Raw genomic sequence first — 140,945 nt, 5'->3', positions numbered from 1 at the left:
GCAATAGTCAGGCAGAAAGCCCCCAGGGAGAAATGGTACATGATGTGTCCATGGACATAAGACCACAGGGACCTGGATCCCCAGCCTCGCCGAAGATCCTTGGGTCCCATGTCTGGGGTGAAAGCAGCAGACAGAACTTGGAGCTGAAGGCACCACACAGATGAATGGAACTCTCAGGAGTAATTGACACCATAGATCTCACACTCCATGCCTTGGCACTGGATAAGATCCCGGATCTTTGGCAGTACAGATGCATTGAGCTGAGGGCCACTCTAAGAGACAGAGGCAGAAGTTCCTGCTAGTGCCATAAGGTTCAGAATGGGAAATTTGGCAGTTTTTTTTTTTTTATAAGGAGATGTGACCATTCTTGCACCCTACACTTTTGAGACAGAGATTCCCATCCACTCTGTGTTTATTATTGGAGGGATAAGAACTAAATGAGAGAGGAAGCAATAGATGGGGCATAATGACGGAGTTGCCGGTTGACTAAGGGAGTGGCCAGGCCTCTTATACTTGCTTTCCAGGGTATCCTTGAGGAGTTCTCCAGGAGTTGCTTCCCCTGGGCTCTGTATTCATAGTTAAGGAAGTAATCTATGCCTAATGATGCCATAAGCATGATCACACCTTCTTTTGTGTAAATAATGTCTGATAAAATGAGGTGTGAGCCTGCTGTTGCAAAGAACACTTAGCTGTTAAATGCTTTCTTTTCCACTCCATTGACTTTCCCTATTTATAGCTTTTCCAGCAGAGCATTTGTGTCATATTCCTTTCCTACCAGCTGCTGGGTTCCTCAACTTAGTTCTGAAGGAAAACCCACAGGTACCTTCCTGGAACTACCTGTTCCCTATGGTGCTGGCCTCTGCTTGGGTCAAGAGTCAACAGACAAAGTATGGGGTGAGGTCTTGTATTAGTCTGTTTTCTTTTGCTTATAACATAATACCTGAAACTGAGTAATTTATAAAGAAAAGAAATATATTTCTTACAGTTATGGAGGCTGAGAAGTCCAAGGTTGAGGGTGCTGCATCTGATGAGGGCCTTCTTGCTGGTGGGGACTCTGTAGAGTCCCCAGGCAGCACAGGACATCACATGGAGAGGGGGCTGAGTGTGCTAGCTCAGGTCCTTCTTCCTCTCTTTTTCTTTCTTTCTTTCCTTTTCTTCTTCTTTTTTTAAGAGACAGGGTCTTTTTAAAAATTTCAATAGGTTTTTGGGGAACAGGTGGTATTTGGTTACATGAATAAGTTCCTTAGTGGTGATTTCTGAGATTTTGGTGCACTCTTCATCTGAGCTGTGTACACTGTATCCAATGTGTTGTCTTTTATGCCTTACTCCCCTCCCACCTTTTCTCCCAAGTCCCCAAAGTCGATTATATCATTCTTATGCCTTTGTGTAAAGACAGGATCTTGCTCTGTCACCTAGGCTGTAGTGCAGTGGCTCGATCATAGCTCACTGCAGCCTCAAACTCCTGGGCTCAAGCAATCCTCTCGCTTCCAACTCCTGAGTAGGTGGGACTATGGGGACACATCACCACACCCCGCTAATTAAAAAAAAAATTTTGTGGAGACGAGGTCTCCCTATGTTGCCCAGACTGGTCTTGAACTCCTGGTCTCTTCCTCTTAAAGCCACCATTTCTCTTCTCATGATAATCCATTAATCCATTAACCCATTGATCCATGAATGGATTAATCCATTTATGAGGACAGAGCCCTCATGATCCAATCACCTCTTAAAAGTCCCACCCCTCAATACTGCCACATTGGGAATTAAATTTCAGCATGAGTTTTGGAAGGGACAAACATTCAAACCATGCAAGTCTCCTCTCTTCCTCCCTGGACTTGCCCCAGAAGCTTCTTTGCCAAATTAGTTAGTAACAGTCCCTTGACCTGGTTAACCTGGTCAGAGGTGAGGGGCATCTACTGAGAGGGGAGGATTATAGATAGTGGGGTGAGAGGAGGCTTTTTGTCTTGGAAATAGGACAAAGGGTGTCGAAATAAGAACAACAAAAACGCTCTAGTGAGGGTGATAACATACTAATATTAACATTAGTATTAATGTTAATGGGAATACTGTAGTTAATCTTTACTGAGTTGCTTACTGTATGCTGAGGAGCGTACGAAGAGTTTAAATGTGTTATCCGTTTAACCCCACCCCAACCCCACAAAGTAGGTTTTGAGTGGGCAGTATTGATCAGAGGGGAGTCCGCTTAGATGAGGAGATAGGTATTGTGGCTGCTGAATGAAAGTAAAATGAATTATGTGAGCATGTTCAGGAGAGACCATAGAGGTCGATTAAGTCTTATTTGTAGAAAGACAAAATAAGCAACAACGGTAGGCAGAATTGTGGGATGCTTTTTTGTTCTTTGACAGCAAGAGTGGATTTTAAATGTGTTTTTCTTATTTTTAAACTTGTATGAATTTAGGGAGTAGAAGTGCAGTTCTGTTACATGGATATATTGTGAAGTGGTGAAGTCTGGGATTTTAGTGTAACCATCACCCGAATAGTGTACGTTGTATCCATTAAGTAATTTATCATACCTCAGACCCTCCCACATTCTCACTCTTCTGAGTCTCCAGTGTCTATCATCCCTCAGCCCCTCCCACATTCCCACTGTTCTGAGTCTCCAATGTCTATCATCCCTCAGCCGCTCCCACATTCCCACTCTTCTAAGTCTCCAGTGTCTATCATCCCTTAGCCCCTCCCACATTCCCACTCTTCCGAGTCTCCAATGTCTATCATCCCTCAGCCCCTCCCACATTCTCACTCCTCTGAGTCTCCAATGTCTATCATCCCTTAGCCCTTCCCACATTCCTATTCTTCTGAGTCTCCAATGTCTATCATCCCTCAGCCCCTCCCACATTCCCACTGTTCTGAGTCTCCAATGTCTATCATCCCTCAGCCCCTCCCACATTCCCACTCTTCTGAGTCTCCAGTGTCTATCATCCCTTAGCCCCTCCCACATTCCCACTCTTCTGAGTCTCCAATGTCTATCATCCCTCAGCCCCTCCCACATTCTCACTCCTCTGAGTCTCCAATGTCTATCATCCCTTAGCCCTTCCCACATTCCTATTCTTCTGAGTCTCCAATGTCTATCATCCCTCAGCCCCTCCCACATTCCCACTGTTCTGCGTCTCCAAAGTCTATCATCCCTCAGCCCCTCCCACATTCTCACTCTTCTGAGCCTCCAATGTCTATCTTTCCATGCCCTATATTCATGTGCATACACTATTTAGCTGAGAACATGCAATATTTGACTTCCTGTTTCTGAGTCCTAGATTTTAGGAAAATCTTTCTTTACTGAGACCTAGGAAAACTGAGGTCTCAGTAAAGACTGAATCCACACAGGCACCATGTCTGGTTGCCCCAGTAATAGGATCCTCACTTTAGGATAATAACATTATAATGAGAAAATGAAAATGAAATAAACAGGAAGTCAAGAAAGAACTGTGTGTGCCTAGTGAATGCCATCTTGGGAGAAGGGAGATAGGAAAGGAGGGCAGGAGGGAAAACATTTGGGTTATGTATAAAAGTTACCTTGAGATAACTTGGCATGGCATGTATTTTTGGCATCTCCCACAAACTTTAGGGAAAAAAATGGGATGGAAATAAATAATGAACTTGCTTATCCCCATTGACTAGTCCTTTTCAACACTGGCATAGCCTCCTGGAGAAATGTGTTCACAGGAAATGGTGAAAGACCATCTTCCCGGTGATCTGTGGCCTTGTACTTAGCTTTGAACATTGGGGTCATGGTTGACCTGGGATCTGAGACGCACAGCCTAGAGTCAATCCTTGCCTCTCAGGGCACCACCAGGCAGTGATTTTGACAATCTACTGCTTAAAATTTTCTTCCTGCTCTTACTAACACCAGAAGGTTGGACATGTCCCAAAGGAGTAAAGGGGATAAGAGAGGAGGTCAGCAGTTCTTATGTTTGACACCACTTTATAGACAAGAAAATTGAGGTTAAGAAAGGCTGAGTAATACATGTGGTAGGGCTGGGGTTAGAATGCAAATGCTTCTGTCTCTAGTTCAAGCATATCATTCTTTCCAGCGTCTTAGTCACCTTCTCAAAACCAAAGAAACTTAAGGAGGAGAAAGAATAAATAGTAGATTGCTTGCCAACATTTGTCACAATTCTTTCATTCTCTGAATCCTTTTCCTATGCCATGGGACTCTGAACTTCTCCCATCAAGAAGCAGAGTTTGGCTGGGTGCAGTGGGTCACACCTATAATCCCAGCACTTTGGAGGGCTGAGGTGTGAGGATTGCTTGAGGCCAGGAGTTTGAGACCAGTTTGGGCAAGATAGCAAGACCCAATCTCTACAAAAATTAAAAAAAAAAACAAAACAGCTGGACATGATGGTGTGCACCTTTAGTCTCAGCTACTCAGGAGGGGCAGGCAGGAGGATCCCTTGAGCCCAGGAGTTCAAGGCTGCAGTGAGCTATGATGATGTCGCTGCACTCCAGCCTGCAAGACCCTCTCTCTAAAACAAATAAACAATCAAAAAAGAGGCAGAGTTTATGTCCTCACCCCGTGAAACTGGGCTGCCTATGAAACTTGCTGGCTTGAAACTGAGCTGGCCTTGAAACTTGCTATGGAAGTGAGAGTGTGCCAGTTCTGAGCCCAGGCCTCTGGGGCTCTTCTGGGCATCCATTCACTCTGTGCAAGCCCTGCCATGGCCATGTGAACTAGCCCAGGCTAGCCTGCCGGAGGACAAGAAACCCTAGGGAGTAGAGCTGAGGACCCCGGCTGATGCAGATGCAAGAGATCAGCCAATGGTGGCCCCTGTCAGCAACCCAGGGATTCATGAACAAGAATCAATGTTGATTGTTGTACACCACTGGAGTTTTGTGATTGCTTGTTACATGGCACTACTGTGGTAATAGATGACAAGTATAGAAGGCTATGGAGACTCCATCCTGCGAAGATGCACAATGAAATATTAGACAGCAGGATGAAAGAGTAGATTTAGCAGGTCACAAGAACTCTGGGAATCTGAAACCCTCTAAGGAGTCTGCACTCAGTGGCGGATGGAAAAAAAAATTAGATATTATCTAATACCATCCTCGGAGACATTGCCCTTGGAAAAAGAAAAAGGAAACCAACATTCTGTGCCAGGTAGCCTAGAGTCATTCTTCCATTTTCTCTTTACAGCTATCCCCATGAACACCATTTCACAGCTGAGGGAGAGAAGGGACAAATTCAAGGTCACACAGCTTAAAAGCGGCAGAGTAGGGCCGGGTACAGTGGTGCATGCCTGTAATCCCAGCACTTTGGGAGGCCAAGGCAGGTGAATCACCTGAGGAGTTCGCAACCAGCCTGACTAACATGGTGAAACCCTGTCTCTACTAAATACAAAAAAAAAAAAAGCCAGGCATGGTGGCACATGCCTGTAATCTGAGCTACTTGGGAAGCTGAGACAGGATAATCACTTGTACCTGGGAGGCCCAAGTTGCAGTGAGCCAAAATTGCGCCATTGCACTCCAGCCTGGGCAACTATTGCGAAACTCCGTCTCAAAAAAAAAAAAAAGGGGTGGCAGAGTAGGAATTCTTACCAAGGTCCAATGGACTCCAAAAACCACCTTCTTAATCGACTCCGTGTTTTCCATGTAGTCACTGAGCAGGCATTTATTATGCCAGACCCTGTGCTAGGCTTAGAATTTCCTAGTGGACTGGAAGATAGTCTATGTCCCCAGAGAACTGGAAGTCCATGTGAAATAAGGTGTTTTGGGTGCTATGAGACAAGTCACTCATGGACTTCCAGGGTGTGATTCCTTCTCAGTAGAGGAATGTTGGGTCAGAGGGTTCTGGATTCAGGTAATGATCGATGGGCAATGGTTTTCAGTTACTCAATTACTTTGGCTTCTTGTTTTGTTCTTCATCCTGAAATGAGCTTGGGATTTAGGCCCTGGTTATGGGCTTTAGGCAATACTGAATTCAGAGCTACTGTTCCATTGGGTTCTGGGCCTGAGAGTGCTTTAATATGGGTTATGGAGAGGGCTCTAGGATTATACTTGGATTAGACCTTGGCTTGTGTCTGAATTGCACTGGGAAATGTTAGGTCTTTACATAGCTATGGTTTTCGCTAGGCTTGGGATTAAGTTTTGCGCTCCATTAATCTCTGCACTTGGCTTCGAACACCAGTATCTTGGCTGGGCTGGAATCTAAGATGGATGAGGCAGGTGGGCTCAGGGCCACCACCAGATCTCAATGCCCTGGCTGGCCTCTCTTTGATTTCTCTCTCCTTCTCTTGCTCAATCAGCTCCTACCATCTCATCTCCTGGGAAGTTTTCCTCAACTTCATTGAATGAAGTCCATACTTTCTCCTTCACCCAGGTGTGAAAATATGAAAGCAAACTTTCCATGGTTCTTTAATCTATTTGCCACTTCCCAAAAATAACTCTACCACTTCCTTAATCCTTGCTATTGGTGAATCCTGTGTTAATCTTATGTCCTAGAGTCTAGAAGAACTCTTAGGACAGATTCTGACTGCAAAATGCCAAGACTACTGTTTCTAAGGGCTCACGGTCACTGGATTGAAGGTGACCTTAAGGTCACCTTCTGAAGGGGTTGGGGGCCACCAGGCCATGTGCTGTGCAGTTCAGTGTGTGCAAAGCAAGCTAAGCAAATCAACGGAGCTGGGATGCGTTGTTTTGGAGACCTCTTTTTTTTTTTTTTTTTTTTTTTGGAGGTCAGGGAGCTCCTAGCAGAAAAGTTGGTACTGCCAAATTTCTATAGGTTCTAGGCCAGCAGGTGGCTGTATACCCAAGCCCACTAAAAAGCCCATAGGGCCAGAAACAGGTGTACAGAAATACATTTCAAGATTCAGAGCCAGGATTGACAGAGAATGGGGCCACAGCTGGAAGCCACAATGAGAGAAGATACAGGAGCAAGGAGATAAGAAATTTAATAATCACATGAAAAAATTAAACACCAGGCCCCAGTGCTTGTCACTTTCCATCCATTGAGATTCACAACACTTGACATCCAATTATAATTGTGGGTTCCTATAAAACAGCCCATTAACTGCAACTATAAATTATTATTGCTTATGTGCAGTAGGCTGCTGGCTTAGTAGCTGATACTGAGGATTATGGAAATCATTATCAAGCAACAATGTCTCTCTGAGTCCTCTTGCTCTGGGGAAGATGTATGGACCCTGGAGGAATGAAGAGGGCTGCCTAGGAGTTTTGATTACATGTTTTGCCACAAATTGCAACTTCCTTTGTAATTGACAAAAGGAGGGCTTCTTTCTCTACCACTCCTCAAATTTCCCATCTAGTCACCTTCCATTAGACAGGAACTTCCAAGGCTGTGCTTGAGGACCTGGTATACAAGTATACACATACACACACATGCACACAGCTACAGATGTTATTAATGGCTCATATTCGCTGAGTGCTTTCTGCATACCTGGCAAAAGCTAGGTGATTTCTCTATGTTTTCATTTTGCCTTCATATCGTCTTATGGGATGGTGATACAGCTAGTCCCCTTTTACAAACGAGGAACTGAGGCACAGAGTAATTATGAGTTATTTGCCTAAGGTCATAGAACTAGTAAAGGATGGAGTCTTGATTAAACCTAGGCTGAAAACAATATTTCACTCTGGTCTGGGCTCTTCACTACTTTCACACACTGCCTGCCAACAGATACCCTTTCACAAACAGCTGCTGACACTTCTGGATAGGACAGACATCCAAAAATCCACTCCAAACACTTTGCAAATACAGTCCTGCAAAAGCTACCTGCTTAGCCACTCATGGATTTATGCATAGACACTCTAATATGCACACATACATACACACACACGCATCATGCATGCACACACCATATGCATGCACATACATACACATACCACACATGCACATGCATGCACACACCACACACATGGACATGCATGCACATACACATGCTTGCAAATGCCAGCCACACACACAGACACACACAGTATAACTCTTGCCAACCACTCCTACTCCTGAAAAATAAATCAACATACATCGTGGATCCAAAGAAATACTTCCTAAAATTCTTTAAAGAGGTTATTCCATTCTTTATCAATTCCTTAGTCAGCAACTTCGACTCTCTCCTTTCCTCCTCTGCAGACAGCACTGCTTCCTGGGAGGGGAGAACAGCCAAGGAGCCTTGGGCAACTGCTGTCTCGCTATGGATTCTGTTGCAGAGTAGGGAGCGCTCAGCCCAGATGGAGTTTTCTGTCAGCTTAACAGTGTCACTTCACGTCTTCCAAGAATTCCCCAGAGCTTCTTGTCTACTGGTAGTACCTTTCTCTTCTTTTCCAGATTTTCTACAGTTTTAAAATTTGTATCATTGCAGTGGCATTTGGGGAAGGAATAGAGGTAAACATAGAGGCTAGATTTACCCTTTAGCAAACAAAGTTTGTTTATTGCATTTTAAAATGTGGCAATTTTTGTTTTTGTTTTTGTTTTGTTTTCGTTTTTTGAGACGGAGTCTTGCTCTTGTCGCCCAGGCTGGAGGGCAATGGCTCGATTTCAGCTCACTGCAACCTCCGCCTCCCAGGTTCAAGCGATTCTCCTGCCTCAGCCTCCTGAGTAGCTGAGATTACAGGCATGTGCCACCATGCCCGGCTAATTTCTTTTGTATTTTTAGTAGAGACAGGGTTTTGCCATGTTAGCTAGGCTGGCCTCAAACTCCTGACCTCGTGATTCACCTGCCTCGGCCTCCCAAAGTGCTGGGATTACAGGTGTAAGCCACTGCGCCTGGCCAGCAATTTTATTTTTATAGCAAAATAATATGTACCACTATTGACTGCTTTGCCATATATGACTTGGTACATATTGTCACATTTCATATCCCCTAGCAGTCTGTGAGGTAGGGACTATCATCACCAGCCCTTTTAACAGCTAAAGAAACTGAGGCATAGGGAAGTTTTCCTGATCAAACTCACATGGCTGAAAAATGGCAGAGCCAAAATTTGAACTCAGGTTGTCTAACTCCAAAGCTTGTCCTTTTCACCTAACCTACACCTTCTTTTGGCTGAAAACAATATTTCTTAACCGTTCCCTTTTTACAAGCGTAATCTTCTCAAGTCTCAAGAAAATATGGAGTAGGAATAATTATAAAAAATTTTTTCATTTTTCTTGGCTTACATCTGAGAAGAAACTTTTAGCGCAATCTCATTTTAAACTCCTGAATCTTCTCTTTTTTTCCTTTTCCCCTATAATTTTTCTTTCCTTGGACACCTTTACAGAGGGAGATCTTCTTGTTCTTTCCTGGGTTTTTTTTTTTTTTAAATGGGTCTTTGTTTGATCCTTTTGTCTCATACTAAGGGGAAATGGGAGAGCTTGTTTTTTGTATTTTTCTTTTGCTGGATTGGGATTTGGGTTGCTTCTGATAATGAGTAGGAAGTGAGTTTCTGGGGGAGTCAGCATTGCAGAAGAGAAGTTTCCTGCTAGGCAAAGCAGTTTCCTCTCTGAGTTTATTTTGGCAGCAGAAGTTAGTAGGGCACTGCCCTCTCCTCTAAGTGTCCTCATTAAGAGCTCACTGCAGAAATGCCTCCGCTTGGCTTGGTGCACTGTCCAGGGGAATTGCCAGGGTGGACAGCTCCATGGTCTAGCGCTAATGCTGCCCATGTCTCATGTCCTGTGTCCTGTCCTGGTCCCATCACTCTGTGCTGGAGGGATCTTTGTGGAAATCCCTTTCCAGCCCCGGCTTTTGAATGGCTAGCTTCCCCATCTCCTGGTATTGATGAGGGTCTCCCCCAACCCACCCATTTTTTCTATTTCTGTGACCATTTCAATTGGGCTTTATGAAGGAGAGGAATTAAAAGCAGGAGCTTCAAGTATTCTAATGAAAATGCAAATTAAAAATTTTCTTTTTAACAAGAAAAAGGACTGAAAGGATGAATATTCAAAGATATATCTGGGTAGTGGAATTATAGGTGATTTTTATTCTTTTCTTTGCAATTTTTCTTATCTCAGTTGGGTATCTGTTACTTTTAATTGATCGTTTTTAATCTCTCAATTTTAAAACTTCAAACATATAGAAAATAATATAACAGACATCCACATACCCACCATGAAAGTTTAACACATGTTAACATCTTCCCTGTTTGTTGCGAACTTTTTTTTTTTTTAATTTTCTGTGGATACGTATTCCTTTTCTAAATGAAGACTTCAGTACTCAGAGAAAGCTAATTCAGGGACTCTCTAAGTCCTGGAAGTAGTTCATTGCTTAACAATGAAATAGACAGTTAGCACTGCCAGAGAAGCCGGGTACCTGGCTATCAGGGGAACCAATTCAGGTTTGGGGGCAGTGCTGCTGTTAAACAGACTCAGGGAGGGAAGTTGGAGGGTGTGTATACTGGTTTAATGCCTGGGAAGATTTCCCCCAATTCCAGAGTCTAGAGACATCCACTCCATCCCTTAGAGCCTTGCTACTCAAGGTGGGGTCTGAGACCAGGATCCCTTGGCAGCTTTTTAGAAATGCATTGTGTTTCTCACATGAAAATGTGCATATGAGTCACCCGGGGATCTTGTTAAAAATGCAGATTCTGATCCAGCAGGTCGGAGTGGGGACTGGTATTCTGCATTTGAACAAGCTCCCAGGTGATACTGATGATGCTGGTCTGCAGAACACACTTTGGGTAGCAGAGTCTTAGAGGATTCAAGCGGAAGGAAGCCACCCTAGCTGTACGCGGCTGGAATCTAGTCTCATTGGTCAGAGCCAATGTTGCACTGGTTTTTACATTTTTGGAATACCACCTTGCTCTTGGAGAAAATGTTTGGCCATTAGATCACTTTAGGTTTTGCTTTCAGTTTTGTGTGCCCCAATTATTATAAATTATTGTAATTAACTCTTTGAATAGAGTCCATCAGGGCAAATTCAAATCGTAATCTATTCTAGCTAGAAAAAAAGGATACACTCCTCTAATTTCCCAAATCATTATCCATATTCAGTGTATCTCGATGTGGAATGAATGTCTTATTGTTGGTGTGTTTAAGTAGTGCATTGATGGTTCAAAAAATTTCTTTTAGTATTTGTTGGGCTTTGAGAGAACCAAAAAGGCACAACCCTATTATTTTTTTCATCTGAAGTCTGATCCAATTGAGAAAAAGATGAAGCTAAGTCAGATGGGAGATTACAATAACATTCTCATTGTGGTAAAGACTCAGCTGTGATCTGATTTTATTAGAGTCAAGGGCCCTACTAATGCCCACCCCACCTCGTCCCCCAGCTGGAACATTGGGCAGCCCACCTGAGGGTAAGTGTGATTCTTAGAAACAGACTCACTTGCCCAGATCACTGCCTGACTCTAGTCAGGTTGGAGAGGAAGGAGAAAGAGACAAAAATGAGTTATTTATGGCCAGGTGCAGTGGCTCATGCCTGTAATCCCAGCACTTTGGGAGGCTGAGGTGGGCGGATCACCTGACGTCAGGAGTTCGAGACCAGCCTGGCCAACATGGTGAAACCCCCTCTCCATTAAAAATACAAAAATTAGCTGGGCGTGGTGGTGCACACTTGTGGTCCCAGCTACTCAGGAGGCTGAGGCAGGAGAATCGCTTGAACCCAGGAGGTGGAGGTTGCAGTGAGCCAAGATCACACCACTGCACTCCAGCTTGGGCAACAGAGTGAGACCCCATCTCAAAAACAAAGACAAAAACAAGCAAACGAGGATTTATGATAAATTATCTCCACCCAACCAGGAAATGACCAATGACTGCACCCACCAACCAGATAAATTTTGTGAGGAGAAGGACTAAGCAAAGTCTAGGAGTGTTTTGTGAAAACCCCTTCTCTTGAAACCAGATGAATGTGGGAAGGTATTCCCTTATAGTAATAGTTATGCTTTTGTATTTTATTTTATTTTATTTCATTTCATTCATTTGTTTAGAGACAGGATCTCTGTCACCCAGGCTGGAGTGCAGTGGTGTGATTACAGCTCACTGCAGCCTCAACCTCCTGGGCTCAAGTGATCCTCCTGCCTGAGCCTCCTGAGTAGCTGGGACCACAGGTGCATGCCACCACACCCAGCTAATTTTGCTTTTTTGTGTGTTTTCTTTGTTTGTTTGCAGAGACAGGGTCTCACTATGTTGCTCAGGCTGGTCTTAAACTCTTGGGCTCAAGCGATCCACCCTCCTTGGCCTCCCAAAGTTCTGGGATTACAGGCCTGAGCCACAGCACCTGGCTGCTTTTGTATTTTAATGAATTAGAGTTAGTGGAACTGATTTTTCATTTATAATAGTCCTGCCTCAGCCTCCCGAGTAGCTGGGAATGTATGTATATGCCACCAAACTCAGCTAATTTTGTGGGGCTTGTTTTGTTTTGTTTTGTTTTGTAGAGACAGGGTCTCACTATGTTGCCCAGGCTGGTCTCGAACTTCTGGGATCAAGCAATCCACCCACCTTGGTCTCCCAAAGTGCTGGGATTACAGGTATAAGCCACTGCTCCCGGCTGCTTTTGTATTTTAATGAATTAGGATTAGTGGAACTGATTTTCTATTTATTATAGGAACATAAGTTCTCCTTTTTAAATGAAGTAAATAAAATGGAGATAACTTAAATGAAGATTAAGGTTATAATAGTACACGTAGTATGAGGATATGGCAAAATTGTAAAGATGATGCTCAAATGTCCAAAGTTTGGGAAATACTGGCCCACTGACTATTCCCTGAAATCTCAATGCCACATTTCATCTTCATAAACTGAAGACCAGGGTCACTTGTCCTAATGTTTTCCACAAGGGACAGAAAAGGAACAGAAGGCTTTAGTTTAGTTCTTCAACCACTGATCATGGTTTGATTTGGTTTCACTCAATAGAGTGGTTAGAACAAATAAACTACGACCCCTGACATATTATTGGCCTTGATTTCACATACATAAATCATTTATGGGTCAAGTCATATGATCTTAATAGTATTGATCCAAGGCTTTTAATTCTCTCTTTCTGTCTCTCTCTTTTTAAAAATTCACTGAGAGAATCTAAGTGGGTAGGATACCAAATTCTACCTTTAAATGGCATGAAATGAGACTGTATCCTTCAACAATTTGATGCAGTTTTTAGATGAACTAGAAACATGTCCTACCACCATAGCAAACAGGGACACCAGTTTCCTTTTATCCATTACATGTCAACGTTATAGTCACAGTTTCCAGGAGGCAACGTGATACAGCCAAACCTATTGACTAAATGGTGCCAGGCAGAATTAGCTAAATGTGACTGATGCCAAAAAGAAAACATGGATTTGGCAGAAAAATCTTGGCATCCACATGATGACATTAAATTATTCTACCCCAGAGGTTCATTCACTCTGTTACCTGGGGGCCACGTTGCTGCCAATTTTCCCTGAAAGGTTGACTGCTATACATTTGAACTCAAAATCAAAAGCCCTCTGCAAGCATACTTAAATAAGGTATGACAGCTGCCCCCACTAAAAAAGCCCCTCAGAAAAGATGGAGCCATCCTATATTTGAGTCCTTATAAAGTCTGTATATTAAAAGGCATTCTCTACTTTCTTTTGAACCGTGAAGTACTGTTTGTACAGTCTCATATGAGCTGACTTAATGCTAATTTGGAATGTTTATATAGGTCACCGGATGGACTTGGTAACAGAGAAGGCAAAGAAATTTAACACAGATTTAGTGCTTATTCTTGGTGATGTGAACTCACAGTGCAAGTGTTGGATGTAAACAATGTGCTGGAAGGTCATTTGAACCAGCCAGATGTGAAGTGACTAAAAAAAAAGACAACGTGTATCTGTTCTTTATTCCCAGGTCTAACAAGCTTTGCTGATGGAAAGTTCTTAAAAGACAATTTAAATTTTAGTGTTGCAGCATAAGTCTTTTCCTCGTAAAGATAAGAAATTAGAGTTTTAAGTTGTTGATTTGGGTTCTGGCTGTGTAACCTCAGACAAATCACTTAAAAACAAAAAAAACTGCTGGGATCATGACTCCACCCCTTCCTGACCAAACACCAGATAGGTCAACTGTCCTAACGTCTTGGGAATGGGTGCATGGGGCTGGGAGAAAATTTCCCTGGTGTCACCATACATGGATTTGAAAACTGGGGCTTCCCAGACAGCTGTTAGACAATGCAAAACAAGATCCTGATGTCAAAGATTAATGAACATGTAAATAATAACATTTCATAAGATTTGAGGGGAAAAGCAGTATTTTAAATTCATATATTAATGTAATTTTAAATACAATCCGTCAGAGTAACTAAAATAAATGAGACATTACAAGCAGATGGCTATCTCATCTAAATTTCTAAAAGTTTATATTATGTTGAAACGTATGAAGTTGCTACTTTTGTAAGTCAAAAGAGCTAAGTATTGGCAATTTCATGTGGTTCAACTTTACAAACTCAAATTGGCAGAACACTTTAAAAAATAACATTGGGAAAATGGTGGATCACATTAGTGGGGGCAGGCATTTATGCTACAAGGTGAAAGTGGCACCTTGGAAGTTTCTGACCTTAGAATCTTTATGGCTAAGGCCATGATGGCATTTTGGAGATTCAGCGGAGTGCTTGTTGAATTTTTTAATTAACTGAGAACATTTTGGGAGACAAACTCTTGGCTCTTGACTCTCGGTGGCATGGAAATATTGGATGTACACAGTCTGTTGTAGGGTCATCTTAACCAGCAAGACGTGAAGTGATTTCATATTTCAATTATGATTATATAACTAGAAATTATAATGTCTGTGGACTATTTGCCCAATTTTTTTAACAGATAGATCTTCTTTCATACGATGTCATAGAATACTTGTCTTTCATACACTCACCAGTGACATTAGTGGTGAATTGTTTGCCTCCAGCTAATGCCAAAATCAAATGGCGGAGGGTCTAGGAAGAATAAGATCATCATTATTCACCTCTTGGAATTCTACAGACTTTCTCACTCTATCAATCCATACCACCTATAATTCGCAGTTCTTGCACTATATCACCTTGATCCCACATAGAATCACCCTAATAGAACCATTATGTCATATGCTTTCTAATTCATACTTATCATTAGGGTTTATATAGAAAATAGCAATATGAGGATTATCCTAGGATTTCCTGTAAAAATAATTATAGAGGATCCATTATGTTGACCAGCATCTCTTATATAAAGAGGAAATGAGCCCTGTCTCCTTGGAGCTCACTTCATTAGACCATATGATATCATAAGAGACACATCACCCATCAGTTTTCTCTTTGCTTTTACTGTTAGGAAACTCACATCTATGTTTGAGCTCAATCATCAGAGAGCTTTTCTCACTATAGTATTTCTTTGTATGATTCTACCTCCCTCTTGATTCCACATGAAATTGCCAATACTTAGCTGTTTTGACTTACAAAAGTAGCTATTTCATACGTCTTAACATAATATAAACTTTTAGAAGTTTAGATGAGATAGCCATCTGCTTGTAATGTCTCATTTATTTTAGTTACTCTGACGGGTTGAATTTAAAATTACTTAACTTTTTGTCTGGAATTTTGTGTTGACCCCTGTAGCAACTCCACCCCCCACATGTCAGCTTAGTTTTGGAGAGCAGGCTTGGTCACGTTCCCATTCTATACCCCTGTCTGCTTGTTCTTGTTGCTACAAACAGAGCACCAGGATTTGTGTCTAATTTCTTAGTATGAGCTCCTCTTCTCAGTTAATAATATACTGGACTTAATGAACAGTAGGAAAAAGACAATGTACATCTGTTCTCTACTCCCAGGTCTAACAAATTTGCTGATGGCAAGTTCTTCTTAAAAGACAATTTAAATTTTACTGTTGCAGCATAAATCTTTTCCTCATAAAGATAAGAAATTAGAGTTAGAAGTTGTTGATTTGAGCTGGCTATGTAACCTCAGACAAGTCACTTCTAAAAAAAACTCATGGGATTCAATTTCTTCCCTCTGCAGAATGGGAATAAAAATCTTTGTTATTACAAATACTAAATGATATAAAGTATATGAAAGGACTTTATTTCCTTGAGCCAATATACAAGTCATGTTACAATTATTCAAAGGCAGGAGGAAAATTGAAGTCCTGTATAAAATACTTTCGTGCCCTAAGTACTTAGCCTCTGTTATCTTTGTTTCTTCTTATTACCCAGAAGCTCCTTGCTATGCCTCTGCCCAAGGGCTTGAATGGCTACAGCTTTTGGAAAAGGATCTGGGACTCTGACAGTGGCGTGAATTGCCCTTAAAGCCACAGTGAGGACCCTGGAACTCTACCCCATGAGGGCCAGGTTCATCTGAGTACAGTGAGCTGCAGAGCCCATGCTGATCTGCGACGCAGCAAAACGCCCAGCGTGGAAGGGCAGCTAGGTCAGGGGCTGAGCTGCAGCTACAGTCAAGCTATAAATATATCCTTGCCTCTAGGCCTGGAGAGGAACAGAGTCCCTTCCTAGAAGCCTGAGGGCAGGATAGCAGGCCCATCAATAGATGGCAAGATGCTAGCCCCACTGCAAGGCTGAGCATATGTCAACTGACTGGAACTCCACAGACAAGCTGCAGACTGAGGTGTGCTGGGGTGGGCGCTATCCATTAAGCATGTGTCAGTCAGCCACGATCTAATCAGCCGTGTGTAGTCAATCATGTTCTGGTCAGATGTGGATCAGCCAGACACACGTCAGTCACACAAACTCATCTCCACTTTTTCAAGGCTTGTGGGAGTAAAATAAACATCAGTCACACACATGCCTACTGGGTGCATTTCCATCAAACACTGTGTTGCATGAGAAAGGGGCACAAACCACGTGCCCCTAGCAGCATGTAGGAAAAAGCCTGATGTAAGAATTTTTTTTTTTTTTGAGACGGAGTCTCGCTCTGTTGCCCAGGCTGGAGTGCAGTGGAGCGATCTCGGCTCACTGCAAGCTCTGCCTCCCGGGTTCCCGCCATTCTCCTGCCTCAGCCTCCCGAGTAGCTGGGACTACAGGCACCCGCCACTACGCTCTGCTAATTTTTTGTATTTTAAGTAGAGACGGGGTTTCACACTGTGTTAGCCAGGATGGTCTTGATCTCCTGAACTCATTATCCGCCCGCCTGGGTCTCCCAAAGTGCTGGGATTGCAGGCGTGAGCCACCGTGCCCGGCACTGATGTAAGAATTAAGAAGTTGCTAGAAGCCCTTCCATCCTCCCTGGCTCTTCTCTTACCACCTTTCATTACCATCTGGTCCCTTTTCCTGCAGTCTGAGTGTGCTCTGTACTCAGCAGATGCCACGGTGGGGGACATAGAAAGCGGAGCAGCATCTTACTCAGCTTTGGGGTTCCGGAGTGAACAGGTCAGACCACAAAGGCACGGAAGCAAAATCGCCTTGAGAAATCCCCTCAGTCCAACTTTACCAGTTTTACCTACTGTGTGTTTGGGCTGCTATACAAAATACCACAGACCTGACAATTTATAAATAATAGAAATGTCTTTCTCACAGTTCTGAAGGCTGGGAAATTCAAGATCAAGGTGTTGACAGATTTAGTTTCTGGTGAGAGCCTGGTCTTTTCCAAGATGGCGCCCTGAACGCTGTGTCCTCACACGGCGGAAGGGATGGAAGGGCCAAAAGGGGCCAAACCCACTCCCTCAAGCCCTTTTTATAAGAGTGCTAATCCCATCCCTGAGGGTGGAGCCCTCGTGGAGCTTTGGTGGAGCCAAACCTCCCCAAAGCTCCACCTTTTAACACTGTTGTATTAGGGATTTAGCTTCAACATGAATTTTGCAGAGGACAAACACTCAAACCATACTGCCTTCCATCATTGCTGCACATTTCTGTCTATTCAGTTGGTCAGAGGAAGTAGGTGGCTTGCATTTAGGGACCATGGAGGATAAAAAATAAATAATAACTAACATTAGAATCACAATTAGTAGGGAAAAATGCTCACACTGTGAAGGGTATGCCGACATTGAAAGGACAAAAGATCTATGCCTCCCTTCTCATGGTTATTCTGCAGTATATGTTCATGAACAAGATAGCAGGTAAAATTGCTTATACTATTTAAGTCATCTCTTTTTTCTCAGTTCGATAGAATAGGATTGGATTTAGGTGAGTTAAATGCTTTATGAGATGACTCCATTGCATCATCAGATGAAATGCAATCTGATTCGTTTCAGAGGTGTTGAAAATGTGTTTGGTCCAGTGCCCAGAGCTCAGGCTAAATCCAGGCACCAGGCACACAAGTGCATAAGGAAACTCCAGGGCCTCGATGTATTCTCTCAGGTGTTCCCTGGCTACGGGAAGCAGGGAGAGTGGTGTGCCTGAGCTTGCTAGTTCTGTCTCCCGAGAGCTGATTGTGCTTGTCTCTTCCTAATTTGCATGCAGTGATGTCACTTTGGTAGCTTGAAATTGGTCCAGGTGAGTGTATGTACACCAGGGAAATTGGCAGGTGCTGCAAATCAGATGTCTTTCCTTCCCCTGATACTCCCTCAGAGAGCCATTTTATTAGCTGGAGATAAAGGCAGGGAGAAGTTGGTGCTGAGGGCATTTGCCTTGAGAAGTCAAGTGGAAGGGATAGTGAGACAAATTGGAGGTCTCTAATGTGGGAGGGCTGGAGTCATTTTGAAGATTGGTTGGAAAATGTTGGTAAGCTAAGACACAGCTTTTTCAGATAGTTGAAATTTCATTGTAACACAGATTGTTAAATTTTTTCCCAGTCTTCATTCTCTCCTTCTTCCTTAGCAGAAACTGCAATTCTCGGTTGTCAGGGAAGCAATGTTTTCAGCTAAGAGATTACATTTTCTGGTCTCCTCTGCAGTTAGAGGTGGCCAAAAAGATGTACATATAAGTTACTGGGCCAGGTGTGGTGGCTCACGCCTGTAATCCCAACACTTTGGGAGGCCGAGGCAGGTGGATCACCTGAGGTCAGGAGTTCGAGACCAGCCTGGCCAAGATGGTGAAACTCCATCTCTACAAAAAATACAAAAGTTAGCCTGGTGTGGTGGCGCTGACTTGTAATCCCAGCTACTTAGGAGGCTGAGACAGGAGAACTGCTTGAACCCCAGAGGTGGAGGTTGTAGTGAGCTGACATCATGCCATTGCACTCCAGCCTGAGCAACAACAGATAGACTCCGTCTCAAAAAACAAACAAAAAAAAAAAAGGAAGAAAGAAGTTACCGGGTAGAATTTCTGGGAAATATCCTCAAGGGGGATTGATTTAATTAGAAGGAGTAACTTCTTTCTTTTCCTTTTCTTTCTGACTAGAACATAGATATGATGGTTGGAGCCCCAGCAGCCATTTTGGACCATGAGGATGGAAACCATGGAATAAGGATGGTGTGGCAGAAAGATAAAAGGAGGCTGAGTCCCTGATAACATAATGGAGCTGCTGCACCACTTCTTAACTGTCCGACTCCAGACTTCTTTGATTTGAGAGACTAAATTGCTGATTTATTTAAGCCACTGTTGTCAATAAAAAGCAGTTAGGAATACAGTTCCTAGAAGGCACATTCATATTTTCATTTCACACTAGAAAAATGGAATAAAATGTGTTATAAGTTGTTTGGGGGGGGCTTGCTTTTTCCCCCCAAATGATAAAATCAACATGTTCTCAGTATTTACCAGAAAACTAAAGGCAAAGTTCATTGTCACAATGTGAGGAGCCCCACTGAGACAACTATTTATTGACCTAAGTTGATTTTTCAGATCTCTGGTGCTGAACATTGGGAGGTGGGGTGAGAGGGTGAGGAGATTGCGTATGTCTACCTAGGAAGGGGACTAAACAGGAAGGAGACCAGCAGCCCATCTTATCCTGGGAAAGGTGGGTTTGTATTTCTGCCCCTAGCATAGGTAGGCAGGTGTGAGATCCACCTTGAATCTATGGGAAAGCTGAGCGTATTCCCTGGACTGGGATATGGTGTAGATGGGTCCGGGGCCAAATCCTGTGACCAGAATTTAGCCCAGTGGCCTTAAGTCTTGGTCCCAATTTCCCCCACCTAAAACAATCATGCCTCCAGATGCTTTTCAGACTGGCATGTAACACTCTTCCAAAAGATGAAGATTCCTCTCATTCTTTAAGACAGGGCTCCACTGTCACCTCCTCCTGTCCCGATTTTCACCAGGAAAGTCTCCATTCTCTTCTCTGTGCCCTTCATCATATAGATTCCACTTATTACATTATATAGTAATTATTTGTTTATACAACTCTAATTCTCATTAGTTTGGGGGCTCCATGGGGGTGCAGGAAGGAAGGCCAATATAACTGTGCGTCTCTGGAGCCTGGCAAGTACACCTAAGTGTTTAAGGTTAAAAGAATTAAATCCCATCAATTACTCATTTTTAAAAATTCATCTAGTAGGTTCTTCATCAAGTTTAAGGAAAAATTATAACCTCATTGTCCCTCTGGGGCAAGCCTGTCCAATGAACAATTTGGTTCAACTTTTATGTAACAAAGTTGTCAATTGTTTCTCAGCTGCCACAAACCCTCTGCTCATGTAACCTAAGCATGCTCAGATGAACCAAGCTTGCAACTTCTGGGGGCACCCTAAGTGCTCAGACCAAGGAGTGGGGACTGAATGGAGAAGCAGGTATCACACGGCAGGATCCAGAATCCAATCAGATCAGGCTCTGCTGTCACCTCATGGCAGGACCCAGTCAGATCAGGCCTCCTGACATCACTTCATTTCAAGATCCAATCAGATTGCACCTCATTACCCTATGCTTATAAAACCTGACCCAGCCCCAGCTCAAGGGGCCACTGCTTTGGAAACTATCCCTGGTGTTCTTTGTACTTGTTGCAAGTAATAAAAACCACCTTGTTAAACCCCTCTTGGTTGTGGTCATTGGGCTGTCACTGGCCAAGCTACCAAACTCATCCATTGTGTGGGTAACAAGCTGAACTTCATCTAAGAGGTTAAGAGATTTATCATAAGTGGGAGAAGAGTAGGAAGGTGCTCCATGGCCTTCTTCATGAAGTTCTTGCTGATTCTGTGTTGTTCTCCTCGTTTATATGACCTTAAATTCTTGCATTGCTTCAATTATAGCACTTTGCTCACTGTCTCATGTGTCTCCTATGTGACTTGCTCCAGGATAGTGCTCATACTGTGGCAATCAAGGGTGTGGCCTTGAGACTAGAGCCTGATTTGACTCCTGGCTCTACCAGGTGTGAGAACTTTAGACATTTTCTTTACTTTTTTTAAGCCTTACTTTTCTCATCTCAAAATGAAGAGAGCATCAATATCAGCTATCACGTTTGAGTGTGATTCCAAACACTTCATATGAATTAAATTTGTTGAATCCTCATGAAACCATTATGATATTGGTACAATTCTTAATACCCCTGTTTTATAGATGGGGAAACTGGTACAAGAACATAAAATAACTTGCCTAAGATCCCAGAGTAAGAGAGTAGTAAGCTAGGGTTAGAACTTAGGCATCCATGCTCTTAACCACCACAACCAGTGCTTTTACTTTTGCTACACTTTGAAATAGTACTTGCCTTACAGAGTTATTATAAGATACGGAAAACACAATCGCTGGCATACAAAAAGCACTGAATAAATGTTAGCTGTCATTACATCTGTACTCCCCTTTTGCACACATTCAGTAAATTTTTGTTGAATAGTTTTGAGTGTTAATAAGTGTTTATGAGGATATAATAAAGAGACACATACACAAAAGAAGACACAAACCCACACATAAGTATGCATCCATGGAGAGACACACATGTGCATACCAAAAGGACTGAATGTGGAGTATGAGGAATCACTAAGGATCAGGATACCAGCAGAATTGGAGAAGCTCCTGAAAGGCAGAGCTAGAAAAATAGAAAGAGTCTTGGATGTCCAAAGGCAGAAGTATCCAGTGCTAATTTCTGGAGCATTCAGGGACATGGAATCCCAGTGAATGGGGAGGAACTGCAGACAAGGCTGCCATGCAAGACTGCAGTTTGTGCCTTACAAAAAGATGCCACCTGGGGGTTGGGGGGCAGAGTGGGGGCTGATATCCAATCTGTACTCCATTCGCCATGCTGTATACTCAAAACACTGTGTCCACCCCAAAGACGCACCTTTTCTCATTTATCTGCCAATGAGGAGTGCCTTTTTCTAACTCTCACAAAGGCTAATGATGGCAATAAAGATCCCAAGAGACCTGAGGGATCTCAGGCAGAAAATAGAGCCGAGGAACAGGGTCTATTCTTGTGGTTAAGCAATGATCAAAAAGGCTAACATTCAGGTTAGAGAGCCCCAGAAGTTCATTCATGTACTCAAATAATTATTAAGTATTTATGCTTAATAATTATGCTTAATTTTCAGGCACTATGCTGAAAAACATGGGCACAATCCCCACTCTCATGTAGCTCCCAGACCTCTAGAGGAAACAGATATCAAACAAGTAAACTAATATATAATGTCAGATAGTGATAAATGCTATAATAGACATAAGAATTGCAAGATAGAGAGTGACTGGGGAAGACGAAGGGCAAGTTTTGGGTAGATATTTGAGCTGAGAACTGGATGATAAGAAAGAGATGGCCATGAAATCTTGAAGATTAGCCCTTTAGGAGGAATAAGTTGGTGTCAGAGTTTAGGGACAATAAGGACACCCAGAGATTTACCATCCCAAGTGGGGCATGGTTGAGAGCGAAGAGGCAATGTTGATAATTACGCCAGGACAACAGGTATAAACTGGGCCTGAACTGGGAAAATCAGAGTGAATGAGCACCTTACCTTAGGGGGCATAGGTATTAGGTTTATTTGGCCAGAGAATCTGGAGCTCAGCATTTAGACTGAGCCACTTGATCCTGGGTTGTGAAAGTGATTTAATTCACCCATTCATAGGAAGAAGGAAATTGCTATGAGCAATTCTGTAGTTCTGTTAGAGATGCAGCTGATCTCAGCCAACAGGAGTATTGGAGCAGTGGTGGATTCCACTGCCAGGAATAAAGGGAATATGAATGGACTGCCTACTCTGTGTGAGGCAAGTGTTTTCTTGCTTAATCTTCACAACAAAAACCCCTTATCATGGGTACAAATTTATGTCCCAATTTACTGATGATAAAATTGGCTCAAAGAAGTTAAATAATTTCCCCAAGGTCATGTAGCTAGGGAATAACAGAGGTGGGATTCAAACTTGGACCTATTGGGTCTGAGCAAATTGTGCTTGCTTCTATACCATATTGTCCCTAGACAGAGGCAGGGGAAAGAAAGCAGGGGCTGAAACAGGTACAGACACATTCCAATATGTGTGGAGAAGCATACTCACATATTGACACAAAGCCACAGAGAGAACCAGAAGCACCTGGAGGCTTTGCTATGTGGAAAAGGTTCTGTGGCCAAGACAGCTAGATATCCCTCAATATCTGTTCTCCCCTTCTTTTACAGAATATCCTATTTTTAGCTCAGCATAGTAACACCCAGATTAAAGATTACATTTCCCAGCTTCCCTCACATCTAAGTGTGACCAAATAACTATGTTCTACCCAAGAGGATGTAAGTCAAAGTGGTACCACTACCTTTGCACAACCATAGGAGGCACAATTCACAATATGAAGATGCTGAGAGTAGAAATGATGTTACAACCTCAAAAGGAAAAGGCATGTTCTTCCTGGGCCCATTTTTCCTCCTAAGAGACTGAATGTACCAACGAACAATGGCAATAGAACTCTGACCCACAACCTCTTCAGCAACCTGCTTGGGAAGCCAGACCACAATCCCTGCAGCAACTGGCCCAGAATGGGCAAGACTTGGTCAATAACTGCCAGCTTCTCCATTTTTTGTCCCTGCTTCCAACTCAGGATCAACTACAGAAAGTCACATATGCCTCTGAATCAATCACATAAGATGCCCGTTTTTTGTTTGTTTGTTTTGTTTTTTGTTTGTTTTGTTTTTTCCTTTTTTTTGTTTTTGTTTTTGTTTTTTTAGATGTCCAGGGTACAGTGCAGTGGTGTGATCACAGCTCACTGCAGCCTCAACCTCCTTGGGCTCAGGTGATCATCCCGCTTCAGCCTCCGGAGTAGCTGGGATTACAGGAGTGTAGCACAATGCCCAGCTATTTTTTCTTTTCTTTTGTTTTTTTTTCATAGAGACAGGGTTTTGCCATGTTGCCCAGGCTGGTCTCGCACTCCTAGGCTCAAGGGATCTGCCAGCCTTAGCCTCCCAAAGTGCTGGGATTATAGGTGTGAGCTGCTGCACCCAGCCGGATGCCCCACTTCTAATGAGCCCACTTCCAGCTTTCCTACGCCAACTACCTCCAATCAGGCACCCCTGAAGCCTTCTCTCTTTTCCAGTGTGAACCTTTTTCACTGTTCTGCCAGCCTGTGAGTTTCTGCCAAATGCAAGACTCTTTGCTAGGGCAAGCTCTGAATCAATGACCTCTGCTTGCTCTCTTTTGGATAGTCTTCATTTATTTCTACACCCTCTTCCTGCTGAGTGGAATGCAGATGTAGTAGGATGCAAGGGTCTCCAGTCTCTGGTGTCATGGAACTGCCGTCCACTCTGGGCTGTTAGTAAGAGAGAAATACATTTCAGTCTTTTAAGACACTGCCATTTTGTGTCTGTTTCAGCAACCTAACCAAACACACACACACACACCCTGAGGAGCCTTTCTAGTTCAGATTGAACACTCAAACTTCATCTATTTAAAGCATACTAATTTGGAACTTGTGCAAGTTTGCCCTGGGGCAGCCTGGGTAAAAGGGTCCATTTGCACTGGATTAAAAAAATCAGAGTTTGCTGAGCAGATTCATGTACTCCAGATTTTACTCATTTAAACTAGGATTTTTAAGCATCTTTCATTTGCACACAATGATTGAGATGCTAATTACAAGAGACTCATACCTATTCATTAATACTTGAAATTTACTTAGTCCGGGCAGTCTGAATGTGCTTGTCATGCGAAGGAATAAAGCTGCATTTATGTGCAAAAAATTGAAAAATTCAAAATTTTCATGAATTCTGACTGATCTCTTCAGAATAAACAAGCAAATTTCATTGACTCTTTCTTAGGTGATTCCTTTGTGTCTCAATGCACTTCTGTCTCCCATTGGATATGGCTTTGGCCCCTATAAGGCCCAGAGTTACAGAACACCAAATACTTCTGGATGGGAAATGTATAAGGGCAATTAATTAATGCACATATACAATCTGCCCTTTTTCTGATCACCAGACGGCCAGGGCCCCAACTTCAAAGCAGGAACGGCTTCTACCCTGTCACTTCTCCAGATCCACAGGGGAAGCACAGAGGCAGACCTGCAGAACTGATTTCTTGATGCCATGGATCCAGTCATTTGATTCCATGTAAGATGCTTGGGTAAGGAAGATGGGCCATGATGCAGAATTGTTGTATTACACTTTAGTGTCTTCCACCCTTATAAGTCAATCTGATCTTCAGGGAGTTTCTACTGTGCCTGACAGAGCACACAAAATCCAAGCAGTCCCCAGATGTTCAGCAATCCTTCCTTGCTTCCTATGGACACATGGAGGTATCTGGGAAGCATCCCCCAGAAATGCAGTTCCTTGGGACACCCTCATCCACGAACCCAGACTTCCAACATCCATCCACCCTCTCACACATTCAACCATCAGACATCTGCTATGTGCCTACTACAACTTAGCAAGATACAGTCCTGACTCTCGAGGAGTTCAAATCTATGATGGAGGCAGACATTTACACAAATAATTATAATCTAGTGTGACAAAAGCTGCCATTGAGTCATGTACAAGCTCCCAAGTGAACAGAAGAGTGAGCAGATAGCTTAGCTGGAGAAGGCTTCAAAAATATCAAGCAAACGACACTTGAGTGAAGTCTTACTGGGAGCATGGGTTTCCATTAGCTGGAGACGTGTCAGGGAAGAAAGCATTCCAGGTGAAGGAAGGAAGCATTCCAGGTGAAGGAGACTTGAAAAACTCAAGAAAAGGCACATCATTCTGTAAGGTTAGAGCAGAGGATGAAGGAGAAACTGTAAGTTGGGGTCATCTTGGGTGCCATGCGGGAGGATTTGGGCTTTACAGGAAGTTATGAGACACAGTCAAGGCAGGGCTGGGAACTCAAATGCCTACAGGAGCCTGGCAAATGGCACAAATCAGCAAGGGAGGGTGCCTACATGGGGAGTTGTAAAACTGGGGAGCGCAGGCCCCATCCAAAGGCAGCAGCCAATTGTTGCCATGCTGCAGGGCAGGCTCAGTGTAGCCAAGTCTCTCTTGTTTTTTTTTTTTTTTTAAGAAGAAGCTGAAAATCCATATTTTTTACATATGAATGCTCCCAGTTTCTAACTGTTGACAGTTATTTCAAAATATCATGCTGGCCAACCAAAAAGATATCTGATGCCCCATCAACCTTCGGACCTTCAGTGTAGCACTTCAGATCTAAAATTTCTAAGCAGAGAATGAACACAGACTTATGTTTCAGATAGAGGGTGTCCCCACAGATCTCATGTGATCTTTCTGCCCCAGCTTCTGCCAAGAAGAACTTCTTTCCTCATCTCCACCACCGCCTTGCCTCTGCCCCATGTAGTCCTTGCCCTCCTCCCTGACCCCCCAGACCACCCCCAGCACCAGCTGCCTTCTTGCACTGGGAGAAGTTTAATTAATGAATTGTGCTGCAGAACCAGCTTACAGAGAAAAGCCCAGCATTAAGGACACGAGAGAGCCATATTTATTTCACATGGACAAGCATGATTCCATTGCATGCTGAACATGAAAGCTCGTATGAGCAAAGTACCCGTAACAGCAGAATTATGTGCTTTTGTCCACAGGGAGCAGGGAGAATCACAAAGTTGTTTTCAGAGACAGTGTTTTTCAAGCACAGTTGAGACCATAGGCTCTGAAGTCACTGGTTTATTTCATCACCAAAGGGTCTGTCTCCCAGGAGTGGCCGGAGGTGCTTTCAGCTTTGCAATCTCTCAATGAATTGATAAGGTCTGAGGAGGGCTGAGGATGGTCTCCCATCCCACCACCCAGAGCATCTTGAAGAAATGAAGCTCAGAGGGAAGATACATGCCACTTGGAATTAACAAGGCCACTCCTGGGTGGACAATGACAGGGACCGACTGCTGTGTTCATAGCAACAGAACCATCATCGCTTATAATATCTATCATCATTGGAACATTCACTCTTCTTAAAGCAATTCTCCAAGGCCCTTTATGGGCAGAAAGGAGAATGATTCTGGAATTTACTGGACGTGCCAGGAGCAGATCAACTTTGCTTGAACAGACTGATGAAAACTAGTGGCAGGGACTCTCTGGTCTCTTGGCTTTAGCTGGGCTTCCTGGTTCCAAGATGATGCAACTCAAGTTGGGAAAGGGGGCTGGAGCCAGGGTTTGTTGGAGGGAGATCAGAGGGTCTGGGAGCAAATCTCACGGAAGAGATGAGCAGAAGAGCCCTTGAGAGCCCTTTCCTTTCGTGGGCTTATTCCCACCTGAAGTCCTGCCCAACGGTTTCATAAAATTTGATATTATACGGTCTATAAAATTCTCGGAGCTGGTCTATCACTTCAGGATCAATCTGTACATGAGTTCTCCCTTTTGATTTGCCCAAGCATCGAGGCAGGAGGCTCGATTCTGTTTTTTTCAAGCAAGGGAATCCTTTGGTCTTGTTGAAATAGAAGTGCTTGTCCGTGATGAATCTCTTAATGCCCAGGAAGTCCTGGACTCGCCCCATCTCGCCGGCCGGGTCAGTGATGAGTCGCTCGCCACTGACGAAGTGAATCTGAGCTAGCGGGAAGTACTGCAGCCAGCTCTCCAGGTGCAGCACGTACATGCCGATGCGGATGGCGTTCCATGACACGTCCACCAGGCCCAGGGTGCGGTTGCGGAAGGAGAGGCCCTCAAAGGTCGGGATGTCGGGCTTCTTGGAGAGTGTCTGCGTGTAATCAGAGATGGCACGGGTCACAGGGTTCCGCACAACCACGATCAGCTTGGTGTCTCGGGACATGTTGAAGATGCGTCGAGGAGCCTCTTGAGTGACAAAGTAGCTGGGCGTCTTCTCCAGCGTGATCTGGCTCTCGAGGGTCCTGGGCATCAGGCTCCTGTGTGGGCAGAAGGAATACATCATCAAATAGGTTTCCCTGGGGCCAGGCCTCAGGCCCAGCTACATCAGCCCTTCCACCCAGGGGCCTGTTGCATCCTCCTCCTGGCCTCTGTTCCACTCAAAGCTTTCACCTGGTGAGGTACTCACTTTAAATCTTGTTGATTTTCTTTTCTTCTCTTTTTTTTTTTTTTTTTTTTTTTTTTTTGAGACAAGGTCTCACTCTGTCGCCCAGGCTGAAATGCAGTGGTACAATCACAGCTCACTGCAGCTTCCAACTCCTGGGATCAGGCTATCTTCCCATCTTCCCATCTTCCCATCTTCCCATCTTCCCATCTCAGCCTCCCAAGTAGCTGGGACTACAGGTGTGTGCCATCATGCCTGGCTAAGTTTTTCTATTTTTTGTAGAGCAGGGTCTCATTATGTTGCCAGGCTAGTCTCGAACACCTGGGCTCAAGCAATCCTCCCACCTCAACCTCCCAAAGTGCTGGGATTACAGGCTTTTTTTCTTATTTAATTTTTAACCTGTTTGCTTCAAGCCTGGAAACAATCTAAACATCCATCACAGTGAGCTAAATAAATTGTGGAATAGCCAATTAATAGGGTTAGGTAGATCTGTATGCATTAATATGGAATGATTTCCAACATACAGTGTTAAATGAAAACAGGCAAGATACAGCTTGTATATCTTAAGAAGGATAAATAAGTTACCAATAAAAGTGGTTGCTTCTAGGGAGGAAACTTGAGGTGAGTGCAGAATTAGAAGATGAGGGATAAATGAGAATTGCTTTTTTTTTTTTTAAGAGACAGGGTCTCACTTCACTCTGTCTCCCAAGGTGCAGTGCAGAGTTACAATCATGGCTCACTGAAGCCTCGAACTCCAGGCTCCATTGATCCTCTCACCTCAATCTCTCAAGAAGCCGGGACTACAGGCTCATGCCACCACTCCTGGCTGATTCTTAATAATTTTTGTAGAGATGGGGTCTCACTGTGTTGCCCAGGGTGGTCTTGAACTCCTGGGCTTAAGTGATTCTCCTGCCTCAGCCTCCTGAGCAGCTGGGATTACAGGTGTAAGCCACCATGCCTGGCTTATTTTTTGTATTTTTTGTAGAGATAGGGTCTCACTATGTTGCCCTGGCTGGTCTCAAACTCCAAGCTTCAAGTGATCCTCCTGCCTTGGTTTCTCAAAGTGCTGGGACCATAGGCACAAGCCACTGCACCTGGCTAAGAATTACTTTTTATTGTATAACCTTTTAAGCTGCTTGAAAATTTTAATGCATTTATTACATATTCAAAAATTACAAAGTAAGCCACTGAATATTGTTCTGGCAAAAGATATTTCTCCAAATATATTAAGAAAATCTTTTTTTGGGGAAAAAGTCTTGTCTTGCAGGAATAGCAACTGTTTTAGATATGAGTTCTGACGTCTTCTGCTGAAAAACATTTGAAATACATCCTTTGTGTAGGCTTGAACAAGCACAGAACTCCAGGCTGCTTGGGACCTCAGTCAGGAGTCAGGCTATGTAACCTCTCTTTCCCTTGCTTTTTAATTTCCTGGCTCTGCTTGAGACCTTAAGGGATGTGGGAGGAAGCACTGAAGTCTCTTTCCCAGGAGCATCTCATTCAGGCCTTGATGGACGGGAGCATCCCTGGTTCCCAACCGCTACTTCTTGATGAAGGTCATAGTTGACCCTTACGTGCATTTTTCTTAATCCTGGCTGCGCGTTAGAACTACCCGAGAAGTCCCTTCCTTCCTTCCGCCCTCCCTCCCTCCCTCCCTCCCTCCCTCCCTCCCTTCCTTCCTTCCTTCCTTCCTTCCTTTCTTTCTTCTCTTTCTTTCTTTCTTTTTTAAATAAACATGTCTGGGCTCTGTCCTAGAACAACTGATTCAAAATATTCAGGGAAGGGATATACTTCTATAAAGTTCCTCAGCTCATTCTAATGGGAAGGCAGAGTTGAGAAACACCTTTCCCAATCCTAATGAGGTAGGAGGCGGGTCTAGACTCCGGAGGCAGGGCTTGCTTGGACACAGGACCAAATTGAGGACTAGCTAAAACAGGGCGGGGAAGAAGCAGCTTTCCACAAGACACGCCCACCTGTGTGCCCTGTCAGCTTACCATTGCCATGGCAACGCCCCGAGGTGACCATCCCTTTCTATGGCAACAACCTGATGACTTGGAAGCTACCACCCTTTTTGTAGGGTGGTAAATTTCTGCATAATCTGCCCCTTAATTTGCATGTAATTAGAAGTGGGTATAAATATGACTGCAGAGCTGCCTCCGAGCTGCTACACTGGATACACTGCCTATACAACACCCCTGTAGGGTAGCCCTTCTCTGCAGGGAGCAGTGCCTCTGCTTCTGCTGTACACTGCTGCTTCAATAAAAGTTGCTTGTCTAACAACACCGGCTTGCCCTTGAATTGTTTCCTGGGCAAAGCCAAGAACTCCCCAAGGCTCGCCTGCCCTGCATCACTAACACTATGATTTACCAACCCCCAGAACATTCATTCTCACATCCTTTGGAATATCAACTCCTGGTTCTTAGCTTTCTGCTTCCTGGCTCCTATCACTATCTCCACCCAATACCCTGGCCTCGCAGTTCTTTGACCTTTGACACTCCAAGTATTTCCATTTTCTCTTCCCTTCACCAACTCTTTTTCATGGCCATACGTTGGGTCATGTCATTGCAATTTCCCTAACTCTGAAATGGTTAACTCAGAAATTTCACTCTAAAACTATGTAGAGGTTTGAATGGTGACCTTCCAAAAGATATGTCCGCCCAGAACCTTTGTTCTGTTTTGGGGTTTTTTGTGTGTGTGCGTGACAGAGTCTTATGCTGTCGCCCAGGCTGGAGTACAGTGGTGCCATCAGGGCTCACTGCTGCCTCAAACTCCCCTGGCTTAGGTGATCCTCCCACCTCAGAACTCCCAGGTAGCTTGGACTACAGGCACTCACCACCACTCCTAGCTATTTTTTGTATTTTTTGTAGAGACAGGGTTTCACCATGTTGCCTAGGCTGGTCTTGAACTCCTGGGCTCAAGAGATCTACCTGCCTTGGCCTCCCAAAGTGCTGGGATTACGGTGTAGCCACCACACCCAGCCCACCCAGAACATTTGAACGTGACCTTATTTGGCAAAAGGGTCTTTGCAGATGTAATTAAGTTAAGGACTTGCATATGAGATCATCCCGGATTAGAGTGGGCCATAAACCCAATGACGAGTGTCCTTGTTAGAGAAGGGAAGAAGAGTCACACAGGAAATACGGTGACCTGAAGATGAAGGCAGAGTGTGAAGTAAGATGTCTACAAGACGTGAACACCTAGGATTGCCACCAGCAGCCACCGGAAGCTAGGAGAGAGGCACAGGGCAGATTCTTCTCAGAGCAGTCAGAAGGAACCAACCCTGCTAACAATTTGGTCTCAGACTTCTATCCTCTAGAACTGTGAAATAATGCATTTTGGTTGTTTTAAGCCACCTAGTTTGCAGTAATTTGTTATGGTAGCCACAGGAAACTACAGATTACAACCTTGTCCCTTTCTACCTTTTCCACAGTCTCAAACTTCTTATACCCATTTTCAAATTCATCTGGGATTCTCTTGATTTCACTTTATTCCATACCTTCTCTGTACCCAATGAACAATCATTTCAATAGCATCATCTTCATCCTCATCAATTTTCCTGTTCTAATTGCTCTCCCCAGTCTCTAATAATGCATCCTTCCAGCCTTTTATCCTTTCCAGTTCTGTCCCTGGGTTGCCAAACAGCACTGGAGAAAATTGCTGTCACTTACAAATATATCCTTAATATGTTCATGGATTCTAGCTTCCATTGAACCCTCAGTACTGCTCAGTGATCTTATATTTGTCTTTTCAGGCCCTTTCCATCATTTTTCATAGTAAATGTTTCAAATTCTCATCATACACTCCCAGCCTGAATCCTTTCATCCACCCTTAACATGCAGCTAGTCACCCATGACACTAGAAAGGCATAAGCTTTCAACCTAACACCTCAACTCCTTCAACCTGCCTCTCCTCCATCTTAAAGCTAATCCTTATGTGCAACCATCCTGAGCCCCTCCTGCTAGTCTCCGAGAACAAGGTATGCAAGGGCTCACCCATCCACCTGTGCTTAGATCCCTTCCCCTTCTACCTTTCCTGCAAACCCACCCATTGGCGCCTTGAACCTTCTAATTCATTGCTAGACTGATACAACTGATCTTTTTCTTCTAGGCCCAAAGTCTATGTAGACCCTTTTTGGTTGAAAGTTGAAATCGTATTTATTAGTATTGAGTAGGACAATTAATAGCATTTGTTAGTATTGAGTAGACAATTAAAAAACAATTTTTAAAAAATTGAGTAGAACTAATTAAAAAAAGTAGTATTGAGTACATTGTTTGCATTATGTGCAAACAATCACAAGGGCACTTGAATAGAATTCTTTGGCTGGATTTTCTTAGAAATCTGGATATATTAGATCGTGACTGTGGCATATATGGTAATCAGGTGTTGGCCTGTATGACAGGAATAGATGAAATTACATAAGTGTAACAGCGCATTTAAACTGTGTTTAAAGACTTCCCAAATTCTACAGGGGCTGTTGCAATAAATGTCTTCCCTGGCACAAGGAAATTGACTTGACTTGCCATTAAACAGATTCCTTTGCAATATCCTTCAATACACTAAAGAATATCCAAGAAAGGAATTGAGGACAGATTTTCTAAGCTTACTTGACTATAGAGCTGTGAAGCACCAATTAACATCTCTTTTTGTTACCAGTTTGGAAAATGCTGACCAAATCCAGTGATCTCCAAAGTATCACATTATTCCCCCATCTGTGCACTAAAGTGAAGCTCCACCCTTCTAACTTCTTTTTTCCTTTTCTTTTCTTTCTTTTTTTTTTTTTTTTTGAGATGGAGTTTTGCTCTTGTTGCCCAGGTTGGAGTGCAATGGCACAATCTCAGCTCACTGCAACCTCTGCCTCCCAGGTTCAAGCAATTCTCCTGTCTCAGCCTCCCAAGTAGCTGGGATTACAGGCATGTGCCACCACGCCCAGCTAATTTTTTGTATTTAGTAGACAGGGTTTCACCAGGTTGGTCAGGCTGGTCTCGAACTCCTGACCTAGGTGATCCGCACACCTTGGCTTCTCAAAGTGCTAGGATTACAGGCATGAGCCTCCGCACTCGGCCCACCCTTCTAATTTCTAATTGGTGTTATCAGTTGCAAAACCAAATGGCAAATACTAAAGAAGATATAAGAATCAGGTTGCAAACATGCTGTAGTCATGCCACAAGTCAAAGGGCTCCTGGGTACTTCAAATTTTCTCTATCCCACCAAAAAACACCCTTGAATATTTATTTCTCCTTGGGTCATTGGAATAGAGTGTTGGAGTCCTGTGTGATGATAACGTGCAAAGGTACTGTGTATACCTTCCCATGCCCTGTGCACATTGGAGGAAGACGTGATTAGACTTCCTTGGGGCTCATCTTTCTTCTTTATGTCACTGTTTAAATTTTGCTTACTTGTTTCCAGCTGCTAGCAAACAGCTGAACTTTTCTCTCACCCTGCAACCCTTTTAAGCTTCTGTCTCCTTTGTTTTCTATGTAGCTCTGCAAAAGTTACTGAAAGAATAATCTAATGCTCATTGTTTGGACTTTCCTCCCACCTGTTATTTTAAATTGCTCAGGAACTATTTTCCCTACATCTGGTAACAGCCCCAGATTTTTCCTTGAGGACTACTACTCCTGCTTTGGACAAAATCTTGATGGGCCAAGGGTGGGGATGCATGTCCAAAGTTAGGCTATTAGGAACCAATTGTGTTACAAAGACTAAAAAGGTGTCATAAAGATTGAAATTCCAATCAGATATAAAACCCTGGAAGAGATTCCTCATTAGTTTCTGTTGCCAAATCCCTGCAGCTATCTAGGTTCTTGCCCTTTCTGAGACCTGGCTCTTCCCCTTTCTTCTGGATTCTGTGAGTTACTACACATCCTTCCAGTAAGTTTCTACTATTTTAAATTAGTTAGAGTTGGTTTTTGTTGCTTGCAATCCAAGAATTTTAACCTATCTTTTACAGTCTGGCCTCTTGCGATCGTTTGAATATTTGTCCCCTCCAAAACTCATGTTGAAATTTAATCCTCAACGTGGTACTATTGGGAGGTGGAGACTTTAAGATGTGATTGGGTCATGCGGGCTCTGCCTTCATGAATGGATTCATCTATTCATGGATTAATGAATTAAAGGATTAATGTGTTAATGAATTAGTGGTTTATCATGAGAGTGGAAGTGGTGTCTTTATAAGAAGTGGAACTGAGCTAGCAAGTGAGCACACTCAATCCCCTTCCCATGTAATGCCCTGTGCTGCCTTGGGACTCTACGGAGAGCCCCCAACAGCAAGAAGGTCCTCACCAGATGGAGCCTCTTGACCTTGGACTTCTCAACCTCAATAACTGTAAGAAATAAATTCATTTTCTTTATAAATTATCCAGTTTCAGGTAATCTGTTATGAGCAACAGAAAATGGACTAAGACACTTATTTTCTGTTGAAGCTATACCCACCCCACTTGATTATAAATTACATGAGGGCAGGGCAGGGTGTATCTTATTTGCAGCTGTATCTCCCGAGTCCACCACAATCCATGGCACAAGTAAGATCTTTATCGGTATCTTTGAAGTTTAAATGAAGCCAACAACCTATCTAATCCATTTACTCATTGAAGCCCTCATCCCCTTTACAAATTCCTAACTCTCCCCAAACCATTCTGGATCTTCTCAATGGCCTACATTCCACTTCTCTCATGCTGGTTTGTGTTTGTTTGTTTCAGACAGGGTCTCACTCTGTCTCCCAGGCTGGAGTACAGTGGCACAGTCTCAGCTTACTGCAGCCTCGACCTCCCAGGCTCACGCAATCCTCCTGCCTCAGCTCCCCAAGTAGCTGAGACCACAGGTGTCTGGCTAATTTTTTGTATTTTTAGTAGAGACAAGGTTTCGCCATGTTGCCCTGGCTGGTCTCAAACTCTTGGGCTCAAGCAATCCATCCACCTCAGCCTCCCAAAGTGCTGGGATTACAGGTGTGAGCCACTGCAGCCGGGCCCACTTCTGTCATTCTATGTGATCCTCCTGGATGACCTCATTCCTTCCCCAGCCTTTAACCATCACCTAAGAGATGCTGACACACAAATCTGTAACTGCAGCTCCAACTTAAAGCTTTCCTATGTTCTTAATTAGAATGCTTGTCTATAGACTGGATACCTCACTTCAACAATTGAACATTTTCCTCCGCTTTTGCAAATTTCTTTCTTTCTCTCTTTTGCCTGCTTTTGCAAATATCATCATGAAAGGAGGAAAACTTCAGAATCATTCTTAACTCTTCCTCAAATCCAGTGTCTTTCGTTCTTGTAAGTTTTACCTCCCCAACCTTCTGAAGTCTCCAGCCTCCTCCCTTAGTCCATGAAAACAGCCACAGGCCCTTGTCAACTCTTCCTCAGACCACAGATTTCTCTCTGCCCTCCATGCTCCTATTGTTTTTTCCCATTTCAATTCATTCTGCATTTCATGTCCACCAGGGAATCCAATCATGTATCCTAAGCTTTCTGGAGCAAATCCAATTAAGTCAGGCATCAATGATTCTTTTGAATAAGGTCTGTATTCCTTAGCTTGGCATTTGAGGCCCTTGTCTACCTTTCTAGAATTAATCTCTTGCCACTTCCTTGGTAGCCTGATGTTCATGCCATGCTGAACATAAAATCCTCTCCCCAAACATGAACCTGCCCTTTCATATGTGTTTTGCACTTGCCAAGTGTTTTATTTTTATTTTTTAAGACTCTGATCCATCTTACTTGTCTCTTGTCCTGGTGAATGCCTACTCGCATTTCCAAATCCAAACCAAAAGTCACACACACCCTCTGTAAACCCTTCTTTGTGTAACCTCATGGCACTTTGTATAACCGCCTACTAGCACCCTCATGCCCTTGTGTGGGAATTGTTAGTTATGCATCCATTTATACCACAGATCCTCAGCAACTTGCACGTTTCTTGTTCATTTCTCCCTCCCTCACATCATACCTGGCATACCATAGGTGCTCAGTAAATGGATCAAAGATCCAGTGTCAGAGGTAGATGCCCATTGAGAAGCGGCCCTTGAGTCCTCAGAAGTTGTCAGTGCTGATTTATAAAGCTCAGCCCTTTTTTAGCATTCTGGCCTTGGGCAGCTAGTACTGGAGGGAAATTTTCTGTTGTTTTCAAGATTTCATTGTGCCCACAGGGGCTCTGGCTCACGACTGAGGGGGAGTCCAAGCTCTACTTCCACCAAACTTTCCAAATGTAGGAAGGTAGAATGAGATTTAAAGGAACGTCTCATGCCATTTCTGTTTTGCCACCTGTACACTGTCTCTAGCCCAAGGCTCTGCCCTGTGGCTGGTGGGGAAGGGGTGGTGAAGTTAAGCTGCATGCCAGGACCACTTGAGGGGGTTTTGGAGCAATGCAAAAGTCTGGGTCCTACATCAGACTAATTAAATCAAAAACTCTGGGCACGAGGCCCAGGTACCTGAAATTTTATTTATTTATTTATTTATTTATTTAGATGGAGTCTCGCTCTGTCGCCAGGCTGGAGTGCAGTGGCGCAATCTCGGCTCACTGCCACTTCCACCTCCCAGGTTCAAGCGATCCTCCTGTTACAGCCTCCCAAGTAGCTGGGATTACAGATGTGCATCACCATGCCCAGCTAATTTTTTGTATTTTTAGTAGAGATGGGTTTCACCATGTTGGCCAGGATGGTCTCGATCTCTTCACCTCGTGATCTGCCTGCCTCAGCCTCCCAAAGTGCTGGGATTACAGGCATGAGCCACCGTGCCCGGCTGGTACCTGCAATTTTAAAACTCTCCAGATGATTCCAGTGGGCCACCAGTGCTTAGAACCACTGTGGCAGACTGCACCTTCCTTTAGCCACGTGTCCTTTAATACAATTGCTCATGAGAATTAACTGGGTGCGTCTTGGAGAAAAAATTCCCAGGTCCCTCTTCTGTACATTCCAATTTCAGTGGGTTTGGGGTGCAGTTCAAGAATATGCATTTTAAACAAGCTCCCCCATGATTCTTACGATCAGAGAAGCTTGGAGCATACCACCTTAACAAAAGGTATTCTCATAAGTAACAGGGGCACACTCATTACTACCTAATATATTTGATGTTGATTTGCATGTTTACTGTCCCTGGCCACACCCATCCCATCCCACGGTAGATGGTAAATTTTGAGAGTGAAGATTGTTGTCTATATTATTCACTGCTGTATTCTCTACACCTGGACAAAGGCTGGTACTTAGTAAGCGTTCAGAAAATACTTGCAGAAGAGAAAAAATAATAAAGACAAGGCTTTAATCTTGGAACAATGAGGCAGAATCATATTGTTTGTACTGGTGAAGATATGTCCCTCTTTCTCATGCTATAAAAGTCTATACTCTTTCACCCTAAGGGAAACATCACAGACTTCCTGCAGCCCCTTCCAAAAAAAGAGAAAAAAAAAAAAACAAACACAAAAAAACACCCAAGTATTCTCTTGTCATCCTGAGGCTTTCTGGAAATTATATTTTTGACCCACACTGGGCTACGCAGTGGAACACAGGACAGCTCCCTTGGAACCCACTGTCCACCCAAGGGTCATCCCTTGCACATGCAAGCAAGTGGGAACCTGCCTGATGTCGGGCCATCATCGGAAACTTACAGAACTGGCACACCACTGATTATTACTGATAGGATTCTCTGGAAGATTTCATTTTCTGCTAAATTTGTACACTCTTTATATGTGTTCTGGAAGACCCGGCTGCCTGGAGGCCTGTGGTGATTTATTGGCTTCTAACTGGGCAACCAAGCTCCTTGAAAATCATTGCAGTCTCCGGAGAGATAATTAAGAGCGGAAGAGGAGGGAAAAGGCCTTATTGCAAGAAACTGGTTCTTAAAACTAAACCTGCTAAACCCCCACACACTGAGCCATGTGGCAGGCACAGCACCTGTGGCCGTTTATCCTCGCCTAGTTGAGCGAAGTCATGAGCCCCCTCTCATACCGTGGGACCATTTCCTTCCAAGTCCACAGCCCCAAATCCTTATACTTATGTGAACCTGGAGCAGGCCACTAAGTCTCAGCTCATACTCCAGCGACCATTCTCGTTGCTCACAAGATAGAGTCTTTACCAGGATTTCTGTGGCTCTTCCTGATCCTGCCCATGGCCCCTCCTGGGCTCTGGCTAGACTAGATTATTTGAAGCCAGTCTGTACTCCTCCAAAAACTGTATTTTTCATGCTAAGGGAACCTTGACATGTTGTACCCTTTGCATGAAGCCCTCCTTAACCTGCCTGGCAAAACATCTCTCAGCTCATCGTCACCTCCACCATAAAGCCTTCCCTGACTGTGCCCTTATTATTTCTCCCTTCCTGGAGGAGTTAGGTGTTTTTTTACTCTTGTGATTCCATGGTACCCACTATAGACATAACCCATTTTTGATACATTATCTGAGTCTATCATCCCTCTAGAGTTCAGTGTCCCTGAAGGCAGGGATCATGACTGTGGCATCTCTATATTGACAGTGTCTAGTCCTCTGCTGGTATGCAATCATGGATTTATTCATGAGACAAGCGTTTATTGAGCACCTACTGTATGCTGGGGATACAGAGATAAGTGAGCTGCAGTCTCTTTCCTCAAAGAGTTAACAGTTTTGTGGACCAACTGGGACAGGAGGTGGCAGGGTCCCCTTTTCCTAGTGTGAGGGCTGCACCTAAACCTGGCTTCCTATGAGAAGTGGTAGCTTTCTTCCTCTGGTGGGAAAGGTTATCCCTGAACCCAGTTTCTCATAGGTCCTCAGGTATTCAGGTGCTGGGCAGCTGGGTGTCCCAGATAACTCCTGTAAATAGCTGGTATCTAAATCCAATCAGCCAGTTGTTTGATTATTCCTTCACTGACAAGGCTGCTCTAATCCCTGCGCTATAAGAGGGAAGTTGATAAAGCTGAAGGGGCAGAGTCCCTTCATCCTTGGAGCATAAACCACATGGGGTCCAGGCCCTGGCAGTCCCCTCAATGACATGGTGAGAAGAAAGGGTAATGCTGTCCTTCTGCCTCTTCTATTGTGACCCACGGCTTGCAAGTTTCCCCAGTAAAGCCTATTCCTTTATCCACCCCTTGTGTATTGTGGAATTTATCCCTAGTCCTGCTGTGTGACAAGTGGAGACTACAAAGGGATCCTTCTTACATGGTATGTCCACATAGAGGACCACTGAGCAAAGAGACTGCACCTCGCTTATCTTTGTACCCCTGGTGTATAGTAGGTGCCCAGTAAACACTTGCCTCGGGAATGAATACACTACTGCATGCCAGGCACAGGACTAAGCATTGCCAATATAGAGATGTGACAGTTATGATCCACTTTCAGCTACTTTCAGCTACAGGCTAGTTTAATGGCTGGGTATGAGTACAGGATTTGGAATCAAAAAGACCTGAGTCTTGTCACTTGCTAACCATAAAAAATGGGTACGCAGCAGTCATCAGCCATACACGTGGTCATCGATGCTTTGGACATAAACAAGACAATAGCTGACACTTATTGTGCAGTGACTGTGGGCCACTTGCTGTTCTAAACTCTAAATCATCTCACTTGATCTTCACAATAACCCTACAAAGTAGGAACTCATGCTATTCCAGTTTTTGTACTGAGGAAACTAGGACACAGAGAACTAAAGTAAATCAGCAAAGCAACACAGCCAGTTTGCAGAATCCAGATTCAAGTGTGACTCTCACACAAGAAGAAAACGTGAGAATATAAAAATGAATCTTGGCATGAGGACAGCCTTTCTAGGCATGAGACAAAAATCATGAAGGAAAAGATGGAAAAGTTAGACTCTTAAAAAAAAATAAGTCCCTGGAATAGAAAAATACCATAAATAAAAGGAAAATGACTAATTGGAAAAATATCTGCAGCACCTACACTATAAACACAAAGAGCTGATTTCATATCTGTTTTTCATATCTTTTTATGTTTTATATATTTTTCCAGACACTTTGCAAATCAATAAGTAAAGGAGAACTAGCCAGTAGAAGAAAGGATCATAGGCGTGAGAAAAGAGTTAATAAAGAGCTATGAATAGAAAATAAACATATGAAAAGATAAATCTCTAAAATTAAGGAAACACAAACTAAAATCATGATGAGATAATATTATTCACCTGTAAGGCTGGAAAAAAAATTTTTTTAATTGTAACAATTATGATGGCAAGAATGTGAAGAACTAACACTCTCCTAATTTTGGTAGACATATACATTGATGCAGTCTTTAGGAAGACAATTATATATTATCTATCAAAATGTAAAATGCACATACCCTTTAACCCAGCAATTCCACTCCTGGAAATGTATTTGCACAAGTGCATAAAGACTCATGTGCCAGGTGTTCATTGCAGTATTTGCAGTTGACATGAGGAGGCATCTCCCAAGGACACCTGCATAGATTGTTCCCGGAGGGCAGGTCCAAAAGGTAGAAAGGGTATGGGAGGATACCTACAACTAGAAAACAACACCCCTGGACTATTGTCTAAGCAGGAAATAAACTTTTCCTAGGGGTTTGTTTGTTATAGCAGCTAGCATTAAGTTAGCTACTGCAACATTGTAATAAAAAAAAGACCAGAAACAACCCACATTTCTATCAGAACCACAGTGAGGCCATATGATAGATTATGATCTGGCTGTCAAGAAATGAGGTGGATCTACAAATATTGACACCTAAAGGAATCAACATATTATTAAGTGAAAAAAGCAGGTTGTAGAACAGTAAGTTTAATATGTCCCTATTTACATACAAAATATACACATGCGTGCTAGTGCCTATATGCATAGACATCTTCTAAAAGGATACACAATACATTTAACAGTTATTATCTTTGGAAAATAACCTTGGGGGATCTGGGCTGGGCTGTAGTGTAGAATGGGACTTCGTTTTCACCTTTAGCTTTTTGCATTCGGATTTATTTTTCTCTTTGCCATGAGCATGTATTTTTTGTCATTTAAAAAAAACTATCTAATGAAAAGCTATTTTTAAAAGTCTCCATTGATATTATTTAGGATGAAGAAAGCCTCTACTGTGGAGTGAGGGGGAGGAAACATGTCTGGAGTGGCTGAGGTGTGGGCGGGAAGGAAGGATATGGAAGGTGAAAATGTATAGCTCCTTTCTCAAGAAGCTCTCTTGGAAAGGAGGAACGGTGATCGTGGGTGTTGAAGGAATGTTTTTGCTGCTGCATGTACAGCTCTGATACATTTCCAGGCAATTGGACTTCAATTTCTTTGGTCCTATCTGCAGCTGACCGTGGGACACTATCTGGAGGTAACTCCCAGGATATCTCTTCTTCTGTGGTCTGGGCTTAATTTCTCTCCCTGCCCTCCCTTCTCCCTGGAAGTGGACCCCATAAGCCTGTGCCTGTCACACTTTAATGTGCATTTGAATCTCGTGTAGGGGTCTTGTTGAAATGCAGTTTCTGATTCAGTAGGTCTAGGGAGGGGGTGCTAAGAGTATGCATTTTTAGCAGGCTCCACAGTGAGGCCGACTTGCTGCTCCTTGGGCCACCCGTTGAATTGCAAGGTCTTAAGGCAGCCCTGGCAATACTGGTACAAAGGACATAGCCAGTGAATATTTATTGCATTAATCAGAATCGGCTAATTGATGTTGGGTGAAAAATTGCGGATGACTTGAATTCAGAAAGCCTGGATTGGAGTCCCAGCTTTTCCTTTTCCTGGCCATGTGACTTTCGTGTTAGTTTCTTCACCTGCAATGTGTGGATCATGGTAATGCCAACTTCACTTGGCTGTTGTGAGGTCAAAGCTGCGAGAGTCCCGTATAAAGTGTAATGCACCGTGACCATCTATTAGCAGGTTCCTCTTTCTCTACTTGATTTCCCCCTTTAGTTCAAGCCTTTTTCATTTTCAAAAAAACCAGCTATCTATCCCTTCACCTGCTCCTGCGACAGTCCTGTATATCTCCTTTTCTTCCCAGCCAGAGTTCTTGGAATAAAGCTGCATGGCTTCATTTCCTCACCTCACATTCATCCTCCTCTTGCTCCATCTCCTCCCACCCCATCGTCTTCTGAAGCGGTACTCTCCGAACACAACCCTAAATGCCAACTCCATCTCGAATCTTGGTCATGTTTCACTTTTCTGTGGCCTCTGAAGCACTTGCCCACTCCCTGCTTGTTGAAACTTGTTTTTCTTCCTTTGGGAACACATTCTTTCTTCCTCCCCGCCCCTGCCCCCCACTGACCATTCTTTCTCCATACACACTTCAGTTATTTCTCCTCAACTTACCACTTCTCATGTCTCAGTTAATGGCCCCACCATTCACCAGTTGTCCAAGCAACACCCATGTCTAATCTATAACCAAATTCAATTGGTGACCTCTCACTCACTCCCTTCTGACGTCTGTCCCAGCCAGCTCAGGACCCACCACAGCTCTCTTCACTCATGATCAGAACTGTGGGGAGCAGCCCAGTGCCTGTCTCTAGCTAGGCTCTACTTTCTAGCTTCCAGCCTGAGTCAGCTTGCTCTCGTGAGATGTTCCCCAGTGACATTAGCATCCAGGAAACAAAATGGCACATGGGGACAGTGATGGTACCAAGTGGAGGCCAAAGGGATCTTTATCCCCCTCTAGTCTCCATTAGTCAATCAGAGTGAATGCATGCCACGAAACAGCATGCATGGCAACTCCCAGACAAGCTTTCTATCCTTCCTCTGATGGGGCCACTCCTACCCCTTCCCCCATATAGAAATTTTGGAGCCACCACCTCCAGAGAGAATGACAGATCATCCCTGAGTACCTGCAGGAGACCCTCAAAAAGGGCCAGGGACCTGTGCAAGAAGCTTCCTGAGGCAACACTGGGTGCCAGGAGCACCTGAGTGCCCTCTCTCTATACTCAGCAGGGCAGAGCACTGCTGGAGAACACCTGAAATCAAAGGCTGGTTCCACTCCAGATATCTGATTGCCAACACAAAGGGGGCTGATATGGTTTGGCTGTGTCCCCACCCAAATATCAAATTGTAGCTCCCGTAATTCCTATGTGTCATGGGAGGGACCTGGTGGGAGGTAATTAAATCATGAGGGTGGGTTTTTCCCATGCTGTTCTCATGGTAGTGAATAAGTCTCATGAGACATGATGGTTTTATAAAGGGGAATTCCCCTGCACATGCTCTCTCTCTTGCCTGTTGCCATGTAAGACGTGTTTTTGCTCTTCCTTCACCTTTCGCCATGATTCTGAGGCCTCCTCAGCCACGCTGAACTGTGAGTCTATTAAACCTCTTTCCTTTACAGATTACCCAGTCTTGGGTATGTCTTTATTAGTAGCATGAGAACAGACTAATTCAGGGGCCTTTAGCACACAGCACAATTCCACCATGTGTCTCTGGACAACTGGCTTTCTAGCTCTGCATGACTATTTCAGACCGTTCCCTTTCTCTGCAAATGACCAAACCCTGCCCTTTCTTGCCACTCTTAGTAGGTGACCTTGCATCCCATTCCACAGAGAATATAGAAACCATTAGAATGTAGTGCTCTCAATATCCTGCTACTAAGCACATAACGTTTTCTATTCTGCCCAGCACTAGGCTGAGTATGGAGCCGGTCAACCCAGCCGTTTCCTGACGCCAGCTTCCCTGCTCTGAAACCTCCTCCACCTCCCAGTTTCCTGCCTGAATTGTCCACGGAGTCCCCACCCTCCACCATCTGCACCCTCATCCTTTCCCACCAGATCTGAATGTTTCCCAGGCAAACTCCTCAGCCAACAACTGCATGAGTCAGTGAGTTTATTTTGTTTGTTAACACCAAGCTTTACAACTTCACACTTCAGTCTCCCGGGGGTATTAATGGTTTTGCAGGGATGAGTTCCGCAAGCCTGCCCCACTTCTTGCAGCATAGCAGCGCCCCCTAGTGGGTAGTTGGAGGTGATCCAATTGCAGTGGTTGGAGCCAACACCTGTTGCCTCCTTGGAGGAAATTAACCAATGATAGGAATGCTTTCCATCTGACTCCCGAATGTTGTTGTCGTACCAGGATACATTAAGCTCCATGATTGCAAGGGGTGAGCAGGAGTTGGTTTTCTCATCATAGAGGGAGCAAGGGCCATGCACTGGGAAGTCAGCTGCCTACATATAATTCATGTCTCAGATGTGCCTAAAACCACATGGGTAGTTGTTGGGTCACTAATACTCCTGCAGGTTCAAAGCCTGCCTAAACTATACACATGTGAGTTCTTTTCTAGGCTTTGGTATAGAATGGTCCAGCTCTGCATGTCAGTTCTGGAAGGCATTTGCAAAACCCAGCAAGATGAACTAGCAGACACTCTTGAATCCCCCAGTCCTTTCCCTTTCTGTCTCTAGGGCTGTGCTGTTCTTTCTGCCTGGATCACTTTACCCTGGCTCTTCCTGTGGCTCAATCCTTCTCATGCTCAGGTCTCAGTTAGAATATCACCACTTTCAAATGTCAGTCTCTGAAGTGGCTTATTTCCTCATCACTCTAAGCACCATCTGTAATTATCTTGCCTCTCTGTTTATCTATTGCCTTTCCCCTCAGGTTAGACTGTGGACCCCATCAGGAAGGCACAGTGTCACTCTCTGAAGTGGTTTATTTGGCTTATTTCCTCATCATTCTAAGCACAACCTGTAATTATCTTGCATATCTGTTTATTGCCTTCCCCCTAGTTAGTCTGTGAACCCCATCAGGAAGGCACAGTGTCTTGCTTGCTGGCTGTGGTATCTTCAGTCCTTGTCACTGTGCCATGCCATCATAGGCAGGCAAAAGAGAATGAATCATACCCACCAAATATTGTGCTTGTTAAATGAATAAGATGGGAAGGAATCAAAGCCTAAATCAAGAAGACGTGAGCTCCTGGAGGAAATGCAGTAGCCCGAGATCTTTAGAAAGAATTTCCCAAAGTGTGTTTACTTATCGTCTTTGTGGCTCACAAGTGATTCACGGATGAAATTTACATTTTTTACAGTTACATTTTTACATGCCTTGTGGTAGGCATAGCTATATGAGCTTTTACATGTATTATCTCATATAAATACCACAGAATATCATCAAGGAGCTATTACTATTAACTTTATAGCCTTATTTTAACCTTATTATAATTTGAGGGAATTAGGCAGAGAAGTAACCCGCCCAAAGACCCAAGGTACTGAATAGCGAAGCTAAGATACAAATTCAAGTGTTTTGACTCTAGTACCTGTCCCCGTAAACTCCAGGCTACGAGTCTCATTAAAGTTAGGCAAGGCAAAGATGCTTATTTTAATGTATTTTAGAAAATTGGAACCAGGTCATCACTTTTACTTAACCAACTTCATCGTTTAGGATGAAGCTTAAACACATAGTGAAGGTAGAAAATGTAAATTGATCTAAACACAAATATTAAGAAAATAATAGTCTAAGTCCTTGAATATGGTAAAAAGTTGGTCCTTCAATTACTAAAGTTTGGGAGCCTCTGACTCAAAACAATATTGGTGCAGCCAAAGGGAATCCAAACCAGAGTAATATGGGCATGTACTTACTCAGCAAATATTTGCTGAGCACCCACTCTTCACCAGCCATCTTGCTAAGTGCTGAAGTCACGGCTATAAATAACATAGATGTAGTACTTGCTGCCCTCATGGGGCCTCTGGTTTGGTGGAGGAGATAATGGGCAAAATAAAAAAAAATAATTACAACTTGTGATAAAGGAAAAGAAAGAGAATAAGTGTAATGAGGAAATTAAGTGATCAGAGAAAACCTGGGGGACATTTGAGCAGAAGGACAAGAGTTGAGCATAGGCTTAGGCAAAAAGACAAGGCTAGCGTGGTGGCACACGCCTGTAATCCCAGAACTTTGGGAGGGCTAGGTGACTGGATTGCTTGAGCTCAGGAGTTTGAGACCAGCCTGGGCAACATGGTGAAACCGTGTCCCTACAAAAAAATACAAAAATTAGCCAGGCATGGTGGTATATACCTGTAGTCTCAGCTACTTGATGGGGCTGAGGTGGGAGGATCACTTGAGCCCAGGAAGTCAAGGCTGCAGTGAGCTGAGATTGCGCCGTTGCACTCCAGTGCCTGGGCAACAAAGCAAGACTCTGTCTCAATTAACAAAAGAAAAAAAGAAAGAAGAGAAAAGAAAGAAAACAAAAGAAAGAAAGAGAAAAGACAGTAAGATGACATGAAAACACAGTTAAGACCAGAAAAATCAAGGTATGGGTGAAGTAAGCTAGTACCAAAAAGAATAAAAAAGAAACACAACTACGCTGACAGCAGTAAAGAGCAGAATTAGCGATGTCAAAAATAAACATTAGAACAAACCGGAGCCTGATCTTACGCTTCTAAAATAAAATTCACAACATTGAGCTGATGAGAGAGAAAGTAGAATGGAAGACAGAGTGGTTATAGGCAACTTGTAGTTTGCTGATGTTATTGAAGAAGAAACCCAGAACAAATTGGACAGAGCTATAGGCAAAGATTTCATTAAAGAGACCTTCCCAGAGATATAAGATGGCTATGTGGGGTACATTAAAAGGTCAGCCTAGTCTGAACGAAATAAAACCCACATCCGAGAGCTAACGTGCCTGTGAAGGCAAAAGAAAAGTTTTATGGCATGCAACATCTTGAAAAGCATTAGATCCTGCTCTTCAAAAAATCCCTTGAAAAGAAAAACAACATTCTGAGTGATGGTGTGGAAAAGCTCAAGAATGGAAAAGTTGTATATAAAAGGACAGTGATGGGGTTAAACAAACACTAACCCCAAATAAATAATACATGTAGCTTCTAATGTCAACATTATGCTTTTAAAAAAGATAGAGACAGGCATGGTGGAGTGCACCTCTTGTCCCAGCTACTTGGAAGGCTGAGGCAGGAGGATTGCTTGAGCCCAGGATTTTGAGTCCAGTCTAGGCAACATAGTAAGACCCTTTCTCTCTTAAAAAAAAAAAAGATAAAAATTAATAATTTGATACATCAAATCCACATTAACAAAGACCGAAAAGTTGGCAAAACAGGAAGAAAAGGAGAGAGGACAGAGAAAAACTACACAAGTCTCTTTACTAAGAGATACTGTCTACTCATTTACTGTATTAGAAAACTATAAAATGAACTATTATAAACAGGATACATACCTTCCAAAATACTGGAAAATGGAAAAGAAAAGAAAATTGTGTGGCCATATAACAAAAGACACAGGGGATAAGAAAGCAGAAAAAAAGAAAAGCAAAACTTTTAGAGCAAGTTGACAGAAGTATAAAAGACGGATTGTATTAATATTAAAAATTGTTGGAAATAGGCCAAACACCATAATTTTCAAAATGACAACAACGAGAACATTTGTGTTCATACGACCACCCCAGAATACAGAGGCAGGAACATTTTATATGAAAATGGAGAGGTGAAGATACATTAGGAAAATGTAATTCTAAAGAAAGCTAGAGATAGGATTCTACTTCCTGTAGAAATTCTGTAGAATTTCTGTGAAATTCCACGGAAAGTAGAATCCTAGGAAAAAAGATATTAAATGAGACAAAGTGAATCATTCAATATTGAAAAAGGTGCCTGTAATCTCAGCACTTTGGGAAGCTGAGGCAGGCGGATCACCTGAGGTCAGGAGTTCAAGACCAGCCTGGCCAACATGGCGAAACCCTGTCTCTACTGAAAATACAAAAATCAGCCAGGCCTGGTGGCAGGTGCCTGTAATCCCAGCTACTCGGGAGGCTGAGGCAGGAGAATAGCTTGAACTCAGGAGGTGGAGGTTGCAGTGGGCTGAGATCATGCCACTGCACTCCAGTCTGGGCAACAGAGCGAAACTGTCTCAAAAACAAAAACAAACAAACAACAAAAAAAAAAAAAAAAGAAAGAAAGAAAAGAAGAAGGGACCAATTCATAGTTGGAACTTGTACATAACACGCTGAATCAAACCCAGCATTTACTTCCACTCCCTCTCTGATTAGCACTAGATTGATAATAAGTGGATAAAAAATATAAATATCAAAATGTCAAAGAGAAATGGTGAAGGGTTTGTGTCAGACAACAAATATAGGCATATTTTTGGAAGAAGGGAGGCTAATTTGTTTTTACTGATTTAACTATTCATTTTGAGATAGGGTCTCCCTCTGTCTCCCAGGCTGGAGTGCAGTGGCACGATCACGGCGCACGACAGCCTCCAACTCCTTTTTTTTTTTTTTTTTAAGAGACGGAGTCTCACCCATGTTGCCCAGGCTGGTCTTGAACATCTGGCCTCAAGTGATCCGCCCACCTTGGGCTCCCAAAGTGGCTGGGATTGCAGGCGTGAGTCACTGCACCCGGCCCTGAGGCTGATTTGTGAGAGGCATTGGACTTAGGAAAGAGGAGAAGGCTGAAACTCAAGTGGCTGTGGGAGAGGAGGTGTCACTAAGGAAGAGAAAGTGAGTTCTTGACACAGAACCTTCCAAAAGCTCAGGAACTGGAGGCACCAGTGACCCCAGTGGCGGTGAGCGTTTTGGGAAAAGGCACAATCAATGTTAGAGGTCTCTAGAAAGAGGAGCTACATCCACAGAGCCTTCCCCCTACCCACAGCCAGGCCGCTGCCCTGCACCTATTAGGGCAGCAGAGGGAAGATTATGTCTTGGAAATATTGAACCAGGGAGCCCCCAGGGTCAGTGACACAGGGAACAGAGAAGAACGGGGTGAGGCACCAAGCTAGAACGCTGGCAGGCAGTGTAGCTACTCCCACCTGACAAGCGGAGGAGCCCTCTCAAGAGAAACTGACCAGTCAAAGTGTCGAGTCCAATCTACCAGAGCACAATGTATTACAAGGAAAGCATGGACGGGTGTGGTAGCTCATGCCTGGAACCCCAGCACTCTGGGAGGCCAAGGACAGCAGATCATTTGAGCCCAGGAGTTCAAGACCAGCCTGGGCAACATAGTAAGACCAAGTCTCTACAAAAACAAACAAAGAAAATTACAAAAACATTAAAAATAATAAAAATAATTAGCCAGGCATGGTGGCATGGGCCTGTGGTCCCAGCTGCTTGGGAGGCTGAGGTGGAAGATCGCTTGAGCCTGGGCGGTTGAGGCTGCAGTGAGCTATGATCGTGTCCCTGCACTCCAGTCTGGGCGACAGTGGGACGCTGCTTCAAAAAAAGAAAAAACATTCCCCTCCCTGTGTCCATGTGTTCTCATTGTTAACTCCTACTTGTGAGTGAGAACATGTGGTGTTCGGTTTTCTGTTCCTGTGTTAGTTTGCTAAGAATGATGGCTTTGAGCTTCAGAACTTAAAGTAAAACAAAAAATTTAAAAAAAAAAAAAAAGAAAAGAAAAAAAGAAAAAAGAAAAGCTGCCAAATCCCACCAAGATCAATACCATTGCGTCTAATCCAGTTATAATTCAGTGCAGAAATAGGTCAAAAGAAAAAATTATCATCTCTACACATTCTGAAAAAGCACTTAGTAAATTCTACATCTATTACTCATTAAGGACAAAAGCTGATAATCTTAAGAAATCAGGAAGGCTGCATCTTTAATGTGAAACAGAATATCCATCTCAACCCCATAGGCACTAGCATATTGAAGGATGAAATAATACCAATAGCTAACATTTATTGAGAGCCTTGTGGTAGGCATAGCTATATGAGCTTTTACATGTATTATCTCATATAAATACCACAGAATATCATCAAGGAGCTATTACTATTAACTTTATAGCCTTATTTTAACCTTATTATAATTTGAGGGAATTAGGCAGAGAAGTAACCCGCCCAAAGACCCAAGGTACTGAATAGCGAAGCTAAGATACAAATTCAAGTGTTTTGACTCTAGTACCTGTCCCCGTAAACTCCAGGCTACGAGTCTCATTAAAGTTAGGCAAGGCAAAGATGTCCCCTAACACAATTAATATTTAATATTGTTCTATAATGTGTAGACAACTCAATTAAAACTTTAATAACTGGAGAGATGGAAAATCATAATGTTCGACAGACATCAATTCTTCTCAAATGAATCTATAAATCAAGTGTAATTCCAATCCAGATCCCAAAAGGATTTTAAAAATTGAATTTGACATAATAACTATAAAGTTTCTATTGGATCAGTATATTAATGAAAAGAGCCAACGCATTTTGAAGAGCCGTGGGGGATGGAATTGTAATAGCCCATATTAATATATATATTGTAAAGCTGTAGTAATTAAAACAGTGTGGTTCTGGATCACTATTTGGATTGCAGATAAGTTTAAATTTTATGGAAGGCACTCTCTATAATTTATCCTGTCAAAGTATTAAGATATTTGCAAAAAGATGGATAAGGATGCTTAACTTAGTATTATTTATTTAAAGTGGTGAAATAATAGAAACAACCTAAGTGTAACATAATACTAATATTTATTAAATGATAGCACATTCATTTAATGAACTGCTATGCTGTGATTATAATAACATTTTAGAAAATGCTAGAGATATAGGGAAAATGCCAGTGTAAATTGGTAGGTTAAAAAAGTCAGAAAATACTTCATATGCACAATAACTGGTCTGTGTATTTGTGTACTTGGATATTAAAAGGAAGACAAAATTTTTACATGATACTCTGGTATTGTCTACTTCTCCCAACTATATATAAAATATACCACTTTACTACTTTCAGTTCTTTTTTTTTTTTTTTTGAGACAGAGTCTTGCTCTGTCACCCAGGCTGAAGTGCAGTGGCACGATCTCGGCTCACTCCAAGCTCCACTTCCTGGGTTCACCCCATTCTCCTGCCTCAGCCTCCTGAGTAGCTGGGACTATAGGCACCTGCCACCACGCCCGGCTAACTTTTTGTATTTTTTTTTTTTTTTTTTTTTAGTAGAGATGGGGTTTCACCGTGTTGGCCAGGATGATCTCGATCTCCTGACCTCGTGATCCACCTGCCTCGGCCTCCCAAAGTGCTGGGATTACAGGCGTGAGCCATCACGCCCGGCCCACTTGCAGTTCTTGATGACTTTTCCTGAAAGATGTGTAGAACAGCCTATTCTTTGATTTTCATACAAAACCCTTCACTGCTTTACTCCCTGTGCACTTATAAATTCGAAATAGGAAGCTTCAGTACAGAGGTAGAGTCCATTTCAGCCAAACAACTTATAGCAACAACCTCAAAGAGAAAATCAGGTGTAGATGCATAGAATATACTGCATGATACATAAGAACATATTACATCGGGTCTCTGAGGAGGGAACTGAAGGGCTAAGGGCTGGAAGGAAACTCATTTTTTATTGCGAGACATAATTCCTGAAAGAAGATAGAAATATTGCAAAATATTCAGTCATTAGACGTCAAAGAAATAAAAAATTAAGTCCTTTGTAATTTTAAAATTGATTTTTTAATTGTAATTATGAATTAATGTTTAAATTAATCCTTTGTAATGTTAATCCTTGGAAATACAAATTATATCCTTGTTGCACCCTTTGACTTCTTGGGTCAAGTGCATTTTTTTTTTTCAAATGAAGATCGTACAAGGGAAAAGTCTGAATTTCTGTTTCGCTACTTACTACTGTGCAGCCTCAGGCAAGTCACTTAACCTCAGTCTGAGCCTCAGCTTCCCCATTAAAGGGGATAAAATAAAACTCACTCTGCAGAACTGTGGAAAGACTTCGAGACGATGCGTGGAAATTTCTCAGTATGTTCTGATGCGTAGTAGGCGCTTGCTAGCTGTAGTTATGATTAACCTCGTACCTGTCTGAAGCTGTAGGGAGAACTGAAGCAGAATGTAATTATCCATGTTGGAACCAGGCCAGGATACCTGAGTCTTGCAAAACATGCAGCTGAATGTTCAATCAAGATAGGCAAGTACACAGCCTCAGAACATACCCAATGCTTTCCCCTAGGGTTCAGGAAGTAAAATGCATTTCACCATAGCACATCTGCTCGTTTTTTAAAATTCCACAACTAATTAAACAGAATCCTCATCAGCAAGCTCTATGTGGATTAGCTAAATATGTCAGCAAACTCTGGCCCTTTTCTGTTAAACACAGGTGATTTCTTCTGTCTACTGGTGCCTCCAGTCAGTTGCTGAATGCGGAGAATTGGATGGTTAAGGCTAACTTTTACTTAATCCATGGAAAGGCACTTCTCATGCAATAGGTCAGTTTGACAGCTCTTTACAATTAGGAAGGCCCAAGAGTTTGGTGGTTAAACCTACAGACTCTGGAATCTGCCTGACGTGGTTTCTAATTCTACTTGCCCACCTCCTGAGTAATCACGGGTAAGCTATTTAACCTCTTTAAGCCTCAGTTTTCTCCTCTGTTAAATGGGTCAAATTGTGGTGCTTAACCTCCTGGGATTATTGTAATAATTAAGTGTGATGTACTTTGTACAGTGCCTGGTACTGGGTAAGACCTAAAAAGTTTGACAAAACAAAGATATATGTGTTTTTGCATTAAAAGAGCCTTCCTCAAGAAGGTCACCTATTGCACAAAAATGTATATAACTGGGATCTCTTTAAAGAAAGCTTTAACAGCAAGATAAAAGCAATCACAAAGAACATTCACATTGTCCTCTGTGATAAGCTTATAAATAACTGGTTTATTAGATATCCCTAAAAGTAAAATATGAGAAAAAGTATCATTCTATTATGGTGAAAAACATTTCAATGGTTTCAAAGAGAAAAAAATAAAGCAATGCTCCTTTAAAAAGAAAATCCTTGTAGAAAACCCCAAAGTCTGATTATTAATGTGATTATTAAATGGCATCTCTCATATCTCCCCATTTTTCAATGGGCAGGTTGTCATATACATGTAACTAATTATTAGTTAACTCCAAGCCCTTGTGTGGAAAGTAATCTTCAGATTAGCAAGGAGGTCAAAGGAGAGATATCCGAAGCTTTTTTCTTTTCTGATTGTACAAGATTGTCATGAAGGATACATGGGTTTTTCCTTATTATGCCAAGAATCTTGAAATAGAGGAAAGTATTCACTGGTTAACTATTATATCTTGAAGTCAATCCTAAGAATAGTCACTGCTGAAAAGGCAATAATTTAGTCAGTTGTATTTTACTTTATTTTTTAAAAAATATTTTTGTCAAAAGTCTGTTATTTCCAGGAAATTTATAGGCAATTCCCAAACTCTCCCATCTCATCTCACTTCCTGGTTGTGGTAGAAACCTGTTGAATGTGTAAAGGGTAGTCCCCACTGGAAACTATTTTAGTGAAAAACACAAATCTAAGTTGAAATCTTGTTTCCATCACCTAAAAATTGAGGGACACTGAGCAAGTCCCTTAAGCTCCCCAAGTCTCAGTTTCCACACATCTAAAATGGAGAAAGCAATTCAGGTTGAGTATCCCTTATCCAAAATGCTTGAGACTAGATGTGTTTCAGATTGGGGATTTTTTCCAGATTTTGGAATATTTGTATTATACTTACCAATTGAGCATCCCGAATCTGAAAATCCAAAATCCGAAATGCTCTAGTGAGCATTTCCTTGAATTGTCATATTGGCACTCAAAATGCTTTGGATTCTGGAGCATTCCAAATTTTGGATTTTCAGATTGGGGATGGTCAACCTGTATATTTCTTACAGGGCTTTTGTGAGGCTTCAGTGAATGACTTATATGATTAAATAATTGTATACGAAGTGTTGGCACATGTTACAGGATGCCCTTCGCAACTTCCCTCCGTACTTATTATCATCTCAAATAAGTTCGATTTTGATTGTAAATTTGTCACCAAAGTCTGTGAGTCTGAAGCTTTCATTGTTCTCTCTGCTTAATCCTTTGTCCATTTTTAGGAAATGTGTGGCTGTGTTTGTGTGAGTGTGTCCAAGTTTTTGCATGTGAATTTTTAGGTAGACACTTCTGTGTGTGGCTAAAGCATAAAGGAAGATGGGCCGACCTCGACTGTCACGATGCCACGGCTGTTATACAGTTTCATCAACCAGTTCATTCAGCATTGACAGAGAGGGGAACTTGTTTGTTCTATGCACTGTCCCTGGTGCTGATAGCAAATTTTTGCCTTAATTAAGGAATTCATGTTTTAGCCAAGAAGACAAAGGGCTACAAAACAAAGAGAAATGCTTAGGGTGGAAATGCACCCAAGGTGCAATGAGAACCTGTGAGGTAGTGGCACCTCACTCTGTCCCAGAGAGTGCAAGAGTGCCTCAGTTAAGCCCACATTAATTTGGTTAAATCTACATCCAAACTAATACTCAGATGAAGTGGCAGGCAACAACAGACCATATAGTTTCCAGAAGGAGCAAATGGTCAGTGGTGTCTAATGCTAAGAAAAGCCAGAGACGGAGCCAGGCGCGGTGGCACACGCCTGTAATCCCAGCACTTTGCCAGGCCGAGGCGGGCGGATCACAAGGTCAGGAGATCGAGACCATTCTGGCTAACATCATGAAACCTGTCTCTAATAAAAATACAAAAAATTAACCAGGTGTGGTGACACACGCCTGTAATCTCAGCTACTCAGGAGCCTGAGGCAGGAGAATTGCTTGAACCCGGGAGGTGGAGGTTGCAGTGAGCTGAGATTGTGCCACTGCACTCCAGCCTGGGCAACAGAGCAAGACTCTGTCTCAAAAAAAAAAAGAAAAAAAAAAAAAAAAAAAGAAAAGCCAGAGACATTCTTGAAAAGTAGCCTTTGTATCTGTGAGATTACACAGCCTTAGTAAAAGGTGGGCATAAGAGCACAGATCAGTTAGGCTTGAATGAGTGAAAGAATAGCGACTGGTTTAGGGAGTGTTCAGATTTGGTTCTCCTGTCCCCACTCCAAAAGCAGACACAGAGACAAGGATTTAAATTCAATAAATGTATTTGGAAGGTGACCTAAGAAAACACCAGAGAGTAGGTCAGAAAGGAAGCCAATAAAGAGGGTGCTGTTAAGCCAGTTACCACTGTGGGAAACTGAGGCTTGGTCCCACTGGGAGCTCTGGAAGGCAGTGTGGGATCCAACCTAGAGTTGTCCCAACTGAAGAACAAGAAAGCTGTTGTATTTATCTTCCACATCTTTGTCTGTTATTCACTGAGGGCTGGCTCCAGGCTTATGAAGTCTCCAGAATTTTGGCTTGCAGTGGCATGATCATGGCTCACTGCAGCCTTGAACTCCTAGAAGCTTAAGTGATCCTCCCACCTTAGCCTCCCGAGTAGCTGGGACTGTATGCACATACAACCATGCCTGGCTAGTTTTTTTTTTTTTCCCGTAGAGATGGGGTCTCGTTATATTGCCCAGGCTGGTCTCAAACTCCTGGCCTCAAGCGATCCTCCCACCTCGGCCTTCATGGGCCAAGCATGCCCCTACTGAGTCACAGCCTTCATCATGTGAGGGTGAAGACTAAGAGGGATCTGAGCCAAGCACCAATCGTGTCTGCTACAGGTGCCTGCAGCTGTGTAAATAGTTTGGAGGGTGCTATAGACTGAGTGTTTGTGTCATCCCAAAATTTATATATTGAAACCTAATCCCTAAGGTGATGATATGTGAAGGTCAGGTCTTTGGGAGGTGATTAGATCATGGAGACAGAGCCCAGCAAATGGGATTAGTGTCTTTATAGAATAGACCTCAGAGAGCTCCCTCATCTCTTCTGCCATGTGAGGACACAGCAAGAAGATGGCTATTAATTAACCAGGAAATGGGGTCTCACTGGACACTGAATCTGCCAGCACCTTGATCTTGAACTTCCCAGCCTCCAAAACTGTGAGAAATAGATTTCTGTTATGTATAAGCCACCCAAACAAATGAAGACAGTGGGAAATGGAAGGATTTGCAGGAGCAAGGTCATGTGCTGAAGAGCAGGGCCAAAGATTTACAGTGGACTGAAAGGTTTGAAATGGCCTTTGGGGGAATAGAGTGGGAGGTTCCCAGGTGCACACGATAAATCACTAGAACTGCTAGGGACTCTGATGAATTGTGACTCATAATTTAAAAGTGGAATTAGATCAGGCATGGTGGCTTGTGTCTGTAATCCCAGTGCTTTGGAAGGCAGAGGCAGGAGGATCACTTGAGGTCAGGAGTTTGAGACTGGCCTGGGCAACATAGCAAAACCTCATCTCTACAAAAAGGTTTAAAAATTAACTAGGTGTACCTGTAGTCCCAGCTACTTGGGAGGCTGAGGTGGGAGGACCGTTTGAGCCCAGGAGCTTCAGGCTGCAGTGAATCATGATCATACCACTGCTCTCACCCTGGGTGACAGAGCAAGATCCTCTCTTAAAAAAAAAAAGAAAAAGAAGTGGAATCGATGCCACAGTAACACTAAAAATGTGAAGTATAAGCCAGCAAAGGAAAACAGAGTAAATGTCTCCCTTTTGGGGTTCTTGAATTTGTTTTGTTTCTTCAAATCTATGAAACAGAGGTCACTCTCTAGGTGGTAGAAAAATAATTATGTCAGGCCCGCTACTTAGAGTTGTGCTAAGTTGTTTTCTGGCCAAGGGTGCCCAGCCAAGGGAGAAAAGGAGGTGAAATCAAGTCTTCACTTAGTTTACCAAGCTGTCTCCCCTATAGCTGGGCTTACACGCTGTCTATTTTCCGTGAGGCCGGCAGCATCCCTGCACTTCACACAAGAAGCCCAGGGGTTTGGGCCAATGTAGATCTTCAAATATGGGTCATCCAGGCCCTGTGTCCAATGGAGAGACATGAACACAGCATTTTACATCACCACCTCCCCAAGTTGTATTTCCCAAGAAAGGTTTTCTGCCCATTAGTATCAGAGAAAGAAACAAAAAGCTATATTTCAATTTGTTTATTGCTCTAAAGCATCTGTTACTTTGCTATGTTTTGCAGGGAAACTTGGCATCTCATATTCATAAATGAGCTGCTTTGGGTTTAATTGTGCAGCTAACTTGAGCTATAAAACAGAATCCGTAGCTGCTTGGAGAGGGTTTTGAGGGAAAAGAAAATGAACCTCCAGGGCTACTTTGCTTAGAAGATAATCTGTGTGTTAACGGCATCCCATGTAAGCCACGTACATTTAGCTCTCAGTCTTAGGGTATGAGGGAGCCTGGGCTTCCACACATGAGCCAGGAAAGAAAGGCTGATTTCTGATGGCCTGACCCTTGGGGACAGGCTGAGAGAGCTGGACTGGGCCAGATGGTCTGTCCCTATCTCTGACTCCAGGCATTTTGTCGACCAGTGACCACAGTGGGTGGACCGGGTAACTGTCTGCAGAACCTTCTGCTCAGTCTTCCCCACTTTATCCCCAGCAGAGGAGCATCTTCAGTAAAAAATTAAGGACTAGGCTGGGCGCAGTGGCTCAAACCTGTAATTCCAGCACTTTGGGAGGCCGAGGCAAGTGAATCACTTGAGGTCAGGAGTTTGAGACCAGCCTGGCCAACACGGTGAAGGCCCGTCTCTATTAAAAATACAAAAATTACCCGGGCGTGGTGGCGCACGCCTGTAATCCCAGCTACTCGGGAGGCTGAGGCAGGAGAATCACTTGAACCCAGGAGGCGGAGGTTGCCGTGAGCCGAGATCCCACCACTGCACCCCAGCCTGGGCAGCAGAGTGAGATTCTGTCTCAAAAAAAAAAACAAAGAAAAGAAAAGAAAAATGAGGACTAAATGGGATCCACAATGACATAGAGTGAGGTCCTCTAGCAGAGAGTGAGATTTAAGAGCAATAGCCCCAAGTTCAAAATTCTGTTCTTCCTGTTTTTTTTTCCCCTCCTCTCAATTTTATCTCTAGGGACTATGGATTGCATTGACATCTGAAAGATTTTTCTATATTGGAGGCTTACAGAAACAAAGTTGGGGCAAGACTTTTTCTTCTAAGCCACCTCTCACAGATCCTTAAAGAGGGAAAACGGGGGATGGGGGAGGGGTGGCAATATGTCACATAAGAGTGAAAAATGTTGGCTGGGAGCGATGGCTTATGCCTGTAATCCCAGCACTTTGGGAGGCCAAGGTGGGTGGGTCACTTGAGGTCAGGAGTTCAAGACCAGCCTGGCTAACATGGCGAAACCCTATCTCTACTAAAAATAAAAAAATTAGCTGGGCGTGGTGGCACGTGTCTGTGACCCTAGCTACTCGGGAGGCAGAGGCATGAGAATCGCTTGAATTGGGGAGGTGGAGGTTGCAGTGAGCTGAGATCATGCCAGTGCACTCCAGCCTGGGTGACAGAGTGAGACTCTGTTTAAAAAAAAAAAAAGACAGAGAGGGAGAGAGAAAGAAAAAAGAGTGAAAAATGCAGTGGTTCAGGGCTGAAACGCTACAGGTCAAAAGGAGTGATGGTCAAGATAGATGTCTAGGTGGGATCAGAGCCTGACTAACTTTCTACAAGGGATAAAACTGAGAGTAGACATATATATATATATATAATATATATATATATATATTTTTTTCTCTATTTTGCTGATGGGAAAACTGAAATTAGGGAAGTTACCCAAGGCCATCCAGTTCAAAGGTGGCAAAGCAAAGGTTTGAACCCAGAAGCTACAGGACCAGTCCCAGGGCTCAGGAAGAAGAAGACAGAATGTGAAGCTCCTTCTATTATGGATAGAATCCTGTGATGAGAAGTTACGGAGAGTCCCGCAAACACCCGCATCCTCTCCGTAAACTATTGTAAATGAAGCTTCTGCTTTTCCTTCTACCTCGGCAGGAGCTCAATTTGGAGTCAGAAGAACCTGGGTTTAAAAGTCAGCCCAACCTCTAACTAGTGTGTTCTTACACAAATTATTTAACCTGTCTATTCCTTGGGTTCCTATCTATAAAACAGAGACAGTAGCAGTAATAATTCATAGGGTTGTCACAAGGATTCAATGAGATAAAATGAGATGCATGATATCATGTGAAGCCCCAAGAATGGTCCCTGACACATAACAAGCACCCTGTAGGTATCAGATGTCAAAATTCATATTTACAAGTGAATTCCAGTGGAATCTGGGTCAAGCATAGCTCAATGCCTTTCTTGACCCTGGGTCTTTCCCTTTTCCTCTGTCTCTGTGACTTGCCCATTGCAGAAAAATGATAGAGCCTTTATCCTCAGTGGGGCAGGACCGAGTTGTTTTGATTTCTAGAGGTGGGTCTGGAAGCCACATTTATGATTGTTCTCTGTGAGGCCCCAGAGAGGGTGAGGGAAGTCTAGATCTCCTCTGTGGCTGGCTGGGTGGGTTCCCCAACTTTTCCTTCAGGCAGATCCCAAAGTCAAGTTTAAGAGGTGATGAGTAGCTATGGAATGCCTAATTTTGGCCTTGGGTTCCAGATTCATTCTTCAATCTAGCTTGATGAGGAATACAAGTTAAATTATATTTTAATTTCCATCTGCACCTATTTTTTTAACTTAGTTTAGAACCAGAAAGTGAAGAGAAGCATTAATTGTTGACTTCAAACCTCAACCGAAGGGAAGTGTACAGTTTAGCCATCGTGTAATATTTTGCCTTCAATCCAAAAAACCACAAAAAACAAAAACCAGTTACATAGTTATTATAGCCACTAGAGTGACTTTCTAAAAGAGCTCACTTTATTTTTTGGATTGTGCTAATTGTGGATGCCTGGACTTCCTACCCACCCTACATAGCACAGACCCAATTTCTCTTCCACATAACAGCTTTTCAAATACTTCTATCTTAGATAACTCTTTTGTCCCAGAAAAATATCTCCTATTCATCCAACTGTTTCTCATTGGACCTGTTTTTTAGTTTCCTTGCCATTCTGGCCTCTCCAATTTTTTCTGGCTGTCTCTGAAAGGGTTTAAACCCTCAGACTGAGTTGCAGGGCTGATGTTATGGACAATAGTTGTCTGATACAGCTGGGCTGGTGGGACACTTCCTGAGCTTCTTTACAATCATTTTCTTTCATCTTGTGGTTCTCAGAGGCAAGAATGGCTCATGTGCTTGGGAATTGGCATCTGCTGGCACTTTATAATATTCTGCAAGCACTATAAAGTGATCTGAATTTTCCCCAAATGGAGTATACAGATAGCAGGAATGTTGCTATGGTCTGGGAATCTTTTTTTTTTTTTTTTCTGAGATGGAGTCTCACTCTGTTGCCAGGCCAGAGTGCAGTGGCACAATGTCAGCTCACTGCAACCTCTGCCTCCTGGGTTCAAGCGATTTTCCTGCCTCAGCCTCTCAAGTAGCTGGGACTATAGGCATGCACCACCACGCCTGGCTAACTTTTGTGTTTTTAGTTGAGACGGAGTTTCAACATGTTGGCCAGGATGGTCTCAATCTCTTGACCTCGTGATCCACCTGCCTCAGCTTCCCAAAGTGCTTGGATTACAGGCATGAGCCACCCTGCCCAGCCTCTTTTTTGTTTGTTTGTTTAAGATGGAGTCTCACTCTGTCACCCAGTCTGGAGTGCAGTGGCACAATCTTGGCTCACTGCAACCTCTGCCTCCTGGGTTCAAGCAAGTCTGGCTCAGCCTCCTGAGTAGCTGGGACTATAGGCGCATGCCACCATGCCCGGCTAATTTTTTTATTTTTAGTGGAGACAGGGTTTCGTCATGCTGGCCAGGCTGGTGTCAAACTCCTGACCTCAAGTGATCTGCCTGTCTCAGCCTCCCAAATTGCTGGGATTACAGGCATGAGCCACTGCACCCAGTGATCTGGGAATCTTAATGCAGCTAAGTTCACTCCCTCACTGATCTCCAAGGTTCTCTTGGAAACCCTATGTATATCATTTTTTAATTTTTTGAGATGGGGTCTTGCTGTGTTGCCCAGACTGGAGTGCAGTAGTCTAATCACAGTTCACTGTAGCCTCAACATCCCAGGCTCAATTGACCCTCCCAACTTAGCCTCCCTAGTAGCTGGGACCACAGGTGTGCACCGCCATGCCTGGCCAATTTTTAAACATTTTCTGTAGAGATGAGGTCTCACCATGTTGTTCAGACTGCTCTCAAATTCCTGGGCTCAATGGATCCTCCCACCTCGGCCTCCCCAAGTGCTGGGATTACAGGTGTGAGCCACCACACCTGACCTTGTGTATCATTTTTAAAATGTGATGTAAGAAATAAAGATTTCATGCAAAATTTCTCAGTTATAAAATTTTGGCAAATTATTTTTAAACAACATCAACAGCTACAAACAAACAAACAAACATGATAAGAGCCAAATAAACTGTGTCTCCTGATGCTTCAGGCTACTGTCTGCAAATCTGAAGCCTGCATGCCTCAGCCACTGGCCTATTCTTCTTTCTTTTGCTGATGTTTACAAAGGACCTGTTCGATTCCAGGCACCTGAGAAAATGCTGGGAGAAGAGAAGTGAGCAAAGGACCCACAGTTCTTGTCCTTGTGAAACTTGCCCAGAATTAAAGTAACCTACGAGCCTTTGTCATAAGTCTCTTAGATGCTGTGAAGAGTCTTCTCCAGCTTTCCAAGGCCCCCAAGTACCCTCCTGCCCTCACCTTGCTGAGAAGTTAGGATTCTGTCGTGAGAGTCATCTTCCCTTATGTTGACCTCTTTGTTCCCATTCCTGTCAGCTTCCTGCAAGCTCTACTTTCTCTCAACTGGCTTCTTTTGGCTCTTTCCATTCCAATATGGCTTAATGTGGATTTTGGGACCCTCTTTAGAGCATGGAGCCCTCTGGAGACTGAGAGGAGATGAGGAAACAGGAGAAGGGGTAGAGACCGAGCAAGAAGCAGGACCCAGGAGAGCCCTTGGAGCCTGAGGTGACCATGTGGACTCAGCCCTGTCTCCTCCTGACAGCGCAAATGTCTGCTCCACACAGCAGCAGGCAGAGTGTCCTCTCAACGCTCAGCAGTGGAGGAGGAAGGGAAACAGCATTTCACAAATCACCTGCTGAAGTCAAGAAGTGGTCAGGGGCATCCCTAGGTGTTCCTTTTAACTCTGTCAGCAGCCCTACAAGACATGTGCTGTGATTATTTCTACTTTTCAGACGAGGGAAGTGACTTTAGACGAGGGAAGTTCTTTCCCAGAATCATAGAGCTAGTAATTGGCAGAGCTAGAATTTGAATGGAGATCTGTCCTTTGGTTGCAAGTGATGGAAACTCAGTTTAAACTCTCTCAAACAACAAGGGAATGTATTGCCACACATACTTTGAAAGTCCAGCGATGCATCTAGTCTCAAGCCCATCCAGATCTAACAGCGTTCCTGGGGCTCTCTGTATCCATCACTCGACTCTGCTGTTCTCTGTATGTTGATTTCATTTTGCAGATTTCTCCCTTCAGGTGACTGGCAAAGGTGTCTATTGGCACCTGGGTTACATAATCCTCACAGCTTGATCCCAGAGGAAAAGACACTTATTTCTACCAGAGTCCATAGACCGTATCTTAGGGAGGTTTGGATTCACCCATTTTGAGTCACATGCCATTCCTGAAGAAATCCCAGCAGGCAGGAGGCATGGAGTTCCCTGAGTGGTCAGCTCAGGTCATGAGCCCATCTCCATGGGGGGAGGGCAGTGCTGTACACTCCTCAGCCTGGGCCACATGGCACAAAAGGCTTCCTAGAGAAAAATCAAAGTGGTACCAGCCAAATAGGGGATCGAATAGGTAAAACAGAAAATATAGACAACAGATGTATATATCTGGGTGACAGAGTACACATTGGTTGTCTATACTTTGTTACTGAAGGTTTTTTTCCCCCAGTTTTTAATTTTAATTTAACTTTATTTCATTTTTAGAGACAAGGTCTCACTCTGTCACCCAGGCTGGAGTACAGTGGCATGATCATGGCTCACTGCAGCCTCAACCTCCCAGGTTGAAGCGATCCTCCCATTTCAGCCTCCCATGTAGCTGGGACTACAGGTGTGCCACCACACCCAGCTAATTTTTTAATGTTTTTTAGAGATAGGGTCTTGCTATGTTGCCCGTGCTCATCTTAAACTACTGGACTCAAGTGATCTTCCCACCTTGGCCTCCCAAAGTGTTGGGATTACAGGAATGAGCTACTCCCGGCCCCCACACTTTTATTGGAAAGAAGACAAATCAAGATAGGAGAGTTAGCAGCTATGAGTCTTTCCTCATGTGGTTTGATTACTCTCCAATACCTAAGTTAGCAGAATGTTCTTCAATAGTCCCAGAGGCTGAGCTCTGTGCTTTATGGAGATTTGTGCATTTTCAGAGGCTTCTTGTTCTTTCTCACCATGACTAGCCCAGTCTATAGTTGGAAATCACAGTTTCCCTCCCAAGCCCCTGTGTCCAGTCTGGGGTTCATGGTCATGAAAAATCCCCATGCTTTGATGGCAGAAGGCAGAAGTGACTGCCTTATCTTCTCTGGGGGCCCAGGGAACAATTTCAGACACAAACATATTGGAGGAAGAATTCAGCAGTGGAGTTGGTACCTCCAGATTAATTTACACTCCAGCGGCCCCCAGAGAGGCTGACAGACTGATGGATGGCAATGCCTGCTGGGTGTGCAGCCGCATTAATGCTGCCAGGAACTCAGCTCATTAGCTCCGAGCTCCTTTCCTTCCCTTGCCACACCTCAGACACAGCTAATCTCATGTAAAGTGGGGCCAGCTCACTCGGGTCACGTGCACTCAGTGTCCGATCCCTGAGGTGGATTTCCAACTGGGATGCCCCCCAGCAGAGTGTGCTCATCACCCCCACCCCATCCACCCTCTGCCTTTATCCTTCCAAGGGCATGGTGCAGAACACCTGGCAAGAACACAGTCCTCAGAGGAGCTCAGTTACCTTCCCCTGGAGAGCCCAGTAACAGTTCCGAAGGCAGGAGGGCTCGTGATACCAGCAGTCCTGCCTGCGGGGCCTTAGCTGTTAGAAAGCTCTGGAAGCCATCTACAAGACACTGAAACACCTGGTGGATTCTGTTGGAATCCAAAGAAATAATCAGTGAGACTGGTTATTTGCTCAGAAAACAGAGCCTGAGTTTGGGGTTGTGTAGACAGAGATGCTGGGTTGGTGACGACATTGACGACATAGCACTGTTGCTGAGTTTGCAGCCAGAGCCCAGGCAGTCTGCACAGATGGCCCTGGCACTGATTTATGGAGATGGGTGCTCAGCTCATGAAAACAGAGCATGAAGCGGCCAGCTGACCTTTTAACTTTTCTCCCTCTAAGATGGTTGCAGGAATATGTAGACAGGGCTTTCGGCAAACGCCAGGAGACCCTCTGCCCTGTTCCCCTAACTTCTCTGACTTCATCTCCAGCCATCTCGCCCTCCCTTACTCCACTCCAGCCTCAGTGATTATTTTGCAATTGAACATCCAGGCACCCGCCTACCCCAGGGCCTTGGCACCTGCCATCCACCCTGCATGGAAGTGCTTCCCTCAGATATCCACACGGCTTCTCCCTCACCTTCTTCAGGCCTGCACTCAAATGTTGCTCTCTCGGGGGCACTTCCCTGACCACCTGTCTAAAATTGGAACACCCTTCCCTCGGTACCCCTTACCCTCAATTCTTGTTGTTTTTCTCTGCATCACTTACCACCTTCTAAAATGCTCCATAATGTATTTATTTCTTTTTTTTTGACCCTGTTAGGCCCCCGCTTCATATCCTTCAGTGTTTCCACCTGGCTTACAGGGAGGATGCTTTTGGGTGGTCAGTGAGCCCAACTAACCCTGCATCACAGACCCAGCTGGTTAATCCCTTTCAACTCCTCCCTTAGTCAAGGACAAAGTCTCAGTTTAGTGTTAGTGTGACTCGAACATGTACTAATCTCCCTTCTTAACAAAGACAGGGCAGGTCTCAGGCTCTGAGCCTTCAGCGGGCAACAGTGTCTAATCAGAATTGAGTAACATCATTTGGGTTTTGTTGTTCTTATTTCTTTAACAAAGGATCCATGTTTTCTATTTCCTGCACTGTTAAAAAGTTGAACTTCTAAAAAAAATGAAGCAAAAAACTCAGGTAGCTGATATGAAGAAAATCACTAAGGGGCTACATGAATGACAGAAGTTTAAGACATCATAATGTACACAATAAATTCTAAATATATTTGAGCAGTGCACTTGGACCTTTCCAGATCTGGTACTAGTTGTTATCTTAGACACTCTCCTTTGCACAGCCTGGACTCTGATAATACAGGAATATTTAAGGTTTCTCCCAGCACTTAACACAGTTTTACACATCTTGGTCCAGAACGTGCTTCCCAGCATTGTCTTGTGGGTGGGCTCCTGCTTGTCCTTCAGGTATCAGCACCAGCATCACTTCCTCCAAGAAGCCCTCATTATCCCCCTCTATGCAAGAAAGAATTCATCCTTTGCTTCTCTCTGCCTCCTGAATACCTTGTAATACCCGTATTGTTGCACTCATTACACGGCACTGTCTTACTTGGTCAGACAAGCAACACCTTGAGGGTAAACACTGCCTTCTTCCTCTTCATTACTTCCATGCCTAGCACAGTGCCTGGCTCATATCAGGTGCTAATAAATGTTGAGTGAAACACCATCTTACATACATCCTGTAGGATGATTTGCTTGCCTACTACTTTGGAGTTAGGGGTAGGTCAGGGATGAAATCCAAGCTGATACAAACCTGCACCCTTCTCAGCATAAGTCATGGTCCTACAACTCTCTTGGATTTTCAGATCCTCTCCTCTGTCCAAGTGAGAATCTCATGAGCCAATAAAGAAAGACATGCATCCTCCACTCTGCAGTAAGTCGCCAGGCCAACCTAGTGTGTTAGAAGGAAGCTCCATTTCCCGGCCCACTTATAACCAGTCTGCTCATGTTGAGTCAACTAGTTGGCAAATTTAGGAGAAGTCGCTGAGCACGCCACGGTCAGCAATCCTCCCCGTCAATCCTGCTAGGACTAGCCAGCCTCAAACAAAGGTATTCCTGCTCCTCTGTGCCATCCATGCAGACAGAAGGCTCTTTGGGGAATGCCTGCAGTCACCCAGCCATTCAGGTGACCAGGTGGGTGAGTCTAACCCAGCAGGCTCTTGTGACTTCAGAACTTAAGTCATATCTCCCAGCCACATTCACCAGTGATATAGCTGACATTTTTTTTGTATTTCAATAAGCTTTTGGGGAACGGCTGGTGTTTGGTTGCATGGATAAGTACTTTAGTGGTGATTTCTGAGATTTTGGTGCACCTGTCACCCAAGCAGTGTACACTGTACCCAATGTGTAGTCTTTTATCTCTCATCCCCTTTCCATCCTTCCCCCCAAGTTCCCAAAGTCCATTGTATCATTCTTAGCCATTGTGTCCTCGTAGCTTAGCTCCCACTTATAAGTGAGAATATACGATGTTTAGTTTTCCATTCCTGAGTTACTTCATTTAGAATAATGGCCTTCGACTCCATCTAGGTTGCTGCAACTGCCACTGTTTTGTTCCTTTTTATGGCTGAGTAGTATTCCATGGCATATATATACCACGTTTTCTTTATGCACTCATTGATTGATGGGCATTTGGGCTGGATCCATATTTTTTCAATTGCAAATTGTGCTGCTATCAACATGCATGTGCAAATGTCTTTTTCATATGATGACTTCTTTTTCTCTGGGTAGATACCCAGGAGTGGGATTGCTGGGTCAAATGGTAGATCTAGTTCTTTAAGGAATCTCCACACGGTTTTCCATAGTGGTGTCGTTGACACTGGCAGCATAAAAGTGCTCCCTTTTCACCATATCCATGCCAACATCTATTATGTTTTAATTTTTTTAAAAATATGCATGCCAATATCTATTATGTTTTATTTTTTTAAAAAATGATGGCTATTCTTGCAGAAGTAATGTGGTATTGTATTGTAGTTTTGATTTGCATTTCCTTGATCATTAGTGATGATGAGAATTTTTTCATATATTTCTTGGCCATTTGTATATCTTTTTTTTCGAGAATTGTCTGTGCATGTCCTTAGCCCACTTTTTGATGAGATTATTTGTTTTATTCTTGCTGATTATTTGATTTCCTTATAGATTCTGGTTACTAGTCCTTTGTCGGATGCATAGTTTGCTATAGCTGACATTTTGATGGCCATTGACTCTGACTCTTGACTCGACTGGTTTTGAACTTGGGAGGGAAGAAAGGAATGCAATATTATGTACAGACATGTGTCACTCCAAGACAGAGATATGTTCTGAGAAATGTGACAATAGGCAACTTTGTTGTGTGAACGTCACAGAATGTACTTACACAAACCTAGATGTTAGAGCCTACTACACACCCATATTATATGGTATAGTCTTGTGCCTAGGCTACAAACCTAGACAGCATGTTGCTGTCCTGAATACTGTAGGCAACTGTAACACATTGGGAACCATTTGTGTATCTAAATACAGGAAAAGAACAGTAAATGTATGGTATAAAAGGTTAAAAATGGTATACCTATAAGGGCACTTACTATGAATGGAGCTTGCAGGACTGGAAGTTGCTCTGGGAGAACCAGTAAGTGGTGAATAAATGTGAGGGCCTAGGACATTCCTGTACACAACTGCAGGTTTTATAAATGCTGTACACTTAGGCCACACTGCGGTGGCTCATGCCTGTAATCCCAGTATTTTGGGAGGCCGAGCAGGCAGATCATGAGGTCAGGAGATCGAGACCATCCTGGCTAACACAGTGAAATCCAGTCTCTACTAGAAATACAAAAAAATTAGCTAGGTGTGGTGGCGGGCACCTGTAATCCCAGCTACTTGGGAGACTGAGGCAGGAGAATCACTTGAACCCGGGAGGTGGAAGTTGCAGTGAGCTGAGATCATGCCACTGCACTCCAGCCTGGGCGACAGAGCGAGACTCTATCTCTAAATAAATAAATAAATAAATAAATAAATTTATTAAAAGTATTTTTCTGTCTTCAATAACAAGTGTGTGAGTGAATCTGAGCTCACTATAACATTTTTACTTTATAAACCTTTAAATTTATTTTTAACATTTTGGCTTTTTCATCATAACGCTTAGCTCAATATCTTTGTACAGCTGTACAAAATACTTTCTTTATATCTTTATAACCATTTTTCTATTTTTAATTTTTTTAATTTTATTTTTTACTTTTTGAACACTTTTGTTAAAAATTAAGACACAAACACACACATTACCCTAGGCCTCCACAGGGCCAGGATCAACAATATCACTGAAATTGCCTAGCAATGGATTTTACAGCACACGTCTCCATGAATAAATGATACGTGACTGTATAGGTGAGTGTTCTGTCAATGCTGGCCACTATTAGGATTGTCCCATTAGGACACATTCGTGCAGCCTTGGCCCCTGTGCCCTTCCCTGTATGTGATTTGGGATTGACCCTCAGGCTCCAAACACTCTCAGCTGCAGAGGAGTCCTGACCACTTTATCAACTCAGCTCTGGGAGAGCCTCACAGGGCGATGCAGCCCTTTAAGGTTAATGGTCTAGGAATGTAGGATCCAGAAATCTGAGGAGAACCAGGAGATTTGTCATTGGGTCAAGTGGTTTGGCTTCCTGGGGCCTGGAGGTATGCCAGGTCCCAGTACTGTCTTGACTGTAACAGGTTCCAGCCCCAGCAGGTGCCTCTGCCAGCTCTCAGCAGTGACACTTACAGTGAATAATGCCTCGTTCCAGACAGCATATGGCCTGGCAGAGTTTGGCACCCAGGAGACAGACTCACAGCCATATGGGCTCACTGCCTATGGTCAAGCCAGGACACACATGGAAGCATGGATTGGGAGACTCAGACGTGATCGCTGGGAAACCAGGCTTGAGGACAGCGGTGTCTAGGCTTTGCTGGAAGCCTGGTTAGTGCAATTGCCAGTGAAGAAATTCCACACAAATCTGAGAACTTGCAGATGGGACGTGGAGGAGGAAATCTCACCTTCTGAACTTATCTCCTGTAAAATAAGTCTGGAATAATCATCTTTAGGGTTGATATGAGAAGCAAAAGGTAGATTATTAAATAGTCTTTTACTTGAGTTTATCTCTAGGGCTGCCATTTGAAATCCTAACGCTCAGTTGACAACTAGAAGTTGAAGGAACAGTTTTCTAGCTTGGCTTATGGTCCTGAAGGGGCCTGCTGTTTGCAAAAATGGCTACATGAAGTCCCCTTCCTGTATTAACCCCTCTGGTAGTGCCCTCCCAGGTTGACTCAAAACTTGGCTCCAGACTTGCTTTGGCCAACAGGATAGTCGCAAACATGGCACATGCAGACACTTGAAAAGCTTTTGTGCACTGACGCTTGCCCTCCTGCTATTCCCGGAACCCTGTGATCTCCATTGAGTAAGCCCAGGCAAGCCTGCTGAAGAATGGGAGATCACTCAGAGATGGGGCCTCCATCATCTCAAGCACTCTGGACCAAGCTGCCATCCATCAGTCAGCCGCAGTCGACCCACTAGTTGATCCCAGATGTGTGAGTGAATCCAGCCAACCCCAGCTAGACCAGGCTCAGTCTAGAACTGCCCAGGTGAACTCAAGCCAAACTGCCAGTCGGTAGAGTTGCTGGACTCCGTAAGTGGCTGTTGTGTTAAGCCACTAAGTTTTGGGGTGGTTTGTTACCCAACAAAAGCAAACTGAAACACATGGATTTTGTTCTGTCAGAGGTTACCAGGATAGACTAGGCTTAATCCTGGTAGACTAGGATATCTGCCCACAACATCCCAGAATGGTCATTTGTAAAGTTTAACAAAGACAGTGACTATATATTCAAAAATTCCTGCACTGAAACCACAAAACCATCTCCCATTGCTCTCACTCTTCTAATCTAGTTTATCTGTTACCCGACAGGTTTAGAAGTTGAGAAAATGGTCCAAGAAACTTGTCATTAACGTGAGATAAGATTTAGTGAGCATTTAAATGTCTGCCATGTTCCAGCCTTTGAGCTTGGTGTTTAAAGAATTCTTGGTTTCCTTTGCTCCCACCACTCCCATTTAATAACCTGTGAAATAGATTCTGCTTCTACGCATACTGAAGGTGAGGCTCAGAGAAGTGGTGCTGGTTTTCCCTTGGAGTGATGGAGCCAGGCTTTGAATTCCACTCTGCTAGCTCCGAAGTTAGACTGTTTTGCTGACACCCCAGGATTCCTCTTCCAGCAGACACTTTTTGACCACTACTTACATGCCAGATACTTTTCTAGATGCTTTATGTGAATAATTTAATCCTCAACTCTAGCCCAATACAGTAGTAAATATTGTTATCATCACTTTACATATAAGGAAACTGAGGCATTGAAAGGTTAAGAAACTTGTTCATGGTCACATGTCTGGTGAGAGGTTGAGCCATGATTTGACACAGGGCTTTGTGGCTCCAGAGCCTACACTTTCAGCCAGAGATCTCAGTACTGGTGGTTGAAAGTCTGGAAGTCATTATATAAATAGCTTTTATACAATGTGACTCTTATAAACCAACATGAGGGCTCTAGGTGGGGAAGCTGATTGCCAAATAAGTCCAGGTTTTGGGTTCTCTGGGATGATGTTAGGGAGAATCTTGTATTCTCAGGTCCAGGACTGCTCTCTCCCCATCCTCAATGAGGCAGTCCATCACCCAGCGGTCCACGTCAGAGTTGCTGGTTGAGGTACTTACGTGGGCCAGGCAGGTAACAGATGAGTGCAGTGGGCTGGGTGGGGCTGGTGGGGAACCCTAGAGGGTGTGCCCCATCTAAAGAAGAAACCACTTCTTTCCAGCTGATCATTAACAAGCAGGAATACAGGTCCAGTGTTGCCCAATTTCCTCATTTTTCTAGATAGAACTATAAATTTTTGGTATGTTTTGATTTTTAAATCAGCACCCAATAAAAGAATTTTTTCTCAAAATACCCTATGAGCCCGACAAAACTTCTCTGGATCAAATATTATCCAAGAGCAGCATTTGCTATATTTGGTATAGGAGATAAAGCTCTGGGTAAATGACAATAAAAATCAGAATGCATTGAAGGAGGGAACTTATCTCCTTGAAAATAAGTCTGGAATAATCATCCTTAGGGTTGATATGAGAAGAGAAAGGCAGATTATTAAATAGTCTTTTACTTGGGTTTATCTCTAGGGCTGCCATTTGAAATCCTAATGCTCAGCTGACAAATCACAAGATTGTCCCACTTCTGTGTAGAGAGCAGATTTATAAGCCAAGTTCTGAAATTTTCATCTCGAAGTGTCTGCTGTACTATTGGCTCGTTGGGTATCTAAAGTATACAGATCTCATTTCCATCAACAATAAACAGACTGTCTGGAGAAGCACTGGCACCATCTGTAATCGTTACACTGGTACCAAAAGAAATGTATGTACGCCTGGTCACTTCCCTGCAGGGCTATTCCAAGTCTGTTTGCACCTCCCAGGTGAGCCCACCCTGGCCCTGGAAATGAATCCTTTCCCTACCAATATTGGCGTCGGAGTCACACAGGTTTCTAACCCAAAAGGTGTTACTGCTAGCAGCTGCCCTCAATGTAGGAGTCTTTCTGGCTTCCCTGAGACTTTGCCTGTCAAATCACAGGCCCCTGTGGATAGAAGGGCATTGGGCCAGGTTTATTCATTCATCAAATATTTATTGAGCATCTACTATGTGCTAGGTACTGTTCCCGAGCCTAGAGATAGACTGAACAGAAGAAACACAATCTCTGACCTATGGAGATTGTGTTTTTGTGGGGATACAGACAGTAAGGTGCATAACAAAGTATAGATGATTGTCAACTTAAAATGAGGTTACATCCTGCTAAATCCACCACAAGTTGAAAATATCTTAAGTTAAAAATGTGTTTAATGCACCTAACCTAGTAAACATTGTAGCTTAGCCAAGCTGACCTTAAATATGCTCAGAACACTTACATCACCTTATGGTTTGGCAAAATCATCTAACATAAAGTCTCCCCACCCCTCTTTTTTTTTTTTTTGAAACAGAGTGTCGCTCTGTCGCCAGGCTAGAATACAGTGGTGCAATCTTGGCTCACTGCAATCTCCACCTCCCGGGTTCAAGCAATTCTTCTGCCTCAGCTTCCCAAGTAGCTGGGACTGCAGGCGTGCACCATCACGCCCAGCTAATTTTTGTATTTTTAGTAGAGACGGGGTTTCACCATGTTGGCCAGAATGGTCTCCATCTCCTGATCTCGTGATCCACCTGCCTGGGTCTCCCAAAGTGCTGGGATTACAGGCATGAGCCACTGCGCCCGGCCCACAAAGCCTATTTTATAAGAAAAGTGTTGAATAGCTCATGTGACTTATTGAATACTATACTGAAAGTGAAAAACAGGGTGCCTGCATGACTAGTTGAAGTATGGTTTCTACTGAAGGCTTATTGCTTTTCCACCATCATAAAGTCGAAAAATCTTAAGTTGAACCATTGTAAGTTACGGATCATCTATATCTAACAGTTAAACCACATTAGGTGGTTATAAGTCCTAAGCAGCAAAAATAAAGCAAGGGAGTGATGGAGGGCCAGGGAGGTTAAGACTGTGCAAAGGGTGGCTGGGGAAAACTTCCCTCAGAAGGGGAGTTTGAGTAAAGACTTACAAGGGGTGAAGGAGCTGGGCATGAGGCTCTCAGAGGAGCAAATATTTCGGGTGAGAGAAACACAATGCACAGTCCCCAAGGTGAGAATGCACCTGGTGTTTCCGGGGGACAGGGAGGAAGCCAGTGTTGCTGGAACAGAACAGGCAAAAGAGAGTAGCAGGGGAGGAGATCAGAGAGACAAACAGGAACAGGCATTGGGTGTAGGACCTTGGAGGCTGTATAAGGACTTCAACGTTTACTCTGAATGAGATGAGAAGCAGAGGAGCGACGTGATTCGACTTATGCTTTAGCAGACCTGTGGGCTGCTCTGCTGGGGACAGACAGAAGAGAGGAAAGGGCAGAGCACTAATCAATTAGAAGCTGCACCCAGTCATCCACGAAAGAGATGATGGTGGCTTGGCTGAGAGTGGGTGAGCAGTCGTCATATCTGGATACATTTTAATGCTGGAATTATTCCTGCCCCCACAGGTTATTAGGCATTTCTGGGTGGGCTTCAGGGGGTCCAGAACACCATGAAATGCTGTTTTGTGTATGATATATGCATGAGCGAGTCAGAGGAGGGCAGCGTATCCCAGGGTGCCACAGTCAAGTGGCCCAAGTTCAAATTCCACATCGGCCACTTTCTGTAACCCTAGAAGGGGGTATAAATCTCTCTCTAAGCCTCAGTTTCCTTACCTGTAGGCTTGGAGATATTAATAAATTATACCTACATTTTAAATTCAATGTGAGAATTTAAGACTATGTTTGCATAACACTTCATAGTAAGTGTTCAATCTACATGAGCTATTTCCATCCAATTTTCTCAAGGAGTCTGTGACCCAAACTAAGATTGAACTCTGAGGCTTTGCCTTCAACCTGAGCTAGACCATAGGTGCTGAAAGAGGGCTCCTTTTGCTTCCCTGATCTACATTAACAGGAGGTGGAAGAACTTAGGTTTTTGATATGGTTTGGCTGTGTCCCCACCCAAATCTCATCTTGAATTGTAACTCCCACAATTCCCACATGTGGTGGGAAGAACCCAGTGGGAGGTGATTGAATTATGGCGGCGGGTCTTTCCTGCGCTGTTCTCATGTTAGTAAATGAGTCTCACAGATCTGATGGTTTTAAAAGGGGGAGTTTCTCTGCACAAGCTCTCTTTTTGCCTGCTGCCATCCATGTAAGACACGAATTTCTCCTTCTTGCCTTCCACCATGACTGTGAGGCCTCCCCAGCCATGTGGAACTGTAAGTCCATTAAACCTCTTTCGTTTGTAAATTACCCAGTCTTGGGAATGTCTTTATCAGCAGCATTAAAACAGACTAACACAGTTTTTAACAGAGGCCTGCTCTATAATCTCAAATCAGGGAACTGAGTCTTGGGCCAGCTAAGTAATTAGCAATAACCTGTTCAAGATTAGAGAGCTAGAAAGTGTCAAAGCTGGATTTGAACCCACAGCTATCTAATGCTAAATCCATGCCTTTAACTACAACACGATGCTGCCTCCCATGGGTGTTGGAAGACCTTTTGCTCAAAGATTTGTCCAGCAGGCCAGATGAGGGAGGTCTCTATCAGGAAGAGAGTCAGGATCAGCTCTGTCTCTGAGGGCTAGTTTTACAGAGCGCCCCTTTTCACTAGGCTTCCGGGCTGTTCCAACAACAACATAAATCTCATTTGCAGTTCTGCTTGTTTAGTACCTGTTAGGAAATTGCTAATTTCATTGTAGGTCCCACTGCTGTTCAGAGGATCACAAACAGGCCCATCATAAATCAGCAAGGGACAGCATTTACACGTGATTCCCCTGTAGACTCTACCAGTGGAGCCTCCTAAAACTGCTGCTTCATTAATGGGCCATCTTCATACTAGTTAATGTCTAATTACTGACACTAATGGGTCCATGTATTTTAAAAATGAAATTATAGGTTTTATTCAATTAGGAAAAGCACTAGATAAACTGCTGAATAAATCTGGCAAGAGACACAAAGGACTAGTAGTTAAACAGGCGCCCCCAGCTCAGGGACCTCAGAAAGCTGCAGCAGCAAAATTAACACCAAAAGGAAACAAATCAGTGCCCAGAATTGTAAGATAGAGCACGGTCATGGATGAATTTATCTTTAAATTAACAACAGTCCTGGGTAGGGCCCAGGCTCAGAAATGGATCTGAAACTTAACTGCTGTTGGCTTCAGAATACTTCCTGACTTTGCATTCTCTAGCTGATATACATGGAAATAACACGTCGAATAAGTAAAGGAAAAAATGAAGATCTTGTATAATCATTCCCACCATGGAGGGACAAACAGTATTAACAGTGTGTTGTAGATCCTTCCAGACTTTTTTTTTTTTTTTTTTTTTTTTTGATGGAGTCTTGCTCTGTTGCCAGGCTGGAGTGCAGTGGCCTGATCTTGGCTCACTGCAACCTCCGCTTCCCGGGTTCAAGCAATTCTCCTGTGTCAGCCTCCCAGGTAGCTGGGACTACGGGTGCATGCCACCACGCCCAGCTAATTTTTGTATTTTTAGTAGAGACGGGGTTTCACCATGTTGGCCACCAGGATGGTCTCCATCTCTTGACCTTGTGATCTGCCCACCTCCGCCTCCCAAAGTGCTGGGATTACAGGTGTGGGCCACCATGCCCAGCCTATCTTTCCAGACTTTTAATGTTCTTATTTGTATGTCTGTGTAATTTTTGTGCATGTGTAATATTTTTTTAAAAAAGCAGAATCACACAAATTGAGCGCATCATTCTGTAACCTTTTAAAACTTGATCATATACAATGGATAATATTCTGTATTAGTTGTTTACATCCATTTACTTAATCTTTTCAAAGAGCTTATAGTATTCCATACCAATCTCCCATATCAGACACTTATTTGCATTTTTTAATAGTCAAATAAAACTATACTAAACATCCTCCAGGTTAAATAGGCATATACCCTTTATTTCCTTGAAATTGTTTTCTAAAAACATACCCTGGATGTGATTGAGTCTAAAGCTTTTGCAAAATATCCTTCCAAATATTCTTCCAGAACAGTTGTACCAAATGACACTCACAATAGCACTAAAAGTGGATCCTTTCCATGTTTCTCAACTGCAAAAAATGCTATCATTATTTTGCTCCATTTTTTTCATGCCTACTGAGTCAAGTATTTTTTCTTTCACTTGCTGATTGTCCATTTGAATTTCTGCTTTTGCATGTTGCTTGTTCATGTTCATTGCACAACTTGTTAGGTTGTTTATCTCTTTCTTGTTTATATGTCATAAATCTTTACAAGTTCAGGATATCTACACCTCGACTTTATATGTTGCATATCACATTACCCATTTTGCTGGCTGCTTTGCCTTTGTGATTTTCTAATGTAAACATATTTTACATTTTTATGTAGTCCAATTTCTTAGTCTTGTTCTTGGTGTTTTCTGTCTTTGGTGCCATGCTTAGAAAATTTTCACCATTCCATAACTTAAAAAGTGGTTCCATTTTTAAGGTGCAAGTCTGCAATTATTTTGAGACTTATTTTGGTATATATGAGGGAAGAATTAGTTTCCAAATGGCAAGCCAGTTGTCTCAACACTATTTGTTAAATAAGTCTTTCCCACTGATTCAAATGCCACCTTGCCATATAGTAAACTCTATTTTTAAAATGGATTTTCTCTTCTATCCCACCGATCTTTCCACAGCAGTACTATACTTTTAATTACTATAAACTTATGTTTTAAAATAATAATCCTACTCTCCATGTTCAGATTTTCTCCAAGTGTTCTCACCAGTCTCTAGATGAACTTTAAAAGTCAACGTGTTCTTTTCATAGGGGTTTCCATTTAATTGAATAAAATGAATAGATTAATTTGAGGAGAATTAACATCCAGGTATATGCCAGGCCCTGTACTTACTCAGGTCTTTTGTTTATATTATCTAGTAAAGTTTTATAGTTTTCTTCATGCAAATTTTTTATCTTTCTTTTTTTGAAACAAGGTCTCACTGTCACCCAGGCTGGAGTGCAGTGACATAATCTTGGCTCAACATCCCCTTGACCTCCACAATCACCACAGTGATACTACCACCTCAGCCTCCCAAGTAGCTGGGACCACAGGTGCATGCCACCTTGTCTGGCTAATTTTTCTGCATTTTGTAGAGACGGGGTCTTGCCATGTTGCCCTTTGTAGAGACGGGGTCTTGCCATGTTGCCCAGGCTGGTCTCAAACTCCTGGGCTCAAGTGATCTGCCTGCCTTAGCCTCCCAATGTACTGGGATTATAAGCATGAGCTACTGTGCCCAGCCTTCATACAAATTCATTCTGCATATTTATTCAAATATTTAACATTTTGGTTTTTGTTGCAATTAACCCTTCCTCTGCCCCAACACACACACACACACACACACACACACACACACACACGCACACCATATTGTCAAATTGGTTAGTGTGTGTGTGTGTGTGCGCGCGCGCGCACGTGCTTGCGCGAATTCTCCCCTCTGCCAAAATCTTTTATTAGTTCCAGCAGGTTGTCAGTTGGTTTTCTTTGGTTTTATAGGCAGACAATACCATCATCTGCTAATCACAAAACAATGACTTCTCTTCAAGATTTGAGTCTATTTTTTTCTTTTTCCTTGTCTTGTCACATTGGCTATACCTTCCAGAACAATACTAAATAAGTGCAGTCATGTTGTTCTGGGCTTTAAATGCTGCCTTAAACATAATGTAAGGAACCAGTCAGGTAATTGTTCTTGATTACATTAAAGACCATCCTCTAGTCCTAATTTAGGATTTTGTTTTCAGAAATGACCATTGACTTCCATCAATGCCTAATTTAAAAACAATGCATTTGATTGTGCATTTTCCCCTCTTTTGACCCACTATAGTGCTTTAATTATATTATGAGGCATGCTAATAACAAGACATTCTTGGCATCCTTAGAAGGAATCCTACTTGGCTACTACACATTTTCCCCCCACCTTGCCTCCCTAAATTCTCTAAATGCAGATTTATCTTTGCTAATTTACTTGAATCCTATTTCCTCCTATATTATTCACATTTTATGCATCTGTATTCAGAGTTTGTTGTCAGAGTAATCCAGTTACTCAGTAGTAAAATAAACAAGGAAGTATATTTTTTATATTTCTGAAACAGCATAAATAGCCTGGTTCCTTGAAGACTTGATGAACTCATATATAAAATCTCTGGGTCTAGCAGCACTTTTTTTTTTATTTTTTAGACTAAGTCTCACTCTATCACCCAGGCTGGAGTGCAGTGGTGAGATCTCGGCTCACTGCAACCTCCGCCTCCTGGGTTCAAGCAATTCTCCTGCCTCAGCCTCCTGAGTAGCTGGGATTACAGGCATGCGCCACCATGCCCGGCTAATTTTTTGTGTATTTTTAGTAGAGACGGGGCTTCACCATGTTGGTCAGGCTGGTCTCGAACTCCTGACCTCATGATCTGCCCTCCTCGGCCTCCCAAAGTGTTGGGATTACAGGCATGAGCCACCGCGCCCGGCCTAGCAGGACTTTTTTTTGGACATTATTTACAAATACTCCAATGGTTGTTGGAATATTCAGTTTTTCTTGAGTCAATATTTTTTTCTAGAAAACTATCTTCTTAAATGAGGTTTCAACTTTTAATAAGTGCAATTTAATTTTTCAAAAAATCTGCATTTTATCTTTCTAATATTGTGCATATGAGGGTTTTTTCTTTTCCTCTTTTTTTTTTTTTTTTTTTTTTGAGATAGGGTCTTACTCGTCACCCAGGCTGGAGTGCAGTGGCAGGGTCATGGCTCACTGCAGCCTCAACTTCCTGGGATCAAGTGATCCTGCCACCTCAGCCTCCTGAGTAGCTGGGACTACAGGTGTGTACCACCATGCCCGGCTATTTTTTTTTTTTTTTTTTTTGTGGAGACAGGGTCTCCCTATGTTGCCTAGGCTGCTCTCAAACTCCTGGGCTCAAGTGATCTTCCTGCCTCAGCTTCCCAAAGTGCTGAGATTACAGGCATGATCCTTGATTTATATAGCCAAAGCCTGACTATTTTGTCTTTTTAAAACAGCAGCACTTGGATGTATTTGTTAATTACAGTGTCTTGAGGGCCTTCTTCCTAGGAGAGTGGTAAACATGTGATTTGTATGCACTCAGTCACTAAGATAGATATACTCTGGGCTCTGCTCATTCTCCATCTCTCTGTGAGCAGCCCCTTCACCCCCAGGAGGGGCCCCTGCAGCCACATTTGGACTGAATAACCCAGCCCTCTTGATCTGGACCAGACCAGCTACACACACTTGGCTCAAGCTACATCAAACAGTCTCTCCTGGGAATTTAGAATTGAGAATTAGAGATGCTAGTTAATGTCTTCCATGTGTTCAAACCAATAATTATCATCTTGGTTCCCAGGTACAGTTCTTCATGAGGTCCTGACATATTTCCTGTGTTTGGTTCCATGAAATATCCTTGGAACTTGATAATCAACCCTCTTTCTGCCTTATCTAATTTGAATATGTTTCTACTCTTTGCAGCCAGAGGATCCTTGATTAAGACAGTCACTGAGGGTCAGGCATCCATCATAACACCTCCTCCAGAAGTAAAAGAAATTATATGCTGAGCATATGGGTGCAGCCTCAACTGAAAGGGCAGGGTGGTTTGGGTGACTGCCAGTCAAACCACAGATCAAAGGATCTGAATCCAAAAGATCCAATTGTCCAGGGTGGGTGAGTTTACATGCTGCAGGAGCCAGGCATGAATTTTTGGTTTTTAAGTTTATATGTTACTTTGAGACTTCAATTCCCACTCTACTAAGAGAATGTTCATTCTATACATTTGAGGTTTTCTGTCACTCGAACTTGAGGATAGGGGCTTTCAGATAGAGCGGAGAACCTTCCAAACTCAACACGGGAAGGAACTGTGGAGCACTGAGTGTTGGGAACCACAAAGGATGAAGGGAGAGGGTGGCAGGTAATTGCCATTGAGCTTCTTGCACGGCCTGGAGAGCTATGGGTTATGCTAAGAGAGCCAGAATGGCCCTCATCGATGGGACTTCTAGGCAGTCTCTTGTGTGTGAGCCTTGTGAGCAAAGACAGCTTGCTGGGTCAGAGGCACTGTCACAGGAGCTGATGATTTTAGGGGCAGCCAGAAGATGGGTCCCAGGACATCCCAGGACATACAAATGGTAACAATAGACACAGGATTAATACAAACCAGGGTTGGGGGCAAGGGTTGAAAAACTGACTGTTGTGTACTATGCTCACTCTCTGGGTGACGGAATCATTTGTATCCCAAACCTCAGTATCACACAATATACCCAGGTAACAAACCTGTACGTGCACCTCCTGAATCTAAAATAAAAGTTAAAATTATTTTTTAAAAAAGACAGGGAGAAAAAAGAACCTTCAGAAGGGCCCTGGCCAGGTAGGTTTTTGAGGGCATCCTGGAGGAAGAGGGGCATTGAATCAGAGGACACCCACATGTGTGGAATAACAGCAGTGACTGGGGGACCATTTTTATGAGCACAGTCATGAGAGTAAGAGCAATGTGATGGCCCCAAGGCAGGAACAAATCGGCAACGATGTCTACTGATGTGCTATCCCAAAGGGCAAGATTCTGGAAGTATATCATTCTCAAACATGTGTCATGAGTTCTGTTCATTTGGAGGCACTAGTGAGGCTACCAGAAAATCCAGATGATCCCACAGAAGCTTATTTGCAATTACTAGTGCCTCATTGGAGGCCCAGGACAACTGGGAAGACTGTCTGTAGTCGGCTGAGGAATGGTCCCCAGCGGGTCCTAACCCCTGGAACCTGGAAATGTGACCTCATTAAGAAAAGCAGTTTTTGCAGATGTGATTAAGTGAAGAACCTTAAGCTGGGGAGAGTTTCCTTAGTATTCACTGCATTCCAAGCAATGCTGGATGTTGAAGACATAAGCAGTGAACAAAACAGACCCAGATCCTGCCCATGAGGGCTGCCCCCTTCATCCCCGTAGGAGATGTTCCAAATCTTTATCCTCCACTCCATGCTTCTCTCTTGGCTGTCAAAATTGCTTGGCTTCTCTGGAAAGAAGAAAGCCATCAGCCATGCCTTGAATACCCCTTGAGCCTAGGAATGTGATAGACATGTCCCGGACTGGCAACCTGGCTGAGTCCCAGGTGAGAAGGCTGGTTTGCCATCCAGGTTCCTGAAAATGAACTCTGATCCACAGGACAGCAGTAGAAGCTACAGAACCCACACATCAAATGCTCTGAGTCCAAATGATCCAATAGTCCAGGGCGGGTGAAGCTCACATGCTGCAGGAGCCGGGCAGGTAACAGAAATGTGTGAGATAGCAATGGTATAACATGACTATATTGAACAGCTGGGATTGCAAGTATAACAGGTGCCTGGTTAGTTTGCCCTTAAAACATGGTGGGAGGCCAATCAAACCACTTCAACAGATCCACAGGCTCCAACTAGCCCACAGTCTACTGGTTTGCAACCTTTGCTTCTGATTCCCTACCAAAAAAAAAAAAAAAAAAAGCTGAGGAGAAGCCTGCTTCATGAATGAGACACACACCCACACACACACAGTTGCCTTTAGATCCTAAAACAGGAAGGCCTAATTGGTCTGTTGGTGCATTCCTTCATTTATTCATTCAACAAATGCTTACAGAGCACCTGTTAAGTGCCAGGTGCTGTACTTGGCATTAAGGCTACAGCTGTAAATGAACCAGAGAAAAACCCCTACTCATGGAGCTCACATTACCACAGTTGGGGTGGACAGAGAAGCAGTGAATATTTAACAAGTACATTTACTTTTCTTTATGAAAAACATAAACAGGATGGGGCAGCTATTTCAGACAGGAAAGGTCTGTCCAATGGGATATACTGGGCTCAGGTTTGAATGATGAGAGGAGGCTGAGACTGGGGAGCAGAGCTCTTTAGGAGACCAGTGCAAAGGTCCCGAGGCAGGGAAGCGGCTCAGCAGGTTCAAAAGCCAGAGAGGGCACTGTGGTTGGAGGGTGGTGAGCAAGGGGGAAGTAGGAGGCCCACAGAGGATTGCAGCAGCCATATCACATGAGATGCCGGAGGCCACAATAAGAGATGTGCATTGTATTATTTTAAGTTCCCTTGACCCATGACTTCTAGAAGGAGTTTCCCTCCCCAGCTCTGGATTAAAAATTGTGTTTCTTTTAGTCACTGTGCTCTAAAAGTCTCTGACTGTCAATGTCTCCATGTACCATTTAGTACTCAGATGACAGCTCAGATGCCTGTGGAAGAGGAGAGGGCCAAGGCTGGTCCTGGGGATGGTGGCTCCTCCAGCTTCTGGTCACTTCACCTACCCACTGCCATTCCAGGGTATGGCCCCCAGTCCTCCAGGCCTCTCAGAAACAAGAAACTCCTCTCCAGCAAGTACAGGTTCTGTCTATGCCAGTAGCCAACTGGGTTCAACTCTGGTTCAGATGCAGTCAGGGCAGCTGCCCCCAGGCCACAAGCAGAGACAAAAGTAGAGAGATGGGCCCACAAGTGTAGAGTCTCTGATGGACCCCCCAGACTGGGCTGTGGTTCTAGAGGCCAGAAAAGAACGTTATATATCAAAACTATGATATACAACTATGATATATAAAATATATTTATAGGCCGAGTATAGTGGCTCATGCCTGTAATCCCAGTGCTTTGGGAGGCCAAGGCAGGAAGATTGCCTAAGCTCAGGAGTTCAAGATCAGCCTGGGCAACATAGTGAGGCCCTATATCTACAAAAAAATTTTTAAAAATTATATAGGTGTGGTGGGTGCTTGCCTGTAGTCCTGGCTACTCAGGAGGCTGAGGCAGGAAGATTGCTTGAGCCCAGGAATTCGAGGCTGCATTGAGCTACGACCACACCACTGCACTCCAGCCTGGGCGACAAACTAAGACCCTGTCTGTCTATATATAATTATATTAAATACATATTTATCTATTACTATATTAAATATACTATATATTCTACCATATATTGTAAGATGTTAAATATACATTAAGGGTATTAAATTATTAAATATGTATGATATTTTATATTTCATACTTTTATACACTCATAACTGTGATACATAAAGGCAATTTATATATCTAAGACTATGGCTTTCATTGGTTCCTTCCAGAAATATTTATTGGGAGCCAACAATTGCCTAAAATGGTGTAAGTGTTGAGGATTGCAGCAGTGAACAAAATAGATGGCAATTCCTGCCTAGAGGTGGGAGACAGACTCCTTCCCCAAAAGCAAGTGATATAGTAAAAAGTGATCATTGCTCAAAAATAAATAAATAAATAAACTGCAGAAGTCAGATGGGGAGTTCTGATGTGTATGCGGGGTGATATGCTTTAGCTGTGTCCCCACCCAAATCTTGAATTGTAGCTCCCATAATTCCCATGTGTCATGGGAGGGACCCAGTGGGAGGTAGTTAAATCATGAGGGCAAGTCTTTCCCATGCTGTTCTCGTGATAGTGAATAAGTCTCACGAGATCTGATGGTTTTATAAAGGGGAGTTCCCCTACACAAGCTCTCTCTCTTGCCGGACGCCATGTAAGACGTCCCTTTGCTCTTTGTCTTCCACCAAGATTGTGAGGCCTCCCCAGCCATGTGGAACTGTGAGTCCATTAAACCTCTTTCCTTTATAAATTACCCACTCTCAGCTAGGTCTTCATTAGCAGCACAATAACAGACTAATACAAGGGAAGAGGGCAATTGTCATTTTAAATAGAGCTGTTAGGGAGAGTGTGGCCTTCTGGGGAAAGAGAATTCCAGTAAGAGGGCTGAGTACAAAGGCTCTGAGGCAGAGTGAACCTGACATGTTTGAGGAAGAGCAATGTGGCTGGACTTCAGATTGAGGAATATGTCAGGGAGCTGGGGTGCACACGCTCAGACCCCTCCCATTCTGCATCCACCCCACTGCCAATCACCCCTACATGCCCAAGTCAGAAATCCCCTCGGACCAGGTCCAGACCAGATCAGAGTAACTCTCATGCCTCAGAAATAGGCATTTGTTGCCTGCACTCTCACTTAATACTGCTCGGTTACTGCTGGAGATTAATGTTTGTAGGTTTCACTCAGCTATAAATCATAGATTATAGATTGCTGGAATTTTCCATCAAGCCTAGCAGTGGGAATTTTGAAATCAGAGGTAGAGAATTCTTCTAAGATGGGCTAAGAAAGCAACTCTGTCTAGAAAGAACCCCTTTGGCCCAAGAAGGAAGCCTTTGAGATAGGAGAGTGGGCACAGTGGATTGTTAACACAAGACTCATAAAAGATGTAAGGAATCTGACAGCTATAACACTGAAAATGAGTATAAGCAGTAAATCAGTGATGCAATTACGTTTTCAGCAAATAACAACAGAACATGGACTAAATTCAGTTATCTAGCTTTCTGCAAACGTGTGAGGCCCCAATATCTTTCCTAAAGTATCCCCTTTGTGTTAAAAATTATTAGAGGCAGTTTGCACAGTTTGCAAATATGAAAAATAACTTGTACTTTGAGTACTGCAAAATACTTCATACTAGTCGCTAAGGTGAAGGTTTTGGTCTTCTTAGAGCATGGGTAACATTTGGCTGGGAGAACTGGGCAGGGAAATAGAAAAATAAGGATAAAGTGTTCGTTTGTTTATTTGTTTGGAGGCAGGATCTTGCCCTGTCACCCAGGCTGGAGCACAGTGGCACGATCATAGCTCACTACAGCCTCTAAATCCTGGGCTTAAGGGATCCTCCCACCTCAGCCCCTCAAGTAGCTGGGACTACAGGCATACACCACCACGCCCATCTAATTTCTTAATTTTTTGTAGAGACAGGGTCTCGCTCTGTTGTCCAGGCTAGTCTCAAACTCCTGGCTTCAAGTGATACTCCCACTTCAGCCTCCCAAAGTGCAGGGATTATAGGTGTAAGCCACTGCACCTGGCCCAAAGTGGTTTTTATCATATTTCTGATCAGTAAGACTTTGAGCTTTCTTTATTATACTGATATAGTACTTTGCAATCCATACCTTGAATTCATGCACATTATCTCAGACAAGCCCAGTGAAGGAACCATTTTCCTCATTTTACAATACAGAAACAGACTCAGAGAGGTCAAGAGACGTGTCTGAGGTCACACAGTACAAAGCTGGGACTTGAACCCTGGCTGTCTAGCTGCAAGTTTGTCTTTTTCTACTCTCACATCCTTATAAAAATGACTACTTCCCGAGAATAGCTCACTTCCTTTCAAACAAACAAACAAACAAACAAACAAAAAAAGGATTCCAAAATAAGCTCTCTTAGAATTATATTTGTAATAATATAGTGATCTAATTATCCTATACTTCATTGTTTGGGAACATAAAACATCTTGATTGTCTTAGCAGCTGAATTTTCTGGAAAAAAGCCCAACTCACATCACAAACAAAACATGCATGCTTGTACATCTTTTTTGATAGTCCAAGAGCTCTTCTTTAAAATTTTTTAAAAAAAATTTGTGGGCACATACTAGATGTATATATTTATGGGTTATATGAGATATTTTGATACAGACATGCAATGCATAATAATCACATCAAGGTAAATGGGGTATCCATCCCCTCAAGCACTTAGCCTTTGGGTTACAAAAATCCAATTATACAATTTTCGTTATTTTTTAATGTACAATTTAATTGTCTTTGACTATAGTCACCCTGTTTTGCTAGCAAATACTAGGTCTTATTCATTCTTTCTAAAATGCCTAAGAGCTCTTAAAGAGGGCAAAAGTGTGTGTTATTCTTTTACCTTTGGGGTCTAGCACGGCGGCTGGCACACTGTAGACATCAGTGAAGGTTGGTAAAGTGAATCAAAGAACAACCACCGCAAAAGCTATCCTACTTAAGAATCTCTCACATCTCTCCTTCAGCTCCCCTCCAATGTACTGAGTGGCTTATTAATTATAGATGGAAATGGAAGCTCTGAAACAGAAGCCGATGTGGGTATAATCACACCCTGTGTTTGCGCGATCATAAGTAGATTATTAAAAATGGATAAGGCAGCCATAATTGGGCTCCAGCCTACCAGAAATCTTAGAGGAAGCAGATGGAGCATTTGGGCATTTTCTGTGCTTTAATCTAAACCAGCAGGAAAAAAAAATTGATTAGAAGATTGTCTTTCACATTCCATTATTGATGTCCGGGCTATCATTAGCAAACGGGTCAGTGTAAGAGCTTTCCCCAGCCCAGAATCAGAGGCATGGAGATGTTATTTAGAGCAAGTTAAACTTTGTTCCATTTGTCAGGCTCTTTGCATAGTTTAGGCATTTGGCCAAACTTGTAAGTGAATTTTTCCCCAAACACATTTCCCTTTCATTTTGAAATGAGGCTGGAAAGGAAATGATATTAACGCGTTTTCCACTGTTTACGCTTTAAAATCATCTCAAATACTCATCGAGAGGCTACAGTGAAAATCACAAAGAGGTGCTTTCTTAGAAGAAAATAATCAAAAGGCCTCTAGCTTGAAGAAAGAAGACGGTGGTTGGGTAACATACGTGTGGAAAGATGCAAGAAGCGTCTTGTGAAACAATTTGCATTCATACTGACTTGTGTTTAAAATTATAACTACGGAAATTAATAACATTACTTTCATCACTATACTCAGCACCAGGAAATCATAAACAAAGTCATGGGATTGAAACCTAACTGATTTTTTTTAACGAGGTGTCATTTAGCCCCTCTGAACCTCGCTTTTCTCATTTATGAAACGATCATGATGGTAACAGGTATCTGTGGGGTTGCTGGAAAGATGAAATGGCATGGTGCATACAAAACACCTAGGATAGTGCCTCGAATATATTATATGTACATTGTATTAAGGATTGCCATTGAGATTACGTAGCATCTGTTGAAAATGTTTTCATTTTTACCCTTGAATGACACCTGCAGTCATCAGATCTGAGCGTGGAAAAGCCTTCAGAAATGACTCAGCTCTGCACTCTCATGGAAAGGCCCAGAGAAGTGATGTGACATGCCCAAGGCTGAGAAAAGTCAGAATTAAAATCCAGGTGATTCCTTGCCTGGACTCCTGATTGCAAAGTACAGCTCCTCAGGGCCCTCTGAGGTCACGGCCAAATGGACACATCAGCTACTGAATGGAAGCAGACACAGCCTCTCCTGCTCCTCCAGATTCAAATCCAGCTACCCCAGGAGGGACCTCCCAAAACTCTTTCCCATCAGAAATGCTCAAAACCCAAAAGATAAAGGAGGGGAGAGTTGGGTTTCTTAGTGGAGGTTATGTGTTTTGGGGATAAGCATGGGAGCAAGACAGAAGAACAATCCTACATAGCAATAGGATTTCTATTTCTAGGAAAAGACAGGAGACTGAGGACTTACAGACTTAAAGATGCAAAAATAATCTGAAGAAACTGCATCAGGACTGGCAGCTCAGGGAAAGGAATTGCAGGTCACGGAAATGAATATTGAGTAAAGATATCTTGACAGGACTGTCACTTGTCACCAGTCTACATGGCACATTTACATGATTAGCAAAATGTGTCCCTTCCTCAAAACCCTTCTTCCGTCTGCTGGAAAATGGTAAAAGTTATGCAAATCTATAGTGTCTATGATGTAACTTGGGCCCCTTAGGTATGCATGGTTGTGCAGTACAAAACCTGCCCAGTTTCACATGGAATCCCTGCTGAGCCAGTTCACAATCTACCATACTTAGGAAGCAGAGTGCTTTTGCAGAATTAAGTGGAGAATTCTTCTGTAATGTATGTCTATTATTTGTGCCATCTACCAACTATTCATCCTTCTTATAGTAATGATACCCCAACATTTCTTTTTAGAGTTTGAGTGGGGCAGATCCAAATCTCTGCTCAAGAAGTGAGTATATGAGCCATGCCCAAACCAGGCAGAACATCCCACTCGCTAGTTGTGATGAGTGGTCCAAAGATGAGCAGGTGACCCAATCAGAGCCAATGAGTCACAGCTAGATTTTTTCTGGGAATGCTGGGAGAAAAGAAAATTCTGTTGCACTTGGAATTGTGAGGATATAAGGGTTGAAGCATCATGGTAACATAAGGAGTCTGAGAATGAAGTCAGCGTATGAAGTGGAGAGGAGAAAGAGAGAGAGAGAGAGAGAGAGAGAGAGAGAGACAGAGAGACAGAGAGACAGACAGAGAGAAAGAACTGATGCATTGTTCCTGATACCCCAGAAGCCAGATGGCTTGGAGGTGGGAGAAAATCAGAGATTGAAAAGGAATGCTTTCTGAGTTCAAGAGCAGGGTGGCAGGAGAGCCTTCCAGATGTTTAGAGAGCAGCAGGGGCGTGGCAGTTGCAGCTGGACAGGGGAAATTTCCCAAGGCAGCAGGAATTCTTGCAGGCATGGTAGGAAGCAGCCAGCCAGCCAGGGCCTGGAAGCTGAAGGTATTTGAAACCTGCCATGGTGACCTTGTCAAATGTGGAGAAGTCACAAGCCAGGGCTGGGATTATCTGTGGCCTCACCCTCCTTCTGTGTCCCCAAGGATGCTCAACCCCTCAACTTGCAAAAACCCCCAGCTCAAGGCCCACGTTGGGGGAAACTACTAGAAGAATCCATTGCCCTCTGCTTGGGAGGACATGCCAGACCCAAATAGAACTCTCATCAATTAAAAGCAATAAACAAGGGGAGAAATGTGAGGCCTGTGAAAAATGCCAATGTCATAAAATGGGCAGAGGAAAAATGTGGTTTGGAAAATGATTTACTGCAGGAAATAGAGTAAATTCCAACAGCATTTGCTTTCTACTTTTCATAAATTTCTTTTTCAGTGCAGACTCCATGACACAAAAACATAGACGAGTTGAGAAGAAAAGAGATTAAAGTGATTGTAGTTTAAAGCCAGAAAGAAATTAAACCATTTAAAAATGCATTTGAGGCTGGGTGTGGTGGCTCACGCCTATAATCCCAGCACTTTGGGAAGCCAAGATGGGAGGATCACTTGAGCCCAGTAGTTTGATAGCAGCTTGAGCAACCAAGCAAGACCCTGTCCCAACAAAAATTTTTAAAAATTAGCTGGGCATGGTGGCACATACCTGTAGTGTCAGCTCCTTGGGAAGCTGAGGTGGGAGGACCGCTTGAGCCCAGGAGTTTGAGGTTGAAGTGAGCTATGATCATTCCACTGCACCCAAGCTTGAATGACAGAGTGAGACCCTGTCTCAAAAAAAAAAAAAAAAAGCATTTAATACAGTAACAGATAAATTAACAATGCAGAAAAGCAAATCAGTGATAATAAGAAGCCTGAGAAACTTCCTTAGGATTCAGAGGAAAAGGATAGAGGGAAGTGGTGATAATCAAGACAGATAATGTGATATAACACATAGAAAATGTATATCTGTGAACAAGATACCAAAACAAGTACAATAGAAGTAATATTCAATATGAGGGAAAAGTTCCTGAATTAAAGAAAAACCTGAACCTGTGTTTCAAAAGAATATAAATCACATCAGAAAAAAATTCATAAAAAAGAGACTAAAACCTAGATACGTATCCTGGCAAAGTTCTAACTTCAAGGAAAAGAACTCTATAAATACTCAGGGAAAAGCCTACTTATAAAGGATAAAGTCAGCCTGGCCTCAGACTTTACCTCTGTTAACAGTAGACATCAAAGACGATGTTGAGCTTTGGGGTTCTGGAAGCCTGCAACCCCAGAAATCTACACACACAACCAAGTTGCCATTCCCCTATGCACAACAACGGGAAGATATTCTCAGATATTTAAGGGCTCAGGAAGTTCAATACCCACATTCTACATGACTGAAATCATGTTCCAGCCAATCATCAGCTGATTAAAAATACAATAGTGAGACCACATGGGTCCATGCTTAGAAACTGAAAATATGGAGGAAGTAGATGCTCTTCTAGGAAAGGATAAATCACCAAAATTGACTCAAGAAGAGTCAACCTGTTGAGGCCAATAAGTGTGCCAGGATTCTTGCTTGACCAGACAATCAGCCTCAGAGGATGCCCTGTCTCAGTGGATTTTTATTTGTTTTGGCTGCGGACGCTGGGGAGATGCCTTCCTTGGAATTTTTGTGATCATGGCAGTCTTCCAGTCTTGAAGGAGGCCCAGCCACTTCTGCTGTAGGGACCTCTGCCTGTCCCACAATGCTCTCTCCTCTTCTTAGGATGGAAAGAGGGAAGCTGACTTCCGTGGCACCTTCAGGCCCATCTCATCTTGAAGTCTCTGCCATATAGGTGAAGCTATCCTAGCATCTGAAACCAATGCCGATCATCCTCCTATTAGCACTTATCATTATCATGGGAGTGAGGGGAGGAAGAGGGGAAGATGTAGATGCCTATGTTCAAGTTCCCATCTTCCCTAGGAGGCCTAAATTCTCTCTTTTACCCATTCACGGATTCCTGAAATAGCAGTGGTAGAAATTGTTATGAAATCCTTCCTCTTTTCTGTGGAAGATGCCATTTAGAATCTTTTAACTGTTACACCCAACAACATAGATGGATTTCAAAACTTTAGGTTGACCAAAAGAACCCCGACACCAATGTGCATATCTTGTAAGATGCACTGTATGAGTCCACCTGTAAGAAGTTTGAAAACAGGCAAAATTAATCTTTGGTGATAGGAGACAGAATAGGGTAGATTTGTGGGGGTAGCGACTGTCTGGAAAGGTGCATGGGGGGCTTTCTGAGGTGATAGCATGTCCCAGACCTTGATCTGGGTACTGGTTACACAGGTGTGTGCAGATGTAAAAATTTATCAAGCTGTACCATTCCAATTTGTGCATGCTGCTATATGCAAAGTTAAACCTCAATTCTTAAAAACTCTTCAAAGTGGGTGAAAAAGGTAAGCTGATATAAAATGGGATGGCATGTTCAGTAGAGAAAAAAATGTTTCTATAATTTCTTTCGTGAGATTAGTCAGAACCCGATTCCTTTCTCAGTTTGGAAACCAAGACTACGTAAAAATATCCTAAGGGATGTGGGGATTTTATGAAGGACCAAAAGGAACACTTTTTCATCTTTTCTGGAAAAGTACAGAATGAATTCGGTTCCTTGGTGAACACGAGTCACCATCAAGGGTATGTGGTCCTTAGGGCTGGAGAGTCAAGCCTGGAATGATGAGAGAAATGGCTGAGCTTTTCTGCAGGAGAAACACGCATTAATAACCAGCTGGAGAAAATTCTTCAGACAAAATGAATGTGACAGAGAGGGGAAGGGGCAGGCCTTGGGAGGCAGAGAGTCATTAAGGGCTTCAAAAGGCAAGAAAGAGGATGACACAAAGCTTGAGGGAGGAATCTTTGGGGTCCAAGGTGGTGCCTTCTTCTCCCAGGGTGTCTAAGAACTAGTACACATCTGAGCTCATCTGCAGGACCACCCTGTGCCAGAAGGAATGACTGGGGACCAGAGCCAGCAGGGAGATTGCGAAGTTTCACCAGAAGGAACCATTTACTGAGCTTGCCTCCTAAAACATGGTTCTCACATTTGCCATTATAGTAGCTATTTACTACCACAATCATGCTACATTTTAAAACCTCCCACAAAACTCAGAGGTTTCAAAGAGAAATCACTTATTTTTGCTCCTGTGTCTACACTAGGAGCTCATTTAGACCAGGGTTTCTGAACCTCAGCACTATTGACATTTGGGGCCAGATAAGTCTTTAAGATGGGGGCTGTCCTGCTCACTGTATTGTTTAGAAGTAACCTCTATCCACTAGATGCCCATAACATCCTTCTCCTAGTTGTGATAATCAAAAATGTCTCTAGACATTGCCAAATGTTTCCTGATAGGAAAAAACACTTTCAGTCGAGAACCACTGGCCTAGGCTGAGCTTCAGCTGGGCTCACCTGGGCTTGGGTCTAAGCTTCAGGTTGGGTCCAAGCCTGCTCCACGTGTCTCTCATCTTTTAGGAACCAGATGGCTCAGGGTATTCTCATAGGTGACTGCAGAAGGACAACCCCATAAGCACATTTCAAATGTCTGGTCATGTTACATCAGCTAACATCCCTAGGGCACACAGTCAAGCCCAACACTGATGGAGTGAGGAAGCATACCTTGCCCCAGTGGAGGGGAGATGGGAGTGAATATTTATGGAATAATAATCTAAACTACCACAGCCATCAACACGACAATTGGCTTGAAATTATATTAGTCTAAGGCGTCCTTCACCTTTTATCTTAAATTATCCTAGAGGAGACCCAGGAAATATGATAAACAACTAGGAGATGGGAAACTCCCAGGAATCAGGAAAGTATGGATTATATCTGAGATTCTCTCCTTCAGGAGGGTAGATTTTCAGCTTTATTCTTAAACCCATATTTTATGGCTATACCACTCCAGTGAGGAGACAGCTGGGCTGCAATGGAGAAAAAAAATAGCATCAACTTAGAATCAGAAGACTAAGTTCTAATTCTAGTTTTGCCAATTATTGGCTCTTTGATTTTGAGCAAGCCCCTTGACTCCAATAAGACTTGGTTTCCTCACGTATAAAATGAGACAAAGTCAGTTTCTACCCAACAGAGTTGATGTGAGCATTAAATTACATTATGCACATAAAATGCAGGTGGTTTATATAAATGATGTAATATGTGCCCCATCAGTTCCTCCCTTCCCTGTACACACAGGATGCTCTTCACATAAGAGATGGGGTCTCATTCCCCTTCCCTTGAATCTAGACTGGCCTCAATGACTTGCTTAAGGCAAAAATGATGCTCTGGGACTTCTGAGACCAAGTTATAAGATGTCCTGCAGCTTCTGCCTGGACCTCTGGAAACGCTTGCCCTTGAGATGCTCCTTCCCAGAACCCAGCTGCCATGTGCAGGAAGCCCAGGCCCTACAGAAAGGCCATGGGTAGTCACTCTGGTTGAAAGCCCAAACTGAGCTCACAGGTGACAGCCAGAAGCAGCTCCCAGCCATGCAGGTAAGTCATGCTTGACATTCATCCCAGTAGAACCCTCAGATGGTTACAGCCCAGCTGATATTCAACTGCAGAACTGCGGCTGTATGAGAGATTCTGTTTTTTTTGTTGTTGTTGTGTTTTTGGTGTTTTGTTTTCTGTTGTTTTTGTTTTTTGAGATGGAGTCTCGTTCTGTAGCCCAGGCTGGAGTGCAGTGGCACAATCTCAGCTCACTGCAACCTCCGCCTCCCGGGTTCAAGGGATTCTCCTGCCTCAGCCTCCCAAGTAGCTGGGATTACAGGTGAGCTCCACCACACCTCGCTAATTTTTGTATTTTTAGTAGAGACGGGGTTTCACCATGTTGGCCAGGCTGATCGCGAACTCCTGACCTCAAGTGATCTGCCTGCCTTGGCCTCCCAAAGTGTTGAGATTACAGGTGTGAGCCACTGCGCCCGACTTATATGAGAGATTCTGAATAAGAACAGCTCAGCCCAGTCATCACATGGAACCATGAGAAATAATAAATTATGGTTCAAGCAACTAAATTCTAGCGTTGTTTGTTATATACCAATAGATAACTGGAGCAATGGCATGCCATTATAAGGTATTATTTTTTAGGGCAATATCACACATATATACCTACCGAGAGTATTACACCCATTCGAGCCCTGACATAGTTACTAGAGTGAACAGTTACAGTTGCTGCCACTGTCCTTCATTCTGATTATGCTACATATCATTGCATTGGAGGGAACCACCCTTTCCCTACATGTGTTTTGGAAAGGGGTTTCCATTAAGGGTTACCCATTGTATTAATAGCAAATACAAATGCAGGATGCCCAGTTAAATGTAAATGTCAGATAAACAATGAATGTTTTTTATACTAAAAAAATTGTTATTCATCTGAAATTCAAATTTAGCTGGGAATCCTGTATTTTATTGTATGGGAGCAACCCTACTCCCATACCCAGCCCCAGGAGCGGGGAGGACCTTACACTTAGCCAGTAATGCGCTGTATTCCCCTAGCTACAGTTATCCCTTCAGGATGGCTATATTACTCCATCCAGGGTAATGAGAGAGGGAATCCCAGGACTGGTGTGAGAACTATTCAAAATCATCCTGTCCCTTTGGCTGAATTAGGTGCTGTGAGGTTATCGAGTAGAAGCCAAGAATAGAGATTAGCCAGAGGAAGCAGATCTGAAAGATGGAGCACAATGGTATAGTTTGTGTCCTGAATCAAGCCTTGCCTGAAGCTGCCTCCAGGCAGACAAGTTGAGAACAAGTGCGCAATTTACTCCATTCCTTTTCTTTTTCTGTGATGACCTTAGAAGCCTATGTTGAGATGAAGTGTCTCTCAACTGGGTCCCTGAGGGGCCACAGTGAGCACATTGATACTTGTTGGACATGTAGCATGAGCAAGAAACACATTTTTGCTGTGTTAAGCCATTGATATGCTGTGGTTGTTACTACAGCACAACTTAGCCTATTCTGTCCACCTAAATAGATTTAGAATAAGAACTAGACATACCCCCCCGCAAAAAAGATAGTATTTCCATATATAGAAGATGAGCTGTAACATTTCTGTATTGCAGACATTTTAGTAAGAGGTTTGTTTGCCCTTAATTTATACTGTTAGTCTCTGGGTGGGCTGGCTTATTTTAAAGAGAGTATTGAGTTACTTTAAAGAGGTAAGTACATACATCTGTGAGATCCTGTTGGCTGGAAATGGTGAGACAGCACGAGTGTGTTCCTGTAGAGGGTCAGGGAGCCATAACTGCCAGAGAGTGGGTCTACATTCATGAAACCTGCTATTTAGGGCACATTACATGCTTCAAGTCCCTCTGGGTGTACATGCCACACGGAAGATCATTCCCGTTTCTTAGATGCGAAAAACAAGGCATACAGATGTAAAAACACCCACCCAAAGCACAGTGAGTCAGTTTCATTGTCCAAACCTGCTGGATTTTTAAATGTTCTAAATGTGAAAGCTTTTAAAGACTCTCACATTGAATGCAAGATTTTATAAAAGCAGCTGGATAATTGTAAGGCGGGTATAACCTGCTGGTAAGATGAATGCAAACAATCTAAGGGCCTCAGAAAATCACCACCATGCATGGTACGGTGTCAGGGTTCCTTCCCTTGGCAGCCAGCATGGGGATAATCATAGAGCCTCGTGTTAAGTTATGGTCTCTCTAACAGACAGCAGAGAACAAAAGGGAGAGAGAAATCAACTTGAATACGTAGAGCACTTTTCCAAGAGACCAGCAGGGAGGAAGGTGAGTGAGAAGTCACAGGATGCTCAAGACTGAATGCAGAGAAACAGAGCCAGGGAATGCAGTTGTGGAGGCGTATGTGAAGGTAGAGAATTCCTTTCTAAAGGTATTCAAAGGAGCATATTTCACAACTGCACTCAGAAGCAATCCTGAGGCTTTTTAAAAAAATGCTGTATGGAAGTTCTTTTTCAGCTTGAGCTAAAGCCATCATCTTCTGCTCCAGTCTCTGGTGAACATCAGTTAATGTCTGTTCAAAAAATCTTGACAGAACACCTATAATGTGTTGGGGATTGCAGGAAATAAAATCAAGGAGAGGAAGCTAGCATTTTCTGAGTGCCTATTGTAGGAACTGTATTGGCAATAGTCCAAATTCCATTTAGTCCTTGTGATAGCCATCAGAAGTCTTCTTGCCCTTGTTTTCCAAGTGAGGAAACTGAGGCTCAGAAGATGAAGTGACCTGCCTAAGATGAAACAGGCAATAAGTGGTAGAGGCTCCTTTGACGCCAAAATCCAGGCTCTTCCAGCTACATTTCGCTGCAGCCATGTTAAGAATAAACAACAAATGAAACATAGCACCAGCAATTAAGGGGCTTACCAGCCAGTTGAAGGAAAAGGACACATTAAAATAAGAATTATAGGATTCCAGAAAACACATGAGGCTGACCTGATCAGGCAAGAATTGAAGAAAATGAGACTATTAATTGAACAAATTCTTTCTTTCTCACTCTTTCTTTTCTTCCCTCCCTCCTTCCTTCCTTCCTTCCTTTTCTTCCTTCCTTCTTGCTTTGTCTTTCTCTCTTTCTTCCTCTTTCTTTCTTTTTTTTTCTTTTTCTCCTTCCTTCCTTCCTTTTCTTTATTTTTTTCTTTCTTCTCCTCCTCCTCCTTCTCCTCTTTCTTATTCTTCTTCCTCTTTCTCTTTCTCTCCCTATTCTTTTTTTTAACATCAGGCGTTCAAAGTTAATCGTACTCCTGACTCTATGGCTTAATAGCTTATCATGTATGCCCTTCGCACAGCTCCTTTAAAAAATATATGTATTAACTCATGTTTTCAGTTTTATCCTCATACTTCTCTTCCATTCCCCTCTCCTATAGGCAATCCATGAGGAAACATATATCTAATGGATATTGTTTGGTTTCAGTACGATCTTGCAACACGTATATTGTTTTGCAATATACACTGAGTTTTTAAAAATTTGCACATGGGCTTTAATAAATTTGCAAATGGGTTTTTAAAAATTTACATAAATGATATTTATCTAAATGTCTCACTTCCTTTCTTGCATTTTTCACTAGGCACTATGCTTTTAAGATCTATCTGTGTAAAGAAGGTGTGGTATATATATACACCATGGAATTCTATGCAGCCACAAAAATGACATCATGTCCTTTGTGGGAACATGGATGGAGCTGACGGCCATCATTCTTAGCAAACGAATGCAGGAACAGAAACCCAAATACCATATGTTCTCACTTATAAGTGGGAACTAAATGATGAGAACACACGGACTCAAAGTGGGGAACAGCAGACACTGGGGCACACTTGAGGGTGGAGGGTGGGAAGAGGGCAAGGATCAGAAAGAAATAACTATTGGGTACTAGGCTTAGTACCTGGGTGATGAAATAATCTGTACAACAACTCCCACCATGGCATGAGTTTACCTACATAACAAACCTGCACGTGTACCCCTAACCTAAAATAAAAGTTAAAAACAATCTATCCCTGTTGTTTTGTATTCATCACATTTACTGATTCTCAGCACTGTAGAGGAACTCCACGCTGTGTATCCCCACTTTTGTATCCTGACTCTGCCAGAGATGGACATCCAGACTGTCTCCAGCTCCCCACCATCATAACCACCTTGCAGTTACTTTCCTGGCATATTTTTTTTTACATTAAGGTTTATGAGACTGTCTTTGAGTTACATACCTAGGAGTGGATCTCTGGGGTTTGATATGTTTAATTTGACAGCAATGTCAGATTGCTCTTTGGAATTGCCCTAGTCCACCTTCTCATCAACAGTACATGGTAGTTCCTCGAACCTCTCATGACTCCAACATGCGGCATTTTTCTGATTTTTGCCAGTCTAATCGGTGTGAAATGACAACTCAAATGGTGGTAATTTTAATGTCTGATTACAGAGGAGTTCACGTAAACATCCAGAGTTTTAAACATCTCACTGTGTGCTTGACACCATAGGTGATATGAAACACACATATGACTTGGCCCAGACTCTCACCAAGCTTACATGAAGGTACAAAATAAGACCAGGAATATAACAAGGGAGGCATTAGAGGTGAGAGCAAAGAAAGGGTTTGCAATGAGATTATTGGGCGCAGCACTGACCACAGCCAACAATAATATATACATATATATAAACACACACAAATATACATATATACTTTTTTTTTTTTTTAAATCGAGTCTCACTCTGCCACCCAGGCTGGAGAGCAGTGGCATGATCTCGGCTCACTGCAACCTCTGCCTCCCGGGTTCAAACAATTCTCCTGCCTCAGCCTCCCAAGTAGCTGGGACTACAGGCACTCGCCACCATGCCTGGCTAATTTTGTATTTTTAGCAGAGATGGGGTTTCACCATGTTGGTCAGGCTGGTCTTGAACTCCTGACCTCAGGTGATCCACCTGCCTTGGCCTCCCAAACTGTTGGGATTACAGGCGTAAGCCACAGCACCTGGACTCATAACCAACAATAATATATTAACAAGTGTTGACTGGGCCTCTTGGCTTAATGCTGCAACCAGTCTGAAGTGTCAACTCCTGTCTTCCCATCTTGTAATGACATCAGACAATAAGGGCCTTTTGTCATGAGAAGAAAACTCAATCTGAAAAGACTGGAACTTTACCAGAAGTTGCATTTGCTTTAACACAAAAGCCTTATCTTCAGCATCCTACTAAGTTGCTTCTTGTGTTGCTAAACAAATGTTGCCATGATGAAAGAGACATTATGAGGACTGACAGCAAAGTAGCCCGACCTAACATGGATTTTTGTATCAATAGAAATGATTGATAAAATATCAAAAATAGGCCAGGCGCATGGCTCACGCTTGTAATCCCAGAACTTTGGGAGGCCGAGGCAGGCAGATCACGAGGTCAGGAGGTCGAGACCAGCCTGGCCAACATAGTGAAACCTCATCTCTACTAAAAATACAAAAAATTAGCCAGGCATGGTGGCAGGTGCCTGTAATCCCAGCTACTCAGGAGGCTGAGGCAGGAGAATTGCTTGAACCCAGGAGGCGGAGGTTACAGTGAGCCGAGATCACACCATTGCACTCCAGCCTGGGTGACAGTGTGAGACTCCATCTCAAAAAAAAAAAAAAATCACAAATAAATAGATGAGTTCACACAAAAAAGGAAATTCCTGAATGGCAGAAGTGATGAGAGCATTGGCAGCTGGAATGATGCTACAGTAGTCTACAGAGCCTTAGTGGATGAAGTTGTACTGCCCCCTATATTAGTCTGTTCTCCCAATGCTATAAAGAAGTACTTGAGATTGGGTAACTTACCAAGAAAAAAGATTTAGGCCAGGCGCAGTGGCTCACGCCTGTAATCCCAACACTTTGGGAGGCCGAGGCAGGCGGATCACAAGGTCAGGAGATCCAGACCATCCTAACTAACACAGTGAAATCCTGTCTATACTAAAAATACAAAAAATTAGCCAGGCATGGTGGCAGGCACCTGTAATCCCAGCTACTTGGGAGGCTGAGGCAAGAGAATGGCGTGAACCTGGGAGGCGAAGCTTGCAGTGAGCTGAGATCACGCCACTGCACTCCAGCCTGGGCAACAGACTGAGACTCCATCTCAAAAAAAAAAAAAGAAAGAAAAGAAAAGAGGTTTAACTGTCTCACAGTTCTGCAGGCTGTACAGGAAGCATGGCTGGGGAGGCCTCAGGAAGCTTTACAATCATGGTGGAAGGTGAAGGTAAAGGTGAAAGTGAAGGTGAAGCAAGCACGTCTTACATGGTGGGAGCAGGAGGAAGAGAGAGAGAAGAGCAAGGTGCTACACACACTTAACCAGATCTCATGAGAACTCACTCACCATCACGAGAACAGCCAGGAGGAAGTCCAGCCCCATGATCCAATCACCTCCCACCAGGCCCCTCCTCCTACACTGAGGATTACAATTCAACATGAGGTTTCGGTGGGGACACAGATCCAAACCACATCCCTCCCAGAAAGACTGAAGGTGCCACCCTCAGTTTATATGAAGAGGTTACCTGGAACTGTGACTCTGCATAGAGTTGGGAATCTTATAAAGGTTGCCACCCTGGGGAAGGAATACTAGGGAAGCTCTTCCCACTAGCTCCTGGGAACTGTAAGGAGCTTTGTCTCTATTCAGGGCTCTGGAAGGAAAATCTAAGTCTTGAGAAATTGAAACCCTGAGCTTGTGTCTAGTGTGATGCAAGAATCCCAAAGTGAGAAATAAAACAAAAAGTTTGTTACAGTGCAGCAGAAGCAAAATGTAAAGCCACTCAAAGGCTTCCACACCTGGGACATATGGCACTTACATGGCAAAAAAATAAAAAATGAAACTCAGTTAAAATGAGCTCAAAATTCAAAAATTATGAAACATGCCAGGACATGATTCATCATAATGGAAAGTAAGAAGACGTGTGGTGTTATGATATGTGTGTGTGTGCGTGTGTGTGTGTGTGTGTGTGTGTGTGTAGGTTTTCATCCACAATTCCCAGTTCATAACTCCCATATCCCTTGTTACAGTCTTTTGTTATAATGTTGGGTGACTTAGGCCTTAGGAAACTGTCTGTTTCTTGCCTTCCTTTCTTGCCTGCCCCAAGGCAGGACTCTAATCTTCCCCACCTTTCTGATTGTGGGTCTTCAGACCCTCCCCAGAGAGGGTCTCCACCCTATATGCTGGAGAAAGGAATGCTGACATCTTGAAACTTCCATAAAAACCCAACAGAACAGGATTCAGGGAGTTTCCAGAGAGCTAAACACACGGAGGCAGACAGGAAGGTGAAGAAGAGCTCATCCACGAGCTGGGGTGGGGGTGATGCACCCCGCCTCCATGAAGACAGAGCTCATCCACTCGGGACCCTTCCAGACCTCACCCTGTGTATATCTTCATCTGGCTATTTATTTGCATCATTTAAAAGATCCCTCTTCATGAACTGGCAGATGTGTTTCCCTGAATTCTGTGAGCCACTCTAACAAATTAATCAATCTCAAATAGGAGGTCATGGGAACCCCAACTTGAAGCCAGTCAAACTTGAAGCCAATCAGTCAGAAGTTCTGGAGGCCCAAATTTGCAACTAGCGGGCAGGAGGGAGCAGTCTTGGGAACTGAGTCCTCAACCCGTGGGATCTGACGCTGTTTCTGGGTAGATAATGTCAGAATTGAATTAGAGGACAGTCAGCTGGTGTCTGCTGCTTGGTGATGGGAAATTAACCCAAAAGTTTGTCCTAGTACAGCAGAAGCAAAATGTAGAGCCACTCAGTGGCTTCCACACTTGGGATACATGGCACTCACATGGCAATGTGTTCACACACACACACACACACATACATACATCTAGTCACAGAGTTCTTATTCTGTGATTATGATTTTTGCAGTGTGAGAGTAGAAGAAAAACATGGTTTGAGAAAGTTTTTCCCTACACAACATGTCAAAAAGAGAATGGCATCTTCCTCAGAACTTGAGATACTAGAGCAATTTAAAAGAAACTATAAAATAAGTATGTTTAACATAATTGAAGAGATTCAAAACCAGAAACACTAATGAAAGAAGAGCACATTACATGGCACAATGGGACAGACAAATCCCAGTTTTGGCAAAAGCTCTAGCCTTTCCAAATCGAGCCTTGTTCCTGTTAAAAATACATGCTCTAAACAAATGAAAAATCGTAGAGGAAGTTTTCTGTAGCTCAACACGGAGAGACTAAAGGAAAGAAAGCTGGGGAGAAGGTTAAGAGATGGGAGGAATGCATCCAAAGGTGTAACATGTGTCTAACAGGAGGCTCTGGGAGGAGGAAGTAGAGAGAATGGAAAAGAAAATAAGCAAAAAGATGATGGCTGAGAATTTTCCGGGATTGATAAAAGGCATGAATCCTCAGATTGTGGAAGCAAAATGTATTCTGATAAAAATATAAATAAGTAGAAGGGTGGTCACCAGAGGCTGGGGCGGGTGGGGAGATGTGGGTCAAAGGATACAAAATTTCAATTAGATAAGAGGAATACCTTTGAGATCTATTGTACAACACGGTGACTAGTTAATAACAATACATTGTATTCTTGAAAAATGATAAATAAATAAACAAATCCATGTTTAGACACATTGTAATAAAATTACAGTACTCCAGCTGGACACAGTGGCCCACACCTGCAATCCCAGCACTTTGGGAGGCTGAGGCGGGTGAATTACCTGAGGTCAGGAGTTCGAGACGAGCTTGACCAACAATGGCAAAACCCTATCTCTGCTAAAAATATAAAAATTAGCTGGGTGTGGTGGCACATGCCTTTAGTCCCAGCTACTCGGAAGGCTGAGGCAGGAGAATCACTTGGACCCAGGAGGTGGAGCTTGCAGTGAGCCAGGATTGTACCACTGCACTCCAGCCTGGGTAACAGCAAGATACTGTCTCAAAAAAAAAAAAAAAAAAAGAAAGAAAAGAAAAAAAGAAATTACATTACAGAACACCAAAGATACAGCGAAAAACAACCAGAGAAAAAAAAAGACAGATTGTCTAGATTCAGAGAAGTTTTCTCAACAGCAATAGGAAAGTTCAGAAGATTCTGGAATTAGGTCTTCCAGGGTCTATAAGAGAATAATCACCAACCTAGAATTCCATACTGAGCTAAATGATTAATTGAAAGAGAAGGCAAAACAGAGACATTTTCATTTAAAAAATATTGACAGAATTCACCTATGAAAAAAACCACTACAGGCAACTGAACTCATAAGACGAAGTAGATGAAAGAAGCAATAGTAAGCAGGGGAATTAGGAAAACTTCTGGATAAATCTACAATCTTGTTTTTTAAAAAGGAAGCAATAATGATGATATGGTTTTGGTTGATACAAACACGGTATAATTAAAATACTAGACAATCACATGGTAGGTGGGGGTGGTGATAGGAATTAGTGTGCTAAGGTTCTTGTATTATTTGGGAAGAAGGTAAAATATTGATGAATTCTGAACTATTAAGTCAAGTAAACACTGTAAGAATAACCACTAAAGGATATAAGTAGAAGAGACAATTTCCCAAGTAGCTGAAGGAGAGAAGTCAGTGAGGCTGTCAAGCTGGTTTGTGATTAGGAGCAGAGGAAGAAATGCAGGTAGTGCCAAAAGAAATTCAGGGAGTGAGGCCGGGCGCTGTGGCTCATGCCTGTAATCCCAGCACTTTGGGAGGCCAAGGCGGGCAGATCATGAGGTCAGGAGTTCGAGACCAGCCTGGGCAACATAGTGAAACGCTGTCTCTACTAAAAATATAAAAAATTAGCTGGGCATGCTGGTGGGTGCCTGTAATCCCAGCTACTCAGGAGGCTGAGGCAGGAGAATCGCTTGAACCCAGGAAGCAGAGGTTGCAGTGAGCTGAGATCGCGCCATTGCACTCCAGCCCGGGTGACAATGTGAGACCCTCACAAGGACAAAAAACCAAACACCGGTTGCTCTCACTCATAGGTGGGAATTGAACAATGAGAACACATGGACACAGGAAGGGGAACATCACACACTGGGGCCTGTTGTGGGGTGGGGGGAGGGGGGAGGAATAGCATTAGGAGATATACCTAATGTTAAATGACGAGTTAATGGGTGCAGCACACCAACATGGCACATGTATACATATGTAACTAACCTGCACGTTGTGCACATGTACCCTAAAACTTAAAGTATAATAATAATTTAAAAAAGAAATTTAGGGAGTGCCTCCGTGGACTGTCACCACCTACTCCAGAACCACTGACATTTCTCCTAATAGTATGAGGATGGTCATGGAGAAAATGATAATTCCCCCATTCTTTCTAGCATGTAGCTGTATAAACTGCTGCTACCTCCCAGTGCAGCCAGAAGCCTGTACTCACCTCTTGTATGCACCCTGACACCATCAAAGAATTCCTATTTTGCCAGCCTGGGCAACATGGCAAAACCCTGTCACTACTAAAAGTAAAAAAAATTAGCCAGGCGTGGTGGCACATGCCTGTAATCCCAACTACTGGGGAGGCTGAGGCAGGAGAATCTCTTGAAACTGGGAGGCAGAGGTTGCAGTGAGCCAAGATTGTGTCACTTAACTCCAGCCTGGGTGACAGAATGAGACTCTGTCTCAAGAAAAAAAAAAAAAGATTCCTATTTTGTGAACTCCTGCTGGTAAATTGCAAAGGTTTCTTTACCCAGCAAAGAATATGCAGACTGGGCTAGAAGTGACCTCCCTGACACAAGTATGAAGGAAATGATGTGGCACGAATTCATCTTAAGAAGTCTTGGAGAAATCTTGTGCCCTTTGACCTATGGCCACCCTTATCAGGCAAATGTGCCCATGCAATCCTCTGGCTGGATTTGCTTCTACTTACCTTTGTAAGTCAGGTGCCTGTCACCATCAAAACCAAAAGTCAGAATTGATTTGATGTCAAAGATGGCATGTGCTTTGCACCACAATTCCAGCTCCTTGTGCAAGCTAAACATTAGCCACATTATCATTGAAATTTCCTTTTCGGTAAGGTTAAAGGCTACTTTTGGTCTTATTTTGCACAACTTTGAGTTTATATTATTTTCCAGAATGTGACCATTTATTTTTACATTAAAAAGCTGAGGTGAAAGGCCCTTTGTAAAGATCACATTCATATTGCATGGTTTTGAAAGCAATCGTCTTCCACGGAAATAGGATGCATTCTCTGCAAAATGTTGCATATATGTATTTACAAATTTGGGGGAAAGAGATGGCAATGTAATTTTCATCATATTAATGGAGAAATTTATGAGCAAAACGAGGGTAAGACGCGTCCAAGACATTAATTCTAACTAGCAAGAGTAGCAGGTGGGTGGCTGATATCAGAATCTTTAGGTAAAAGGGGAAAAAAACTGTATGTCATCTCAAAAACAAAAAAAAAAGCATACAATATCCTGACTTGAATTGAAGAAAAAGACTGAAGTTACTGCTACCCAGGAAAGAAAATTTCACATAACTCTCAGAGTTACCTGTGCAGCAGCTTTTGAGTCAAGAAGAAAAAAACGTTGTGAAATGCTGCTGTAAGGTATGATTTAATTTATCAAGTGTGATTGACAGACCATTCAAAATTACAACTATTCTGAAGCTCCAGGCAGGAAGGAGCATTGTTCTACTCCTCCTTTGCTACTTATATTTTGTTCTTGTCAGGAACTCCTTCCAGGTTTTCTGAGCCCCTTTCAGTCTTTCATGCATTTGCAGCTATAAGTAAACAGTCTGATGTGTTTTCAGTGGGTGCCTGTGAGCCTTGCTGAGTCCTGCCCCATCCCGTCTGGTGCATACCCTCATTCATTCATTCGACAAATATTTATCAATCTTTTTATGTGCCGAGCACTTTTCTAGGCACAGAAACTGGAGGCATAAGCAGAGATATGCTTTATTTTGCAGTAATGCACAGGTGTTTGAGGATGTTCAATACAGTGAAGGAGAGAGTTTACAGGGTTGTCAGAGGCAATGCAGGGATATGCACCATGTTAATCACAGCCCAGTGCCATTCACAGATTGGGGAAACAGTGTTGGCTTGTGCTGTGCAGGCTGGACTCTGCAGGGAAGTGTGGGGTTCAGTGTTTGCTGCTGGGCAGTGAAGGGCAGCAATGGCCTGGACTGGTGAAAAAGGAAGGTAATGAGATCCAAGGCAGGCCTTCCCAGGAAGAAGCAGCAACCCCTGAACTCTCTCCCAGGCTTCAAGAGGTCGTAAGGCACAACCTAGCAGACACTGGATGATCCACCCAGCTACCTAGCAAGAGGAAGAACTGACTTTTCATCGACTGCCTGCCTTCACAAACCATTGTCCTTTAAACAGATTGCCTCCTCGCCCCATCACATTCTTGCCCTTCTCCATGCCCCCTGCCCTTTCATAAATGCAGCTCCAGAAGCTTCCGCAGTTGAGTTTCAGCAGCTGTGGACACCTAATCGATAGCTTTTCATAACAATTTTCTCCCCAGCCAGGATTCTGGTCCAAACTATTCAGCTACCATACACCTGGATTGAACTAAATAAGAATGTCAAATCAGCCAAAGAGGCCGTTTGTGGTCTATGATTTTTAAGGACTCATTCTGCGGCTGCTGGAGGAAAGAGGCCTCCACCAGCTGTCAAAAAAGCCTCTTTGATCCAGTGTGGCAGGCATGCTTGCATCTGAAAGGTGCAACTCCAGGCATACTCAGCGGGTCAGCTTCGAACATATTCCAGAGGAATCCAAAAGGGAGCCTTCAAAATCCTGGGTCGTGGAATTGTACATCCTCAGCCCCCTTTGAGCTCAGGAGCTAGATTCTTTGTCTAGCTCTAGAATCTCTTTGTGCAAAAATCCCTGTGAGTACCACACAGAGGGATTTTTGCACAGATTCTAGAGCTGAACAAAGGATCTTTAAGTCTATTTTCTCCAAATTCAGTCATTTGCATGCAACTCCCACAGTTCCTGCCATATCCTTGCACTATTGTTTACTTTATATTTTTCTTTGAATTCCACTCACTTTTTTTTTCACTTACATAGAACAATTTTTTACCTACAATTTTGTTAGGCACATAAGTGGAAAACCAGTACCTCTTGCCACAAACAGTAGATGAATGTAAAAGCATATGCAGAGAATTGAAAAGATGAAATTCTTTTTTTTGAAAACATTAAATTCGGACTAGTGTGTTAGAGATCATCTCACATCATCACAAGAAGAACGAGTATAGTAAAATAAGATATTTAGAGAGAGATCACATGAACATAACTTTATTATAGTATAGTTATAATTGTTCTTTTTTTATTAGTTGTTAATCTCTTAACAACAATACTGTGACTAATTCTGCATTAACTCTTCTATCCCTAATTTGAAGCTTAAACTTTATCATAGATACGTGTGTGTGCATACATATATGTGTGTGTGTTTGTGTGTATATATACATATATGTCAATATATATATGTCCGTGTGTGTGTGTATATATATATATGTATATATATACATATATATACATATATCTGTGTATATATATGTGTATATATATACACATATATATACACACACACACACACATAGGAAAAAAACATTATATATAGGGTTTGGTATTATCGGCAGTTTCAGGCATCCACTGGGGATCTGGGGACATATCCCCCTGGATAAGGGATGACTACTGCAATATCAAGGTGGAAAACTCCTATATAGTACTTGCTATGGGCTCAGCCTTCCTCTAAGCACTTTGCACAGTTAATTCCTCATTTTTCATATCATCCCAGTATGATTATTATCCCTACTTCACACATGGGAGAATGACGTGTAGAGCAGGTAAATAAGTTGCCCAGGAGGACATAGGTTACTAAGCAAAGCAGCAGAGAGTTGAACTCAGGACAGTCTGACTTTAGAGGCTCCGTTTCTATTTAAATAATGGAAAAAAAAAAAACTGTATAGGCATCCAGGAAGGGAAAACAAAACAAAACAGTTTGCCAACAAAAGGGGAAAAAAATGAACCTAGCTGACATCAATCTTCTCTGCCACACACACATAGATGACCTAAGACAACAGATCCATGATTTCAGAGGTGCTTTTAAAAAGATTTTGTCCTGGCTGGGCATGGTGGCTCACACCTATAAACCCATCACTTTGGGAGGCTGAGGTGGGTGGATCACTTGAGACCAGGAGTTTGAGACTAGCCTGGCCAACATGGTGAAACCCCGTCTCTACTAGTAAATAAATAAATAACAAAAAAAATTTAGCCAGGCGTGGTGATGCATGCCTGTGATCCCAGCTACCCAGGAGGCTGAGGCAGGAGAATCACTTGAAACTGGGAGGCAGAGGTTGCAGTGAGCCATCCTAAACATTTCAATTTGGCTGAATTATTGTTCATGTGTGACAAAAGCAGAAAGATATTCCTAAACTTGCACAGCGGTCAGGTTAAAGCACTAATTGAAAAAAAAATAGATACTCATAAAAATCCATCAACTGATTAAGAGATAAATAAAAACATGCAACTAAAGAAAGGTATAAATTAATGGAGACAGGAAGGACAGGACCAGAGCCAGTAAACAAGGACATAATGGTTGATACAGTTATAAGACTTAAGTGCAGCATCAGAGTTAACATCCTCCTGCTTCCTCTTCATCTTCTGCCATGGTTGTAAGTTTCCTGAGGCCTCCCAGAAGCAGAAGCCACTGTGCTTCCTGTACAGTCTGCAGAACTATGAGTCAATTAAATCTTTTTTTGTAAATTACCCAGTCTCAGGTACTTCTTTATCGGTAGTGCAAGAACAGACTAATACAGATGGCATGTCTCTATTAGCTTGAAAATTATTTTTTAAATCATGCTAAGAAAATATCTTTAACACGTAACCAGAGTTTTATGAGGATTAAATGTTAGATTTTACCTAATCCTTTTTTTCAGTATCATAAAGATGCTTCAGCCCTTCACAGATTATGGTTATATCCTCTTTCTCATTCCTAATTTTGTCTATTTTTGTTATCTCTTATTCTTAATTAGATACCATAAATGTTTGTCTATTTTTTTTTCAAAGAATAAGTCTTGGATTTTTTTTTTAAGAATCAATGTTTCCATTTCCCTCTATTCATTAATTTCTGTTTTCATTTTTCCAAAATACTTCCTTGTTTCCTTATCTTTAACATTCCACTCACTTTTGTGGTTGAATCCTTAGTCAATTCATTTTCTTCATTTAATAAAGAAGCTAAGTTGCTGCTGAGTGTAGCTTTGGCTACATCTGACTTGTTTCAGTAACACCATTCAGTACACATCATTATTTTCAATATGTTGTACAACTGCCGTTTTGAAATTTATCTTTTACCTGAGTAACTGACAGCTGCAATTTTAACTCCCAAGGCTATCCTTTTTTTGTGATTTGTAAGACTTCTCAATATAAACAGGTTACTTAGTAGTATGGAGGAACATAGAAGTGGAGAGAGAGCCCAAATAATTGAAAATCTGTTGCTTCCGTGAAGCAAGAATCAGAAGACAGGGTAGTCAGACAGTAGGCTGCTGTTTTGTGATAAGCCTTATAATATGATTTACCTGTTTAAACTATGTAGACGTGTTATTGTTGTTTTGATAAGCATTAAAATCACAAAAACAAAGTGGAGTAAAATACTTGGCAGCCATAACATGGATAGAATTGGGGAATAGGGAGGTTTGGAGTCGTTCTCTAAGTTACTCTTTGCCAAGTCTTAGTGTGATCAGATAAGTACTATTAAAAATACAAAAATGAAGAAAACAAACAAAAAGAACAGAAATAGCCTATATAACTTCTACCTCAGAGGGAAGTAACAGGGGAATAAAGAAGGCTCCACCAATCCAATATTGAAGAGTCAGGAGAAGAAAAAATAAACAAAAAAAAATGAACAAAATGAATATTTGAAAAGTTCAAATATGTTGATAATCGAATACATAAAAAATTAAGACTTTCTTACTGAAAGATGAAGATGATCACACTGGATGAAAATGTAGAACCAAGCCAAATTCAGCTCACTAGAAACATCTGAAGTAATAAAACACTAAAAGATAAAGTCAATCCAGTATAAGCAGCATTAATCATTAAACATCCTCTTTTAAAAATGGAAAGAAATATCTCCAACAGGGAAAAAATTAACCAAAAATTTCAGAAAATGAATGCAAATGGCTAATAAATATTTTTAAATACCCCAAAATTCAAATTAAAAGGAGATAGTTTTCATGCATTAGATTGACAAAGAGCAAATAAATAGGTTGCTAATAGTCAATGTTGACAAGGATGTGGAAAAAAGTCCTTTCAGACTGTGCTAGGGAAGTATAAATGCTTCAGCTCTATTGCCATAGGGGTGGGGAAAACTTGGTAATTTGTATCAAAAAATGGATACTTTTTAAAGCATGGTTACCCACAAACCCCAAAATTCCTCTGAAATAAATTTATTCTGAGGAAAATCATTGGGTACGATACTTGCTGCTGTCCTTTCATTGTTAAAGAGCAAAAAGTGGGAGCAATCTAAATGTCTATCAGTAGGCGATTTGGTTAATGATTGTATAAATAATAGTATATCTATCCAACTAGATGCTATTTAAAATAATTCTGAGCATTTAAAATGATTCTGTAGATATACTTATTGGCATGGAGAGATACCTGCATCACATTGTTAAATAAAATTGCAAGTTATAAAATGGAATATAAAGCATATTATATCTACTATATGTACTGATATGAATAGCAGTATAAAATGGTATATTAAGTATACACATGATTTGTCTAAAATGGTAAAAAGCAAAATCCTAACATTGATTACAACTGTGGGTACACTTTGGGTAATTTTAAAATTCTTTAATCAGTTTCCTAATTTTTCCACAATGCACGATTTCCATTTTAATTTTTCAAGGAATATATTCACACAGCACAAAAAAATGAAAAAGATATACAGAAAAGTCTCTCTCCTATCCCTGCTTTTCCATGCACCCAATTTCACACCCAGAAAACTGTTATTAGTTTCCTGTGTAAGCTTTCAAAATTTATTTATGCATAAATAAGATAAGTTAAATATACATTATCTATTCCTCCCTTTATACAAAAGATAATATGTTTTTTACTTTGCTTTTGTTTTGTTTTGTTTTGTTTTGTTTTTTTAGCTGAACAATATATCTTGAGAACTTCCCATAGGAGTATATATTTTCTTTTATCTGCTATGCTGGATTCTGCCACGTGAATATCTCTTTATTTTTTGTTTGCTTATTTAAATAATTATTTGTAAATTAATTATTCTTACAATCAGAAAAGATAAAAGTATATGTTGGAGACAATGATGATAGTAGCAGATCCCACACACCTCAATATGTAGTGTGATTCCACTGTTTTGGAAATAGGCAAATATAAATAACTAAAACTGACCCTACAAGAGTCCACATAGACCAATAACCATGGAAAAATGGTAGGAAATAACAAATATCTTTCTCTCATGGGCTAGCCCAGAGGAAGAGTCTTTAGAGTAGTAGACTCCCCAAAAAGGTCCGGTGTGCCTCCCCTCTACCACACCATGGTTTATGAAGTGACACCATCCTCTGCCCCTCCTCCCCATTTTGTTAATCTATTTCCTGGTCACACCCTACCTCTGACCTTCTTCTCCAGCTATACGTGCTCCTGGGTCATTGCTGCTGCTTCCATGAATTTAATTATCATCCACAGTTTAGCAAGACACACATTCTTGTCTCCAGTCCAGGTAGCTTCAGCACAATCACCCAAGTGTGTGCACCGACAACCACACAGGTAGTGTCTGAGTCACCTAAGGAAAGAAACCCACTCAACTTCACCCAAGTGAAAAATGGGGGTTATGGAAGAATGCAGGGGTGCCTTGTGGATACAAAGTGCAAGCAATACAGCCAGGTTTTAATGGCTACTCTCTCTGTCATAGACATAGTCTCTGTGTCCAATTCCAGATCAACACCATTGGTGGCCCATCTTTAGCAGAGGCTGGGGAGTGAGGTCTTGTAGCACACAAGCCTCTGGGAAGCATGGGTTCTCTACATAGTACTCAGAAGAAGGAACTGAGGGTATCAACAGTCCAGGGTAGATGTTGTCCCCCAGCTCTGGGGGTGTTCTGACTGGGCAGCATGCATCAGGAAGGTTTGGTCCTTGCTGAGTTGGCTCAGGGTGTAGGGTGGGTGGGGTGAGCAACAGGAATGCTTCTTGCTCAGTCCTGAGGCTGTCTGGTGGGCAGGAGGTCATCGGTGCTGTCAGTAGATTGTGAACTGTCTTGTTTGGGGAAAACCCTGGGATACCCCTTCCACTGTGGCTCATGGCCCATCTTTCCTCATCTCGTATCCCCTTCAACTCACCCCAGGACCTTCAGTTGGATCTTTTTATCCACCAGCATTCACTCCTTTTATGAGATGCATTTCCCATAGCTGCCTTCCAGTATCCTGATCTGATGCCTTTCAGTAGAAGCCTGGTTGGACATCTATGCTGGCCACCCTGGCCTCAGACCACAGTGGAATCTTCCCAGCCGTTACTTCAGACCCCAACATCATTCAGGAATGTGGGTGTGGGATGGGGAAGACTTGAATACCGCCCACATCCACATTGTAACTCATAATAAGGATGAAAGTTTAGGGAAGCTTGTGAACCCCCAAAATGTGAGGGCTGGGTCTCTTTGATCATTATGAACCACATTCTGTTGAGGGGTGTAGGATGCTCACCAGCTGCTGAGTTCTATAATCAGGGATGTTTCTTGAATAAAGTTTTATTTTTTAATTTTATCTTCAGATCAGGGACAGTGGCTCATGCCTGTGATCCTAGCACTTTGAGAGGCTGAAGTGGGAGGACTGCTTGATCCCAAGAGTTTGAAACCAGCTTGGGCAACACAGAAAGACCCTATCTCCACTAAAAATTAAAAAAAAAAAAAAAAAAGATCAGCTGGGGATGGTAGCACATGCCTGTGGTCCCAGCTACTCGGGAAGCTGAAGTGGGAGGATCACTTAAGCCTGGGAGCCCAAGGCTACAGTGAGCTGAGATCACGCCACTGCACTCCAGCCTGGGCAACAGAATGAGATCCTGTCTAAAAAATAAAAATAAAATAAAAAATGTTATCTTTTAAAATTATCTTCCAGTAAAATCATCTTTTTATTGGTATTCACTTTATGAATTTTAACACATGTATAGATACATGTGACCACCACCACAATCAGGTACAGAGTCCCCCTTGGGTGTCCCTACAGAGCACCCAGAAAACTCGCTTGTCTGCCTCTTGTGGCCACCCCTCCCCGCTGCCCTAAGCCCTTGGAACTACTGATTTGTTCTCTGTCATTTTCATTTTGTCTGAGAGTGTTATAGAAAGGAAACATACAGTGCATAACCTTTCTTCACTAGGCATAATGCCTTTGAGATTCATCCAAGTTACAGTTTTTAAGGAACAATAAACAAAGACTTCTCATCGGTGATTTAAACTGAGATTGTAAAAAAAAAAAATGGGTTAGCCCTCAGGTAACATATTAGAGAGCAGATATCAGAACTTATCAAACCTACAATCCAGATACAAATTATGTAAAACCGATCCAGGGAAGGAGACCTAAAAATACTGCGGAGCTGAATCTTTTCCTCCAGTTCTTCATGTCTGCGCTTGCTTTCCCATGATGCCCCATCCATTTGCAATTGAAATTGGAATCACAGCTTTTTAAACCACCCAGACTTTATAATGTCAGCCAGACCCTCCCAGGCTATTGATAGACAATGACAACCAAACATGATAAAATAATATAGTTCCATCAAAGCAGGGAGAATCTTAGTGGGCATTTCCCAAGATGTGGGATATGTACCACTAGTGGCTAAAAACAAATTTAGGTGGCAAATGATATGGCTTTAAATGTCATCTAATCACATCATTAGAAGATAATTATCTTTCCTTTTCCATTCTATTCAAGTCTTCTTATTCCATCATGGAGAAAGTCTTCATTGGGTTCTAGAATGTCATTAACACCTTTCTAATAGTTTTTGATCTCTCTCTGGAACAGAGAAATAGGCTGCCTCATGTAGAACAAAGCATAGGCAACTGTATTGGGCTGGAATTGAACTGCATTGTTTGGTTTTCACTGCATTCATTTTATGACTACATTCTATTTCTGGCAAGAGTTGAGGAGCCTCATTTAGGATGGTGATATAAAGTTTCAATTTTAGGTAAATGCATTTGAGTAAAAGTTATGAGTGGACCTCAATATAATGTAAAGTAAATGGAACTATTTGTAAATATGTCCAAAAAACAAATCATGAAGATGGCACAAAAATGACTGAAGGATGGGAGGCAACGTGTTAGATTTTGTAAAGGACGTTGATGACCCCATGATTGGGGAGGTTGTAGACAGGTTGGCCCAGAGGCAAGGCAAAGTTTGGATGGTCTCCCAGCTCTTCCACCAAGGGTTCATGCATCCAGGCTCTCAATATTGAACTTAGAACCAATCCCAACAAACCTCCATTTGCATCAAAGCTTTGTTTGGCTTTAAAGAGAATTGTGTCATCTCTGAGGCCACCTTGGCAGGTATTCATTCTCCAGCCCTCTCTGTCCCACCATCCCAATGTTCCTCTGTCATTCTACAGGTGCAAAGTACTGATCAAGGGTGAACAGAAATTCTTCCCGGCTGATCTTTATGGTGCACCCCTGCTCACCTCTTAGCCTCCTCCTGTTAGCAAGACCACATGCTCCAGGTTAGACTTCATCTACACCACTAGAATGAGAAAGGCACTCACATTCTGTGCAAGCAAGCGGATCTCTAAAACAAGAACCTGTGAGCACCTCTACCCAATTCAGGTAGCTGATGCCAAGAGAAGTGTATGGGCTCTTCTCTTGGTGTTCTGAATACGTCATTGGGAGCTGGAGGCAATGACCAAGTTGCAGAGAGCTTCTATCCTACAGAGAAGCAGTGACAGCATCACAAACTCAACATCCTACAGCGAGTCTGTGGGCATGTACATGAATGACAATAAAGAGGGGTGGAGATTGCTGGCTGTCTGTCTGGGGCCCAGTTCTATAACCAAATGGGTTTCTCCAAGCATGGGTCATCTTGGCTTGAGATTCTTCTCCTCCTTATTGGCCCAATTATTAAGACCCCAGCTTCCCTCATATTGACCAAGGTCTGTGTGATGACAGTGAGTGCCTCTTGTCTTCCAAGCACAGCCATCAGCTTAGCGATTATTACACCTCCTTCAAACACAATCAGGGAAGCAGGACCCAAGACAGCAATAATAAAATCAAACACTTTCTTATCACATTGAATCACTACAGCAACCTATAAGGCAGGAACATTTCATCATATCCTTATCTTATATAGGAGAAGCCAAAGCTTGGAAAGATGAAGCAACTTACCCCACAGCCATGGCAGAAGCAGGATTAGAAGCCACTAGTACCTATTTCTAAGACCTACCTTCCCAGAGTCATAAGAGGGCAGATTGTAGGTCCCATCCAGCCCACAGACATGTCCTGTTTGACCCACAAGTGTTCTATAACAGTTATGAATCAGTAAGATGTGATTATAAATTGAGAGTTCACTTTCTTTAAAATGCCATATTCAACTTTTTCTTTTTAAAAAAAAGCTATAACTAGGAGATCTGGCCATGCAGAGATGTCAAAAATATTGTTTAGGACTGACTACTGATTGTCCTCTCTAAATGGGACAATCAATACCCTACCTAAATGGGACCAAATACCCTATTTAAATAAGACTTGTATAAATGGGACAAATCCCCACCTATTCTGCATAACCCACAGCCAACTTCATTCATTCATTTCTGTGCCCACAGAATCCCTAAGGATGTTGAGTTTGTGATGCCGTCACTACTTCCAACTGCTTCTCCATGGGATAGGAGCTCTCTGCAGCTTGGCCACTGTTCCCAGCTGAAAATGACATATTCAGAACAGCTCAGAACTTCCCCATCCTTCTACAGACCTCCCTTGGCACCAGCCACCTGGATAGAAGGAGGTGCTCAGAGGTTCCTGTTTTAGAGACTACCTTGCTTGCACAATTGCCATTTGAATGATGCCCAAATTTGAAAACCTGTAAGTGGCTCTGACCTGAGTACTTCCCAGAGTCATTTCTGGTTATTTCTCTTCTTCATCCTAGGCAGGAAAGAACAATTGAATTAAGTCAAGTTCTTTCCTTCTCCATGAAATGAGTGACAGACAAAGATTTGGCCAAGTTACCCAAGGATTTCTTGTTAATGGAGATGTTTGTGCTAGAGAAAATACAGGAAAGGGGGCCTAAAGTAGGGACTGCGCCACCACAGAGCTTTGCAATGACTTAACTCATTTTTCACAGAATTAATAATTCAGATCCTACAGTGTTTCAGCTAGAAGTGGCCATAAACTTCAGAGAGTTTAACCAACCACTTCTGAAAATGGGGATTGATCCTAGGAAATGCTACCTCCACTTTAAGCCATCTCGCCTGAGCAAAATGAAAGCTGTTAGATGATTTCATATCTTTATTAAAACCATCAAAGCAGAAACACACTGCAAAGAGGCTGCCAAGGCAGAGAACATTTCCCCATGCTTCAGCAGCTTTGGGAAAGTCGGAGAGATTCAGATTTTGACTATCTCGCAGGAAGGTGTTATCATGTTCAATTCTGCTTAAGGGAAGCCACACTCACAAGGCCCTTAATTTTGGCAGTGTCATCATGGCAGCCACCTCCCCATACATGCTGATGAGGCTGGAACAAGAATGAGCAGCAGGGTGGCTCCCATTGAGTGTCACTTGCCTTTTCTGGGTTGGAAGAGGGCTAATTTCACCTTTAACAGATCTCAAGAGGTTACCTAAGAACTCTGTATTTATAAAAAAGGCCTCAAAGATCTCTAGAAATGAGGAATCTGCCATCTCCCACCTATTTGGGAGTGAAGACTCCAAGCTACAGTAGAACGTAATGTTCTTTTCTTTGGTTAGTTTAGGGACGTCTATGATAGACAGGACCAGTCAAGCCAGGGGCAAGTATTGGGAAGTATATTTGGTTCAGACTCCAGCCTGTCACTTGTAAGGAAGAGCCTGAAAGATAGCAAGTCCTTAGTAGGAACTTGGGCTGGGCACGGTGGCTCAGGCCTGTAATCCTAGCACTTAGGGAAGCCAAGGCAGGAGGATTGCTTGAGAGGAATTGGAGACAAGACTGGGCAACATGGTGACACCCTGTCCCTAAAAAAAATACAAAAATTAGCCGGGCATGGTGCCTCATGCCCGTAGTTTCATATTAGGGAGGCTGAAGTGGGAGGATTGCTTGAGCCTGGAGGGTCAAGACTACTGTGAGTCATGATTGTGCCACTGCACTCCAGCATGGGCAACAGAGCAAGACCTTGTCTCAAAAAAAAAAAAAAAAAAAGAAAGAAAGAAAGAAATACTATCACATCATCAACCTCAGCAGCAACACTGCTACCATCATCAACCTCAGCAGCAACACTGCTACCATCATCATCACCAATGCCGTCTTTCTTGAGTCCTCTCTCTCACACCTTGCCCCATGCAGTCATCAGCAAATCCTGCCACTGTCCCTTCAAAGTGTATCCAGCATCTGTCCCCTCTCCTTTCTCTCTCCACCACCACTGCTGCAACCACTTTTGCAACAGCCCCCTAGCCAGTTTTCCTCCTTCCATCCTTACTGCCTTACATAACAGCCCAAGAAATCCTTGTAGAGTGTAAGTCAGATCATATAATGCCTTAACTCAACACTAGCCAATAGTCCTGCATTTGCTCAGAGTAGAAGGCAAAATTCTTGCAAAGGCCTACAGGGTCCTGCACCAGGCGGCCCCCGTTACCTCTCCAGGTTTATTTCCCATCCCTTGTGCACTTCTTGGGCACTCCACCCTGGACATACTGGCCCCTGGGTTTTCCTCAAACATGCCAGCCACCCTCTGTCCTCAGGGCCTTTGCACGTGTGCTGCTTCTGCTAGAACATTCTTCTCCCAGATCACAGCATGTTTTGCCTCCTCACCTCCTTCAGATCATCACTCAAATATTGCCTTCTCTGCTAGGCCTTCCCTAACCACCCTGCTTAAAACTGCAACACCCTCCCAGACCAAGTATTCTTTCTCCGCCTCCCTGTATTTTCTCCATGGCACTTACCACCATCTGACATAGATATGTTTGACTTACTTATTTATTGACTATCTCCTTCCTACCCTGTAGAAAAGTAAGCAGCATGAAGGCAGAAATTGTTGTCTGTTTTTTTCATTCCTCTCTCCCCAGTGACTATGTGGCTGACACACAGTAGGTGCTCAATAAATACCTATTGATGACTGAGTCACCTGCATCTACATTCCATATTCTTTCAGAACCAGGTGTGGCAAGCTTAGTAAAGGGGTGGACAAGTTTGTAGCCCCGAACAGACTCATCAATTCCTAATCATCCCTCATTGCTAAGAGTATTCACTCAACGCATATTTATTGAGCACCCATCTTGTGCCAGACACCTTTCTGAGCTTCAGGGATACAGTCATGAATATGATAGACAAGGTTCCTGGTCTCTAGGGGAGTTTTCAGGCTAGTGGGGAAAGAGTAAATAAAAGAGAAAATGAACACAATAATTTCAGATGTCAGTGAGAAGTAAGAAGTAAATAAAGCAAGGTGGTGAGGAAAGATAGAGAGTGGTGAGGAGGTGAGCCAGCCTAGACTAGGTGGCTGAGAATGGTCTCTTTGAGGAGGTGACATTGGAGCTGGGACATGCATGATGAGAAGTAGCCAGACCTGAGATGCTCTGGGGGAAGAATGATCCCTGTAGAGGAACAGCAGATGCAAACACCCCAAAACATAGGCACCAGCTCTCTTGAAAGCCTCTTTGGCCCACCCTGGGTGGGGGCCCCTCCTCTACAACCCCACAAATGCTGGGAGCTTTCTCTCTCTCTCAGTAAGTCTGACCGCTGAATTTCTCTGTACCTTCTTCTCTTTAAAAGAGAGATTAATTCTCTTTCTCATCTTCATTTCTCCAGGGCTTAGCACATTGCCTGGCACATAGCAGGTGGCCAATAAATTCATGTGGAACTAAAGTGATCTGAAACAACATTTTTTTTTCCTGAGATGGAGTTTTGCTCTTTTTGTCTAGGCTGGAGTGCAGCAGCATGATTTCGGCTCACTGCAACCTCTGCCTCCAAGGTTCAAGTGATTCTCCTTCCTCAGCCTCCCAAGTAGCTGGGAATACAGGCGCACGCCACCACGCCCAGCTAATTTTTGTATTTTTAGTAGAGATGGGGTTTCACCATGTTGGCCAGGCTGGTCTCGAACTCCTGACCTCAGGTTATCCGCCACCTTGGCCTCCCAAAGTGCTGGGATTACAGGTGTGAGCCCCCGCTCCCGGCAACCACTTTATTTTGTGATTCGACTGTAAACAGAGGTAAAATCATGAAGTGAATGTATTTAGAAACAGCATCCCTATAGGTTCCCCCTCCTTATTAGCCCCCAACCAAAAACATCTCTATCCAAGGAAATCCTCTCTGGCCATTGAGGTCCAAATAACATACCACCTCCTCCAGGAAGCTTTCCCAAATTCCCCTAAATGAATTTTCTCTCCTTTCCATGCTACTTACTATAGCTCTCCTTGTATCTCTAATATGGTACCTATTCTCATCTGACTTGTGTGCAAACTTTCCACGAACATCTAATAGCCTCACCAAACAGTGAAGAGCCCAGAGGCTCTGTGTTATATTCATCTCTGTGTCCTTAGCATGCTGCTGAATAAAGGTATGATGAAGAAATCAATGGCCAATAATGACAACTAACAGGCTTTTAATACCTCTCATGCGCCACAGATGTTTCGAGCACTTTTATGTGTAATTGTTCATTGAATCTTCACAGCAACCCTATGTGGCAGTCAATATGATTAGTCCCAGTGTGCAGATGGAGGAACTGAGACAGAGAAGCCTCTGGTTGGCACACACACTCACCTTGCATGTGGTGGAGCTGAGATTCCAACGTATTCCTTCTGATCTCAGAGTTCGAATTTTTCATAGCTATGCTGAAACTGCCTTCCATAGTAGTTTCTGCAACTTTATCTCCATTTTGAGTTCATGCTTGGAATCCGGGCTTCTCTCCCTCTCTCTCTCTCTCCAATAAGATCTGTCTTTGTATGCTTCCTAAAAAGCCCTTGTGCCACCGTGAGGCCTTGCTTCAATGCCCACTCATCTCTCCATCAGCCTCAGGGTTGATCTGGGGTTCCTTCACCCAGCAGCAAGCACTGAGGCTAGGGAGCACCCTGAGGTGGAAGAAAGCCATCTCCCTTTAATTGACCATCAGCCCTATTAAAGGCAAGCTTGGGAAGCCCTGTCATCATAGACACCCTCTGCATTGCCTCTGTTAACCAAGGGAAATTCCAGGGACCATTTTCTGCAGTGGGTCTTCTTTTACACAGTTAAAAGCACACAAAGAAGTTGCATTGTCTTCCGCTCTTGATCCAGTGAAATTAAACTGCCTGAGAAAGCAAAATTGACATCCTACCCAGCCCTGTGTATAAGCTTCATGGTTTGTTTGTTTGTTTGTTTGTTTGTTTGCTTGCTTTTTGGCGGAGTCTCGCCCTGTCACCCAGGCTGGAGTGCAGTGGCTCTATCTCGGCTCACTGCAAGCTCTGCCTCCCGGGTTCACGCCATTCTCTTGCCTCAGCCTCCTGAGTAGCTGGGACTACAGGTGCCTGCCACCACGCCCGGCTAATTTTTTGTATTCTTAGTAGAGACAGGGTTTCACTCTGTTAACCAGATGGTCTCGATCTCCTGACCTCGTGATCCACCTGCCTCAGCCTCCCAAAGTGCTGGGATTACAGGCATGAGCCACCACGCCCAGCCCATGTCATGTTTTTAAGCTTCACGTCATGTTTTCCAGAATGGAAGAAAAGGTATTTTGCATCCTGAGATTTTACAAAAGGGACGTCCTCTCTCACATGAGCCTCAAAATTAAAATAAAGAAAAGCCTTGTGCCACTGTCTCATAAATTGCTGATTCCCTAGTGAAAACAACTTTATCTCTGACTTTTGTGACACTGACGTCTACAGATACGTGACAATCTATGTAGATGTGGTAATTGTGGAGAATACTGCTGACTTTCCACCAGTAAGAATAATGAAGAAATCCATTGTAACCCTGTGAGTTGACATTGTCTTTTAAATGCTCACCACACCCTTTATTCAGGGAACCTGGTTCTTGGGAAGGCTACACTCCCTTGTAAATATTGCAGGTCAAACTCTCCTCTTAGTGCTCATATTTGTTCTGAGTTTTCTTTTGGCTCATCTCTCCCAATCGCTAACACATTAAAGAAACCTGAAAAGCTAGAAACAGTCTCACTCTATCACCCAGGCTGGAGTTCAGTGGTGCAATTATAGCTTATTGCAGCCTCGAACTCCTGGGCTCAAGTGAATCTCCCATGTCAGCCTCCCAAGTAGTTGGGACTACAGGTGCCTGCCACCATGCCTGGCTAATTTTTTTTTTTTTTTTTTTAGAGAAGAGGTCTCCCTATGTTGCCCAGGCTGGTCTCCAACTCCTGGGCTGAAGCGATTACCCAGCGTCGGCCTCCAAAAGTGCTGGCATTACCACCGCACCCAGCCCATCATTGGATTTACTTAAACTGAGTTTTCGGCAAACTCCAACAATATTTCCCATAACGTCAGTTGTGTGCCTCATCTTGGTAATTTTAGGTACTACACAGACTTACTAAATACCACCAAATCACACAGTGAGATGTATTATCTCTCCTTCTTTACCTTCATTCCTTCTGATTACATCAAGGAGAAACATCTCACATTGATATTGATATTTCTTTAACTGCTCTTAGTAGTGTCCCCTAGTATCCTCTTTTAAGCAAAGATGGAAATCACTGCAGGCTTAGAACATTCCAGTCACACTAGAGAGCAAAAATTCAATCACACTGTTTTGTTTTCAATCTAACTTATTTTTATGATCACTTTCTAATTATGGCAAGTGTTGCCGGTTTTCCATTTAGGGTGGCTTCAAAATAAAGTTGCTTTTAAACAATATTTATTTTAACTATACTTGCACAGTATGTGTTAGATTTGCAAATCCATAGCATATCTTTAGAAAGATACACAAAAACAGGTACCTATGGTTGCTTCTGGGAAGAGGAACTTCTTGGCTGAAAGACGAGGTAGAAAGGAAGGGATTAATTTTCTCTGAATACCCTTTGTCACTTTTGAATTTCACAATACAAATATCTTTTTTTCTTTCTTTCTTTTTTTTTTTTTTCTGAGACGGAGTCTTGCTCTGTTGCCCAGGCTGGAATGCAGTGGTGCTATCTTGACTCACTGCAACCCCTGCCTCCCAGGTTCAAGCAACTCTCCTTCCTCAGCCTCCCAAGTAGCTGGGACTACAGGCGCACGCCACCACGCCCAGCTAATTTTTTGTATTTTTAGTAGAGATGGGGTTTCACCATGTTGGCCAGGCTGGTCTCAAACTCCTGACCTCAGGTGATCCACCTGCCTTGGCCTCCCAAAGTGCTGGGATTACAGGCGTCAGCCACTGCACCCAGCTGAATATCTTGTCTATTCTAAAATATATAAACTGAAGGGGAAAACTTGTTCTTTGTGATAAATTATCATTTTTAAATGGGCTAACTTAAGCAAAAAAATTAAGAAGGTTGGATGAGATGGCTCACACCTGTAATCCCAGCACTCTAGGAGGTGGAGGCAGAAGGATTGCTTGAGCCCAGGAGTTTGAGACCAGCCTGGGCAACAAAACAAGACCCTGGCTCTAACAAAGGATTTTAAAAATTAACCAGGTGTGTTGGTGCACACCTGTAGTCCTAGCTACTTGGGAGGCTGAGGTGGGAGGATCACTTGAGCCTGGGAGGTTGAGACTGCAGTGAGCCTTGACTGTGCCACTGCATGAGTCTCAAAAAAAAATTAAGAAAATAATAGTAGAGGTCATGCTGGGCTTTGGCAAATGTCATGAAGGTGGCACAAAAATGTCTGAAATCTGAAAAAATTCTCCCTCCCAAATAACTATGCCACCATTTGGAAGGCAGTGTGAGAGGTCCTTTAGCCTCCACCTAGAGCAGACACTTCTGGCTTTCTCACTTGGGGAGTGTTCATGGTGGCTGGTGGCCATGGACACTGAGGTGGAGCCATTGTCAGCTCCTCTGATTTGAAAAGCTTAGGAAGACACCCAATGGACCCATGCCCAGGAAATCCACGTGATGCTCCGGCTCCAGATCACCCAAGCCCAAACCTCTGTCTCATATGCCCTGGAAAAACATACTTAATAATAACTTCCTCAGAAGCACAAGGTCATTTCCCCTCCCGGGTGGCTTTTACCCACCTCGTCAAGCTGCTTGTGAACCTCACAGTGCTTCAGCCCAGCCATGCAGCCCATTAGGAGAACAAAGTGGCAGCTGAACCGGCCTACAGCAGCCTGGCACCAAGCCTGGCCAATGGAAAGCATTTGACAAACGAATGGATTAACCTGCACCGGAGTTAGCTCCAGCAGAGACAGTGAGTCCCACAGGTTTAGGTTATCTGTGTGACTTATCAGTTCTGAGTCACTACCCCGCAAAGCCCCACTTCCCTATCACCTGCCCTGAGCCCTCACAGGTGGAGATGACCTCTCCTCAAGTCCTCCAGGGGATCTGATCAATAGGGAGCTGTGTGCTCCCCCACCCCGTCCCCATGCACCCTGTCACTCGATCATACAGGAATGATTCATAGAGGTCTAACCAAAGTTATTCTACAGCCCTGCATACCAGATACACAGAATATTACCAAAGCATTACCAAAGCATGCAGGTAATAGCACCTGTTGAGCATTGACTCTGCTTCAAATCCGCTAGGGCCCTTTGGATGTGTCTCCAGATATGTGCAAGGTACAGCAAGTGCCTCTGTACAGCAGGCCATGAAGGACATGCCCACCATCGCATCTTATCTCCTGTGAGTACCAGCCCCACACCTTCCCTAATTTCAGGATAGTTGCTTTCAGGGAGATGGCATGGGTAACATTCAAAAATATAAAATGAATCCAGCTCCCGGACCAATCAGAAGAGAGCCCTGCTGGCTACAGAGATGAAGCAGGGTCTAGTCACTGGCTCTTTGGAAGGTCCAGAGAGTCCAGGTTAGGCTGGGGAAGCCAGGTCTCCCAGGCAGAGGGCATTTCCGGAATCAGTATGGAAACATCCTATATCTTCAATCTAAGACACCATCAATCATAAGATACATGCTAATTTCAGAGATGTTAAAGACGCTTCTTAGAACCTTTCAGTGGTATTTTCACACGTTAACATCCAAAACAGGCTTAACAATGTGTGTAGCTGGAAAGTACTGGGGCTGTCAGCATCTTCTCCACCTAAAATGCTCCTGTAACAAGTGATAGGGTTTGGCTGTGTCCCCACCCAAATCTCATCTTGAATTGTAGCTCCCATAATTCCCACATGTTGTCAGAGGGACCAGGTGGGAGATAATTGAATCATGGCGGTTTCCCGCATACTGTTCTCGTGATGGTGAATAAGTCTCACGAAATCTGATGGCTTTTTACGGAGTTTCCCCTTTTGCTTGGCTCTCATTTCTCTCTTGCCTGCTGCCATGTAAAACATGCCTTTCTCCTTCTGTCATGATTGTGAGGCCTCCTCAGCCACATGGAACTGTGAGTCCATTAAACCTCTTTTTCTTTTTAAATTACCCAGTGTTGGGTATGTCTTTATCAGCAGTGTGAAAATGGATTAATAGACTAAGGCTTTGGGGAAAGCCTGTTCTTCATTCCCCTTCTCAGCTCCAAGGGGAAGGGAAACCAGCTCTTCAAAAAACTTCCTTGAGCAATGACAATTCTTGTTGCCCATTCCGAATGTTCCTCCATGCCTGACAAGAACTGTACATTTGCTGGCACTAAGTATTATATCTACAGCATGCTGCAAGGCTGACAGAGTGCTGCAAGACAAATGGGGGGGGGTTTATGGACTCAATGGTTTCATTTAATCATACTGTGTGACGTTCGCCTGGACCAAGACAGGGAATTTCTGTATAAAGGCCTAAGTCTGCATAGATGCTGCAATTGTGCATGCAGGTGCACATGTGTGGGTGTGCACACACATTCATCTATGTGCACACCCAATGAGCACAGATCAGTCTGTTTTGTGTGTTGATCAATTTGTTGAAAGATGATAAAACTGTCTGCATTAACTACGTCATGGCAGGAGGCCCCTTACCTTCTGCCTTTGATTTTATTTTTTTCTAAGGTTTGCATTTCCAGAATTGGGCTTTGCAATTAGAATATGATTTCTTGATGAAAATGAACTGGATAATGTGATAGATCTTATTCTGGGCTTTTTATTCTCTTTCGTACTTAGACTGTTGCCTCTGGGGCAAATATTCTGTCTTCTTTGCTTTGCACCATCCCAAGAACATCATCGATGCTGAACAAATAAATAACCAGAGTTGTGAAGTGAAGTCTGAAATTTATAGAACAGGCTCATCTATCAAAATTTGGACACCAGAACACAGAGTCAATTATCACATATTAACTTGCTCTTGTTGGCATTTCAATGCATTTAGAAAAGATACACTTCCTCCACACACACATTCCCCTGCCATACCGAAACACCAGCAAAATTGAGAACACTTCAGACATATCTCAGCTTTCCCTGTGACTCTAAAAACTACTACACACAGCAAAGCTTATATCTGTTTATAAAAGATGACCCTGAAGAGTCTATTTCACATCCAAACTTCCTTAGAATGGAGAGCATCCTAAAGATAACCTTAGATTTGGAAAAACATTTTCATGTAGATAGTCTTACTTGATTTTTATAAGGTTGCAAAGCAGTTCAGGCATCATTGCCATTTCACAGGTGAGCAGACTGACACCCAGATATGTGAACTGACTTTCTGTTAACATGGAAGGAGGGAAGGAAAGAGAAAAGGAAGGGAGGAAGGGAGGAAGGAAGGAGGGAAGGAAGGAAGGAGGGAAGGAAGGAAGGAAGGAAGGAATGAAGGAAGGAAGGAAGGAAGGAAGGAAGGGAGGGAGGGAGGAAGGGAGGGAGGGAGGGAAGGAAGGAAGGAGGGAAGGAAGGAAGGAAGGAATGAAGGAAGGAAGGAAGGAAGGGAGGGAGGGAGGGAGGGAGGAAGGAAGGAGGGAAGGAAGGAAGGAGGGAAGGAAGGAAGGAAGGAAGGAAGGAAGGAAGGGAGGGAGGGAGGGAGGGAAGGAAGGAAGGAGGGAAGGAAGGAAGGAAGGAATGAAGGAAGGAAGGAAGGAAGGGAGGGAGGGAGGGAGGGAGGAAGGAAGGAGGGAAGGAAGGAAGGAAGGAAGGAAGGAAGGAAGGGAGGGAGGGAGGGAAGGAAGGAAGGAGGGAAGGAAGGAATGAAGGAAGGAAGGAAGGAAGGGAAGGAGGGAGGGAGGGAAGGAAGGAAGGAGGGAAGGAAGGAAGGCAGGCAAGGAGGGAGGGAGGAAGGAAGGAAGGAAGGAAAAGGAGAAGGGAAAGGGGAGAGAGGGAAGGAGGAAGGGAAGGGAAGGAATAAAGAGGAAAGTATGGAACTATCTTTATAGCAATTGATTAATTCCTCAGCCCGATTTAGTAACAGCAGCAGCATCAGAAACTAATATTTTTAATACTAACAGAACTAATAGTGATAACAGGAGTGTTGTAGTAATTAGTAGCAATAACAGTAGTAACATTACTGCCTTGTCTTTATATATCATAGAATTTTCCAGGGCAATTTCATGTACAGTTTTGCATTTATTCTTCACAACACGTTTCTAGGATAGTTACTACAGGTCCCATTCCATGATGAGGAAGCTGAGACTTGGGAGAATCACCTTTCTTCAAATCATACAGCACCTAGGTGACCACCTCTGGTCTTCTGACTGTGGTTCCCTGTCCTGGTTCCCTCATCAGCCTGGTGTTGCTTTGCCCACCTGTCCAAGCAGCTAGGAGATACCACCCTGCAGCTCTTACCTCGGGGAGGAAATGTGGGTGGGGGAGAACCCAGGCCAGACACATAGTTGAGGTAAGCATCAGAGATGGCATGGCAGAAAGACAGCAAATTGGAGAGAACCCACTGCAGAAGGCTGGGCTCTCTGGTAGTGGCCTGAACGGGAGTGGTTCCCAAGAAGGATCAGGCTAAGGACAAGAAGGTGCAGACTCTGTCTCCTGGTCTCTCCAAATGATGGTGTCTTTCTGGCTATATCACTCGGCCTTCAGCTTTATCTCCATTTACCCACAGAAAGAAGCCCCTCCTTTGGGTTAAGGGTAAAGCTTTTGATTTTTCCACTATCTGGATTTCAGCCTCCTGATCAGGAAGTTATCACCAGGGGCTTTGATGTGGGCAGATCATACTAAGATCCACACTGCCTGCAACTCTGCACCTCCCCCTTTGGAAAGCACAGTCCACTCCAATGGGTGCAAGGGTTCTTTGGCTATGTCTGCCCAGTGGACCCTGGCTTTATGATGGCAAGCTGTGAACTGACAAGGCAGTGGACAGAGAGCGGAACATCCTGTCACCCACCGTACCTAGCTCATGGGATTCAGGAAGAAAGTAAGAACATGGGTTTTAAAAGATTCCAGAAATCCCCATGATTTCTGCAGTTAATGTGTATGACTTGGTCATAATAAAAAGAAATGTACAAAAATGTTCTTTACATACAGAAAGATGTTCTGGAGGTTATGGAAACAGCATCTAAGTGGGGTAGTATTACCCTGCACAGAAATGGCAATCCACAAGCTAAACACTTGACTCTAGGGGTGTGGATTTGTAACTGAAAGAAGCACAAACCACACAGCCTTTTCCTGACACTGGAGCCTCCCAGCCTTCCTGGTCAAGCAATGGGGAGAGGGCAATTACGACCAGACCTCTAGGATAGTCTTTTAGAAATATAAAGTGGGGAAAGGTGGTAGAGGGGGAGAGAAGAGAGAAGCAGAGCTGTCAGCATGCTTGATGTTAAATAAAACCTACCAAGACTCAGCTGAGAATTTTAGCAGAATCCAAATGTGCTAAAAAAAAATAAATAAATAAAAAATAAGACATGGCTTCCCTCTCTAAGGTTCACAGCTAAGCTTGCTTAGAATCACACATGCCAAGGTTAAAAATAAAAAGCAGCCATCCCTGAATGACATGGGCTCCAGGATGGAAGCCTGAGGTATGCTGTTTAGTGGTGGAAGGAAGAGAGGGGAGGGAGGAGAGTCTGGGTTCAGGGCATAGGTATTTATTGGAGGGCACACTATCTGAAAGCCAGATGCTCAGAATTTTGCTGTTTTGCACTTAAAAGGCACTTCGCATTGGCAAAAGGTGTCATAATGATCTTCAGATTTTCCATCGAGGAAATGCTGGCCTGCATTCGAATGTGGTCATGGCTGACCCACTCTGGGCTCTGCTGTTCAATGTGTTTGCCTCCTCCATCCCGGGATCTGACTCAGACAGTGTCCACATGCACCTAGACGGGATGCCCATGAGTCACAGCTTGGAAAGCACAGTGGGCTATTGGCATTGGCATGAAGCCAGATCTGCCACTCTGTGCCACCCTACCCTATTAACCAGACATAATGGTGCTGGGGCCACCCACAGGCTAGCTAGCCCCTGGTTGGCTGCAATGGGGACAGACTATGTGTCTGCCTGCTAAGGATGATGCATGACCCACTCGTCCCCACAACTACAACCATTGCGAGCCAGGAGTAACCTGCAAAGGTGCTAAATCAGGCCTGCGGTCCCCCTACTTTTGGTAAATCCAGGGCCCTCTATTATAAGCCCAGTGGGGTCCTCTTTCTAACAAAGTTGTCCCTTGTCCAATATGCATATGACCTCTACTGCCTAAAGCTGTAGATAAAAACAGCAGATTTAGCCTCAGCTACTCTGTCAGCTACCATGTTACCCCTCCCCAACGTCATTACTATGCAGATGTTTCTAGAAAGTCTTCAAAGGGTCAGGTGAATTGTGAGAATTCTGTGACCTATGTGTTAACAGGGAGCCGGGACATTACACCACCCACATGTGGGCCAGTCCTACACTTCAGCACCATACAGGGCTAGGGAGGCAGAAAGGCATTGAGGCGTGGACGCTGCCACCTCACAGAAGCTTTGGTCTGTGCCTTGACTCCCCCAGTGGGGATAATTCTCCTCCCTGGCATGCATGGGAAGCATAGACAGTCTATGCATGACTGGCTGCCCCTAGCACCCTTGCTAGCCTTCACCCGCAGGGCCCACCTTCAAATTCCACATTTTGGCTGCTGGTTTAGAAGCATCACTTAAAGTGAAGTGCCTTTTTTACACCTTTAAGGCACTTCAGAAAAGCCTTGGAAGGTATACAGGGCAAGGGCTGTTTTCCTGCCCATTGGGATGGATGAGAAAATAGAGGCTGATAGAGTTTAAGAAACTTGCTCAAGCTTAAGTGACAGACCCAAGACTCGAATCCAGGGCTCTTTCCACTACTCAAAGACCACCTACCAGGGCCAGAGCTACTGGGGGTCTCAGCCCCAGTACAGCAGCAAATACCTGGGTTTGAGATTGAGACTCCCTAAGGCATCTTTCTTACTGGAGACCTCTGGCGATGCACTGTCATTTGGCCTGAACTCTGGGGACCTTTCCCAAACAGAGCCTTGCTGCAAGGGGTCTCTGAACTGCCTTATCTTTCTCAGGGTCCTTCAGGGGCTGGGTACCAGCAAAGACCTACAGAGGGTTAGGATGGTGCCGTGTTCAGGCAGCACAGGTCCTCGCCTGTCCCTTCCTTGGGCACCCTAAGGGCTGGTCACAGAGGGAGTTAGCCCTTTAGCTGGCACTTAGGTTTGACTGGAGATAATCCTTTTCCAACGACTCCAGTGACGAGGGAACGCCCTTTGCAGTTCCAGAAACTGCCCGTCTAGATTATCACTGGGAAGTTCTGGGTAAATTCTGCTATAGCCCCCCATGGCCCTGTGTGTCAGCCTGAACCCATACAATGAGTTGGGTTAAAAGAAAGAGAAAACACAAGAGACGGATGGCTCTCCCAATGGAAGCGATCAGAGACCCGGCGCACGGAGCGGAGCTCCTGGTCCTTACCTGTACCAATCCAGCCCGCGGCCGTAGTTCCTGTCAAAGAAGTGGGGTTCCGTGCCCAAGGCCCGCACGTCCGGGTGTACTCGGATAAACTCCAGCACGGCCCGGGTGCCCCCCTTCTTCACGCCCACAATGAGGGCTTGGGGCAACCGCTTGGTACCCAGCTTGGGTGAGCCGGAGTGGTTGGAACCGGAGAGGCGAGGGGCGGGCACGGCGGCGGCGGGCGCGCTGGGAGCGCTGGGCTCGCTGGGCGTCGGCCCGGAGGGATCACAGGGGCGGGACTTCTGGAGAAGTTTCTGGCCGCCCGCGCTGGGGCCGCGGAGGCAGCGAGGCGCGCCGAGGAGGCGGCTCCGACCCAGGTCGTCGCAGCAGCACAGGAAGCTGTAACACAGGTAAGTGCAGGAGAGCGAGAGCGTGAAGGCGAAGAGCAGCCTGCGCGCCCTCCGCGGCTGAGGTGGCCCCGCGCGGCCCAGGACCCTATAGGCCATGGCTCCATGGGCCCGCGCCGGGGGTCATGGTTTCCGAGGGGGCACCGGCGGCTGAGCTGCTGTGGCCCTGCGGTCGCCTAGAGGGCTCGCGTGGCGCTGCCACGGCCACGCGGGTCGGGCGTTGGGGGCGCCGTCTTCTCCGGGGGCTGCTGACCAGGGTGCGCACAGTGCCAGGGGGTCCCGGGGGCAGCGGCTCCTCGGGGAACAGGCGGTTGCATTTCCAGCATCTCCCGGTCCTAGGCGATGGGGCTCCGGGCAGCCGGGCGGCTCGGGCGCTCCCAGGCTCTTACGTGCGCCGGGTTCGGAGCGCGCCCAGCGCCCGAAGCCCCATTCCTGATCCTCGGAGCGCCGCTCACGAAACGCTCGGCGGCGGCGCGGCTGTGCGGGCTGGCGGGTGGACCGGACGGTGGCGCTGGCGCCGGCCGCGATCTGGCTCTTCGGGAAATGCCGAGCGGAGCGCGCTGCCGGCTCTATTTAAGGAGTGGCCTGACGTCAGCCGCGCGGGTCCCCCGAGCCCGCGCCGCGCCCAGGGACCTGGCCCGCCCCCTGCGCCCCCACTCTCTTACCCCTCCCAGAAACACAGCACGCGGGCCCTCCCCATGCAGGCCACTCCCTACGGAGCCCCAGGCCAGCTTTGGGGCGGTGAAACGAAGGTGTCAAGGCATAGTACTCCTCCGGGAGGCTGGACACCCCCACCACGCTGGCCTCTCGACATCCAGGGACACGAATCCAGGTCGAGATCGCGCCGACATGCAGACCAGACAGACCCAGACGCAGACGCAGGCACCCTGCCCTGATGCGCGGTCCCACCACCCTGACCCGCACACGCACGCACAGGCACAGAAGCACACGCGCCCTAGCCCGGACACACCCCCACACCCACGCGGGGGTGGGGAGGAGAAGTCCCCTAACCTGGGCCCAGATACACCGACAAGGACACTCCCCCCGCTCTCGACATCTCGCCAAATGGACACACACAGCCCGGAATCGGACACCGAGCGCACGCACGCCCTGGACTGGGACACGCGCTGTAGACGGGATGGGTGGAGGAGCCGAGCGTGAGTGAGATTCCGTGACTATTCACCCAGCTTCTTAGCCCCCAGCGCGCTGACTCACACCCCGGCGGCTCGCTCTGTCTCGCACCTATGAGGCACGCGCGCACCCCAACCCATTGTCACCCCACCTCTCCCCGGGCCTGCCGGAGAGCGAGCCCCGGAGCGGCAGACTCCGCGTCAGGAGGGTTCCTCTCTTAGCAGCCGCCGCCTAGCGGTAGACTGCTCCCCGGGGAGCTGTCCAGGGTACCAGAGGGTCGCCGAGGGCTGAGTGAGGAGGGCTTCTTCACACAGAGACACTAGGAGGAGGAAACAGAGTACAAGGAGAACGTATCCAGGAGCAATTCCACTTCGAATGATTCCTAAGTGAATGCCTACAGGACAGTTCTCGGTGACCATGTCCAGAACAGGCATAAGTGACGATCCCCAGTACTTCCCTGAGGGACCACACTGGTACCTTGGATCAGAACCCTGCATCAGAACAGGCCTAAATGGCCATGGCTAAGAACACGGCTGAGTTGTCCTTCAACAGCAATGCCAATGCCAATTCACCATGTCCGAGTGTTCACAAGGTGAGTGCCCTCCACCACCACCCAGCCATAGAATGTCTAGATGACCACCATGACCCCCACCCTGATCAGGGTATAACTGACTTCCTTCCTCAGGCTGTAAACTGATCATTAGGTTCTGTGGATCTTAGCCCAAACCAGAAAATATTTTGTCCCCAAACTAGTCCCATCCCTAGAAACCTTAAACCAATTCTACGGCAGATAATAATAATAGCTGCCAACTTTGTATCAAGCACCTGGCATGGGTTAACTGATTAAATATTCACAACCTATGAAGTTGTTACCATTACCCTGGCATCACTTTGCTGTCTTAATTCTAATAGTAGCTAGCATTTATTGAGTGCTTGTTTTATGGGAGTTATGCGCTAATCACTTGACATGCACTACCTCATTTATCTTTGGAGATAGGTATTATTGTAATTTCTAATCTACAGGCAGTGATAAGAAGATTTAACAAACATATACACAGTAACTGGCAGAGCTGGGATTAAACCCGGGCAGTCTTGACTCCAAGATTCAAGCTCTTAGTTACAGCACTTTGCAGCTTCCTAACTTCCTTTGACCATTATTCATATAATTCCATCCTAGGCTCCTCTCCTGGATGTAAGCTAATTTGTCTATGTCTCTTCTAAAATCTCACACCTGGGACTGCGCGAGGAATTTCAGATATGGATTGAAAAGTTCAACAGGACTCTCACCTCTCTTTTGTAAGTTCTATTTCTAGTAATGCCACCTAAGACTCCATTATCTTTTTCTTGTGGCTATATCACACTGCTGACATCTCAAACTTGCAGCCAAGTAACATCTCTAAATGTTTCTTACAAGTGCTGCTGATTAAGGCACAGCTACCCCATACTGTGCTTGTACAGTGGGCCTTTTTGGACCCAATGTGTAGGTCCTTATAGATTTGACTTGATTGCATTTCATCTTGTCTCATCAGTTCGCTGCCCTAGTTTTTTTTAAATGTCTATTTGAAGTCAAACCACGAGGTAGCTTTCATTTATTCAAAAAGAAAAAGTAGAAAGATTGTATCCCAGCTTTACCCTTTATTCCAGGTGTACTTTGGGCAAGTGGACCCCCTTTAAGCCTCAGGTTCCTCAGCTGTAAAATGGGACGCTATGATTCACCTTAAAAGTCTCTCAAAGTTTAGATGTTGCATGATTCTATGATTCCATTACCCAAAGCATGAACCACTCACTTGGCATCATGTAATTTCCACAGTTGATCACAATTTAATTAATTCCTCATTCTAATTGTTAATAAAAATGTCAAAACAAATATACTTAAAGGAGTTCTTCTTCTTCTTTTGGGTGAGGGGAAGTGTCTCACTCTGTTGACCATGCTGGCATGCAGTAGTGCAATCATAGCTCATGCTGCAGCCTCCACTTCCTGGGCTCAAGGGATCCTCCTGCCTCAGCCTCCTGAGTAGCTAGGACTACAGGCATGTGCCACCACACCTAGCTAGTTTTTTAATTTTTTGTAGAGATGAAGTCTTACTGTGTTGCCCAAGCTGGTCTTGAACTCCTGAGCTCAAGTGATCCTCCTGCCTCAGCTTCCCAAAGTGCTAGAATTACAGACATGAGCCACAATGCCTGGCCTGGAAGGAGCTCTTATATATACTTTGAACAATTATTCACATCATGAACCTGCTATTTTTGTATTCCATTGTTAAAATTACAAGGTTAAATGTGGAGTCATCTGCTGTGATCAGTACTATTTCCCTTAGAAAATAAAACATGAATATAATGATTTCTCATAATTCTGTGCTTGGCTTAATTTTTAAATAATTTTTAACCTTTGAATTCATAAACTGTGATATCCCTGGGTACTCACATATATCAAAACCAGGAAGATTTTCCTCTTCAAATTTCCAATCAGAGTAATGACTGACTTGGATAGAATTTTTTAGGAAGTGAGACATTGGACATACCTGCCCATCTCCTAAACCTTTATCTGTTTACAGTAGCAAACGTGATTCTGCTTTGGGGGTATCAGGTAGGATTATGCTGGGTTGTGTAGTTTGTCAATTAACACCCACTTAAGCAAGGTATATGTTTATTTTTGTAATCACATGAAAGTCCAGATGAAGGTACTTTAGGGCTTGTATGGAAGCTCCAAAGTGTTTGGGACCCAGGCTCCCTCTATCTTGTTACTCTACCATGCATTTCCTCCATTCTAAAGTCACCACATAGTCTACAATGACTTATTCATCTGCAGCCAGAATGTTCACATTCTGGTCATTAGTAAATATGTAAAGACATGCCATATCTGTTTAAGGACATTTCTTGGAAGTTGCCTGTATTATTTCAACTCGTATTCAATTTGACAGCATTTTATCATTTGACTTTCTAGCTTCAAGAGATGCTTCAAAATGCAGTCTTGATTCTGGATGGCTGTATGCCTGGCTAACACTTTGAGATTTTGGTATCAAGAAAGAACTAAAGAATGGTTATGGAGGACAACTAGTAATCCTTGCCATCCTTGGACAAACAGTTTTCCCTCTTTTATTCCCATGTGGTTTGTATGGGTTGAACATAGTTCAAAGACAGGCATATGACCAAGCCTGACATCATCACTTTCTAATTATATTTCAAGAACTGAAAGTAACTCAAATCTTTCTAGTGAGAATAAACCACACAACATTTGTGAAAACTATTGGAAAAGAGAAACTTCTTTTTCTGAGATGATGAATTAATCTAAAATAAGCCTGAAGCTTCCAATGGTCATCTCTGCTATCAAGAGGAGAAACCAACAATAAAGCCAACAAAGAGGAGAGCAGAACTGATGGAGGGAGAATTAGATTCCTGATAATATCCTTTGAACCTCTGAATCTAGCCATGCGGAATGCATGGACCCTGGACTTTATTGCTGCAGTGATTAGCTATCTTTCTGTTAGCACTTGCAACTGAAAGAGTGCTGACCAATACAACAAACAAACAAAAAGAGTTGCTCCCTCCGTTGCAAGGAATAGATACCATTTTAATAAAAAGTGTTGGAGGTGGGGGGGCTTATTTTGAAGGATATGCATGTATCAGGACTGCAACCCTTCCAAATTTGAGACAGTCATAGGATCCAGTTACTTTCTTCAACTTCTCTACTTTTCTTGTATCTTATTTATTTTGCTTCTCATTCTTAACTGCCATTGCTCTTTATTTATGAAACAGTAAGGGTTACTAGAAGTGAAAAAAAGAGATTTGGGATATCTTACACAGGAAAGGAACTTTGGGGTAGCTCACAAAATTAAGAAGAAGGCTGGAGAACTGGGCTCAAATAGAATAGCAACCAAAGAGCACATTACACTCTCTTTCTTTTCTTTTTCTGAGTCCATTTCTCTTTCACATTAGCATTCTCTTGAATCTTCCTTCCCACTCTAATGCCCTGCATTCAAGACTTTGAATTTAAAATCATAAAATAGGAAATTTTCTTCCCCTTCAGTCTTTGGGCCTAATCAAGCCTTGTTATTCAGTTTTATTTCAGTGTGTAAGCTTCAAATCTGTTCCCTAAAGCAGAGTTTTGCAAAAATGTGAGAAAATGTCCCAAAGAGGGTGACTCCTATGAGGCAAAGGACAGTGAAGTGGAGCCACATGGTCTGCAGGGTCTGTGAGGTACAAAGTTTGCATCTGAATCAGAGGATGTGCATATATCTGCTACATTTAGGAAAGAGGTTGAGAGCGAGAATGAGAGATTTCAGTTGTGCTTCATTCTTTGGATAAAATCAGAGGGTAAAAGCTCAAGGGGCTTCCAGATACTGCCTGTAGAAATGATCCAAATCTAGAAGACCGGAGACCTGGTTGATTTTTAAGAACTCTATAAGATTCCAAACGCTTTGTTATTCTCCATGTAGGTGACTTCTGTTTTTGCCAGAAATAATAGGTACCATTTATTGAGCATTTACTCGCATCATGGACTGGTGCATTTAGATGCATTACTTAATTTAATAGTCTCAATAAACCAATAAAGTAGGCATTATTATTATTATCCCTATTTTATAAATAAGGAAAGTCTCAAGTAGGTTGAATTTTCCATGTTCTACAGATGTTACAGGCTGAGGGAGGGGGAAATTAGTTCAAAAAAAGCATTAATGTGGAGATCCAGGATCAGGTTTACTCATCTTATAATCTTCTTGTGGGTCAGTACTGTTTAGCACCTCCACCTCTTATCCTGCATTATTTAAACCACACTATCTTATCTCACCCAACCTTACCATCTTGTCTTCTTCATGCAACTGTGAACTCCTTGGGGACAGGGACAAAATGACAAGTTCCAACTCAGTCTAGCTCTTGGAATTTGGGCTTCATATTCATGTTGGGACTCCTCCCTTGGTTTCTTTATCCCCTTCTCCTTCTTCGATGGACCACTAACTATTACCCACGTTGGGGCTTCCAAGGAAGAACTAACATTTCATTTCCAAATATATCCAGCATGGATTATTTGTAATGGCAAAGATGATACTAAGCCTGTTCACTTGCACAATAATACAGTAGGGCTGACCTAGTAATGCACCCTCTCCCCTAATTTTCCTTTTATCTGGAAGCAGATAAAAATGACACTACTGAACCAGAGGTGAGCACAATTGTCATCAATTTTCTAAAAAACAGACCTTAATGGTATAGGATGGAATGAATGGAAGAATATCTAGCTATAGAGAACAATATAGGGAGATATCTTTATTGTTTTGTACTGATTTTTTTGTTTCCCTTTAACATTTTTGTTATATAGGTAATATATCTTCAGTGTAGAAACAATGAAAATACTGAGAAGAAAAAAGAAAAAAGGTCCTCTAAATCATAACACCCAGAAATAACTATTGCTAATATTTTATTTACATCCTTCCAATTATAAATGTATTTGTATGTTTGTTTGCTTATGGCTCAGCCCATACCTACTGTTTTGTAAAGTTTTGATTTTTTTCAGCTTTGTAATAGTGTGACTCTATTCCATGCCATTAAACACAGACTTATGTAATAATGAGCCTAGTACTTTTAGAAAGAGAAAATAACTTTATACTGAAAATGCTAGATGTAAGGATGGTGTGAGTCTGCAGCTACCACGAATGGAGAAAATCTAACCTGCATGTGCATTAACTCAGTACAGAAGTAAGCAGAGTGACAGTGAAAGGCTGTCTTGAAATAATGCTTGAATCCCTGGATCCAGTTTTGCCTAAAGCTCTCTCTTTAAGAGTCAGTAAAGCATAGTGGTTAGGAGTGCAGTCTCTGGAAGCAGACTGCCTCGGTTCAAATCTTGGCTCTGCTGCTAGGATTTAACAGGGTAATAAATGTCATTCACTTAGAACACAGTCTGGCTAACAATAGGCCCTCAATAAACATTAGCCATTATCATGCTGAACATTTTTCAATTACATCCATCAATAAATTTTTTTGGCTTAAGCCATTTCGACTGATATAGATATGTACTTTTCAACTAGACATACATCTTTTGACCAACTTGAAAATTTTATTAAAAACAAAATAAAATCATTTTCTGTTCTCAGTAATCACTTAAGACCCCTCTTGCTTTGAATCCAATGTATCTCCTTGGTATTTTAAATGTTTCTAGGGAAGAAACCAAATATCCTCTCTGGACATAGCTCATGGCAGGTGTTCAATAAGTGCTTATTGGATAAATAGACAGATAATACCTTCAAACACCCCTTTGCCTGAAGGACAACAATTTTAGCCATGAGGACATGGTACAACTTATCTTAAAGGACCAAATTCTCTGTTTATTGATCACCTCCTTCATGTCCTCTCTTCCCTCTTTATTCAGCCAAGATTCCATGGATAAACACGGTAATCAACTTTTCGCTTATAACCATCAACTCCTTGACCCTCTCTCACTGTGCTGTATTTCTTGGGTTAAGATCAACTTTCTTCCCACTCAATGTCTGCACCCGCACAACCGAACACAGCGAATGTACAAGCATGACGACTAGTCTCACTTAAAATTCATCATTTCTATTCTCAAGAGGGCCCTTAACACTTCCTAGCAATCATACTATGTTTCCTAGTCCATTCATTCTCAGGCTGTATATAGCTACTTAGCACCCTCCCTCCTCTTTGCAAACCTCTAACGCTTTCTCCACTATCCCCATCAGCCAATGGCCTTGCCTTTACTTTACTGGTAAAATAGAAGAAATCAGAAGAGAATTTTTACGACCACCTCTACTCACCTACCTGCATCTGTGTTCATATACTTTATTTTCTCTCTTGTTAGTATGATTTTGTTATGGTCTGTTTGTTTTTTTATTTTTTAATTTTATGAGTACACAGTAGGTGTATATATGTATGGGGCGCATGAGATGTTTTGATACAGGTATGCAATATGTAATAATCACATTATGGAGAATGAGGTATTCATCCCCTCAAGCATTTATCCTCTGTATTACAAACAATCCAGTTGCACTCTTTTAGTTATGTTTAAATGTACAATTAAGTTATTATTGAGTATAGTCACCCTGTTGGGCTATCAAATAGTAGGTCTTATTTATTCTTTCCAGCTACTTTTTCGTACCCATTAACCATCCCCACCTTCCTCGCTCCACACACACCCCACTACACTTCCCAGCCTCTGGTAACCATCCTTCTACTCTCTGTGTGCATGAGTTCAATTGTTTTGATTTTTATATCCCACAAATCAGTGAGAACATGAGATGTTTGTCCTTCTGTGGCTGAAGATCACTTAACATAATCATCCCCAATTCCACCCATGTTGTTGCAAGTGCCTATTAATATGATTTTATTGTCTGTGTTTTTAGATAAAGCTGAACTTTCCACTTGTATACACATCCAATCCACTCTTGTATTCTCTAGGACATGACCCCAGAAATCCTTCAGTTTCCCTCCTTTATCATCAATTTCCCCTCTCCACTGGGTCCTTCTCATCAGCATACGTGTTGTTATTTGTGACATCTTAAAAAGAAAAGAAACTACCTTATCTTGACCTCACCTCTGCCTTTCTAGTGCTCTATTAATATGCTTCCCTTTACAGCTCAACTCCTCAAAAGAATGATCTTTAGTGCTCCCGATTGCCCTGAACCCATTCCAATCAACTTTTGCTCCCACCTCTACCCTCTCCTCTACAATTGTTCTTCTCAAGGTCGCCAATGAACTCCATGTTGTTGAACTCAAGTCAATTTTTAATCCTCATTGGTCCTACCTAAAAGCAGCATTTGACACAGGTGACACTTTTTTCTTCTTGAAATGCTTTGTTCACCAGGATTTCAAGATGCCTCATTCTTCCAGTGTTTCTATCTCTTCTCTACTTCTCCTTCTAAGTCTCCTTTGATGATTTCTTTTTGCCTCCCTGACCCCTAACTTGTAGTATCCTAGGGATTAGTCTTGAGACATCATCTCTTTGCTACTTACATTCATTCTCATAGTGATATTACAAGTCTCATGGCTTGATACACCATTTACATGCTACTGAGTCTCAAATTCATATCTGCTTTTCCCTAAACTGTCTATTCAGCATCTCTACTTGGATGCCTAATAGACATCTCAGATAAACATGTCCCAAACTGAACTCTTACAAGTTACCTAAAGCCTGCTTTGTTCATAATCTCAGTCATGTAAATAAATGATAATCCTAATCTTCATTTGCTCAGGCCAAGAAAAGTCTAGAGTTAGTCCTGATTCCTTTCTTTCTCATACTCCACACCTGATCTGTGAGCAAATCCTGTTGATTCTCCCCTCAAAGTCTATACAGTCGTCCCTCCCCAACTGCAATTTTGCTGTCTGCATTTTCAGTTACCCACAGTCAACCATGGTTCGAAAATATTAAGCGAACAATTCCAGAAATAAACAATGTGTAAGTTTTAAATTGCACAGCATTTTGAGTAGCATAATGAAATCTCTCCCTATCCAGCTCTGTCCTGCCTGGGATGTGATTCATGCCTTTGTTCAGCATAGCCACACTGTAGATGCTACCCCACCCATTCATCATTAATAGGCTTCTTGGTTAACAGACCAACTGTTGCAGCATCACAGTGCTTGTGTTCAAGTAACCTTTATTTTACCGAATAATGACCCCAAAGCACAAGAGTAGTGACGTTGACATATTGTTATAACCATTCTATTTTATTATTAGTTATTGTTTGTGTTTTTAGATAAGTTAATCTCTTACAGTGTCTAATTTATAAAGTTTATCATAGGTATGTATATATAGGAAAAAACATAGTGTGTATAGAGAGTTCAGTACTATCCACGGTTTCAGACATCCACTGGGGGTCTTGGAATATATCCCTCTTGGATAAAGTGGGACTATTTTTCTGAATTTGACTGACTCACAGTCTCCATTGCCAACAGCCTGGTCCAAGTTATTATCCTTTCTCATCTAAACTCCTGCAATAGCTACTGTCAGTCATTTCTTTCCTCTGGGTTCTATTCCCACTCTTTTATATTTTCCTTTGAATTGCAAGATGCTGGCAGTCTGAAAACTACATTTCCCAGAATCTTTGGCCAGCTGGTTTTCCAGTTAGATTCACCCACAGGAGGTCCTGGCAGAAGACTGAAAAATAGATGGAAGGAAGAAATCATGTTTTACTTCTAGAGATATCTCATATAGCATTAGCAGCAACAGCAGGGGTGGCTATGTGCAGACTTATAATTTCCTTCTCATGTGGCATGGTGGTTGAAGTGGGCATTCCTATAGCTTCAGCAGCACAGAATTCATAGGTCCTGGCTCCCACAGGTGTAATGGACCCTCTACCTCTCAGTCAATTTTGGGTGCCCCGGGATCCTGCAATGTTAGCGGAAGTGTGACCTTCTGGCTTCCTGCAAGGCGGATGTGGCCATGGTTCCTAAGGCAGCTGTAACAGTAGCAGATGCTCCAGCTATCACAGTGATGTAGCAGCCACGGGCTCTGTTAACACCACTTTCCCTTTGATCCTTCAGTCTAGGCGTGGTTTTTGCAGTTGTTAATTTTTAAGTAACTTCGTTCTCCCCTTTTGGCTCCTCCAACCCTTCCATCACTTTTGGGACCAATTCCCTCTATTACATCCTTTCCGTTTGAAATACCTAGAGCTGTTCTGTTTTCCTGAGCAGATGCTGACTGATATAGTCTTCTAACAGATCTTCCTAAAGTCCAGTCCCAAAAAGAGGAATCCTTCTATTTAAAGCCCTCTATGCCTTCTAATATCACTCAAATAGAAGATCTATTCCTGGAGCTAAAGACTTGTCAACCTGGTAAGAAAATTTTTAGGACAATAAGCCAAAATAATACTGCCAACTGCCCAGATCACTCATCTCCACCCTGACCCTACACTATTCTTAAGCAACAAGCAGACTAAGAACTGACCCCATTTGAAAATGAAAAATAATCAGAAGAATCCGGCATGGGATCCATGAATAAATACTACATAAGAGGATGATTTTAACCTAATTCTTCTTGGTTCATGCTAACACTGTGACTTTTCCCACCACCATGTTTGAAGTCTCCCAGTCTGAAGCTCCTTTTAATCAATTTTCCTGTAGAATAAGTGACTACAGAGTGAGTGGCACTGTTTTCTTGTTGCGTGCATGGCAAGGGATACATGCGGGGTCCAACTGCTCAACCTTGTGCCTCTTTCCTGCTTCCCACAGTACCTGATGCCTCCAAGTGCTGAGACTTTTGAGGGTTTCTGAGGCAATATTACCTACTGTAGGCAGTCAGCTGCAACCTACTTGTCTGCTATGCTGGGTAATGCTTCCAACATTTTATGGTAATCTTACATTTTCCATTGCATCCTCTCACTTTCTTTGTCCTTGTAAATGAATACCTTTATTTCATTCCTTTAGACATGGTGGTATGGTGAGAAATACAATTTATGTGACAGAAGTGTTCTGAAAGAACCTTGAACTTCACCAACAAAAAGCACTCAGGTGGTGGCCCTTGAGTTAATCTCTCTGTACCAAAGAGGCAACTCCTCCAGTTTTGAGTCTTCAGCTCTGGCGGTTTTCAAATGTGGACCCTGCAGGTGGCAAGCAATGAGCAAGTAAACAGTTTAAGAAGGTCAGCCAGTGGGTAGCAGGGAAATCTAATTAATTTGTACTATACAAGTAGTACATGACTCAGTCCTTTTGTAAAAATGTAGAATAGTGCAGCCAAAGATAAGGTGCCCTTTGACCAACCATCCCCAGGAATTTTTGTGCTCTCTTCTTCTCCCCAAAAGTTATTAACACTGTTACAGTTTAGGTAGTATACTTTTAATCTCTTTCCTATGCCTTCATGTATGGAAAAAAATAGAAAAATTTTAAACTCAGCATATTTTGTTGGGGTTTTGCTAGGAGTGTACACACATGATGAGGGTATTCTGCAACTTGCTTTTTTCACTGAACATGTTAATGCCTATAGATTTAACTTAGGCTCTTCAGGGTATTTTCATCGCATATATGATACCTCAAGTTATTTCCAGTTTATATTTATTTATGTGTTGTCATTTATATATCCATTTCAGTGTTCATGGGCATTTAACTTTCTATCCTTTTCCTTTAGGATTAGATTTGGTTGCATATAATGGAAAATCCCAAAACAATAGCAGTTTGACTAGGATGTAAATGTTTCTATGTCATTTAACGGAAGTACAAAAGGAAGCAATCTGGGTCTGTATGGCAGCTCTATGAAGTTATCAGGCACCCATGCTTCTTCCATCTCTCTGCAACCTTGGATGTATCCCACCTCCTTATGGTTGAAGATGGGCACCTGACATGCTCACAATCACATCCCCAATCCTGTTGACTGCATGGAGGAAGCAGAGAAGGGTACTCTTCCTCCCCCTTAAGAGGATTTCCCAGAAGTCTACACAAATGTCTGATCACCTTTCATTGGCTAGAATTTAACCACATGGCCACATCTGGCCACAAGGAAAGCTAGGGTGTGTACTCTTTTGATGGGCAGTAGTGTTCATTGGTCCTGTTGTTTTGAAAAAGAAGTGGATAGGAAGTAGACAGCTAGCAGTTTCTGCTTCAGGTTGTTTATACTCTGTTATTCTAACAACAATGCTTCAATAAGCATCTTTTAACAACAAGGATGAGTCAAAATATCCCCAGCCAATTAGAACAGACCCTGACCCTATGGCCAGAGGAGGGTCCCTCTGTGCCAGTCATTA

General features: G+C 43.2%; 1 protein-coding gene and 1 long non-coding RNA gene across 5 annotated transcripts, besides 1 other annotated feature; one reads left to right on the top strand and one right to left on the bottom strand.

The window, feature by feature from the left end:
- Positions 1 to 26,513: 26,513 nt before the first annotated feature.
- Positions 26,514 to 128,690, bottom strand: HS3ST2 (heparan sulfate-glucosamine 3-sulfotransferase 2). Of its 2 annotated transcripts, none has more exons than NM_006043.2 (2): positions 127,757 to 128,690; positions 26,514 to 27,908 (listed from the first exon to the last, which is right to left on the bottom strand). In NM_006043.2, exons 1-2 carry the CDS (start codon positions 128,239 to 128,241, stop codon positions 27,290 to 27,292), a joined length of 1,104 nt encoding a protein of 367 aa, NP_006034.1. In that variant the 5' UTR covers positions 128,242 to 128,690; the 3' UTR covers positions 26,514 to 27,289. The 2 variants fall into 2 exon arrangements, with proteins under 2 accessions (NP_006034.1, XP_011544303.1); XM_011546001.4 differs by lacking the exon at positions 26,514 to 27,908 and adding an exon at positions 124,399 to 126,159.
- Positions 82,431 to 82,994: an enhancer, noted in NCBI's record as "OCT4-NANOG hESC enhancer chr16:22871179-22871742 (GRCh37/hg19 assembly coordinates)". NCBI's record gives its function as "activates a minimal SCP1, AML or CMV promoter by ChIP-STARR-seq in naive H9 embryonic stem cells {active_cell/tissue: H9 hESC(naive)}" and the evidence as "EXISTENCE:reporter gene assay evidence [ECO:0000049][PMID:30033119]".
- LOC107984851 (collagen alpha-1(XVI) chain) lies at positions 127,993 to 135,208 on the top strand. Of its 3 annotated transcripts, none has more exons than XR_001752349.2 (4): positions 127,993 to 128,145; positions 129,588 to 129,865; positions 130,451 to 130,569; positions 132,215 to 135,208. It is a non-coding gene; the product is annotated as a collagen alpha-1(XVI) chain (long non-coding RNA). The 3 variants fall into 3 exon arrangements; XR_007065029.1 differs by lacking the exon at positions 132,215 to 135,208 and adding an exon at positions 130,918 to 131,144 and having other exon boundaries at positions 128,070 to 128,145; XR_005647011.2 differs by having other exon boundaries at positions 128,137 to 129,299.
- The last annotated feature ends 5,737 nt before the right edge of the window (positions 135,209 to 140,945 follow it).

Source organism: Homo sapiens, chromosome 16, assembly GCF_000001405.40.
Source record: "Homo sapiens chromosome 16, GRCh38.p14 Primary Assembly".
In the NCBI taxonomy this organism is placed as follows: Eukaryota; Metazoa; Chordata; class Mammalia; order Primates; family Hominidae; genus Homo; species Homo sapiens.
This window is presented reverse-complemented; position numbering and strand designations above follow the sequence as displayed.

Excerpts from the sequence above, each read along its gene's own strand:
- HS3ST2 (NM_006043.2), bottom strand. The coding sequence starts at position 128,241 with ATGGCCTATAGGGTCCTGGGCCGCGCGGGGCCACCTCAGCCGCGGAGG. Across the intron at positions 27,909-127,756 it reads CGCGGGCTGGATTGGTACAG|GAGCCTGATGCCCAGGACCC; the intron begins GTAAGGACCAGG and ends CTGCCCACACAG.